This window comes from Centruroides sculpturatus, unplaced genomic scaffold (genome assembly GCF_000671375.1).
Source record: "Centruroides sculpturatus isolate CEXI.00-Female unplaced genomic scaffold, Cexi_2.0 scaffold125, whole genome shotgun sequence".
NCBI classification, from domain to species: domain Eukaryota; kingdom Metazoa; phylum Arthropoda; class Arachnida; order Scorpiones; family Buthidae; genus Centruroides; species Centruroides sculpturatus.
Genome location: NW_019384337.1, coordinates 20858 through 165036, shown reverse-complemented (window position 1 = coordinate 165036; position 144179 = coordinate 20858). Strand labels below are relative to the sequence as shown.

The 144179-nt window shown below is 29.2% G+C and overlaps 6 protein-coding genes across 8 annotated transcripts in view; 4 read left to right on the top strand and 2 right to left on the bottom strand.

The window, feature by feature from the left end:
• Positions 1 to 1334: 1334 nt before the first annotated feature.
• On the top strand, positions 1335 to 4483 carry LOC111632469. Its single transcript, XM_023376887.1, has 2 exons — positions 1335 to 1820; positions 2400 to 4483. Exons 1-2 carry the CDS (start codon positions 1601 to 1603, stop codon positions 3680 to 3682), a joined length of 1503 nt encoding a protein of 500 aa, XP_023232655.1. The 5' UTR covers positions 1335 to 1600; the 3' UTR covers positions 3683 to 4483.
• Positions 4484 to 33643: 29160 nt separating this feature from the next.
• Positions 33644 to 96339, top strand: LOC111632458 (tetratricopeptide repeat protein 39B-like). The gene is made up of 17 exons (XM_023376876.1): positions 33644 to 33767; positions 44898 to 44929; positions 62169 to 62244; positions 63208 to 63337; positions 66052 to 66184; positions 69267 to 69366; positions 72236 to 72301; positions 72386 to 72497; positions 75191 to 75258; positions 78654 to 78713; positions 78795 to 78886; positions 81165 to 81326; positions 84010 to 84127; positions 86050 to 86158; positions 90394 to 90505; positions 94969 to 95085; positions 95210 to 96339. The coding sequence occupies exons 1-17, from the start codon at positions 33687 to 33689 to the stop codon at positions 95469 to 95471; spliced, it is 1830 nt and encodes a 609-aa protein (XP_023232644.1). The 5' UTR covers positions 33644 to 33686; the 3' UTR covers positions 95472 to 96339.
• Positions 96340 to 105332: 8993 nt separating this feature from the next.
• LOC111632447 (glutathione peroxidase 7-like) lies at positions 105333 to 109226 on the bottom strand. Its single transcript, XM_023376866.1, has 3 exons — positions 108872 to 109226; positions 106436 to 106700; positions 105333 to 105655 (listed from the first exon to the last, which is right to left on the bottom strand). The coding sequence occupies exons 1-3, from the start codon at positions 109004 to 109006 to the stop codon at positions 105486 to 105488; spliced, it is 570 nt and encodes a 189-aa protein (XP_023232634.1). The 5' UTR covers positions 109007 to 109226; the 3' UTR covers positions 105333 to 105485.
• A 93-nt stretch (positions 109227 to 109319) lies between these two features.
• Positions 109320 to 134320, top strand: LOC111632436 (R3H domain-containing protein 4-like). Its single transcript, XM_023376857.1, has 7 exons — positions 109320 to 109574; positions 120065 to 120210; positions 124010 to 124128; positions 126117 to 126249; positions 126352 to 126437; positions 128076 to 128217; positions 133595 to 134320. Exons 1-7 carry the CDS (start codon positions 109504 to 109506, stop codon positions 133720 to 133722), a joined length of 825 nt encoding a protein of 274 aa, XP_023232625.1. The 5' UTR covers positions 109320 to 109503; the 3' UTR covers positions 133723 to 134320.
• Positions 121977 to 123555, top strand: LOC111632429 (histone-lysine N-methyltransferase SETMAR-like). Its single transcript, XM_023376845.1, has one exon. The coding sequence runs from the start codon at positions 122200 to 122202 to the stop codon at positions 123247 to 123249; it is 1050 nt and encodes a 349-aa protein (XP_023232613.1). The 5' UTR covers positions 121977 to 122199; the 3' UTR covers positions 123250 to 123555.
• Positions 134321 to 136987: 2667 nt separating the features above from the next.
• Positions 136988 to 144179, bottom strand: part of LOC111632407 (zinc finger protein GLIS3-like) — a 17085-nt gene continuing 9893 nt past the window's right edge. For 2 of the 3 annotated variants that reach the window (XM_023376823.1, XM_023376836.1), the window contains 7 exons: positions 142884 to 143045; positions 142664 to 142774; positions 140103 to 140268; positions 139917 to 140025; positions 139647 to 139780; positions 137130 to 137319; positions 136988 to 137032 (listed from right to left, as the gene is read on the bottom strand). In XM_023376823.1, coding sequence (XP_023232591.1) covers positions 137023 to 137032; positions 137130 to 137319; positions 139647 to 139780; positions 139917 to 140025; positions 140103 to 140268; positions 142664 to 142774; positions 142884 to 143045 — 882 coding nt within the window. In that variant the 3' untranslated portion in view covers positions 136988 to 137022. Of the gene's footprint in view, positions 137033 to 137115; positions 137320 to 139646; positions 139781 to 139916; positions 140026 to 140102; positions 140269 to 142663; positions 142775 to 142883; positions 143046 to 144179 lie in introns of all 3 variants that reach the window. The other variant, XM_023376830.1, reaches the window with a different exon arrangement.

Genomic DNA, 144179 nt, shown 5'->3' with positions numbered 1-144179 from the left:
GATGTTTCGAGTTAGAGAACAAGAGTAAAAAAAATACAGATTCTGAATAGATTTGTATTTTTTCCTCTCTTGCATTATATAAAGAATATTTGATAGTTTTTGTTTTAAATAGCCCGTATAATGCCTTTCAGCAAAATGTTCAATGTAACTAATGGAACTGAATATTTTTGCATATAAATCTTGTTGAGATAAAACAAGAGGACACCTCGCTTTGGACTGGAACATGTCTGCAAATGGGTATTGGACAATATATACAACTAATTGTTTGAAAATTTCATGGAAATCCGATAATTGGGATCACTGAATAGAACAAATATTAAAATTCGAGTCAGAAGTTGAAAGCAACATAAATTGGTGTCAGGAGACCACAAAAACTTGGAAAAATTCAAGATGGAGATGTTAAATCTCTATGCTATTCCATTGAGACCTACAGTGTGCTTTATATTTGAGTTACAGATGTTTGTGTTAGAGAAGTTTTACTGTATTTGCTTTATCAATATATAATTATCTTAATAATGAATTCAAATTATTTAGTAGAAGGAACTTCAAACTTTTCACAAGACAATATTAATTAAAGATTTTAAGAACTAAGTCTTGTACAGAAATTATACTGTACTTCATTGAAAAGTACCAATTTTTAAATTTATCCCACAAATATCGGTATGTAAGTAAAGTTGTAATGTTTGTAATGTAAATTTGTAGCTACGCCACTGGCGATTAGTGAAATCTATTTTCCATCTTTTAATTCTCAATAAGTTGATTGATAGACCTTCAGAGTTTTTTGTAAATCTCCACGTTTTGAGACTCCCGAATCCAAAAAAAGGCAAAAAAAATCGTGTGTGTGTGGGCGTCTATTTCGCTTAATATCTCGGGTGAAGATGAAATGAAATTTGGTACGGTAGCTTGTATATAAGGGGCATTGATGCTGTTAAATTTTGGTTGTGAAAGGTCAAAGGGATGAAGAGATAGAGGATGATCGCGTGATATATCTCGTGAAGGGCCAGACTTAATGAAGATTTTACTTTTTAGCATTTATAGTGTTTTATAAAACTCATATCTATCCTCAAAATTAAGTCTTTTAATATTTTTAATTATTATAAAATAGCAAAAGTTTTTTATAACAAAATCTCATAATAGATGGCGTCACATACGATTTAGTTATTTATTTTGATTAGTAATACAGTACAAATGTTATTTTAACAATAAAATCGTATAAAGGCCGGGAAAGTTACGCAACTCGTTGTTAGATTATTCTGTGAATAATAATATATAAACTACACGAAAACCGTCGAGTTAAGATTTGACGACAACGATTTATTTTTCAGGATTAACTCGCAAACACAACAAATAATATAATATATATATAAATAATCGAATTACTTTAATATTTATATTAAATGCTTATAATCATAAAATATAAATGGGGCTTTATATAACTAATAAGAACTACATTAAAATTGATCTACTTGGAGTCGAACAACTTAAAGCACTAGAGGAGGTGCACGTGACGTCACACGACTCCGCTTAAGAAGAGCCCGCCATGTTGGTTGCTGTTGGTTTGGTTGTCATCTAACTCGTATTTTTTCAATTTTAATTTATTATGGTTCATTGCGTAGTATTTGGTTGCGATTCCAACCGCGGAAAGCATAAAGATCGGTCATTTTTCCGAATTCCTACGGTAATTAACCATCAAGGTAAAAAAACCGAAGATCTTTCCCGGCAAAGGCGAACGGAATGGATTGTCAGGATTAACAGGCAAAACTTTACCGATTCCTCTGTGACGGATAATAAACGTGTTTGCAATAAACATTTCATTTCAGGTAAATGTACATAATTGGTCTTGTTTTTGGTATTATTTTTTATAAATTGAGATTGCATTACCTTATAATTCGTATAGGGGAGGGCTACCCTTTGGGGGGGTGGTGACCCCCTCATTCGGAGGGTAAATCTTACCATAAAATCCACTGTTTTCTTCAGAATGAATATGGTGACACACACAATTATCTTTTAATTTAAAGGTTACAAATAAACTGTAGGATTTTACTTAACATTTAAACAAACTTAAGTAAAAGGTGCAATGAAAAGATAAACTTCTTACCTTGATATCTCTTTCATACCTGGACTTAATGTTTTAAAGCCAAATTACAGAAGAAAACAAATTAGTTAAATAGAACAGCAATGTTTATGAAGAATATATTTATTTACATTTTCTCAGACTGTTATGCCATTTAAGAACATATTAGAATGAATTACAAGGGCTAATGATAGAAATGCTTTCATGTAAAGTTACTTGTTATAAATTTTGCTGTCTCACTGCTTCCCATTTTTCTCCACTTGTAAACACAAAAGTATATGTGTATGTAAGCAAAACTTATTGTGAAACTATTTTTTATTTAAAGGAAAACCAGCAAAGCTGTATGATTTAGAATCTCCAGATTGGGCCCCAACAATAAACATGGGAGAAAGTAGCAGATCTAAGGAAGCAAGAGCAAGAAAAGAACGATATGAACGTGCTATGCGAAGAAGAAAAAGTAGACAGTGTGAAAAAGTGCATCAGACTGAAGTTTCTTCCAATGAAGAAGTTTCAGAAAGTGTTGTAAATTTAAAATCAGCTTCAGATTTGTGCGATAATGGAAAGAGTACTGTTTACACGCAAACTGAAAACAAAAAAGGAGTTGCATCAATGTTACAAACAGAACTTACTTCCACTATGATATATAATTTGGAACAGGAATGTGATGCACTTCGGAGAGAACTGGCAACATTAAAAGCAACAGCCACCATAAATGATTATTATTCACTTCAGTCATTTCAAGGAAATGATAAAAAAACAAAATTTTTTACAGGAGTGATAAACTTCAATGTCCTTCTGGCTGTATTTGACATGTGTTCTGCTGCTGTTCAACACTCAGAAAAAAGCAAATTAACACAGTTTCAGGAATTTTTGATGTGTTTGATGAGATTCAGAATGAATTTATGTCATCAAGATCTTGCATACAGGTTTCATGTTTCACGATCAACAGTTTCAAGAATCCTTGAAAAATGGACAAATGTTTTGTACGTTCGTTTGTCTGATTTAATTCACTGGCCAGATAGGAACATTTTACAGCAAACAATGCCTAATGTGTTTAAAAACTGTCTTGGAGAAAATGTTGCTGTAATAATAGACTGTTTTGAAATTTTTATTGATAGACCTTCATCATTAATCTCTAGAGCTCAGACTTGGTCACAATATAAACATCATAACACCATAAAATTTTTAATAGGAGTAACACCTCAAGGAACAGTATCATTTATTTCGGAACCATGGGGAGGTAGAGTTAGTGACCAATATTTAACTGAGCATTCTGGCTTTTTAAATTATCTCAATCCCGGTGATGTTGTTTTAGCTGACAGAGGGTTTAACATAGCTGACAGTGTAGGTTTCTATTGTGCAAAACTTCTACTTCCAGCATACACAAGAGGAAAGAAACAACTTTCAACTACAGACGTGATGCAGAGCAGAAAACTTTCACATCTGAGGATTCATGTAGAAAAAGTAATTGGCCGCATCCGAAATCAATACAGAATCTTGCAGTCTACACTACCAATTGAACTTCTTACAGTTAGAATTAAAGAGTCTATAACAACAATTGAAAAAATTGTCACAATTTGTTGTGCTCTAATAAATTTATCAGTGTAGTTCCATTTGATTAATGATTTTAATTTATTATTAAACAATTTGTTATTCGGGGGTGGAAATCTTTTGCCTACTGAAGTTCCAATAATATGTAAAATAAATAAATAAATTTTGATTATTAGTCAAATGAATTAAAATATTTATGCAATACTGTAATACTTTCTGGGTTTTCATTTTTTGCTTAAAAGTGGAAATTTTTACATCAAACTAAATAATTTGCTGTACAATAAAGCATTTTATTCTATAAAATTTATACATTTTCTGAATCTTTTTGTGAGAGTAGAGCTGGCTGGAAAGAAAATTTTTTTACAATTAGCTCTGTTAAAATACAGTGCACAAAAAAGGCCTTACTTTGTTTCACAATGCTTGCCCACAACATCACGTGTAATGCGTTCAATGTAAATGGACTTTTTTGTCCAAACAACAAAATCACAGTAACTGGCATTGCAAATAAACAGCTGAGTTTGAATTTGATAATAGTACACATGATCTTTCTTTAGTATGAATTTACTCACTATTTAGAAAGTTTGGAGGGTTTTCTTCTATATTTTCATCTCTTTTACACCATGGGCACTTAATTTCTATCAAACCTGCTCCACAGCAATTGCAATTTACGATTCCATCCGGTGTTGCACCAATGTAAGGCCAGGACGAATTTAAGTGAAGGCCACAAGCTTTCATACTAAAATTTTCATGTTTTTTGTATTGTAATCTTTTATACTCATCAGAAGCAATTTGTTCCTGTTCACAACCCCATGCAGTTGCGGCACTCCTAAAAGAGAATTCTTTCGGGTAACATTTAGAAACTTTGTCTACTACAGTCGACCCTCTATAACACTGTTGATAATTCCGTTTTATATGAATTCCATGTTGTACGAGTCACTTAGATTTTACAAATACGTGAGCCGTTCACTGCCCGGCACACGTAATTGTAAAATCTAAGTGACTCTTACAACACGGAATTCATATAAACGGAATTATCAACAGTGTTATAGGGAGTCGACTGTATTTCTCTGTATATTAAATACTAATAAAATTCTATGTTTTTCTGTGTGTGAGATTCTATTATTACCACATTAAACGCTTCAAAAAAACTACAATATACGATTTACAAAAGTTATTAATTTCGTAAATAAATTACGTTATAAATTTGTAAATTAAACATTTTACGAAAACAAATATCGGAGAAAAAATACCTTTTTTTTCTATGTAATAAATTACAAAAGTTCGTATTTCGTTATACGAACAAAGGAAAAACTAAAAATAAATAGAACAAATTCCATTACGTAATATATAAACGATTACACGTGAAATATAATTATTTAAATAAATACAGTATATATTAAATTAAAATATATTTATTTATGTTTTCGTGTATAAAGATTTAAAATCGGATTTTATTCAACGCAATTTTAGTTGAACGTCTGATGAAAGGCGTGTCATAATAAACTTTATTAAGAGGTCATGACCTCCGGTCGAAGTGTTACGGAAGTCGCGTTAAACAACGCACCCTAGCGTTGTTTCACGTGATTTAGCACTGTTGTTGCTTCTGTATTTAGTGAATGGGATGACCTACGTAAGGTCAAGTCACGTGATGATCTCATAAAATAACCACTTACTTGTCGATTTGATAGCATTTATAATATAGTGTATATATAAATTTTGTTTGAAGGTAATTTTAAATGTATATTTTCAGTAATTATTAACGAATCTCATCAGATATATGCCGCATCTTCTCTGAATGTCGTCACAGTTTACGTCATTTCCTTCACGAGAAGTGTTATCACGTGGCAACATATAATTTAGCGTAATATACAGGAAAAAAAGATATATTTGTTTTATTCCGTCTTGATTATCTTATCACGTTCGATTCTAAAGCAGTAATACAAACTGTGATACTGTACAGTACTTCATGTCTATTACGGATACGTGTAGTCACATATACAAATGGGCGGGAAGGTAAGTTTAACCTTGTCTTGTTTACATCTTACTTGTTAATAGTACACAGTGTAAAATAATAGTAAAGTAAAACCTCAAAAATTTATTAGAGAAAAGACAACTTTTATTATTTAAATACTTAATCGTTGATGAAAATGATTAGTAAATAGATTATAAACATGTGATATATCCGGTATTAAAAATATACTGTATATATATTGTATAATTTAGTTTATAAAATAGGAGCGTAATTTTAAATTTTATTTATTTATTAGTAATTTAGGGAGCTTTATGTTTTATTTGATTAATTTTTAGAAAAATATAACGCATGAATTATTGTTAAAAGTATACTTTTCATAATAAACTTGGATTTTGGCATTTAAGTTAAAGCTTAAACACGTTCTTTGTTGCCGAAAATACGGTATAGCTGTCTATTTTAAGAAATTTGACGTCATCAGATATCGTTTTGTAACGAGCGAAGTAGAACATCATTGCGAATCTTTGTGAACTGATTTGCTACAGAAGGGCCTTTTTCCTTAAGTTCATCGAGGTTATTGCACTAAATGCTTATATTACTTGCAGTAAGTTATTCCTTCGTAGCTTACTATTCGAACAGTAACGAAGTCATCGAGAGGAGGAGAGCTCCTGGACTCGTAGAAAACTTAAGGGCCTTAGTGATTCTAAACCATATAAAAATTAACGTTATTTTTACTAACAGAAAACGAAATCTTTTTAAAGCTGCCTTTTATTAATAAAAAAAACTTCTAAATATTTCATTTATGAAAAAAAAAACAAGAAAGGGTCAGCTAAGAGGCAAAAGGTGCCTGCCCAATACAGTCTCTCGAAGGCCCTGAATGTTGATGTTGTATATAAATATTACTAATGAATTATAACTTTAAAAATTTAATAAATTCCATCCATTGTCTCTTTCTTATTACACAATACTGCCGTTACGTGCTTTCTACTTCCGGCGTAATAGTAATTAGCGCTATATTCTGAGATTTTTGATATTTTGTAATAAGAAATTTAATTTATATTTTTTATTTAATTAAAACTCTGTAATAAATAAACTTTAATAACATAAAATATTAGCGAGGTTGCGGCCGAAGTTTTCATCTGTAAAACGTGAACGTCGAACGTCGAGCGCCGCTTCTTGGTGAACGTCGAACGTCGAGCGCCGCTTACAAGAAGTGGCGCTCGACGTTCGACGTTCACGTTTTACAGATGAATACTTCGGCCGCAACTTCGCTATTATTTAAAAAATTAAAAAACTTTTTCGTCCACATGTTTATCCACATATCTTTTGTGTCTGTTATAAAATCTGTTTTGTTTTTATATAAGATACTATTACTTCTATAAACGTAGCATTTCTTAACAAGCGTAAATAAATAAATATTATTATCTGTAATCTTTAAGAAATTTATGACGTATATTTTCCAAATTTCATAATTTTTAAAAATGTAAAAAAATATTTGATATTGGTATTTGAAATTTTTTCAACTATTCATACGATTTTAGGACTTTTTCGAACATTCAAACTCAGTTACCTCAGATACGTGATTATGAGGGTTACCACTATACGCCCTCGAGGGCTTCAATTGTTAAATGCAACAAATCTTTAATACCTTTTTAAAATACGAGTATAAGCTATTTTAGGTCGTCTTCACTGATATTACGTAGATTATGCTAAATATGTTATTACACAGATCTGTAGGTAATCTGTTATATTATATTAGGGAAACTTGGCGTACCACCAAGTATCACTTTGCGTACCCTCTGGGCCCGTCTGGGTACGCGTACCACACTTTGGATACCACTGGAATAAGGCAACCACTTTTGCCTTTTATTTATTTATTTTTTGAACAAATTAAATACGTATTGTAAAATATTTCTTTATTAATAAAAAGCAATCTTAAAAATTTCATTTTCTGTTATTAAAACTAACATTATTTTATCAGGGGTAGGAACCACTAAGGCCCTTAAGTTGTCTTAGAGCCCTGGGAAAAATCTCCAGCTCCTACCTCTTGACAGTCCTGTATACAGCGTTGCCCGCAGATTATAAAAAAAGGGCATCTATATATATATATATACAGATATTCCTTGATTAACGCAGTTATCCCGAAGGTCAGTTAGTAGCGATCATTTTCCTGATGGTCACTTTGTAAGTGTTCTGAAGACCAGTGGCCGTGGTCAGTTGTCCTGATCGGCTTAAACTTATAGCAGAAAGAACTAATTAAATTAACTGTTTAGAAATTAGAACAACTTTTAATCACTTAAGCTCATTTTATATTCGACAAAACAAGATGACCCACTAGTGGCCAAGCGGTTCCGTTCCCTGAACACTGGGAGTTCGGTCGTTGGTTCGCGCTTCGCCAGGACGTGGAGTTTTCCGGGTTTTATCCACATCCGTAACGCCTGAATAGGGGCCAGTTACCCTTAAAAAGATTTACCGGAAGGTACTGTATTTCCCCTAGGCAGATTGCCCAAGTGTTGCTTAACTAAACAAACAAAGAAAACATTTGAGTTGAGAATTGTTTGTCCAAAGTAACCTGCATTTAATCTGAAGAAAATACCATGTAAATTGGTGAAATATAAGCATTAATATCCCGGATTAATTTATTATTCCAGCAATTATTTTTTGAACAAAACAAAATTTGTAAGTTACAATGGCATCGAGGATTGACTTGTTTCATAAATATTTTTATATTTTTAAAGTTAACTTACTACAAACAATTGTTGCACACGAAATTTCTGAAATCTGCCTGACTTTTCGGTTCAGTTTTTACGATTCCATACACTGTCTGTTAGACTTATCTGGGCCAGGTTTGCCCGAAAGAGTATGATCATCCAACGTCCTTAATTCTCCTGAAGCATTAAGTAAAGTCTTTACTTCAAATTTGGCAGCTTTTTTATCTGGTTTTTTGGCTTAATTAAAACGGTTTCTTAGTAAAACTATACTTTTCATGGATGGTTTGTCAGACTTAGTGACAAATGTTTGCACGTAATTACTGGAATACGTTAAATGAAGCGCAGTTAGAAAGTCTTCGGGGACTTAATAGAAAGTACTGTACGTAGAACTCTTTAACTTATTTTAGAATATCATTATAAAAAGCACGTTAACCTTGGATGGACCAGTTTTTACCTCAAACACTTCATTGACCTACTCTCATTAAAATATCTCAATTTCTTATTTAGATTTTATGAATATTTTATCGGAGATTTGTAAATTTACAACTGATTTTAAACATTAAGTAAATTTACAAGTCTCTTGTCCGAATTGGACCCTGAAAAATTCTCATAAGCGGTCTGAATTTATTATAATGAGACTCCTCATATCTGACTGTCCTATTGCCCTGTGAAAGATAGTGACCAAAAGGTAATGGATAAAGAAAGTTAGTTATATATAATTTAAAATATTTATTGAATTTTTGAGTGATTTAATTATTCATTTTTTTAATAAAACGTTCGAAAAACTGAATTTGTTACGCTTGTTTCTTTAGCTATATATAACCTATCGATATATAGTAAATTATGGACTGAGATGTGTGTTTTTTTTCTTATTTTTAATAAACTGCTCTATATATTTATAACCGTTTAATTGTTTAATATATTGCATTTTATTTTTAGACTGATTTTACGAAGGAGAAATTATTTAATTACATAAAATTATCATGCTTGATGAATTTAACAATAATACAAGTAGCCCGAANGGCACACGTATTTGTAATATCTAAGTGACTCGTACAACATGGAATTCATATAAAACGGAATAATCAACAGTGTTATAGGGGGGTCGACTGTTATCACAAATTGTCTTTTATCTTAATCTAACGTGTTTTAACTGAAGGTCAGATTTTTATTCTAGGAAACGGAAAATTAAAGAATAGTATTGTTCATTTCCGTTGTTAATTGTTATTTGAAATTTAATCGCATTTCAAACAATTTAAACAAAGGGTAATGTATAAAGGAAATATGCTATTAAAATACAGTATAATTTTAAAGAAATAGAATTAGAATTACTAAACTGTACTGAAATTGGGCTAAATTTACATATTTTTTTTTATTAAATTCTTTATATTGGAGTAAAGTAGAACCCTTATTAATTGTGGCTCCTCGTTATCCGAGACAAACCAGTAGCCCAGGTGAATAGGCCTACATTACTTTTCTTATACTATAATTTTTAATCCAAAATGACCGTGGCCCCCCGTTTTATTAGGGTTTTCGGTTATCTAAGGATCATCTGTCCACGTTACTTCGGATAATTGGGGTTCTACTGTATTGTATATTATAAATAAAACAGAATTAATAAAAATAAATTACATCACATAACACTTTAACTCTTTTGTCAAATAGTAATTTAAATACTGAATCAAAACTTTCCAAAATTCCATACGGTAGAGAGTTTAGCATGGAAGAAATTGCACGAATATGGAAATTAAAAGGCTGTAGTGTCACATGGAAATTGCTGTTTTAATGAACAGATCTTCTACTGGAATTTATAAAATTTTGGAAAAATCATCAGCAATACCTTCTAAATATCGATGAGGAAGGCCCAAAGTCATATATCAAAGGGATGATAATTGAATCCTAAAAAATAATTACCTTTTGGAGAAGAAATTGAAGACCTGATTGGATTTTCCAACAGGACAACGCCAGTATTCGTTGTTCCTGCTCAACAACTAAATGGTTCGAAGATCATAATATTAATCCTATTGAGAACTTGTATTAATCAGTTAGTACTGTATTTAATATGTTAGCAATTTTACTCGTACTACTAGTGAATATTGTTGATTTTTTAATGTGTTTTCACAAATCCTGCACTCATCAGATTTTTAAAAAGGAGTAAAATTCTAAAATTTATCTATTACCCTTTATGTTCTCCGAATACAGCACATATGTCATTAATTTTCAAATTTTTAGGAGAAAAGGCAACAAATAATAAATTCTTAGAAGAAAAGAAAGTAAAAACAACGAAGAAAACATTATTCAGATCGCTTTTTGTCTATTAACTTATTTCCTATGTTTCGTGATTGCGCACTTTTCCTATAGACGGACTTGTCAAACTGGACAGCCAAGGGACAGAATGACCTTCAGAAACAATTTTCTTCTACGTATTTATTATGATATGCATTTCAGACCTAACAGGTTCCTCGTCAGTTATGATATACAGTAGACCCTACTATAACACTGTAGATAATTCCGTGTTGTACGAGTCATTTAGATTTTACAAATACGTGTGCCAGGCTGTGAACGGCTCACATATTTGTAAAATCTAAGTGACTCGTACAACATGTAATTCATATAAGACGGAATTATCTACAGTGTTATAGGGGAGGTCTACTGTATAGATCTCTTTGTGGATTTCTAGGTATGTGCACATACATTATTTGTTTTATAGTAAAAACTTCTCAACATATGCACTCGTACGCGACAAAATTTACTAAAAGGGTACATTTTATCATGGACACACAAATTTGGAAAGAAAATTCTGTACTATTCGATATAAAAACATGGAATTTGATAAATCCATAATGCATCACGCTTTTAGCTGTTGAGGAAGTTTTTACTATAAAACTAATAATGTATGTGCATATACTTAGAGATCTATGTATCATAACTGAGGAGGAACCTGTTAGGTCTTCATTGTGTCTCAAAGTCATTCTGTCCGTGACTCTCCAGTTTGACAAGTCCGTCTATAGGGAAAGTGCGCTAGCACGAAACATAGGAGGAAAAGGTTGCATATATTTGGAATGAGTCTGATTTCCAATATATAAATACTGTAATTTATCTGCTTTTGAAAAAGTCCAATCTGTTACAGATATAATATAATAAATTCAAAGTACATTTATACAAACGTTATATTTAAAACGTTGAAAAGTAAACTAATAAAGAAAAATATACTAAATATTTGAATAATTTTTAACATACAGTCGACCCCCTATAACACTGTTGATTTTTCCGTTTTATATGGATTCCATGCTGTACGAGTCACTTAGATTTTACAAATACGTGAGCCGTTCACAGCCCGGCATACGTATTTGTAAAATCTAAGTGACTCGTACAGCATGGAATCCATATAAAACGGAAAAATCAACAGTGTTATAGGGGGTCGACTGTATGTTAAAAATTATTCAAATATTTAGTATATTTTTCTTTATTAGTTTACTTTTCAACGTTTTAAATATAACGTTTGTATAAATGTACTTTGAATTTATTATATTATATCTGTAACAGATTGGACTTTTTCAAAAGCAGATAAATTACAGTATTTATATATTGGAAATCAGACTCATTCCAAATATATGCAACCTTTTCCTCCTATGTTTCGTGCTAGCGCACTTTTCCTATAGACGTACTTGTCAAACTGGAGAGTCACGGACAGAATGACTTTGAGACACAATGAAGACCTAACAGGTTCCTCCTCAGTTATGATACATAGATCTCTAAGTATATGCACATACATTATTAGTTTTATAGTAAAAACTTCCTCAACAGCTAAAAGCGTGATGCATTATGGATTTATCAAATTCCATGTTTTTATATCGAATAGTACAGAATTTTCTTTCCAAATTTGTGTGTCCATGATAAAATGTACCCTTTTAGTAAATTTTGTCGCGTACGAGTGCATATGTTGAGAAGTTTTTACTATAAAACAAATAATGTATGTGCACATACCTAGAAATCCACAAAGAGATCTATACAGTAGACCTCCCCTATAACACTGTAGATAATTCCGTCTTATATGAATTACATGTTGTACGAGTCACTTAGATTTTACAAATATGTGAGCCGTTCACAGCCTGGCACACGTATTTGTAAAATCTAAATGACTCGTACAACACGGAATTATCTACAGTGTTATAGTAGGGTCTACTGTATATCATAACTGACGAGGAACCTGTTAGGTCTGAAATGCATATCATAATAAATACGTAGAAGAAAATTGTTTCTGAAGGTCATTCTGTCCCTTGGCTGTCCAGTTTGACAAGTCCGTCTATAGGAAAAGTGCGCAATCACGAAACATGGGAAATAAGTTAATAGACAAAAAGCAATCTGAATAATGTTTTCTTCGTTGTTTTTACTTTCTTTTCTTCTAAGAATTTATTATTTGTTGCCTTTTCTCCTAAAAATTTGAAAATTAATGACATATGTGCTGTATTCGGAGAACATAAAGGGTAATAGATAAATTTTAGAATTTTACTCCTTTTTAAAAATCTGATGAGTGCAGGATTTGTGAAAACACATTAAAAAATCAACAATATTCACTAGTAGTACGAGTAAAATTGCTAACATATTAAATACAGTACTAACTGATTAATACAAGTTCTCAATAGGATTAATATTATGATCTTCGAACCATTTAGTTGTTGAGCAGGAACAACGAATACTGGCGTTGTCCTGTTGGAAAATCCAATCAGGTCTTCAATTTCTTCTCCAAAAGGTAATTATTTTTTAGGATTCAATTATCATCCCTTTGATATATGACTTTGGGCCTTCCTCATCGATATTTAGAAGGTATTGCTGATGATTTTTCCAAAATTTTATAAATTCCAGTAGAAGATCTGTTCATTAAAACAGCAATTTCCATGTGACACTACAGCCTTTTAATTTCCATATTCGTGCAATTTCTTCCATGCTAAACTCTCTACCGTATGGAATTTTGGAAAGTTTTGATTCAGTATTTAAATTACTATTTGACAAAAGAGTTAAAGTGTTATGTGATGTAATTTATTTTTATTTTGTAATTTATTTTTATTAATTCTGTTTTATTTATAATATACAATACAGTAGAACCCCCAATTATCCGAAGTAACGTGGACAGATGATCCTTAGATAACCGAAAACCCTAATAAAACGGGGGGCCACGGTCATTTTGGATTAAAAATTATAGTATAAGAAAAGTAATGTAGGCCTATTCACCTGGGCTACTGGTTTGTCTCGGATAACGAGGAGCCACAATTAATAAGGGTTCTACTTTACTCCAATATAAAGAATTTAATAAAAAAAAATATGTAAATTTAGCCCAATTTCAGTACAGTTTAGTAATTCTAATTCTATTTCTTTAAAATTATACTGTATTTTAATAGCATATTTCCTTTATACATTACCCTTTGTTTAAATTGTTTGAAATGCGATTAAATTTCAAATAACAATTAACAACGGAAATGAACATAATGGAATATATTATTAAATTAATAAAAGTGTATAAAATTTGAATTCGGGCTACTTGTATTATTGTTAAATTCATCAAGCATGATAATTTTATGTAATTAAATAATTTCTCCTTCGTAAAATCAGTCTAAAAATAAAATGCAATATATTAAACAATTAAACGGTTATAAATATATAGAGCAGTTTATTAAAAATAAGAAAAAAAACACACATCTCAGTCCATAATTTACTATATATCGATAGGTTATATATAGCTAAAGAAACAAGCGTAACAAATTCAGTTTTTCGAACGTTTTATTAAAAAAATGAATAATTAAATCACTCAAAAATTCAATAAATATTTTAAATTATATATAACTAACTTTCTTTATCCATTACCTTTTGGTCACTATCTTTCACAGGGCAATAGGACAGTCAGATATGAGGAGTCTCATTATAATAAATTCAGACCGCTTATGAGAATTTTTCAGGGTCCAATTCGGACAAGAGACTTGTAAATTTACTTAATGTTTAAAATCAGTTGTAAATTTACAAATCTCCGATAAAATATTCATAAAATCTAAATAAGAAATTGAGATATTTTAATGAGAGTAGGTCAATGAAGTGTTTGAGGTAAAAACTGGTCCATCCAAGGTTAACGTGCTTTTTATAATGATATTCTAAAATAAGTTAAAGAGTTCTACGTACAGTACTTTCTATTAAGTCCCCGAAGACTTTCTAACTGCGCTTCATTTAACGTATTCCAGTAATTACGTGCAAACATTTGTCACTAAGTCTGACAAACCATCCATGAAAAGTATAGTTTTACTAAGAAACCGTTTTAATTAAGCCAAAAAACCAGATAAAAAAGCTGCCAAATTTGAAGTAAAGACTTTACTTAATGCTTCAGGAGAATTAAGGACGTTGGATGATCATACTCTTTCGGGCAAACCTGGCCCAGATAAGTCTAACAGACAGTGTATGGAATCGTAAAAACTGAACCGAAAAGTCAGGCAGATTTCAGAAATTTCGTGTGCAACAATTGTTTGTAGTAAGTTAACTTTAAAAATATAAAAATATTTATGAAACAAGTCAATCCTCGATGCCATTGTAACTTACAAATTTTGTTTTGTTCAAAAAATAATTGCTGGAATAATAAATTAATCCGGGATATTAATGCTTATATTTCACCAATTTACATGGTATTTTCTTCAGATTAAATGCAGGTTACTTTGGACAAACAATTCTCAACTCAAATGTTTTCTTTGTTTGTTTAGTTAAGCAACACTTGGGCAATCTGCCTAGGGGAAATACAGTACCTTCCGGTAAATCTTTTTAAGGGTAACTGGCCCCTATTCAGGCGTTACGGATGTGGATAAAACCCGGAAAACTCCACGTCCTGGCGAAGCTCGAACCAACGACCGAACTCCCAGTGTTCAGGGAACGGAACCGCTTGGCCACTAGTGGGTCATCTTGTTTTGTCGAATATAAAATGAGCTTAAGTGATTAAAAGTTGTTCTAATTTCTAAACAGTTAATTTAATTAGTTCTTTCTGCTATAAGTTTAAGCCGATCAGGACAACTGACCACGGCCACTGGTCTTCAGAACACTTACAAAGTGACCATCAGGAAAATGATCGCTACTAACTGACCTTCGGGATAACTGCGTTAATCAAGGAATATCTGTATATATATATATATATATAGATGCCCTTTTTTTATAATCTGCGGGCAACGCTGTATACAGGACTGTCAAGAGGTAGGAGCTGGAGATTTTTCCCAGGGCTCTAAGACAACTTAAGGGCCTTAGTGGTTCCTACCCCTGATAAAATAATGTTAGTTTTAATAACAGAAAATGAAATTTTTAAGATTGCTTTTTATTAATAAAGAAATATTTTACAATACGTATTTAATTTGTTCAAAAAATAAATAAATAAAAGGCAAAAGTGGTTGCCTTATTCCAGTGGTATCCAAAGTGTGGTACGCGTACCCAGACGGGCCCAGAGGGTACGCAAAGTGATACTTGGTGGTACGCCAAGTTTCCCTAATATAATATAACAGATTACCTACAGATCTGTGTAATAACATATTTAGCATAATCTACGTAATATCAGTGAAGACGACCTAAAATAGCTTATACTCGTATTTTAAAAAGGTATTAAAGATTTGTTGCATTTAACAATTGAAGCCCTCGAGGGCGTATAGTGGTAACCCTCATAATCACGTATCTGAGGTAACTGAGTTTGAATGTTCGAAAAAGTCCTAAAATCGTATGAATAGTTGAAAAAATTTCAAATACCAATATCAAATATTTTTTTACATTTTTAAAAATTATGAAATTTGGAAAATATACGTCATAAATTTCTTAAAGATTACAGATAATAATATTTATTTATTTACGCTTGTTAAGAAATGCTACGTTTATAGAAGTAATAGTATCTTATATAAAAACAAAACAGATTTTATAACAGACACAAAAGATATGTGGATAAACATGTGGACGAAAAAGTTTTTTAATTTTTTAAATAATAGCGAAGTTGCGGCCGAAGTATTCATCTGTAAAACGTGAACGTCGAACGTCGAGCGCCACTTCTTGTAAGCGGCGCTCGACGTTCGACGTTCACCAAGAAGCGGCGCTCGACGTTCGACGTTCACGTTTTACAGATGAATACTTCGGCCGCAACTTCGCTATTATTTAAAAAATTAAAAAACTTTTTCGTCCACATGTTTATCCACATATCTTTTGTGTCTGTTATAAAATCTGTTTTGTTTTTATATAAGATACTATTACTTCTATAAACGTAGCATTTCTTAACAAGCGTAAATAAATAAATATTATTATCTGTAATCTTTAAGAAATTTATGACGTATATTTTCCAAATTTCATAATTTTTAAAAATGTAAAAAAATATTTGATATTGGTATTTGAAATTTTTTCAACTATTCATACGATTTTAGGACTTTTTCGAACATTCAAACTCAGTTACCTCAGATACGTGATTATGAGGGTTACCACTATACGCCCTCGAGGGCTTCAATTGTTAAATGCAACAAATCTTTAATACCTTTTTAAAATACGAGTATAAGCTATTTTAGGTCGTCTTCACTGATATTACGTAGATTATGCTAAATATGTTATTACACAGATCTGTAGGTAATCTGTTATATTATATTAGGGAAACTTGGCGTACCACCAAGTATCACTTTGCGTACCCTCTGGGCCCGTCTGGGTACGCGTACCACACTTTGGATACCNAGTCGACCCCCCTATAACACTGTTGATAATTCTGTGTTATGTGAATTCCATGTTGTACGAGTCACTTAGATTTTACAAATATGTGTGCCAGGCTGTGAACAGCTCACGTATTTGTAAAATCTAAGTGACTCGTACAACATGGAATTCATATAAAACGGAATTATCAACAGTGTTATAAGGGGTTGACTGTAAATGTTTTAAAGCTAAAGAAAAAAAAAAACAATTTTTTAAATTAAAAAAAATTGTTTTTTAATTTAATAGAAATTTCATTATATTCACTATATATTAAATACTTCTATCTAATTATTAAAGATTATACTTAACTAAATTTAATATTGAAATAAATCTTCAAAAACTGTCAAAAATCTTATTTTAGTAACTATTTCGGCATTTTAAAAGCTATCATTTAGGTTATATCAAAATGAAATGATTCAAACAATATACAGCAGAGTCCCGCTAGTCCGAACTAATTGGGACCAAGCCCCATTTGGATTAGCCAAATAATTGAAATAATGCAGAAGTAAGCAATAAAACAGGTCTGGTTTGTATAGATCCAACACCATCGATGACATCGGCGTCTCACCCTTTATTTCATCTGTACTCAATAGAGGGTGCAAACAGTTAACAAAAGTAAGTTTTGTAATTTTGAAATGGCAATCTACCTTTATTGTTTACATTAAAATTAGTTTAATTGTAAAAAAAACATTGTTTTTATACACAGTCCAGGATTCCTATCAGTTGACTTATGCTACTGTGTGAGTTAGCATGCTTAATTGTGGATGTTGAATGTACTCTTTGCTCTACATTATTTTAGTTTAGTTTAGTTTGCTGCTACAATGGCCATGAAACAGAAACACACAACATGTACATTGAAAGATAAGCTGGATGTTTTGAAAAGGCTGGACAAGGGTGAAAGTGCAACAAAATTGGCAGTAGAGTTTAGAGTGGTCAAAGGCCACAATAACCAACTGGAAAGAAAACCATGCAAAGATTGAGCAGTTTTTGTGCCTTTACTTCAGAAAAATCAGTTGAAAATCGACAAACAGCAAGGTCTTCAATGTTTGACTTCAAAAGCTTGATGAAGCCTTATTAACATGGTTCACTCAGGAAAGAGACAGGGGAACACCCCTAAGTGGACCTCTTATTAGAGAAAATTTCCTCTCCACTGACTGAAATATGTTCAAATTAGTGGTATTCAGACTAACAGAACTCTACTGTATTAAAATAAGATTTATATTTGTCTCTTGTAAATTTTATAAATGTTAGTACTTGCCTCTGTTTTTTTTTTTTATAAGTTTAATTAAATTTATAAAGTGTAATTTTAATATACAGTACTCAAAATATGTCTGAATTGTATTTAAATTTTATTATTGTGTTTGTTTCATGGAAAGAGTTAAAGTTTAAATTTAATATATATTTCAATTATTCCATCTTGATGTAGCTGAAAGTTTAGTTAAATAACTATCTTGCTGGTCTGAGAAGATTTATTTAAATTTTATCCGAATCAAATTAATATTTATCCATATATATTTGGTTTAATTAGTATATTAGATTGCACATTTCACTTATGTTTTTCCTTCTTCGCCATTTTAGCCACGAGGGAAGAAGGTGAGCATAATTTAAATATAATTTGATGTTTCTTACAGGGAAAGAAAGCATGTTGGTGTTGCATGGGATATTTTTATTATCACTGTCATTTTCTGTTTATTGGTGTTGTTTGGAAGTCTTTCTTTTACAATAAAATTGATAAGCAGCAAAATATCTTTTGTTTCTATTATTTTGCTTCTCGGGTGTTTGCCATTTTGCATATAACATTTTTTGCATGAGATAAAAAAGTTTTATTTTATTTTTTTAATACATTGAAACTAAATTTTGCTATTTTAATTTTATTAAANGAATTCCATGTTGTACGAGTCACTTAGATTTTACAAATACGTGAGCCGTTCACAGCCCGGCATACGTATTTGTAAAATCTAAGTGACTCGTACAGCATGGAATTCATATAAAACGGAAAAATCAACAGTGTTATAGAGGGGTCGACTGTATTTCGTTTTATTGATCGCTTCAATTTAATTTAAAAGGAAAAAAAAATAGTGAAAAAATAAATAAATATGGCGAATTCTTCGACTTATAATTTCGACACTTACTTGCTATTTTTATTGCGAAGTTTTTATTTTCTTAAATTCTTGTATTTTAGATAAATACAGTTGACCCTCCTATAACACTGTTGATTATTCCGTTTTATATGAATTCCATGTTGTACAATTTACTTAGATTTTACAAATACGTGTGCCGGGCTGTGAATGGCTCATGTATTTGTAATATCTAAGTGACTCGTACAACATGGAATTCATATAAAACGGAATAATCAACAGTGTTATAGGGGGGTCGACTGTTATCACAAATTGTCTTTTATCTTAATCTAACGTGTTTTAACTGAAGGTCAGATTTTTATTCTAGGAAACGGAAAATTAAAGAATAGTATACATTTATTTGATTTTAAAAAGAATTATATATTTTTAAAATATATAGAATATTTATACACTTTGTTATATGGTAAAAGATTATATATTTCAATTTTTAAATAGAAATGCTATATTAAAATACATTATATTACCTAACTTATATTATTCATTATTATTATTATTTGTAATATTTTATATTGCTATACCAATTATCAGTTAATAACAGGAAATAGCATAATGTATTTCCAAACCTTTGTATTCATTCTTTTTGATTGTCTCAAATAATTTGATGCAAAAATATTTTATCAAATTTATCCAAAAAAGACAAAAAAGATGTAATGTTTTAAGCAAAATAAAATTTTATAAGTAAACTTATCATATGTATTTTTACTTATATATATATAATTGAGGATGTTTGTTTGTTTGTTCACTATACACTCCTAGGCCTTCTGAGACAGTAACATGTAGCACTTGCCTGCGTAGAATCGAAAGTGTTACCCTGTGAAAAGGTATATAAGTATTTAATTTTCCACATCTAACGACTCGGGTTTTTTTCATTTCTGAATAGTACTTTCTTAATTGTAATAAGTGCCCTCCAGTAACATTGGTAGTTAGTTAGTCGTGGATTCAGGCTGGCCACGTGAAGTTTTATGGGTTTTCTTCACGTTAGTAACACCTAAATACGGTCCAGCCTCTCATAAAAGTCTTTCCGGGATGCATCCTACTCGGTAGATTGCTCACGTGTCGCGTAGCCGTACCCAAATAAATCAAACTAATTCTAACGGCTGCAATTTTTCGTCACAATGTTCTCAATTATTTTAGCGGTGTCTTGCCCCTGTACATCATACTTAACCTGTTAGCAATAGAGTCGTATTGGTCATCATTCTAACACTGTTCAGGAAAACATTTTGAATCGAAGTAACGTGACTTCCGTTCCAAACTGGAAGTTTGTGTATAGTTAATCTGGGCCTCTTGTCCCTAAGCTGTCCAGGTCTCGACTTTCATCTATCTAACTCCTTTCTCGATATTAAGGAAGGACAGACAGGGGACGATAGTCGGAATTTATAGGTCTACAATTTTTTTCAAATTGCAGCTCAATAATTTTTCTATAAATGCAATATTTCCCACGTAGTTTATACATTCTGTTGCCAAAATTTATTATCACATAAAAGCAATTATTCTAGCATTTTTTACAAGATTATTTTATTTAAACAAGTTTTATATGAAGTTTTTCGGACGTTAAGGTTAGCAACTTGCGAGACTATCACACACTAATACGGATCGCTTTTCAGGTATTAATAATAGACCAATATTAATTAGCAGTCGTTGACCATACTCTAATTCCAGGAGGAGGTAAACTACTACTTTTTTTTTATCGAATTAACTTCAACTCCCTCCTCAACAGTCCCTTCTTTTTATCGGATCAGCAGTATGGTGGCATTCAAATAGGAAAATTACATAATACAAGGTTATCACTCTGCACAAAATATGTATTAAAAGTTATTTCGAGGGTGCAGAGTTTAAATATTTGGTTTGTTTTTTTTCGGAATTTAAAGAATTTTTGAAATGTATTAGATTGGACACTTACAAGTTAGTGTGATAAACTCTTAAGTAAGATAACCTTTGTAAATATAAATCAAATACTATAATATTATATAATAAAAGGGTTAGAAGTACGAAATAATCTAATCTTTGCTTACATCAGATAGATCTGCTTTTATCTTTGTAGGCCTATACATACATATACAATATAATTGTTTTTATAACTAATATAAATAGTTAATACCGAGAAAAGAACAATCATCCTAACCTTATAACAATTGAGGTCAATATGAAATAACTTTAGTCATTGTTATTTTATATGTTTCGAGAATTTTCAACTTGAAAAACTCAAATATGAAAAACAAATTACTGAAATATTAGCTACAATATATTAACTCTTTCTTTTTTAATATTCAAAGTTAATCTTAGGGGTTATATCTTATAGCATTTTGTCTTCCATTTTGAAGTTATTCATTATTTAGAATTCAAATTATGTAAGAATTATGTGTTTGATTATTGATCGATTGGATTATTTGTTTACGGTGGGCAATCTGCCGAAGGGAGTACTTTTTAAGGGAAAGTGACCCATATTTAGGTGTTACAAACGTGAAGAATACCCGGAAAACTTCAAGTTGACGAGATATTTTTTCGGCAAGGAATGAGCATGGATGGACCCACGATCGTCCACGTGTTCAGTGTTCAGTGGTTTTATCCATTCGGCCACTGGTGGGCGATTATTGGTCGATATTTACACTGTTTTTGTTTTTAAGTGTTCAAAATATAATCAAAATATTTAGGTTATTAGGCTATATATTTATCGCAATAAATAAACTTTTAGCAATAAACTTTTTATTCAGATGAAATTTTCTAATTACATCTCTAACAATTGTTATGTGAAATCGTGAATATATTTATTGATTACGTCGATAAATAGTTTAGTTTAGCTTTTTATAAAATCGCTTAGCACAAATAATGTTTAGAGCGAAAATGATTGATGCATTCTTTTAAAATACGTTTCTTCCTTTAACCTACATAGCTTAATTTTAGATGTATTCAATATTAAATGAAATTATACATTTGTTTTAATCGAAGCGTAACATTCAGTGTTTAGACTACAAAATACATGTTTCATCATTTGTAATTTAAAAAAAAACAATTGAAATATAATTGATATAATTAGCATTACATGTGATGTCTAATAAGCAAGTACATGTTTTTGAAACGTTATGAAGTCCGTATCCTAATCGATTTTAATGGAAAAATTTCGAAGGAAATGTATTTGTATGAAGCGAACCGCATTTCCCCTCTCTGCCGTTCTGTATAACCTACTTAAAAATTGCCAATGCCTAACAATACAGTCAACTCCCCTATGACACTGTTGATAATTCCGTTTTATATGAAATCCATGTTGTACGAGTCACTTAGATTTTACAAATACGTGAGCCATTCACAGCCCGGCACACGTATTTGTAAAATCTAAGTGACTCGTACAACATGGAATTCATATAAAACGGAATAATCAACATTATTATAGGGGGTAGACTGTATTTTAATCTTGCCGAGCGATGGATAATTACATTATTTATTAAAGAAAACAACTAATTTTATTTTAACTCTATTCTCGTGATTTTTTAAATGCCCGTGTCCATGTTAGACCAGGCTCACAAGTGAAGAGTGGCTGATTGATAGGGGATGGAACTTAATATATTTAGATGAGTTAATCTTATTAATTAAGAGACTCATCTGGAAAATTTTAAAGTCATTTTTCTAAATTTTATTTTAAATGTGTAAATATTTTAAATTAAATGTATTTATAGTCTTTCCTAGAATAAGAATGAAGCCGATAGGTTGGGCGCACATTGATCCTGAAAAAAATCTTTATACAAAACATCTTGCTACAAGCTTTTTTCCGCATTTGCGATGATCAGTTGTAGCAAATTCAATATTGTAGCTCATAGTACCACGATGTCTTCCGATAATGAAATTGTGCGCGATTCTTATGTGGCAATGGTTGCAACTTTGTCAGGAAGAAGACAAAAAGTGTGTTTTTGGATGCACTAAATTAATCAAAAAAAGAATTAACTCTTCAAACCTTCTTAAAGATGAATTAAGAAACGATTTCGAAATTTTACTCGATAAAGATTTGATTGTTTTGATTACATTATAAATGTTATTAAAGATAAAATACAAAAATACGACACTAATCTACGGGAGAGCATTACTTCAAAAAAAAAAAAAAAAAGATTGCTCAAATGTGAGCTACACGTCGAAAACGGGTGGTCAACCCTTGTCAAATTGCATACCAAATTGCGACTTTTTTTCTGGCATGCAACCCAGAACTCGCTTTAAAAATAAATATTTAACATCTATATATTTTTCGTGTTTTGTAAAGAATTCCTCAGGTTTCTAAAGTGTGTAGGCCTATATATGTGGATTTTTGATCATATTAAAAGGCTCTCTCAATATTTAATTAACCTTTCCAAAATGCATTTTGGCCTTACTGGTTCTTTTTAATTGGATAATATAAAAAAACAGTCTATGGTGACTATCGTCAACATTACAATATATCTTAGAAGTAACAATAATTACAAATTATTAATAGAATTATAAGTTATATCTAGGTCAGTAAAAATACAATACTATACAAGTCTAGTAAAAAGTCTTAGGAATAGTCCTTTTGTCTTCTTTATGGTTGTGGTTATTTTCTTTTCTTCTGTTTCTATCACATTCATAATTATAATGGAAAAAAAAGTTTTTAAATAATCCAAAAGAGATCAAAACTCAAGAAATGGACATGTGGTGGAGACAAAATGCATAATAATGTTTAAATTATAAATAAAATGTATTACTTTAACACGGTTTTTTCCCAATACTTTGAATAAATACTAAGAAGGAATTTGTCAATATAAAAGAAACGATAAAGTTTTGCGTTAGTCCTGGTTTTATAATATCTAGAAACAAAGAACAAATAAATCATTCACACCATTAAAAAATCAAGAAAAAATTAATTAAATAAAATACTTTGCGCTCCTTATAAGCTAATAGGCTTATTTTTCAATCGTAGTATTATCAAAAAAATCAGAAAGTAATTGAAATGTTTCTTATCTCTGACGACTCAATTGCCCTTGACATGTATGTTTTTGATGTGTTTCTATACTAAACATGTGAATAGTACGTGCATGATCTAAACCAGCGGTTCTAAATCTTTTTTTTTTTTTCACTTGCGTACCACCTAAACCTTCTGTTTATATACACTTGTAGCACTAACGGATCCTTCTTGCGTATCCCCGATGGTACGTGTACCACTGGTTGAGAACTGCTGCTCTAACCTATTTACTTTAAATTGTTTCGAAGTTATCATACTTCAATAAAGAAATTTATTTTGTTTTTATGCATTTTATTATTTTATGTATATACGTGGCTCATTTTTACTTTGTTTATTTTCTATATTTTTCTTTAATAACATTATTGAAGATAATAATAAATGTTGTTAATTGACATACTTTAAATGTTAAATGCAAGTAGATATCTTTTTGTTGTTTATTATCTTTTTTGAATTATATTTGTTTTATCATATACGTGCATAATGATAATATTTGAGTTATTTATAATCATAAGTACTATTAAAAATAATTAACAAAGCGAAATATTTGATGTATTTCAATTTCATTTACTATAAATACTGTATAATATAGCTACGTTTGCATATGTCAATTTATATTTTCCCTAATATAATATCACGAATAAAACCTACTCTAATTTTTATCAGAATTATTGCACTGTTTACAATTATTTTTTAATATGATTTCACAAGAAAATATTTTACTGTACTTTGTTATTATCAGCTCAATTAAAATCAATTTCATTTTATTTAATATATTTATATATTATATAAATATTTATATTACCTAAAATTGATAAATACGTGATTGATAGTACGTGTTCTTTTTTTCATGGCCGAATCAGGATTTTCGACGCTTCACTGTGTTATATACTGTATACTGCGTAGGGTCACTACTGAAGGGGCTTACCCAGAGGAGCCCATAGATTATAAATAAGGGGTCACAAGCTATAAAAAACTGCATCATACATATGTAAGAAACTTCAAACTATGATTTAACATTGGATCAGCGCTCCCACAAAATAGCGCTAGTTGCAATCGGGGCTAATTTGGGTTCCTTGAAAACAAGAAATGTTCAACATACGACGCATGTGACAAAGGACAAATATCGTTCATTAGTTTCTTTTATATTTGCAGAATAGGCTAGAAGTCACGAGTTTTCTGTTGTTTGTTAATAATGGAAAATGGCAGATATAACAAATAATCTGTAGCTTTACAAAATGGTACTCGAGTGACGTTTAGTCAGATGACACTTGAAACTGGTGAATGAGAACTTCAGGAGTAAAAGTCCAAGTTAATCAACGGTTATACAACCACTAGTCGAAAGTCAAATATATGTGTAAGCAGGCAAAATAAAAATAAATAACTATCGGTATTTATTTTTATATATAATATAGGCCTATTCATCGAAATGGTATTCATTTACGAAGGTTATTTTCTTGCTCTCATATCCGCAAAATTATTAATAAATAACATCTAACATCACTATTTTGTATTAAAAATATAAAATTCAGAACACGAAATCTATTTTTGTCTTTAAAATTATTGCTTTTTACAGACTTGACATCATCACCGTGTCTATTTGAGACCAGTGATGTCAAGCTCCATTTGTCCCATCCTTGTTACAGAGCTGCCGAAAAGCACATCAAATGGTACCATTATGTGATGACGTATGATTCACCTATTTTGACTAATAATATTTAATTTTAAACTATTTTAAATTCGTTTATTTTTGTGATATAAATAGTTATTTTTAATGCTGCGATATGTAAAACAAAATCTTTCAGGATGAATTCTTATGAAGCATTCGTTTAATTGCAATAGCAATTTAACGAAGAGATTGTAAAATTTAAGAGGTTGCGGCCGAAGTTTTCATCTCTCAAACGTGAACGCCGAACGTCGAGCGCCGCTATCTTGTAAGCGGCGCTCGACGTTCGACGTTCACGTTTGAGAAATTAAAACTTCGAGCCGCAATCTCGCTATTAATTTAATTAGTGATGTTCAAAGACCCGATTTCAACAAAATGACAAATCATAAAAAAATTGTTAAACGATGTTTCATACAGGAAACGATTCGAATGAGTGCTATCGCCTTGATATAATCACATAACCTATATATAAGTTACTCATAAGGAACGATATAAATACAAAAAAAAAAAAATGGATTAAATAAACAATAATTTCGGTTGTCGGAAATACAGTTTAAAACAAAATTATATAATTTTTTTTTTAAAATTATAATAAAATTTTATAATTTCGTATTGTTAATATAAAGTTTATAAAAGTGTATCCATATAACTATTTTTAGTCTAATATTTAAAACAAATAATAATTTGAATAATACATATTAAATGAATTAATAAAATTAACGATAATTTTAATTGCGACAACTCCCGCAGCGTGTTTGGTCAACAGAATCATTTGGAAATGGTGGGGAGCTGCCGCCAACACGAAGCTTCCATTCGAAGTAGGAAAGTCAACATGGCGGAGAGTGAAAGTGACGATGAGGTATGCTTACTTTTCTTAATTATAATTATTACGTCATTTTATTAATATATAAACTAGAAATGTAGGTTAAATATAATAGAAATACGATTTAAATCGTTTAAAGTAAGTTTGAAGTTATAAAACAGATTTTCATCTGTTGCTTGCACTGCAGAACAGGTGAGTGTACAGGAGAAGCGACATATACAGGCGAAGAGACATATACAAGTTAAAATGTATTTATTATTCTGAAGTATAATTTGTTATACCTTATTGATAAATTGCTCGATTGTTTTAATAAGTTTTAAAGGGTCGTTATGGTAAGATGATAATTTTTTTTTTATTGAAATATATGATTTAATTTTTTATTTATTTTTCTAGACATTACAAGTCGACCCCCCTATAACACTGTTGATAGTTCCGTTTTATAAGAATTCCATGTTGTACGAGTCACTTAGATTTTACAAATATGTGTGCCAGGCTGTGAACAGCTCACGTATTTGTAAAATCTAAGTGACTCGTACAACATGGAATTCATATAAAACGGAATTATCAACAGTGTTATAAGGGGTTGACTGTAAATGTTTTAAAGCTAAAGAAAAAAAAAAACAATTTTTTAAATTAAAAAAAATTGTTTTTTAATTTAATAGAAATTTCATTATATTCACTATATATTAAATACTTCTATCTAATTATTAAAGATTATACTTAACTAAATTTAATATTGAAATAAATCTTCAAAAACTGTCAAAAATCTTATTTTAGTAACTATTTCGGCATTTTAAAAGCTATCATTTAGGTTATATCAAAATGAAATGATTCAAACAATATACAGCAGAGTCCCACTAGTCCGAACTAATTGGGACCAAGCCCCATTTGGATTAGCCAAATAATTGAAATAATGCAGAAGTAAGCAATAAAACAGGTCTGGTTTGTATAGATCCAACACCATCGATGACATCGGCGTCTCACCCTTTATTTCATCTGTACTCAATAGAGGGTGCAAACAGTTAACAAAAGTAAGTTTTGTAATTTTGAAATGGCAATCTACCTTTATTGTTTACATTAAAATTAGTTTAATTGTAAAAAAAACATTGTTTTTATACACAGTCCAGGATTCCTATCAGTTGACTTATGCTACTGTGTGAGTTAGCATGCTTAATTGTGGATGTTGAATGTACTCTTTGCTCTACATTATTTTAGTTTAGTTTAGTTTGCTGCTACAATGGCCATGAAACAGAAACACACAACATGTACATTGAAAGATAAGCTGGATGTTTTGAAAAGGCTGGACAAGGGTGAAAGTGCAACAAAATTGGCAGTAGAGTTTAGAGTGGTCAAAGGCCACAATAACCAACTGGAAAGAAAACCATGCAAAGATTGAGCAGTTTTTGTGCCTTTACTTCAGAAAAATCAGTTGAAAATCGACAAACAGCAAGGTCTTCAATGTTTGACTTCAAAAGCTTGATGAAGCCTTATTAACATGGTTCACTCAGGAAAGAGACAGGGGAACACCCCTAAGTGGACCTCTTATTAGAGAAAATTTCCTCTCCACTGACTGAAATATGTTCAAATTAGTGGTATTCAGACTAACAGAACTCTACTGTATTAAAATAAGATTTATATTTGTCTCTTGTAAATTTTATAAATGTTAGTACTTGCCTCTGTTTTTTTTTTTTATAAGTTTAATTAAATTTATAAAGTGTAATTTTAATATACAGTACTCAAAATATGTCTGAATTGTATTTAAATTTTATTATTGTGTTTGTTTCATGGAAAGAGTTAAAGTTTAAATTTAATATATATTTCAATTATTCCATCTTGATGTAGCTGAAAGTTTAGTTAAATAACTATCTTGCTGGTCTGAGAAGATTTATTTAAATTTTATCCGAATCAAATTAATATTTATCCATATATATTTGGTTTAATTAGTATATTAGATTGCACATTTCACTTATGTTTTTCCTTCTTCGCCATTTTAGCCACGAGGGAAGAAGGTGAGCATAATTTAAATATAATTTGATGTTTCTTACAGGGAAAGAAAGCATGTTGGTGTTGCATGGGATATTTTTATTATCACTGTCATTTTCTGTTTATTGGTGTTGTTTGGAAGTCTTTCTTTTACAATAAAATTGATAAGCAGCAAAATATCTTTTGTTTCTATTATTTTGCTTCTCGGGTGTTTGCCATTTTGCATATAACATTTTTTGCATGAGATAAAAAAGTTTTATTTTATTTTTTTAATACATTGAAACTAAATTTTGCTATTTTAATTTTATTAAAATTGAATTCAATATATAATTTTTATTATAATTATTAAGTAAAATATAAAATTTTTATGAAATTATTATTATGTATTGATAAATTAAATGTCAAACTATTGTGAATTTTTAGCTTGTTTTTTCCTATCAGAATGATTTAAGAAAATGCTTTATTTCTTATTTCTTGGTGGATTTATAGTTTAGTTAAATTTTTAACATAATATTTAACTTATATATTATATATACTGATTTTAATGTATATTTTTAAACAATGCTTTTTTTCATTATTTAAATGAGTCTAGATACAGTTAAAGAAATAATTCTTAGTAAAAGAAAAGGAAAACTCAAACTGGAAACATTTCAAAATATTGAACAGACAACCTTTTTCTTTCCAGCAATATTTAATGCTTAGACAAACATTTCTGGACTGATTTACAGTTCAACTTCAGGTCTACTTTCAACTTAATGTACTGTACTATACTGTACATTACATTCTATTTTGTTATATTGAATGTAGGTATGAAGTTGGACTATAAATCAGTGCAGAAACATATGTCTAATTAAGCATTAAATATTGCTGGAAAGGAAAAGGTTGTCTAAATTATTCTAAGAATTATCAAAGTATCAAACCTCTATTGAATATGTTTTTTTTTTCTGTGCAGATTTCTCCAAATATTATAGCTTAGTATGATTTTTCTTTATTTAAAATGTGAATTTAACTAATGTTATGATTTTAACTAATTATTAACTCAAAAAAAATTTAAACAGAATATTAGTGATTTTTTTCATTTTTAGATCATTATTCATTCTAATAGCTAATGATGTTTTGCATTAGGTTATTGTTGTCATTATATATTATCTCTTTCTACAATTTATTATAGATAATGATCAAATTATAACTACTTTACAAAGTATTATAAAATTAATTTATCCAAAAATCAATTTTGTCATAGAAGAGCAAATCAGGTTTATCTGTTTTGCATTTTATGAATATTCATATGTGTAAACTGTTATGCTCAATGTTGACTTAGAAGACTGAGGTATTCTGAGCAATTTATATTATTGATAGATCAAATATAGTTTCAAAAATGAATTCATTCTTTAATTTTCAAAGATATAATTTACCAATTTTACATTCTAATAATTTTGTTTTTGTTAGAAATTAAAATTTTTAGAAATTGTTAAATTATTATTATCATTTCTATTGAAGAACTTTCAGGTTTTTGTTTCTATTTGATATTCAGTGTCTAGAAATTTTGGTTCCTTCTGTTGTATTCAACTAAAATATTTTTTAAAAATAAACTCACTATAAATAATATAGTTTTAATTTCTGTTTTTAGTTTTATAAGCTTTTTATACTGCTATTTAAAAAGAAATTGTAGAATCTATTTTTTGAATTATGGTGTATTTTGATTTACATTTATTCTACATAAAAGTAGTCAATACATTTATACATTATAATAGAATACTAATTAAATAATACATTAATAAGATTATACTGTATTGCAATGGTTCTTAACCTTTATGAATTAGTGGCATATTCACAATTTCTTATAGAAAACTGTAGGACCAGTTTCACATCAAAGCTGTCTGTATATGTAATAAAAAGTAGGTTTAAAATAAATTGGCTTTTTTAAACAATTTTTTAAAAATTTATGACATTACTGTGAGAATAGTTCACCAGTATATTGTGATGTAAAGATTGAAAACCACTCCATAATATCTGAATTGGATTAAAAAACTCATGTAGAGAATTAGAACTGTACTGGTTGCATTGCTAATGGAAACTGCCAATGCTTGTTCTTTGCTCTCTGCTTAAGGATCTTTTATACACATTTTCATTGTTGTCATAGGATCTTAAATCAAGTACAGAACATTTTATTCTTCCCCAACTTCAAATTTAAACAAACTAACTCTATTTGAAATTCTAATAATGCCATAAAATTTACAGGAATTTCTTAGTCCTATCATTAAAAATTACAAATAATTATTTTAATATGCTTGTCTGTATGTTTGCTAAACTTTCTTAACTGAAACCATATCAGTGCTACACCTCCATTCTGTGTTTATGAACTCACTGGCTTCTGAACAAACTGCTCAATTCCTTCTCTTTATCCAAAGATTTTTGTTGACTCTTTGTTTCTGTCACACTGTTTGTCATTCACAAACATATATAATTTATCCGGTCAATTGTTACTTGTAGACTTTGGATTTTCACAATAGTCCATACAAGACAACTGAATGCTGTTAATAGTTTTGTCATCTTTTGTTGCTCACAGAAAACTTGCTGTCTAATTATTATCCAAATTACTACTATCTCTTCCCTTCTCTTCTTAGCATTATAGATGTTAGCCTCAATTAAATTTTTCTTTGCATATTACAGCTTCCTATTGATAGCCATGTTCTTTTGAATATTGCAAATAAACAGCTAATCACTGTTCATTAAGATGTCAAGAGTAAGATTTCTCCTAGTAGATAATTACATAATTCTCTTTGTCTTTAGTTTTGTTTTCTTCTTTTTTGACTCCAACAATTCTGATTTTTTTTTACATTTATAAAATGTCCTAATTATTTTACATTTATGATGTAATTTATATTTGGTAGTTTTTGTACATAACTGCTTCATAACCTGCCCAACCACATTGTGTGCATTTTTTTCTTATGTAAACAGCCATCTTTGATAATTTTGCCACCAACAAAATTTATAACACTTTTTTTTTTTTTTTTAATGACAATAGCTGTAACTTCTGTCTAATTGACATATTAAATTTGGAATTGTTTTGGACATGAACTAGTCAACAACACTTCTAATCTTAAATAGCTTCACAAAATAAACATATGCTTGTTGAATTTGTTTTTGATTCATACGTGTAATTTCCAATAGGTTTTATTAGTATTTAAAAAGTCTTGTATTTTTTCTCTAATGATAAAAGAAGAGATTATTAATGTCAATGTCAGTTATAGCACCTGTTTCAACTGCATAATAAGCAATTGTTTCATATCAAATGTCAGTGATCTCTCTCATTTTTGCCTTTGCTCTGAAATTGATCTAATAGGGAGTAGTCACAAATAGATTTCAATAATACTGTTTGTGAACCTTTATTGAGCATAGGAAGAAAGTATACTTCTCAAGCATTTTTACAAAAATTGAAGTTAAAAAGAATTGTGAGTGACTTATGAATATGCTTTGCAGAAACTTTTCAGTGAAGACCTCATGGCTTGGCAACATTATGCCTGACTGATAATTGTGAAGTTGCTGGTTTGTGTCTTCACAAGTAAACTGTTTTTTTAACGTCACATTATCGGAACCTGTAACTGGTGCTCTATGCGTATACGTTAAATATCGCTTAACAAACGTTTTCGAGCGTTTTGTTCGCTCTTCTTCAGGTCAACTGAAAGCACCAGTTACAGGTTCCGATAGTGTGACGTTATTTTCATCCCGGTGCTGAGAATAGAATAGTTCCTGCATTTAAACTGTTTTTTTTTTTTTTCAAATTAATGCAATTTGTACACAAGTTTAAGTCACATGGGTTTAAACACTTGTCTATTTTTTTTATTAAAAAATGTGCATTCTCTCTTTCTTGAAAATTTGTTTTCAGAATTTCAGAATTGCTGTCTGTTTACATAAATATATATATATATATTTTTTTTAAATTTTGAAGTAAATTATATATAATGCACATTTTTGTAAAAATCAAGGCTGACAGTTTTATAAAAATTCATTCAATTGTCCACCAATCTTCTCCAGATGATATTCTGTGTTCTTGTTCAATCAGATGTAAACAATTTTGAAGTGCTTGGTAAAATTTTTAACTTGTTATAAAAACAGACATTGGAAAGTTGGCATTGAATTAAAAATTTTTTTATGGAGAAAAGCATTTTGAAATAATTGATTCTGTTTAAATTTGTTAATTACAAAGTTAAAAAACAATACAATGATATAGAACCATGATATCACCTGAAATAGAGCTGCCAAACATTACATATTTATGCTCTTCTGTCTACAGAATAATTTTTATTTTAATGCTGCATCATTATGAAGATATTTTAGTAGTTAAAAAAGAATTTAAACTAAATACTCATTACCAGTAAAGCTCATATGGACTGATTTGACTATTGAGCAGTAAGGCTGAAAACATCTATTATTGGTGCTAACACATATAGACCTAGCATGTGGTTGTCTTGCACTAACAGTGGATTGTTGTTTTGGAATGTAGTTGTAAGATGTACAGACAATTAAAATAATAAAGTATCTTAGAATCAAGGAAATACATTATACAATAATAATGTACATTATTGATATCAATGAATTTAACAGAAATATTCAGCTATAGTAAGTAATGAAAGATTAACTTAGCTTTAAATGTGAACTGAATTGCATTACCATAAGCAATAAGATAAATTAATATTTGTATTATTCTAAAATGACCAGAACCAGAAATGTAAAAAGTGGGATGTTAGCCCAGACATTTTGACTAGTGATGTGCCGGATCGTTAAAAATGTATATCTGCGGATACGGATCATTAGTGTCTAGATCCGCGGATACGGATACGGATCTCTACTTTCGTACTCAGTCCGCGCCGGTGCGNTTTTTTAAATTATAATAAAATTTTATAATTTCGTATTGTTAATATAAAGTTTATAAAAGTGTATCCATATAACTATTTTTAGTCTAATATTTAAAACAAATAATAATTTGAATAATACATATTAAATGAATTAATAAAATTAACGATAATTTTAATTGCGACAACTCCCGCAGCGTGTTTGGTCAACAGAATCATTTGGAAATGGTGGGGAGCTGCCGCCAACACGAAGCTTCCATTCGAAGTAGGAAAGTCAACATGGCGGAGAGTGAAAGTGACGATGAGGTATGCTTACTTTTCTTAATTATAATTATTACGTCATTTTATTAATATATAAACTAGAAATGTAGGTTAAATATAATAGAAATACGATTTAAATCGTTTAAAGTAAGTTTGAAGTTATAAAACAGATTTTCATCTGTTGCTTGCACTGCAGAACAGGTGAGTGTACAGGAGAAGCGACATATACAGGCGAAGAGACATATACAAGTTAAAATGTATTTATTATTCTGAAGTATAATTTGTTATACCTTATTGATAAATTGCTCGATTGTTTTAATAAGTTTTAAAGGGTCGTTATGGTAAGATGATAATTTTTTTTTTATTGAAATATATGATTTAATTTTTTATTTATTTTTCTAGACATTACAAGTCGACCCCCCTATAACACTGTTGATAGTTCCGTTTTATAAGAATTCCATGTTGTACGAGTCACTTAGATTTTACAAATATGTGTGCCAGGCTGTGAACAGCTCACGTATTTGTAAAATCTAAGTGACTCGTACAACATGGAATTCATATAAAACGGAATTATCAACAGTGTTATAAGGGGTTGACTGTATTTGTTTTAAAGCTAAAGAAAAAAAAAACAATTTTTTAAATTAAAAAAAATTGTTTTTTAATTTAATAGAAATTTCATTATATTCACTATATATTAAATACTTCTATCTAATTATTAAAGATTATACTTAACTAAATTTAATATTGAAATAAATCTTCAAAAACTGTCAAAAATCTTATTTTAGTAACTATTTCGGCATTTTAAAAGCTATCATTTAGGTTATATCAAAATGAAATGATTCAAACAATATACAGCAGAGTCCCGCTAGTCCGAACTAATTGGGACCAAGCCCCATTTGGATTAGCCAAATAATTGAAATAATGCAGAAGTAAGCAATAAAACAGGTCTGGTTTGTATAGATCCAACACCATCGATGACATCGGCGTCTCACCCTTTATTTCATCTGTACTCAATAGAGGGTGCAAACAGTTAACAAAAGTAAGTTTTGTAATTTTGAAATGGCAATCTACCTTTATTGTTTACATTAAAATTAGTTTAATTGTAAAAAAAACATTGTTTTTATACACAGTCCAGGATTCCTATCAGTTGACTTATGCTACTGTGTGAGTTAGCATGCTTAATTGTGGATGTTGAATGTACTCTTTGCTCTACATTATTTTAGTTTAGTTTAGTTTGCTGCTACAATGGCCATGAAACAGAAACACACAACATGTACATTGAAAGATAAGCTGGATGTTTTGAAAAGGCTGGACAAGGGTGAAAGTGCAACAAAATTGGCAGTAGAGTTTAGAGTGGTCAAAGGCCACAATAACCAACTGGAAAGAAAACCATGCAAAGATTGAGCAGTTTTTGTGCCTTTACTTCAGAAAAATCAGTTGAAAATCGACAAACAGCAAGGTCTTCAATGTTTGACTTCAAAAGCTTGATGAAGCCTTATTAACATGGTTCACTCAGGAAAGAGACAGGGGAACACCCCTAAGTGGACCTCTTATTAGAGAAAATTTCCTCTCCACTGACTGAAATATGTTCAAATTAGTGGTATTCAGACTAACAGAACTCTACTGTATTAAAATAAGATTTATATTTGTCTCTTGTAAATTTTATAAATGTTAGTACTTGCCTCTGTTTTTTTTTTTTATAAGTTTAATTAAATTTATAAAGTGTAATTTTAATATACAGTACTCAAAATATGTCTGAATTGTATTTAAATTTTATTATTGTGTTTGTTTCATGGAAAGAGTTAAAGTTTAAATTTAATATATATTTCAATTATTCCATCTTGATGTAGCTGAAAGTTTAGTTAAATAACTATCTTGCTGGTCTGAGAAGATTTATTTAAATTTTATCCGAATCAAATTAATATTTATCCATATATATTTGGTTTAATTAGTATATTAGATTGCACATTTCACTTATGTTTTTCCTTCTTCGCCATTTTAGCCACGAGGGAAGAAGGTGAGCATAATTTAAATATAATTTGATGTTTCTTACAGGGAAAGAAAGCATGTTGGTGTTGCATGGGATATTTTTATTATCACTGTCATTTTCTGTTTATTGGTGTTGTTTGGAAGTCTTTCTTTTACAATAAAATTGATAAGCAGCAAAATATCTTTTGTTTCTATTATTTTGCTTCTCGGGTGTTTGCCATTTTGCATATAACATTTTTTGCATGAGATAAAAAAGTTTTATTTTATTTTTTTAATACATTGAAACTAAATTTTGCTATTTTAATTTTATTAAAATTGAATTCAATATATAATTTTTATTATAATTATTAAGTAAAATATAAAATTTTTATGAAATTATTATTATGTATTGATAAATTAAATGTCAAACTATTGTGAATTTTTAGCTTGTTTTTTCCTATCAGAATGATTTAAGAAAATGCTTTATTTCTTATTTCTTGGTGGATTTATAGTTTAGTTAAATTTTTAACATAATATTTAACTTATATATTATATATACTGATTTTAATGTATATTTTTAAACAATGCTTTTTTTCATTATTTAAATGAGTCTAGATACAGTTAAAGAAATAATTCTTAGTAAAAGAAAAGGAAAACTCAAACTGGAAACATTTCAAAATATTGAACAGACAACCTTTTTCTTTCCAGCAATATTTAATGCTTAGACAAACATTTCTGGACTGATTTACAGTTCAACTTCAGGTCTACTTTCAACTTAATGTACTGTACTATACTGTACATTACATTCTATTTTGTTATATTGAATGTAGGTATGAAGTTGGACTATAAATCAGTGCAGAAACATATGTCTAATTAAGCATTAAATATTGCTGGAAAGGAAAAGGTTGTCTAAATTATTCTAAGAATTATCAAAGTATCAAACCTCTATTGAATATGTTTTTTTTTTCTGTGCAGATTTCTCCAAATATTATAGCTTAGTATGATTTTTCTTTATTTAAAATGTGAATTTAACTAATGTTATGATTTTAACTAATTATTAACTCAAAAAAAATTTAAACAGAATATTAGTGATTTTTTTCATTTTTAGATCATTATTCATTCTAATAGCTAATGATGTTTTGCATTAGGTTATTGTTGTCATTATATATTATCTCTTTCTACAATTTATTATAGATAATGATCAAATTATAACTACTTTACAAAGTATTATAAAATTAATTTATCCAAAAATCAATTTTGTCATAGAAGAGCAAATCAGGTTTATCTGTTTTGCATTTTATGAATATTCATATGTGTAAACTGTTATGCTCAATGTTGACTTAGAAGACTGAGGTATTCTGAGCAATTTATATTATTGATAGATCAAATATAGTTTCAAAAATGAATTCATTCTTTAATTTTCAAAGATATAATTTACCAATTTTACATTCTAATAATTTTGTTTTTGTTAGAAATTAAAATTTTTAGAAATTGTTAAATTATTATTATCATTTCTATTGAAGAACTTTCAGGTTTTTGTTTCTATTTGATATTCAGTGTCTAGAAATTTTGGTTCCTTCTGTTGTATTCAACTAAAATATTTTTTAAAAATAAACTCACTATAAATAATATAGTTTTAATTTCTGTTTTTAGTTTTATAAGCTTTTTATACTGCTATTTAAAAAGAAATTGTAGAATCTATTTTTTGAATTATGGTGTATTTTGATTTACATTTATTCTACATAAAAGTAGTCAATACATTTATACATTATAATAGAATACTAATTAAATAATACATTAATAAGATTATACTGTATTGCAATGGTTCTTAACCTTTATGAATTAGTGGCATATTCACAATTTCTTATAGAAAACTGTAGGACCAGTTTCACATCAAAGCTGTCTGTATATGTAATAAAAAGTAGGTTTAAAATAAATTGGCTTTTTTAAACAATTTTTTAAAAATTTATGACATTACTGTGAGAATAGTTCACCAGTATATTGTGATGTAAAGATTGAAAACCACTCCATAATATCTGAATTGGATTAAAAAACTCATGTAGAGAATTAGAACTGTACTGGTTGCATTGCTAATGGAAACTGCCAATGCTTGTTCTTTGCTCTCTGCTTAAGGATCTTTTATACACATTTTCATTGTTGTCATAGGATCTTAAATCAAGTACAGAACATTTTATTCTTCCCCAACTTCAAATTTAAACAAACTAACTCTATTTGAAATTCTAATAATGCCATAAAATTTACAGGAATTTCTTAGTCCTATCATTAAAAATTACAAATAATTATTTTAATATGCTTGTCTGTATGTTTGCTAAACTTTCTTAACTGAAACCATATCAGTGCTACACCTCCATTCTGTGTTTATGAACTCACTGGCTTCTGAACAAACTGCTCAATTCCTTCTCTTTATCCAAAGATTTTTGTTGACTCTTTGTTTCTGTCACACTGTTTGTCATTCACAAACATATATAATTTATCCGGTCAATTGTTACTTGTAGACTTTGGATTTTCACAATAGTCCATACAAGACAACTGAATGCTGTTAATAGTTTTGTCATCTTTTGTTGCTCACAGAAAACTTGCTGTCTAATTATTATCCAAATTACTACTATCTCTTCCCTTCTCTTCTTAGCATTATAGATGTTAGCCTCAATTAAATTTTTCTTTGCATATTACAGCTTCCTATTGATAGCCATGTTCTTTTGAATATTGCAAATAAACAGCTAATCACTGTTCATTAAGATGTCAAGAGTAAGATTTCTCCTAGTAGATAATTACATAATTCTCTTTGTCTTTAGTTTTGTTTTCTTCTTTTTTGACTCCAACAANCTGGACAAGTCCATTTTCGAATTGCCCTCCTTAGCAATCCAATTGCCCCCTGTGGGGCGTGGGCCCCACATTGGGAAACACTGGTTTGTGGCTAGTGTGACACGGGATAGCGTAGATTACGTTTGTGTTTTTGGAGAGTGTTGAGTTAAATTAAAATAAAAGCAATGTTGACAAAAAACTTTAGTAGTGTAATATGGAAATATTTTACAATAGTAAACGACGAATGTGCTATTGCTACCTGTCTTTAAAATTTCATATAAGTAATGAAATTTATTAAGATAAAAGATCCATTAAAGATCCGCTAAAAAGTAACAGGTACGGATACGGATTTTTTTTTTCCCTCGGATATCCGCGGATACGGGTACGGATATCTGGCACATCACTAGTTTTGATATGATGTCACATGAGTGATGTGATTGATTATGCTTGATGATCATTGAATTGCTAGCATTCTGACGTCATCAATTACAGATGTTATGAACAACCAATGAACATTTTACTTATCCGTATACTGTACCTTTGTTTAGAAAATAACCTACAGCAATAGCAACAATGAACAATTATGGTTCTGGGTGTAGTTTTGTTTGCTTTAACTATCTTTCTTATTTATAACTCAGATAATTTACAAAAGCCATGAACTCCCTTTTATAACTGATCCATACAATTGGAAATTGAAATTTTTATGCTATAACTTCTATGAGGTTCATCTTTTACTTAAAATTTAAGAAATAATTGTCTATTTTTTGAATATACAGTAATTATGAAACAGTCAAAAAGCAGTCATTTTTCAAATAGTTTAAAAATTGGGACAGTATATTAAAAAGTGGGACTGTCCTGCCTAATTTGAGATGTCTAATCACTTTTTATTACTCTAATTATATTAGATGGTAATTTATGAGTGTAATTTTATATCTTAAATTTTGTTTGGGTAACCCACAGTGGCATATAACCATGGCAGCAAATATCCCACAGAAAATTGCAAGAACAAAATAAAACTTTTGTATAACCCACTCTATTGTACACCCTGTATCTCTGGGGCAGCTGCTGAAAGCAAGATAATTACCAGTATGCAGTTTAGAAGTTTCCATCTCAAGCATTAAAATATTATCTTTTCTGTTTATTTGTTAACAAATCACTATAGATATACAGTACAGTACATAAACAACAAAGTCCAAATATTCAATAATAATCATATTAATTTCCAAATTATTCAGACTGTAGTTGTTAACTATTAATAATTAATATAAAATAATTTTTCCTAAAGGTAGATCGTTAGATTGCTACCTTATATCATCATTAACTGATAATTACGATAATTTTTTTAATCACATTTAATAATTTTATTTAAGAATTATTAAATAATAATTAAATATAAAATCACCAACAGTTGTTATTACATAAAAACTTCAGATTTCTGAAATTGGTAAATCAATTTTGGTTAATTGATTTTTGGATAATCAGTGCTCTATTGTAGAAATAAGTAAACATTTTAATGTAGTAATAAATTCAAAAAGTAATTGTAACATTTTAGCAAACTCATTTTATTTTCAAACAAAATTTGTTTTGGAATTTTTGAATAGCATTTTTTTTTATGATATAGATATTTGATGAAACATATGGGAGTTTAACCAATAAGTGCTTTATTTTTTGTTTAATTTAATTTTATAAAACTTTAATTCTTTTTGGCTTGTTTTTTGTATTAAACTGAAAATTAATCTGTATCTTAATTGCAAATAGTTATTAAAAAAATTAAATCTTAAGCCATCAAAGTAGGCCAGGTAGTAAAAATAATGATGAGTACAGTTAAACACTTAATGTCATTTCTCACGAATATATGAATAGACAGTTATTGGTCTGGAGGTTAGATGCCTTCCACCAGCCAATCATAAAGTGCAAATCAACTTTAATTTATGATTGGAATTTAAAATTGGCATATAACGCATCCCATTGTGTAACCCACATTTCTTTTCAAATTATCTTTTAACACAGATAATCTGGGTTATCAACATAAAATTACATGGATTAATAGATGGGTGAAGGTTGTCTGAGTTTATGAAAGTTCAATTTAGCAGTTCATTCAATTTATTTTCTTCAATGATGTGAAAAACAATAAGACAGATATACAGTACTACAGTAATTTATTATGATTAGCTCTACACAGAAGTTTTACTGAGCTTTAGCAGTTTGTACTGATGAATTTATTGTTACAGTGAAACCTCAATTTAATTAATGGCCTGATTTAGACAAAGGACTGTCCATTAAAACCAAAAGTCCATTAAGTTACATATTAAAGCAAGTTTTTCAAATGCACATGTTGACAAATTAATTTCTGTTTTTACTTATGTAGATGTGTTTGTGTAATTAAAATGTGTATGAGAAGTTATTTTTAGTTCTCTATATTTATTATTGCTTAGGTATTCATCATAGTTCTGAGACTGTAATAAACAAATATATATTTTGTAAATTGAAATAAACAAGCAAACATTAAAAAAATACTGGTACACTATTTATTTGTTTTGTTAAATACATTTAATGTTTTTTTAAAAAGAAACAAAATTTAAATTTGACAAAAACACAAAAAAACATTTTTTATTTAATCATCTTTGGATGATGCTACATTGAGACACTCCCCTTGTGGCATGAAGTTAAGAATGATGACTCTTGGATTTGAAAAAAAAAAACCATTTAATTTAGTTACACATATAAAGCATTTTAAAATGTACAGGGTGTTGATTTTTGCATATGATGTATAGACTGGAAATTTTGTCGATTAAATTGAAGATTTACTGTACTGAAAATGAACTCAAAACATTTTATAATAGTTACTGAAGTATGTACATTACTTACTGACTATAGTAATATAATACACAGTGTAGCCGAGTAGTGATTAACAGAATCCAGGGAAACGTTCAGCATTGATAAATAAGTTTAATTTTCACAAAAATAACTAAAGTTTTGAAGACGCAATCATTCGAACAATGAATTTACAAGATTAATTGGGACTGATCATAACAAATGCAATGGATGGGTTCCCAAGAAGTACCAACAAACAAAGAATCTGTTCTATCTTAGGTCTAAGTTAACTAATTTTTACAAATAACTGGGCCCAAAAGTAAAAACGAAAGATGTTAAGAATCATAGGATTATAAAAGTATTTATAGAATGAGAAGGTTCAAAGTGGTAACTGGCAATGAAATAAAAAAAAGCCTTAGATTTTTCTGTCATATCGGTCTTCCTTTTGTTCTCGTTGACACGTATCTAGCTCTTTCCCAAAATATGTCTTCTTTGTTCTGTTCGAATCTCCCTCCGTCCTTTGCCAGTAACCCCTCGACCAATCAGGTGTTACCCCTTTTGTTTTATAACAGATCAGACCACATGGGTCAACCAACTACAGTGTGGTTAGGGAGACAGAAGCCGGAAGTACAGTTTTACCACAGGAAGATGGTATAAGGAAAATGAAAAATAAATGACAAGGCTTAATAAAGTCACAATGGTATTGTAATATGGATATCGAAAACAGTCATTAATTATAATTACTTTTTAATTATAATTTTTCTATTATCAAGAAATTTTAAGTTATTGTACAATTTTTCAAAAAAATTTGCCTGAATTAGCAGGATCTCAGAAAGGGATTTAATGTATATATGTTGTACTATTTTATTTAAAACAAATTTTTAAAAATTTTTGTATGGATAATACTATTGTGAAGTGCGTGAATACCATAGACAAAGAAACTCAACTTTTATAATATAAGAATCTTTAATTCGCATAACAGAGTACAGGAAATTATTATAGAATGCCAGCTATACAACCTCTACCCCTGATCTGATTACACTATTATAGAAAACAAAAACCAACGTAAGTCTGTCTATCACAACAATTTTTTTCTTACTTGAAGTAGTAGTCTACCAAGGGCCAATACAAATATAAACTTATGACTAACTATGATCTACTTAAGAAGATATAGAGATATAATACAAGAAAGAGAATAGGAAATAGAGATGAAGGAAAAGTCGGGTACCCAAAGATTTCGGCGTTGTTCACAGTGATGTCAGTAAGTTGGACGAATCACTTTCAATTCACGGCGAATATTAACCTCTTTCTATAAAAACTTATATTAAGTTAGACACACTGGAAAAAAATACTCTTCTACGTTTCACAATCCTGGTTTTCACTTTGTTTTTCCAATCTCTTTGTTCTTTTCCTCTTGTCTCCATGCAGTGCCAAAAGCACGTTGGAGAGCTTTCTTCATCGTCCTTTCTGTCCCCTTCGTCACCAAAGAATGAATTCATGGTCTCCGTTATACCCTGAGGGTCACCTACCTTCTCATTGTTACAAAGGGATCATCTGCTGATAAGCCATTAAACACAAGTCGGGAGAAAGTTCCAGAAGGAAAGACAATAGACACGAAGACAAAGGAAATATTATATTCAAAAAATAAACAATTATGGCACATAGCCACACTATATATCCACAGTGCCCTATATAACTGTGGCTCACAAGTCAGATGCTGCTCTTCTAGATCCTTATTGTGGCTCCCATGTACTTATATAGTTTCTTTTTATAAGCTTGGTACATACTATTTATACATATAATATTTATTTACTAGTCAGAAAACTTAGAAAATGTAATGGACATGGGGATTATAAATGTAACTCATGACTTAAACAGGCAACTGAGGGTTTAGGGAATGTTTATAATGTTGAAGGACGTAAATGATTATTTTACCTAGTCAGTCAGTCATAAAGTATTAGTAAAGTACAGTGATATTTACTATTGAACAATGATAACCATAGTATTTAACTATATATATAATGTAGATAGATAATATGGCTCTCTAGTAGGTATTTCAATATAGGATGTAGGTCTTGTGTATTTCTGATAGACAGTATATGGCTGCTATTGTGACAAGGTTTGCCCACCCCTGCTCTATATTGTAAGAACGCCGATTGAGGGGAGATTTTTATTCCCTACCGTCGGGATGGTCTAAGGTCTTAGCGTATGTGGGTGGCGGTTTGTAAAGGCAGCAAAGACAAGTGTTTACAAAGGTAAACCGTTTATTCCGGACGATAATGCTTACATAATTTTTGTTGGCAAAGGTCCTTAAGTTCAGAACTTCGGGTTGTCTTCGCAAGTTGGTTTCGGTGTCGATCTGGTCCTACGCTGGAGGGGCCCCGTGACTGCGTCGAGTGAGAAGTTCGAGATCTGCAGTGACAGCTCACAAAAGATGAAAAAAAGCACGACAGCTGTCGACAAACGAACACAACAGGTAGTCTAGGTGGAAAAGTCTTAGAGGAAGTCTTAGTGGAAGTCCCGTTGTCCTTGAATTTTGCGTTTTTATAGGGTTTTTGCGATCAGCTCCTTGTCAATTGGATAGATCTTACATCACCGTTTTCCAATTGGTCATCCAACTGTCTCCAGGTGTAAATGGAGCTTCGTTAAGTTCGTGGAAAAGGTTGGCTGGAGATGGTTTATCCGACACTATCCTTTCGAATCTGATCGCGTTTAATTGTTAACTATGACACCTTCGCTCATCTAGACATTTTTTTATCTAGTTTCGTTTTGCTTTCTAAACTGCGTCTTAACTTTTAATATTTTAAATTTTCTTCTTTTATATCTAACTTTTGTTTTCCCGTCAACTTTTGATGAGCGTCGACGTCAAAGTTGGGTGTCGCCGATTCGACACTTATAATTTGCTTTCCTGACGATTTAACATAACAAATTTTTACATACCTTTCCTTTTTTGGGGAGCTATTTCCAGGGCCTCACAATATGAACAATTAAAATAACTCATGTAATTCTGTATATTATATTGTTTTTTTTTTTTTTTTTTAAATATTTTGGTATTTTAAAGCTTATCTCTGAAGATAAAACATTAAAGATAAAAGCAGTTGGTTCTTCAATTTAATTTTGTTTTATTTCATTTTTCTGATGCCTGAAAACTGTTCAAATTTGTTGTTGCTATATATGAACAATGAGTTATATGTAAATATTGATTTATGTATATAATGATTTATGATATATATATTTGATACTGAATTTGACTAATATAAAACTAATATATTTCATATTAAAATAGTAATATTGATTAAATAGCTCTTCAAAATTTCTAATATTTTAGAAAATGTTAGTGAAATAGGTTAATGTATGAATTAAAAATTGTATGAGTTCAGAAAATTGTATTTTCTGAACTTATACAATTTTTGTTTTATGGCTCTGTGTTTTGAAAGTTGCTCATTTTCAAATAAATTTAGAAATGAACAAGTTTTTTATTTAATTTTTAAAAAGTAATTATGGTAAATATTATTGAATTTAGTATTAAATATAGATAAATAAAATAGCCTTATAATTTTATTTCAGGTGTATGAAGATGCTTTGGAAGATTTTCAAATGTAAGTAGTTTCTTATTTGTATAGAATTCATAAATTAAAATTTGTGAAGATTATTCTAAAGTTAAGGAAGTATTAAAAATATCTCTGTTAAGAATTATCTGTTGATTTAATGGAAAATTTAGATTTAATGAATCTTTTGAAACTTTCTTAAATGAATCTTTTGAATATTAAAATTGCAAGAATTTGTTAACCTTGATGAGCTGTATGAGGAATTTTTTGAGTGTAGGGGTGTTTTATTAGTGTTTAAATTATCAAGGCAGTGGTGTTGATAAGTGGCTATGTTTTATTTTCTAAGGTTTCTAAGGAAACCAGTTCAAACAGAAATAGTCATAGGTTTTTTCCAAGTATTCCAGGCTCTAATACCTTTGTAGAAAGAGGTTTTTTCAGTAATGAAGAATAAATGGACAGATGTTAGAACAGGAGCCATCCACATTTGATTGAAGTGAAACTACAAATTGTTCACAATTTCCTTTTCAAATCAACACTAACCAACAGCGGAGTGAAGTTATTTACATGCCTCAAAGCCTGTTACCGGTGTGAAACTCAAAAAACAACAACAAAAACGAAAAAAACAGTTTTCCACAAACTTTTCGAACCATAAACAGTCCTTCAGGTGAAGGCAAATTTCCTGTAGAATGCAATTCAATAAGAACACAATTTGAAATTCAAATATGTGTTTCTTGATGATGTCCTACTGGGCATGCACACTCTAGCTGGTAGCAATTGATAAGATTTATAGGTCTTTGTCCATTAGCACTTGCCATGCTATGGACAGAATTAATTCCTCTTTGTGGTTGATACAAGTGTTGTTGAAGCTAGATCTGTAGATATAAATGGTCTCCAACCACCTTAGATGTTGTGTGTGTGGTGAGGTGAGGATGACTCACACCTGGTTAAAATCCAGCTCTATGTCTGGATCACTGGTGTAAATGGCAAGAGCAGTGGTGGTCCTCATGTGCTGTATGTTAGCGATATGCTCTTTCATTCTAACCCCCAAGGAGTACTTCATAAAGCTGATGTAGATGAGTTCTCTATCACATCTGTGATCCCTAATTGGGATGCTCTACACTCCAGAGAATTTGTCCTAGTTGGGAAGGTCCTTTCTGTTATGAAGGATGTAAAATACGGTTGGACATCTTCTGTATGTGATGCGAATATGGCACTCCTTAGCTGTCTTGGTATGTAGTGATTTGAGATATGAGTTGTATGTGATTGGGATCCTTTCTTCATCATCCAGTCAGTCTTCATCATGGGAGTGGTGAAATCTGTCGATTAATTTACATGTGAGCTTGGAGTACCCATGGTCAGTGTCTATGCAATGAGTATGTCTCAGTTTGGCATGGATAGCTTGTTGAGTGGACAAGTGAGTGTACGCTCTCCTAATTAAGGTTACATAGGCTGAAATTTTATACTGATGTGGGTCACAAGAGCCCACAGGTTTGTATATGGATTCCAATCCCAGTTTATGGTACACCTCGGTATGGATTGCCAACCCTTCAATTCTAATGTTAATGTCGAGGAAATGGACCTTAGTAGGGTGCACTTGATCAATTTCCAGGGTCAAGTATATGGGTTGTCGTTAATGGAATCGACAAAGGCTGAGATGTATGGAGTTGTCCTCCATAGAATGATTATGTCATCTATGTACCTCCTATATAAAATGATGTTGGGGAAGTGGTGAGGGAGGATCTTGCATTCTAGTTGTCTTATCACCATCTCACATAAGTCCCCTGAGACAGAGCTTCCCATCAGGACTTCTCTTCCCTATGTGTATACTGTACTGTTGAATTGAAAAAACGAATTGCTGCATAATAAATGTGCTATCTCTAGGACTTGCTGATGTAAGCTGTCATCATTTACAATATTGAATAAGAGATCCCTGAGGGCACAAAAGGTAGGTGGGAGTTGAATTGAAGGTTATAGGGACTTAAAGTCCAATACCATGAGAAATTGTGGAGGGGAGGTGATCTCCCTGAGGAGAGTTATGAGGTCTACAGGGTTACTCATAATATAAGGTTACCCCTCCAAGTGTGGAGAGAGTAGCTTGTGTGTGAGCTTCTCAAGCGTGTGTGTCAGTGTTCTAGCCTTATTGACAACAGGGCGTGTCAATAAGTGTCCCTGTTTATGAGTCTTAGCAAATGCAAAAAGCCTAGATGTATCAGGAGAGTTAACTATGATATTTCCCATTGTCAGATGTTTAGCTAATTTGGTATTGGTGAAGTGCTTAACCCTTGCATGTAATTTGTCCACTATCTCACATTGTGTTATATTGATATACTGTAATAAATTTTTCCCTTTCATTTGTAAGCAATTTTACCAATATGCAAAACAGGATAAAAAATTATTAAGAGCAGGTAAACCACAAGAGAAATATTAGGAGTAAATTGAATATCAGTTAATGTAAACATTAGTATACAATCAATTAGTATACAATGTATACAATGTAATGTAATGTTCTAATTAAATGTTTGAGCTGTGGTAGAAAATCTTCCTTTTTTTCTGAAAAGACCTGGCAACCCCCAACATGAACATTTTCAGCATATTTCATAAGCCTACTTCAGGTTTCCAATCTAGCTTCCATATGACAATGTTTGAAATTGGAATGTTATTTGATAATTGGCATTATTTAATTTTTAACATGTAGATTGTCCTATACAGTGGGTGATCGGTTAATTAACAAACAAATCGGATAACGAACACTTTCGCAAAAGATTTTTATGTTCAGATAATGAACACCTCACAGAACAAACACAAGAAGAAGTGATGTAAAATAATGAATACTGATTGGTCTTCCCTTGTCTTCAGGCAACAATTTGAACCTTTTCAGAGTGCGAGAGATGTCGACATCGACACTCAACCCAGTATATACTGATCAAATAGTATTCCTCCAAACTTTGAAACTCTCCCTTGTAATTCCAGCCTTTTATTTTTCTGACAGAAAGAATTCTTTTATAGTATTCATGAGACTGTCGGGTGGGCACTTGTTAAGTTTTGCATCAGTTTTTATTTTCAAAAGGTGAGAGTATAATAGCAAAGGTACAGAGTGGGCAGAAGATGTCTGATGTTGCTGGGCAGTATCGCTTGAACAGGTCTACAGTAGACCACAGTTCAATCTTATCTGAGAAAGATACTGTATAATCAAGAAGACTCAAGCAGCTAAAGGAGTAACAAAAATCACATCTGAGAAATAAAGAACATTGAAGAGCTCATAATGGAACCTGAAACAGACTGATGACAGAAGAACACTAAGAAACTCGGCGAGATATGTTTTCTTCTGAAAAAGAGGATTAATGCCGATATCTGTAATTATAGAATCTTTTGAAGAAGTGGGAGTATGTTTTAGAATGGCATCCAAACCAGGTTGAGGTTAATAGGCTTGGGGATCTCTACAATTACAATGCTATTAATTACTTCTGAAAAATTCTGAAGAAGAGAGAAAAGCAATCGACAGTAGACAAATTCTTTAACCCCCACAAACTGATAAAAATGCAAGACTGTGTATATATTTGTATATAATGTATTTTTATTATTACATATAAATAAACATAGTAAGAAAGTATATATTTTTTATTTTTTGGGATCTCCAGAATGAATTAATCAAATTCCCATAAAAACCTATGGTAAATCGATAATCGGTTAACGAACAATTCGGATAGCAAACAAAGTCTTGGAACAGATTATGTTCGTTAATTAATCACCCACTGTATTTCTCATGCATTCATAACTAAAAATGTAATTTAAAACATAATATTATATATATGTATGGAGAATTATGGTAAACAAAATATATTGAGGAATTATATAAGTAAAATATGGTATTAAATGATTGTAAAAGAAACAAACACATATTTTTACACATTGTGGTTGTGGTTGACTTATCTCTCTTGTGATAAAACATTTTTATCTTGTGATGAAAGTATTTGGGTAAATGCCCAGGGCTCCTTTCAAAGTTCAGTGAAAAAAGAAAAAACACTCAACTCTGTCTCCTGATAATTTTAGTAGGCCAATGCCAGCAAAATTAAATACCAAGTCATTTTATGGCCTCTGCACCCCATAAAATGACTTGGTATTTAATTTTGCTGGCGTTGGCCTACTAAAATTATCAGGAGTCAGAGTTTGAGTGTTTTTTTACCAACTCCGCAGCCCTGCACATCATATTACAGTTCAGCTTCAGACTCAATTCTCCAGTTTGTAAAATTCAGCCAAACATCTTGTCTGTTTCAAATCTTTGATGGTCAAATGTATAAGAAAGAGATGTAGAGATAATATAGAAAAGGGCAGTACATTTTCTTTAGAAAATCTGTTCTCTGATGCTGATGTAAATGAATTGCAATATAGTATACATATCAATTGTTTCCAGTACTTTGGAGATGAGACTGCAGGAGGATTCAAATGATGACACTAGTGTTTTACTCCTATGGGTGGATGAAGTTCTACTAATATTTTCCCAACAGTGGCTGGGTAGAAGCAAGATTATTTTCCATAATGGCATCAGCAGTTTGGCAGTGAACTTTCACTATGTTCAGAATTTTCTTAATATAGTTTGAACACTGAAGAAAAACTAAACTTATCTAGTAAAGTGGATAACTTGGCTATAGTGAAGGTAGAGATAATGAATACAGGTTTTTTGGCAGCAAAGTGAAAGGCTGTTGTGAGACTCTCTTCAGACTTCTTCTCTCTTCATAATTCTCACAAAATTATATAAATGATAGAAATACTTCATTATTTTTGAGACCACTTTGTCTCACACAAAGCCAATTTCTTTGGAATGTAATTTCTCCTTAATACTGATTCTCAGAAAAAATTTATAATGTTTTTCATAGTAGATAATGTGTACAAATTTCAGTGATACAATTCAGATTGTTCACCACTAGGTTTGACTAATGGCTTGCATAATAAAAAAACAGGGCTTTTTCGTATTTACCCCTTACTTTTATTTACTCCACCATCTGTCCCTTCCATAGTCACAGAGCCATTACATCCTTGTCTGACACATTTCTGAGGGTATAGCTCTTGTCTTTGTAGAAATTTATTGATTGTATCCACTACGATTTTTGTGTCCATAGCTTTAATTTTTCAAATCCAAAAAATTCATGTACAGTACCATCATTCTTTCTTAATTGAAAAATCTTAATCCAATCGATAACTATTCTTTTCCTGATATATATCAACTGTCTCATTGGCCAGTATAGAATATGCATACAATTTTTTAATGTCTTTGAGTATGATGCTACCACAAATTTTATTGGGCTGCAATTTGATAAATTTATTTTGTATTTGTGGAGACATAGTGGGTAAAAAAAATTTTACTTGTACTTGCCAGTATCAATTCTGAATTGAATCTCTTAAACTCCCCTTTTTCCTTTTAAGTGTGAACTGTGAACTCTTTAGAAGATTATAGTTGAGATGATTGACACTATAATTTTTCATTTTTCTGTTATTAACTTTTGGTGTGCAGATACTAGCTGAATATCTACGGATGCTTCCTTGTGGCTGTTTGCCATATCATTTGTATAGTATATAGTATTTTATCATATTTTCATTTCATTCTTTCACTTTTTTTTTTTATTTTTGCTTTTCTTTTGTTTCATTTCCCAAGAAATTCGGCTTTGACCTTTCCTGATAGAGTGAGGCAATAAGAACAATAGGAGGAGGAAAGGCCCTGAAGGGAAAATGGGGCCAGTTAAACACTTTTTGGGGTAGACTCTGAGGAGACCAGATATATTGAGAAGAGGCTCTTGGTCGTTTTTGGCAGATGATAAGAGCGTGAGGAAGTGGTGTTTGAGTTAGGAACACACAGAGAGACAATTTTCAAAAGTGTCTTTGAGGCATCTTCTGAGAGAACATCCCAAAAGCACAGAAAAGTATGGAGACGTTCTGAGAAAAAGAGAGAACATTAACTAAGACAAAGTTGGATCCGATCAATGTGCAAAGGGAACATTCAAGATAATTGGGTACCCCTGTCCTAGATCTCTTCTTCTTTCTTCCTTTATCTGTACATATATTATTTTAGTCATAAGTAGGTTAAAATTAGTTTAAGAATGCGACCGCACTTGTCAAATCCTGATCTGTTACGTTTGTTATTTCTGGGACATAAGGTTTGTGATGGAGCCAGTTTTATACCACAAAATTCTGCATATAATTGTATTGCGAGAAACGGTAATTACAAGGGACTTGTCGTGGAGTTGGAACCTGCTAAAATCTTGTTCAAACACAAAATAAAGTTTTTTTGTGTTTTTGAAAATTATACCTTGTGTATTTCTCATTTCAATACGAACAATACCACATCCTCCATAGATGACTTTGTTGCTTTGGTTGCTGCCAAGTTCCACTGACTTTCAATATGGTTCTTGCAATATTCGTGCATATGTTTGTATCATATAAAAAAATTGTACAGTGAAGGCACCCTGGATTCACTGTAGGAGTAAAAATAATGCAGTACAGACACAGAGCATATTTTTTAAGCCAAATAATAAAAGACAATGGCTGTACACTAAGTGTTTAGCTGGAGGAAGAAGAGGAGGGGACAGGAGGAGGATGAGGAGATAGAAAGAAGAGAAAGGAAGGATCCCTCTGAGTGGCATACAAAAGGTTACTACTCCCTCTGTGTTTAATATTGGCATGCAGTTTTTAGGCTGCAAGGCCATGGGTCTAAAAGAAAACCTGAGTTAATTAGCTTATACCAATAAGTAGTACAGCTGTGGTCACCGTATGGTGAGTTGTTAAAGCAAGAAAAAGGAATACGAATAAAACAACGAAAAAACTTTATTTTTCACCGTTAGGTTACTCCTTTTAAATTTTAGTACTACAGGATCTTTTGATTCCGACACTCCCTTAGGTACTGGGCTTACCCGTAGGAACAAAGAATCCCACACGCAGGTAGGAATGTTGAGACAAAACCGCGACGAAGTTAAGATCTAACCGACAATTTAGATCGCGACAAAAATACGTATACATATAAGGCTTAAAACTAATTACTAATTATCAAGAATAAAACGGAAAGGGACAGGATTTAAGACGTATAGAATGAGACAGGAATGAGAGATGGGTACCCAAAGATGGTCGACTCTCTAGTCTTAGTGAAGATGGCCAATATGTACTCTTCTCGGTTCGCTGAGGGGAGCCGGGGAAATATTCACTGTGCTGGAATAAGGGATCTTCCGCAACTAATCTCGTGCAATCTTCAATACCAAAGTTCCGTGGGTCCTTCGATACTCGTCCTTAGCCTATCGTCCAGGTCTATATCCCTGACTGCTGCGAAAACAGTCCAGAGATCTCTACTTCACGTCCTTCCACTGTGACGCCCGGGCTAAGAGTGTCCATTCCCTCATTCTCACCCTCAGGGCTCCCCTTTTTCCTTTGTCTTCCAAGTAGGTCGATTCCCCCCACGTGGTTCGAAGGTTCCAGAATGTTCCATGGAACAAAGGACAAGGAGGGAAGAAAGAAAAAAAAAGGGAAATATCTACATATTTTCATTTTATACGAAACGAACAATATGGTGGTACACCACATATATACCTTGTGTATTTCTCATTTCAATACGAACAATACCACATCCTCCATAGATGACTTTGTTGCTTTGGTTGCTGCCAAGTTCCACTGACTTTCAATATGGTTCTTGCAATATTCGTGCATATGTTTGTATCATATAAAAAAATTGTACAGTGAAGGCACCCTGGATTCACTGTAGGAGTAAAAATAATGCAGTACAGACACAGAGCATATTTTTTAAGCCAAATAATAAAAGACAATGGCTGTACACTAAGTGTTTAGCTGGAGGAAGAAGAGGAGGGGACAGGAGAAGGATGAGGAGATAGAAAGAAGAGAAAGGAAGGATCCCTCTGAGTGGCATACAAAAGGTTACTACTCCCTCTGTGTTTAATATTGGCATGCAGTTTTTAGGCTGCAAGGCCATGGGTCTAAAAGAAAACCTGAGTTAATTAGCTTATACCNGGACAGGAGGAGGATGAGGAGATAGAAAGAAGAGAAAGGAAGGATCCCTCTGAGTGGCATACAAAAGGTTACTACTCCCTCTGTGTTTAATATTGGCATGCAGTTTTTAGGCTGCAAGGCCATGGGTCTAAAAGAAAACCTGAGTTAATTAGCTTATACAGTGGTACCTCAGGATACGAAATTAATCCGTTCCGAAACTGAGATCGTATCATGAAAATGTCGTAAGGTGAATCATTTTTCCCCCTTACGATTACACGTAAAACCAAATAATTCGTTCCAACGCGAAAAACATACTCAAATTAAAGCCAAGTAATACATAAAAAAAAATAACTGTAGTAAGAAAAACAAATGAAAAATGCGAACTAATGTAACGTCGTATGGTGAGTTTTTGTTTGTATCGTGGAGCAAAAATATGTTCGAATTTCATGTCGTATCCTGAAAATTTTGTATGCTGGGGCGTTCGTAACCTGAGGTACCACTGTACCAATAAGTAGTACAGCTGTGGTCACCGTATGGTGAGTTGTTAAAGCAAGAAAAAGGAATACGAATAAAACAACGAAAAAACTTTATTTTTCACCGTTAGGTTACTCCTTTTAAATTTTAGTACTACAGGATCTTTTGATTCCGACACTCCCTTAGGTACTGGGCTTACCCGTAGGAACAAAGAATCCCACACGCAGGTAGGAATGTTGAGACAAAACCGCGACGAAGTTAAGATCTAACCGACAATTTAGATCGCGACAAAAATACGTATACATATAAGGCTTAAAACTAATTACTAATTATCAAGAATAAAACGGAAAGGGACAGGATTTAAGACGTATAGAATGAGACAGGAATGAGAGATGGGTACCCAAAGATGGTCGACTCTCTAGTCTTAGTGAAGATGGCCAATATGTACTCTTCTCGGTTCGCTGAGGGGAGCCGGGGAAATATTCACTGTGCTGGAATAAGGGATCTTCCGCAACTAATCTCGTGCAATCTTCAATACCAAAGTTCCGTGGGTCCTTCGATACTCGTCCTTAGCCTATCGTCCAGGTCTATATCCCTGACTGCTGCGAAAACAGTCCAGAGATCTCTACTTCACGTCCTTCCACTGTGACGCCCGGGCTAAGAGTGTCCATTCCCTCATTCTCACCCTCAGGGCTCCCCTTTTTCCTTTGTCTTCCAAGTAGGTCGATTCCCCCCACGTGGTTCGAAGGTTCCAGAATGTTCCATGGAACAAAGGACAAGGAGGGAAGAAAGAAAAAAAAAGGGAAATATCTACATATTTTCATTTTATACGAAACGAACAATATGGTGGTACACCACATATATACCTTGTGTATTTCTCATTTCAATACGAACAATACCACATCCTCCATAGATGACTTTGTTGCTTTGGTTGCTGCCAAGTTCCACTGACTTTCAATATGGTTCTTGCAATATTCGTGCATATGTTTGTATCATATAAAAAAATTGTACAGTGAAGGCACCCTGGATTCACTGTAGGAGTAAAAATAATGCAGTACAGACACAGAGCATATTTTTTAAGCCAAATAATAAAAGACAATGGCTGTACACTAAGTGTTTAGCTGGAGGAAGAAGAGGAGGGGACAGGAGGAGGATGAGGAGATAGAAAGAAGAGAAAGGAAGGATCCCTCTGAGTGGCATACAAAAGGTTACTACTCCCTCTGTGTTTAATATTGGCATGCAGTTTTTAGGCTGCAAGGCCATGGGTCTAAAAGAAAACCTGAGTTAATTAGCTTATACCAATAAGTAGTACAGCTACATAAAATCTAGACAGTAAACATTAAGACTAGGAGAAACAGCCAAAAAAACTGATAACATAAATCTAACTTATAGCTATCTTACATCTAAGTTAATTAAGTTAATTTTAACTTAGTAATAAATTAAAACTAGTTATACTAACTTATTACTAAACAGGAATGCTGACAAGGACAACTCAGACAGATAAGAGCATGCCATGACAAAGACCTATAAACAAGATGCCAGTTTTTTTAAGCTAGCTGTACTGAAATTTTTTTAAGATATTTGGCCTCCCAGCAAAGCCATAACTTGGTGGAGGTTTCCAACAGCATTTTAAAACTTTCAGTTTTTTTCTCTTCATAAGGGAAGATTTTTCCACCCACTTGCCAATGTCATTATTTCAGCTTTTCTTTTAAACTGATGATGAGGAAAGCCCAGCTTATGTTCAGAATTCAATGCAGGACTGTCTTCTCCTTGCCACTCTCACTTTAATTTTCTGACCTTTTCTGTTTTTTAGTAGCTGAAAGAAAATATCAGTATAACTTTCATTTATAAGCTGTATTGCATATATATAATATATAATTCAGTTTTTTGTAAAATGTTTGTCTAATCATGACAAAAGGTAGAATGTTTCAAGAAGATTTAAAATAAATTAATATAAAACATTTTAGTTCTCAAACTACATAAAAAGGAAAAAGTTTATTTAGTCCTGAAAAGTCTTATGTCCATTTTAACACATTACTACACACATTGAAGCTCTTTAGTAAGTAATCTGAACTGATTCGCAAACTGATTTGACAAAATGTACTCTGATGTTTATATACTTACTAAATCTGAATTTCAATGTTTTCTAGAAGAATTTTTATTTTCCAGAATTTTCTAGAATGTTCTAGAAGATAAGAGAATAGCTCATTCTGTCAAAGGATGTGGTATGGCAGTCCATTGGACAAAGCTCAACATGTGACTAGATGAGCTGGGTGCCACTGATTGGAGAACAAGTTTGATACATCACCTTTCATGATTGTCAAAAAGACAAGAATAAGCTTCCTTACTTTGTTCTTCGAGGCTGTACGAGTTCTGTTGTTTGTATTTACTTTAACTCATCTGTAACAAACAGTTGGGTGACTAAGAACCAGAAATAGTGAATAGTCAGTCTCACCTGTTTAAACTCCTGGAAATAAGGAATTGTTATCTTTACCTTGTGTTTCTTTGAACACCATTGTTAGCAGATACACCTACATTGCCACACTGGTGATTGAAAATTAGTTGAAAATAAGTAGTCCTATTAGAATGATGAATATATTTGTTTATATATATATATATATATTTATAGATTTGAATATATATGCAAACCTATTAGAATGCTGAAACAAATATATTCAGCATTCTAATAGGACTACTTATTCTATGCTCTTCTGTAACGTCAGATGTGTTCCAGTGAACTTCTACTTCTTTGTTTCTTCCCATTACGTAAGGGAGGAGGTTACATTGCTTTGACCCTATTCTAGCGATTTTTAAAGCTCGTTAATTCTTGCATCTATCAATCTATATGTAGAACCAACATAGTAATAGGATTTTTCATCTTTAGATAGCTTTAATGCATATACTCCTACTATTGAAAATCTACCAGTTTTAGCTTTGTCACATTTTAATAAGCTCATTACTGAAGACATCTCCTAATTGCTGGCTTGTATCCTGCTTTCTTTACATATGGTGCTGTTAGGATTGTTGCTCTTTACCTGTTGCAAAAAGTACGTCAAGTTTATATTCTGCCTTTTTCTGCTCTGGTGTATTATATAATGAAGTTATAATTATATTGTGTATTATATTTTTTGGAAAACCATGTTCATAGGCAATCTTTTTAGTTAACCAAAACTCACTGTTTTTATCATTTTTATTTGAATGATGAGTGAGATATTGCATTTCTTGTTAGAGCTCTGAATGCTGCCAGTTTGTATGCTATAATATCTTCTGATTTCCAATTACTAAACAAATCAATAGCTACTGATTTTCTAAAATCTTTTGTATTCAGCTTTGTATTTTCCTTATAAATAGTTGTCTAAAAAGTTAATGCTTTTGAAATTATTTTGTATTAAATTAACCACTATGCCTACTGAGTTTGCATTGATATCATTGATATGCTTTTTGAATTTTTTGAATTTTGTTTTTTTTTTGTTGTTGTTTTTGGATTTGTATTTTTTTCATGTTTTATGTGGATTTTCATGAACATGATTTCATGTTCCTTTAATTTCTTGTTAAGGTGGCTCCAACATACTTCACTTTCCTGCCAAATCTATTATTCAATTTTGGGATCATTGTAATATGTATTGTATTAAAATGTAAAATATTAGTGAGTCCGCCAGGTGGCGATCGTTGTGATGCATCACGGGAACGGCACCTGAGCGCTCACTTTGGTTGGAACCTTTTCACAATAAACATAACATGGCGCAGTCGACAAACGCTTAGAGAAAGACGAAAGATTCTCCCGTACTAGATTCAACATGTCCACGTTTCAAAATCTTCCTCCTCCAAAACCGATGTTGGTAGAAGGTGACTTAGGAGCGAATTGGAAGAAATTTAAGAAAAGTTACCTACTTTATTCGACGGCAACCGAACTCACGACGAAGAACAATGAAACTCAAGCCGCCATCTTGCTCCATTGTTTGGGAGAAGAAGCACTAGAAATTTTTGAAACATTAGAACTTAGTGAGGAAGAAGCGAAACAGCCCAATGTAATTCTAGAAAAACTCGAGTTGTATTTTATTCCGAAAAGCAACCAAAGTGTTGAGAGTCACAAGTTCAACACTCGTGTGCAAGGACCGAGCGAAGTCTTTGACGATTTTTTAGCAGACTTACGNAAATACTTCATTCGTAACCGAAGATTTTTAAGGAAGTTCGATGTGAATAGATTTAGAAACATACAGAATCATTCAGGCGAATTGTTGGATCAACCAAGTGAGGAAGAACAGGCCAGTGAACAAGGAGAAAACATGGATAGTGGTAGTGAGGAAAAGGACACAGAGAATGAGCAGTTGGAAAATCAGGAGGTGAGCGGCAATGAGGCTACAGACTTGACAACTCGATCAGGCCGGGTGATCCGTAGGCCATCGCGTTTCAAAGACTTTGTGTAAGAAAGGGAGATGTAATATGTATTGTATTAAAATGTAAAATATTAGTGAGTCCGCCAGGTGGCGATCGTTGTGATGCATCACGGGAACGGCACCTGAGCGCTCACTTTGGTTGGAACCTTTTCACAATAAACATAACAATCATGGCCTGTTCTCTTAACATGATGACTTTCAAAATTCATTATTTATTTAAATCCCCGTAGGCCAATATTCTCCAACAAAAAAAAAAGAAAGAAAAAAAACAACCTAAATGTTTAAAGAAATATCTGGTAAGAAAACAGGCTATGTTTACTGTAATGCTTTAGTAGGAAGCTGATTCAATAATTTTCTCTATTTTCAATAAAAAAATATTGATTTTTTATTACTCTTCTCTTCATTCAAATTAAAAGGTAAGCTAAAATTTTTTCTTACTGGTAAGAATCAGACATTCTTGAGGTGCCATATATCCATCAGTACAACATACACTATTTTGCCAATGAGAAAAATTGTATTACTGGTATAAATTAAAAACTAAATAGCAGTGAGATGTGCCAGTGGTAAACAAGGAAAACTATGGAAAGTTTAGTGTGACACATTGCAATGTCACATGGCACTCTGCATGTTAACAAGAGATTAAAAGAGCCGAATCGACAATAAATAAATGCTAAGCTTGCACTGATCTATCAAGTTATGTTCTGGAACAAGGAGTGAAAGTCAATTTGAAAAATCCCAAGATTATTAAATTAGTACCAGATAGCTATCAATTAGAATTCCTAGAAAAGCTAGAAATTTATAAATTGACACTTAAGGAGATGTTGAAGATATTTGGATGGTCTCCCTTATTCAGAAATCACAGTTTGAAGTGCTGTGATAACATCCATGTAATATCTTAATCTTAAGTTATAAAAATATGAATGCAATTTAAGAATAATATACAGTAGTTATTTCTTTGACAGCATGATTGTAAAAATGGTATGATGTCATTCAAGCCACAACCAATGGTATAAGTATTTAAAAAATGTTAACAAGTGTATTTCAAACTTTGTGTTGGTCTTTAATTTGCAATCATTAATTTGGATGTTATTGTTGTTCTACTTTGCTCAAACATGACCAACAAAATTGGCTGAAAATGTTAGTTTAAATATAGTTGTTGCTAGTTTTAAAGGTTTGTTGTAAATGTATTAATGCAAAATTAATTTGTAAGAATGTTGTACTCTGTCCTTCTTGCCTTTGATAATCAGAACTCTATTGTATCTCAGAAGTTAAGCTTATCTCTTAGCAAATTAACAGTAGGATTTCTTTGATATTTGAAGTAATTATTGGGTTGCATGTATTTATTATAATGAGTTAGAAAATAAATTTTACAGAATTATTATTTAATAAATATAGTATTTATTTCTACTTTAGAGTTAGATTAAGAATACAGTAAAAATATTTTACTATCAATAAATTTTAAGTGTATAATCAAATTTACAAACAACGGTCACTGACGGAAACAAAATAAAAATGGTCGTTGTTCGGAAGTTATTTTGTTCGTATTTCCGGAAAGATTGGCCATTATTGGTGTTAATTTTTGATTATTAATATTCTTATTAGTCACTGTAACTTGATATTGCATTGGATAATAATAATTNTGTTAAACGAGAAAACTAAGAAGAATTTAATTATATTTAATTTTCCATTTAAAACCTCGGAATATGTAGATATTAAAAAATTTATAAAAGATAACCTAGAGCTTAAAAATATAGAAATCGAAGGTCTTAATCAAATTGGAAATAGAAGAAATAATCAAGTGATTAAGGTTATGACCGATTTGGTTAAAGATAGAAATCTAATTCTTAATAAATTTTGGACCACAAGACCGAAAATGACGGACGAAAATAAAAAAATAATAATATCAACGGACTTATGTTATAGATCTAGAATCAGGAGAAAATTATTATTGAAAACGATTAAACTAGAGAAATCGGATGATAAGAAAAAAATTAGAGATGATTATTTTTAAAAAAATAATATAATGATTATTTAATTGGTGGATTGCCCAATAAATGCACTAGGCATGCACTTAGGGCCTTGTTGTCTCAAGGAACTTCAAAAATTACATACCAAGAAGATAATTTTTCTCTAAAGATTTAGTAAATGTTTAAAAAAATGTATATTAAAAAGAAAATACTTGTCATTATTTAAGGTTTTTATTATCTTTTTAGTATTTAAAAAAATTTACATAAAGGCCTCAAAGGAATATAAGCCGCTACTGGTATTAGTGTTTCAAATTTAAAACAGATTTAATATTAATCCATTAAGCTGAATCTGTGACATACTTATAATGTTATTATTTTATATGTTTCCTACTACTGTATTTGTGTCTATCTTTTGTTTTGGATCGTTCATCTGTTTTGTTTTGTGATTTTTGATTTGATTGGTTTGCTTTTGTCTTTGAACTTGTACCTGAATACACTTTCATAATGAAAACACATATGTAAGGAAAAAGCAGAAATGCTCAATGATAAAGAAGAGGTATAAGGAGGGCATTAAATAAAAAATGTGCAACTTTCAGTTGGGTGGTCATTGACAGAAGAAGAATCAAAAGTACCTTTATGACAGAAAAGACATCAGGAAAATGAAACTCCTTATAAAAATTTTTCTATGATAACTAAGAAATCCTGGGTATTAACTTAAAACAAATAGAATAGTGAGCAGTAGGGATAGAAGTCAGAATTTCTAGTACAAATAGCCAATCTCATAAGTTTCTATCTGTGATTGGCGAATTACACTTTTTATATATTTTTTGAAGTGATTTGATTCTTGTAGTATAAACAACACAAATACTGGATATTGTGTAAGTATAAAAATTAACCATAACTCCAGCATAAAATGATAATTTACTAAGAAAAAGCAATGTTTTGATAGCATTAAGCTACATCATCAGGTTAAATATGTAAGTTTGAAAAAAGAACATTGGAAAAATTCAAACATCAAAGCTTGAAAGGAAGAGAGACCATCTGATTAGATGCTGATGCTATTTTATCAGTATATGGAAATGACTGGACTTTCCATAGATATCTCCACCTTGTGCTATTCTTGTAGTTTCTGGTCCTATTTTCATACATGCCTTATCTATCTCCAGCTTCTCAAGGTGTATGAGAGACATGTGCTGTCTGGTTTACTGTAGAAGTCAGGCTCTCTGTGTGCTTGGATCTGATGTTCCATGGTCAGGTTGGCTAATGTAGTTGTCTTTTTTCTTTTATTGAGGTTATATGTTTTTTTAAACATTGTTTGAGCAGATATGTTGTGTTTCCAATGTATTTCATTTGCTGTCCAAGGGTGATGTGAATGACTAGAATGGAGTAAATATTCAGGAGAAGATCCTCTATATGATATTTAGAGTTCTTCAACAAGGAATATATGGAAAGATTCCATTTAAAGGCCACAGAAATGTTATTGGCTCTTGGCTATTAATACCATGATAGTATGGTAAAACCTGTCCAAAACAGAACATGAATGAAAGAAAAACCTGCCTAAACAGAAAGTTCTTCAGACTGAAGTAATTTTCTATGTTAAAAAACTTGTTTAAAATGGAAACCTGCCAAACTGAAAAAATATATTTGGTATCATATGATTCTTGTTTATGCAGGTTTCACTGTATTATCTTCAGTTGTTCTTGGAGTTGGCCTGCCTGGTATGTTTTTATGTGCAACATTTCCAGTTTTTACAAAACATCTTACTGTTTTCATTAATATGTAGCTGGCGATTGATGGCACAAAATATGCATGCCTTTCTTTATATGACCTTGCAGCAGCACATACACTTCTCTGGCTCTCACTATAACAGAATATCCTTTCAACTAATTCATTTTTGCAAACATTGTGTCGGCAATAGATTATGCAAATTAGGCCTAATAAGGAAATTTTCATCATTAATGGGACATGTTTTTTTGTTTGTCATGTTAAAAAAATTTTTTGTGTAGCATTTATTCTTTGGATTGCAGAAGTAAGCTACTTTCCACCACAGTTGATCTATTGTTTCATAATGTGTTCTTGGAGAAATTTAAGTGATAAAATTGATTTGAAGTAGCAATTTCATTATTCTAACTTTGATTGGAAAATTTGATATACTTTTCATAGCAAATAAGACATTTGAATGCCCTTTAAAATGAGTTTCAAGTCAATAAAAATGTCATTAATGGATTTTTCAAACAATTTACTAATGACAAGTGTCACTTTTATAAATATAACATTCACATTTTTAATGATATAGTGTGTTTCCATGTTTATGAATTGTCCTGTATATGATGCAGTAACAATAGTATTTAAAATTTATACTTATAAAATTGAAAATTATTTTTAAAATGTTAGCAGTCAATTTACTAATATTGATAGATAAATTTTAATCAATTAAAGTAATATTTTATTATTTAAATGTTTTTTCAGGGCTCACTGTAGTATGTATCATGCTCTTGGAAGAGGAACATTACTTTTTATGCAAGCTATGTTGACTTTAGAAAATGTAAGCATTAAATTTTCTATAAGCTATTTATAGTTTAAACAAGTAAAACAGCAAAGCCATTCCATTCTTGGGATGAGACTGTCTCGGATAGCATGAGCACATAACCAAATCTTGCACTTGCACCTGTTTGTATAAACAGTCTCAGCATTTTGTATTTTATTTTGACCTGGTTCTTGGTCCCCTGACTACCTACAAGTCTGGTTTGTTTTATGTGCGCATGATTTGGGCACCAAATACTCTATGCCAAATTATAACTCCTGACATGTACTCCTTCATATTGCTAAGGTGTGCAGTTGTTGACAGCAGCACAATTTTAGAGACGAGACATAGTCTCATCAAAAGGCGGAATGTTTCATTTCTTTCAAATGAGTTTATAAAGTAGAAATCGTTTTTATTTCTACTTTTATTATTGTGTTTAAAATAATGAAAATAAACTCTACACCTTTACTCCAATATAATTTATTGAAAACAAACTTTGTCTTTTTAAAAACTATCCTTAGATTTATATTATGTAAATTTCGAATACTTGGTTTTTTTTTGATATTGGAGTAACTGATGAAGGCCGCTAAAATTGGTAGAAAACGTTATTAGAGAATTAAATGTTTTTGCTGGACTGTTAAAAAGGCATTGTTTACTTATATTCTTAGATTTATAAAACTTTTGAAAGATGAAAAGCTATAAACATTAATGTTTTATATTCAATATTTAAATTTGTTGCATTTGAAATAATTTTCAATAGATTAAATGCTGTTGTAAAAAATTACAGTATATTTTTATTGATAAAAAAAGTTTAATCTATCTAATTTTATCTGTTACTTACTTAGGATCTTTTTCAATTGTATTGTTTGATTTCAGTCACAAACAATAATAAACATGAAATTTTTAAATCAGCCAGTTTCTTAAAATTTTATTATAACATTTATTTTGATACATTTTTTCTTTGACATTTTTTTTTTATAACAGGCAGAAATTGAAGTGGCAAGAGAAGCTTTAAAACAAGCTGTGGATGTTTGCAATCGACGCAGAAGAAAGAATTCTATTATTTATGTGACTAAAATGATTAAACGTCCAGATTATAATCAATATACAGAAGGTAAATATAATGTAATTTTTGAACTTCTAATAAGTATAATTAATGCGATAAATAAATTATTACAGGGTAGACGCTTTATATTGTTTACTATTTATCAAAATACTAATATGAATTAAAACAATAATAAGTACTTTTATTCAAAGTATAGTAAACTGTCATTGCAATAAATGCCAGTGTAATGAAATTATCAGTACAACAAATTTATTTTCAATTCCCTACCAATTTACTACAGATCTTAGTGTAAACATTTTTCAGTTTAAAGAATACTACTGTAATATAAATTTCAACTAAATGTAATAAAAGTTTAATTCTATAAAGGAAAATGATCTTTATAATGAAATCTTTAAAAGCATAGATTAATTTTCTTTCAAATTAAAATGGCAGACTGTATATTTCACATATATAAAATATTGAAGAAACTAAGTCATCTTCATTCTTCCATTTTGTCTGGTGATTGGATAAGATGGAAGAATGAAAATGACTTAGTTTCTTTGATATTTTAAATTTGTAATTTTCTTTCATTTGCTAATGGATACTGTTTAACATTTATTTGGATATCAAATTTTATTTATATGCTTGATTTTTTGGAACTCTTTTGGAGGAGGAGCTATGGTTGAAATGTGGTTTGGCAAATATAAGAAATTGTTGAATAAAGGATGTGTAGTTACTTATTTCATAATACACTACATCAGGGATGGCAAAACTATGACATGCATGCCCAAAGTGACATGACAGGAGGAATCATCTGGCATGTAATGTATCATATGATTTTGACTTATCACCTGTCTTTTTTATTCATCCTTTTGGTTTATCATCAGATCATTCTTTTTTCAGTCAGCTTCTTTACATTTATTCTAATTAAAGCATATTCATTTCATTTCTTTTAATGTCATTATTTGAAATCCAAAACTTTGACAAGCTTAAACATTTTTAAATTTAAGTATGCTTATTATATAGCACATGGTCTCAAAAAAATTTGCCACCCCTGCACTACATAGTAGTTATAAAGGATTTAGTTATAATTGTTGATTCAGTTTATAATGTCATTACTGTTTACTTATCCAAAATTGTAATCTTGACTTTACCTAATATTGCAAAGATGAAATTGGCATTACAGTTGTGAAGGCAGTCAAGTTAATGTGAAATCTCTCATTTTCTAATAAAATAAACAAGTTGTGCCAGATAGCACATTGAAATGGTATGATACAGTTTAAGAATTTATGGAGAAAATTTTGAATACATATATAGTGCAATTGAAAATTACAGATTTCTTTCAGAAGTAAACAATGGCTATTTTGGAGATGAGACTTGTAATTATCAATTCTGCCACTATTTCATTGTCAGCTGTTTGTTTAAGATACTGCTGACAATAAACTTTTAATTACAAATATAAACAGCCAGATAGTTGAGATACTAAAGACTAGCCTGCTGCTCTGAGGAAACAGGTTCATGTCTGGGTTGGCTCAAAAGTTTTCAGGGGATTAGTTGAACTGGATATGATGGATCAATCTCACCAGTCAACTATCTCATTGTGGACCTAACTGAATCCATGATGCTTATAATTAAAAGGAGAAAGGGAATGTTGTATTTGATTTTCTCAGTGCACCATGTAGAAATAATCAAAACCAGCATTCTCTCTAAACTGCATACAAGTGTGGCCACATACTGATTTCTCCAAAGTTTTACAAATACTTCTTGTGCACACAGCCAACAACAGGACATTTACATACAAAACATTTATGATGATCCAAATAATTTTTATATAAAAGTAACTGTAGTATTTGTATATTTTAAGAAATATTCACAATTTATTACAGATAACAAAAGTGATGTTATTTCTAAAATATTAAAAGAATATTCAGAATTAAAATTTATAATTTCTGAAAAAGCTAAAACTGGATTATTTAAAATTATCAGTGACAATTTAAATTTTGTACTGACAAATTTAGAGTTTTTTAACATATCCATTTTCTATATTATGGGAACATTTCAAACATCAAGTGCAGACTGAGAGCAAGGATTTAGCACTACAAATTCAATTAACAAAAAAAATTAAAGTAGATTGCAAGTAGATCATTTAGGTGACCATATGAGAATCAAATTGCATTTAGTTAATGATACAGCAATAAATTTAGATGACATCTACAAAGTATGGATTTCTACAAAGAAAAATTTCAAGAAAACTAAATAACTGTAAAGTGTAAATTTATTGTTAACATTGTTTTGTTATGTATGTATGCATGTCCCTGCTTATAATTAAAACAATTTGTAAAAATATTGCACAAATTTAATCTGTGAGAAAATTTTTTGCCCTGGTGCATTTATACACTGTGCAACTATAAATAAATAAAAAATAAAGTTCAAACATAAATTGTCACCTCATTGTGGTTTTTTATAGAATTTTAAAAGTGTAAAATTTGATCTAACTAATGATGCTAGAAATAGAAAATCTATAGTTTTAAAGATTTTTTTTTGTCTGCATTGAGTTTTTTCATTTTTTAATAATTTTTCAACATTCTGGTATTTTGATTTAAATTTAGGTGTAAGGAAATTTCACTGTTAAAAAAAATGTATTTTGGCAATCCCCAAAATTTTATTATACTGACATTTTACTGTATTATTCATCAAAAAATTTTCATATCATAAAACTTAAAATAAAAATAAATTCTGTAGTTCTATTTTATTCAGTTTTTTATGTAATTTTTTTTTTTCAGAGGAAATACATGCAGAATTATGTTATGCTGAAAATTTACTTTTAGTAGCAATTTTGACATTTGTGGAAGATCAAAGTCTAGTCAGTTTTGTAAAAGGAGGTTTAAGGATACGATCTTGTTATCATTCGTATAAGTAAGTAGTAACTTTAATAGACTAAACATTGTGTATGACAAATTATGTGGTGTGCTACCAATTGGGCCACCCAGACCCTGAGCAAGCTTTTGCTTCTAGAAGTATTTGAAATTTGATATTACCTTCCATGGTTACCCATGATGCTGGCTGGAGACAACTCTTATGTCAATGGCCAAAGAACTACTCCATTNCAAAAACTGACACTCAATTTTGCTGAAATGTAGTGTATTCCCAGTTTATCAGTTAAAGGTCACCAGCAAGTCCCAAATGACAAGCCAAGGAGTTCACAAAGATTGTTAATAGTTAAATGGCAATCTTCATGCATTTTTTCATGAATTCTTGCCACATTTATGTCAGTGATCCCAGTTGAAGGGTATCTGGTGTGTTCATTATCATCAATGGATGTTCTGCTATCTTTAAACTGCTTTAATCACTCATAGGTTTGAGTATGACCCAAAGCTTCATCCCAAATGCATGTTTTAACATTTGGTGCATTTCCACTGCTGTCTTTCCCACTTTGAAACAAAATTTATTGCAAATTTTTTTTCTTTCAAGTCACTCACAGTGCAGATCACAAAATATCTAATATGTTTGAATTCAATTTCACAAAACAGACATAATTTTCCACATCAGTGATAACTTGTAGATTAACATAGTTTCTTAGTGATACTGGATGTGACATGTAATGGTGTAGTAGCATACCAAGTTTTGTTGAGGCTGGACAGTATCTTTCTGGAAACTTTTGGCTCACAACTTATAGAACAAAATGTACATATGAACTGAACTAGATACCCTAACAATAAATGGTTATATTTAAACAAATGATTTAGACTTATTTATTGATTTTTTATTAGGTTAAAAGTCCAAAATATTTTAACATTAGGACAGAATAAGTATTACAAAAATTTGAACAGAATATTTGAATTATAAACAGTATGTTTTGATTTTTATCATGTATATTATAATTCATGAATAGTAATCTTTTAGGGGATTATTGATGATTAATATATTTTTGTTTAATTGTTTTATAGAACAAATATAACAAGAATTAATATTATTATATAAACATAAATTATAACATTTTTCAGATGATTTCACAACTGCCATCAAAAATTTTAAAACTTTTGGAATTTATTGGTTTTTCAGGAAATAGAGTAAGATTTGATTTTAGTTTATTACTTTTGTAGAACTAACATAATTGTTGTGTAAAAATATTCAAATTTCAATTATTTTAATAGGCAGTAGGACTTAGAGAAGTAGAAATGGCATATGGACTTCATGAGGGTTTACGATCTCCTCTTTGTGCACTTGTATTAGTTGCTTATCATACAATGGTCACATATATATTAGGTAAGAAGAAACTGATAGTCAGTTCATTAATTATTCATTAAAAATGGCTGATGGTAATCTACATATTAAAAATATATTGAAGTATACAAAAAATTTGTCTTTTTAATCTGACATTACACAACACCAGTGACAAACCAATTTTTTCTTTAATTGAAGATTGTGTTTTGTTAAAAGAGATATTGTTTGCATTAAGTTATATTTTTAATTTTTATTTCTAATATCTATTTATCCATATCTCAAATGCTTCTCTAATTACTGTTTTCCTGATAGAACACCTCTTGGTTTTTAATATCCAAACATTATAAAACATTACAAGGTTGATGTCTGGGTAGGAAAATTTATATTTATGTCCCAATAATGTAATACAATAATTTTAACAAATGATATCTGGAAAAATGTCTCAGGTTATATTCTAAATAGAATTGGTAGCTGTGAAAAGTATACAGAATGTCAACAATGATGATTCTGGTGCTAGAAGAATGACAGCACGATACTAACACAACAGGGAACTTTATAATGTCGTTATTAATATTAGTTATGTAACCTTGTTTTTTTATTGTAATAAAATTTAATGCATTTGTTATAATTGTGTGTCAGTTTTTGACTTTCACAAACCTGACTGTCATTTTCCACTCCCCTTACTCACCTGACTTAGCCTCCTGCATTATTTTTTGTTCCCAAAAATGAAACTCAAGGGCAAAATCTACCACTTNTTTTTTTTTTTCAGAGGAAATACATGCAGAATTATGTTATGCTGAAAATTTACTTTTAGTAGCAATTTTGACATTTGTGGAAGATCAAAGTCTAGTCAGTTTTGTAAAAGGAGGTTTAAGGATACGATCTTGTTATCATTCGTATAAGTAAGTAGTAACTTTAATAGACTAAACATTGTGTATGACAAATTATGTGGTGTGCTACCAATTGGGCCACCCAGACCCTGAGCAAGCTTTTGCTTCTAGAAGTATTTGAAATTTGATATTACCTTCCATGGTTACCCATGATGCTGGCTGGAGACAACTCTTATGTCAATGGCCAAAGAACTACTCCATTAGGGCACTCAGCCAGCTATCGCTTTACCTGACGAGGTATATATATATATATATATAATACAGATTCCGAAGCCTGATAATTACTATTCAAAATTTAAATACTTCTGGAAGCAAAGGCTCACTCGGGGTTCAGGTGGCGCAATTGGTAGTGCACTGCACGGCAAGTGGAGGCTGCAGGTTTAAGCACTGCCCTGGGTCAGTTCTTTTCTTCCAGAATGTTTTAAATTATTTATTAAATTTTTAAAATTATAATTATTAAGTTAGAAAAGAGATGGTGCCTAACATCTATCTCTAATAGCAAATTTATTTATATTAATTATTTGATTATAGTCTCATCATTTAGGTGATAGTTGGTTGATTATAAATGCAAACACTACATGTGCATTATGAGGAAGCAGTTATGGTGACTCATTATAGACAGACATTAGGAAAAACGAAAAAAGTTGTTAGGTTATTCCTTGTTCATAGTTTTTGTAGCAATGGACAGGCACCCCTTTTTCTTGGTACTTCTAGGCAGTTACCTACAATGAATAGTCGTAAAATGACATTGATCTTAATTTCCTTATGTTAAATATAATTAAAAAGTTAGCTCTTTATCTAAATTGTCATATTATCTTAATTATTATTTCTAATGGTTTTCCTTAAAAACACAAAATAATGAAATCATTTATATTTTTTAACAGGGAATGCATGCATATACTTGAGAACAGAAAATGGGAAGATTGCAAACAGAAAAGTCATTTTGAAGGTGGTGTGAGGATGGGTATTGGTGCTTTTAATCTGGTTAGTTTTTAATAAATTTTTTAGTTGTTTAAATATTTGTTTTCAAAAATTTAAAAAAAAATCAATTGTTAAGATAATTGAAATTACTGTATTTTAGAAGTTGTTGAAATTTATTCAAGGAATGAAAATATTTTTTGCATAAACTTCAACAAATTTGCATATTTTATAGAAGTAAACTAGTCTAAATAAAACTTTTAATCATAATATTATTATAAATTAATAAAAAAATTAAAATACTTTAGTGATTTAGTGATTGAAAAATGCATTATTTTCTTGTTTAAAAATAAACAAATTAAATTATTTGATATAAATGTAAAAAGAAAAATTTATTACTCATAAATATCCAGTTTAATTATTTAATTAATTGAAAATGTTTAAGCATTATTAAACACAAAAAATTAATTTAATAATAACTGATAAATAGAGATGGAAAAGATTAAAAGAAAAAAAGTTTTGTGAAACTTGAGAAAAATACAATTATCAATAATATATATAAAAAGAGATATTGTTTGCATTAAGTTATATTTTTAATTTTTATTTCTAATATCTATTTATCCATATCTCAAATGCTTCTCTAATTACTGTTTTCCTGATAGAACACCTCTTGGTTTTTAATATCCAAACATTATAAAACATTACAAGGTTGATGTCTGGGTAGGAAAGTTTATATTTATGTCCCAATAATGTAATACAATAATTTTAACAAATGATATCTGGAAAAATGTCTCAGGTTATATTCTAAATAGAATTGGTAGCTGTGAAAAGTATACAGAATGTCAACAATGATGATTCTGGTGCTAGAAGAATGACAGCACGATACTAACACAACAGGGAACTTTATAATGTCGTTATTAATATTAGTTATGTAACCTTGTTTTTTTATTGTAATAAAATTTAATGCATTTGTTATAATTGTGTGTCAGTTTTTGACTTTCACAAACCTGACTGTCATTTTCCACTCCCCTTACTCACCTGACTTAGCCTCCTGCATTATTTTTTGTTCCCAAAAATGAAACTCAAGGGCAAAATCTACCACTTCAAATGGTGATAGATGAGATTAAGAGGCTAGCACAGGATACACTGAAGGAAATGATAGAAAATGACTTCCTTGGGTTCATCCAAGTATTAGAATCACAATGGAACTGCTTCATCAGTGCAGCAGGATTTCAAGATGTAGTCAGTTAATTTATTGTGTAATTGTAAAATTTTCAATAAATAAATTCTGGGAACTTTTGGTTAATGTCTTGTATATCACATTATGCTTATAATTATGTAAAATGCTTAAAATAAGGTTTCCTGATCATCAAATAATATGGTTGATTCTTTGTATACAATAATATATACAGTGTGCATAGCATGACAAATAATTCACAGAAATAATGAAATTTGAGCAAAAACTGAGAATTTTATCTGAGTTTTTCAGATAAAATCTGAACTGAGAATTTAAAATTTTAAATTCAAAAAACTGAGAATTTTATCTGAGTTTTTCAAATAAAATTCTCAGTTTTTGCTCAAATTTCATTATTTCTGTGAATTATTTGTCATGCTATGCACACTGTATATATTATTGTATACAAAGAATCAACCATATTATTTGATGATCAGGAAACCTTATTTTAAGCATTTTACATAATTATAAGCATAATGTGATATACAAGACATTAACCAAAAGTTCCCAGAATTTATTTATTGAAAATTTTACAATTACACAATAAATTAACTGACTACATCTTGAAATCCTGCTGCACTGATGAAGCAGTTCCATTGTGATTCTAATACTTGGATGAACCCATGGAAGTCATTTTCTATCATTTCCTTCAGTGTATCCTGTGCTAGCCTCTTAATCTCATCTATCACCATTTGAAGTGGTAGATTTTGCCCTTGAGTTTCATTTTTGGGAACAAAAAATAATGCAGGAGGCTAAGTCCGGTGAGTAAGGGGAGTGGAAAATGACAGTCAGGTTTGTGGAAGTCAAAAACTGACACTCAATTTTGCTGAAATGTAGTGTATTCCCAGTTTATCAGTTAAAGGTCACCAGCAAGTCCCAAATGACAAGCCAAGGAGTTCACAAAGATTGTTAATAGTTAAATGGCAATCTTCATGGATTTTTTCATGAATTCTTGCCACATTTATGTCAGTGATCCCAGTTGAAGGGTATCTGGTGTGTTCATTATCATCAATGGATGTTCTGCTATCTTTAAACTGCTTTAATCACTCATAGGTTTGAGTATGACCCAAAGCTTCATCCCAAATGCATGTTTTAACATTTGGTGCATTTCCACTGCTGTCTTTCCCACTTTGAAACAAAATTTATTGCAAATTTTTTTTTCTTTCAAGTCACTCACAGTGCAGATCACAAAATATCTAATAGTTTGAATTCAATTTCACAAAACAGACATAATTTTCCACATCAGTGATAACTTGTAGATTAACATAGTTTCTTAGTGATACTGGATGTGACATGTAATGGTGTAGTAGCATACCAAGTTTTGTTGAGGCTGGACAGTATCTTTCTGGAAACTTTTGGCTCACAACTTATAGAACAAAATGTACATATGAACTGAACTAGATACCCTAACAATAAATGGTTATATTTAAACAAATGATTTAGACTTATTTATTGATTTTTTATTAGGTTAAAAGTCCAAAATATTTTAACATTAGGACAGAATAAGTATTACAAAAATTTGAACAGAATATTTGAATTATAAACAGTATGTTTTGATTTTTATCATGTATATTATAATTCATGAATAGTAATCTTTTAGGGGATTATTGATGATTAATATATTTTTGTTTAATTGTTTTATAGAACAAATATAACAAGAATTAATATTATTATATAAACATAAATTATAACATTTTTCAGATGATTTCACAACTGCCATCAAAAATTTTAAAACTTTTGGAATTTATTGGTTTTTCAGGAAATAGAGTAAGATTTGATTTTAGTTTATTACTTTTGTAGAACTAACATAATTGTTGTGTAAAAATATTCAAATTTCAATTATTTTAATAGGCAGTAGGACTTAGAGAAGTAGAAATGGCATATGGACTTCATGAGGGTTTACGATCTCCTCTTTGTGCACTTGTATTAGTTGCTTATCATACAATGGTCACATATATATTAGGTAAGAAGAAACTGATAGTCAGTTCATTAATTATTCATTAAAAATGGCTGATGGTAATCTACATATTAAAAATATATTGAAGTATACAAAAAATTTGTCTTTTTAATCTGACATTACACAACACCAGTGACAAACCAATTTTTTCTTTAATTGAAGATTGTGTTTTGTTGGTTTGTTGCTGGTGTTTTGTAGTGACAGATTAAGAAGACAAATTTTTTGTATATTTCAATATATTTTTAATCATTAATTGTTATTATTTACATTTATGGAATAATTCTATGAACTTATTTTAAGAAAGCCAAAAAAGCCAAAAAAATTTTCAACAAGTTATATGAGTTATTAGAGACAGGAATACAATGGAGATAAAATTTATAGGATGTCCCAAATCAATGTAAAGGCATTCAGAGCTAAAGCTCAAATTAAATGCATTATGGATGCCATGAATAAAATTTTAATGGAGAGTGAAGATATTAAGGAAAGGTGGTTGGAGTATTTTAAAAAGTTACTGAATAAGGATAATTAACGTATGTGACAGCAAACAATAGGCGTGGATCTGGACAGGAACAGTGGACAGTATCTCTAAATCAGAAGTTAAGTATGCTTTAAGTAAGATGAGGAATAGCAAAATAATAGGATCCATTGGAAACTTCTGGAAGAAATTGTAATTAAATGGTTAACATAACTCTTTAATAAGACTTTTGAGGGAGGAAAAATGCCAGAAAATTGAAGAAGTACCCTAACAATATACAAGAATAAGAGGGTCATTACATTTTGGCATGACTGATATTTCTATAACTTTTCCATTTTAGCAATTTAGCCCTATAATTTGATTGGTTTGATTGACATTTGTGTTTTTGTGTAGTGTATATTGTATTACTTACATGAACCTTTTTTTTTTTTTTTTAAGTTCTCTTTTTTATGCAGAAGTTGGTTAGATTAGCTTGTCATTGATTGGTTTTTTTTGCATGAACAAACATTCTCAGTGTGCATAACATTGCTACAAAAAGTTTTATTTGTGGGCATTCATTGGACCGAGGGAAGTATACAAAGAGAGTAAGAAAATAGTCTTGTACTTGTGTCAGGATGTATTAGGGAAGCATACATTCCTCAGTTGAATTCAATTAGAGAGATTTTGGGACCAGTGGTTTGAAGTTATTTGAAGAGAATTTTTAAGTAAAGTTTTTCCAACCATTTAGTCTAGGAGAATATTTATCTTATTTTACTGTACATTATACTAAACACATACAACTGTGTTGATTTTTGTCATCTCATAAAAACTGCTTTTTTTGAGTTTACATCTTTATTATTCTAGTGTTTTCAGGGACATTTATTGTAAAAACAAAAAAAAAACCATTTTAATTAATAATTAAGATTTGTTTAAATTAAAAACCATACATCAAGAATATCAGCCAGAAAATAAGTGTGTGAAATTTTTTGTTTTTGAATAATTTGTGTTAAATTGAACTAAATTAATTATTGATTTTTAAATAATTTGTAAATACATTTTAAGTATGCAATAATATCAATAATTGCATATTTGCACTTCTATGCATTTGGAGCTAGAACTAATTTAAGATGACTAAGACAAAACCTTTCTCACTTGTTTCTAGCCGTTTATATACGAGTATGAACATTTTCAGTGCCTTCTTAATAGGCCTTCTTCAGGTACACTATGCAAAAAACTAACATACATTGGCTCAACCAATAGATCGCTTAAAAGAAGGATAGCTGAACACAAATACGACGCATACAACAAAAAGTTCACTTCCATCCTAGCCCAGTTTGCAAGCAAACCTAGTATAACGACCAAATGGGAAGAGGCGAAGATTATTATTCCTATGCATGACAATAGCAAGCTTAGAACAGTTGAAACCATTGAAATATTTGCACAATCCCTCAAAGAGAGTTGTATCAACAGCAGAGATGCAGACACACTCTCCTTCGCATGGAAATCATTCTTCGATAACCCCTTAAACTAAATAGACCAACCCACCCTCATCTCTTGCAACCGTTAGCGCCTTTTTTACTTGTTGCGTTTACTTGCAATTCTGCTTTCCAAGCGTAGCACCTTTCCCATCTATGGTCGTTCACATGCCTTTTCTTATTATATCATATGTTATTTAACAACGTCGACGTCGTCTATGCTCCGTTATCAACTATGACGCCACTCCCCATTAATCCCCTATCGTGATAGGCAAGGATGTCAGTCTCTAGTGCATCTTCTTTACTTAGTGCATTTATTTTCCAATTTTATTTCCCAACTTTAGCAATTATCTCGTCATGAACTATCTGCACACCTTTCATTTTTACTCAAAGAAAAAATTTAATGCCCTCAGTATTGTCTAAACCTTATCATCAATGATGACATCACTGGTAAGATGATACCTATGTAAACATTGACACCATTTGAATTTCTACCAACTGACGCTCTAACAGACCACAGTATACCTGAAGAAGGCCTATTAAGAAGGCTGAAAACATTCGTACTCGTGTATAAACAGCTAGAAACAAGTGAGAAAGGTTTTGTCTTGGTCAATTGCATATTTGAAATACCAATATTGTGCATTATGGATTTTTTTCCCCCAACTTAAAATTATACTTAAAAATGTTTTTGAGTACAATTTTAAAATACACATTTCAAAAATTTATATTGTTAAATCTTATATATTTTGTTTTATTTTTGTTATAAATAGGTTCTGCAGATGGGGATATTGATCAGTCAGAAAAAATATTAAATGAAATGTTAAAAATTCATCCAAAGGTATTTTTTAATCTTTATATGTTAAAAGTTTATTTGAATTACAATAATAAATGAACTAGAGATGGAAAACATTCATTAGTGATATTTAATTTCTTATAAATCTTATCTTTTGAATCTTAACTGTTTCAATTATTTTAATAGTAATATAAATATTGTTTTCTTGCTGTCGTTAGCTGAATTCTACTTTGAATTATTTTTTACTTCTTAATGATCATTATAAATGTTGAATGGGTTTAAAACTAGTCATATCCCTAATAAACTAACTATTATTGAAATTTGTCCATTAGAAAATTTTATGCATACTTCTGAGCTGTAGAAGCTTACTATCATCTTAGGAATCAAGATAATAGATTTTCTTCCATAAATATGTGACATTATTTTCTCATTTTAGATTATCATAGGTTTTCTGTAATAATTTGCCTACATTTTTCCTATTTAATTTCGATTTTTATATATTACTTATAAAAAATGGTCACTATTGTTTCTTCTTTTAAAAACACATTAATTACACTTTAAAAACCTTAAAATTATTCAGTTTGTGTAGAAGTTAAAAAGAAAAAACATTGTTCTCTGTCCAAGAAAGATTCACTAAATTCAATAAATTTATTTTTGGTGTATTGGGACAAAAGTTATTTCCAGTTGTACATAAAATTATATCTGCATAATTGTTGCAGTTAGGTTTTTATGCTGTGAAAGTATATGTTCTTCTTCTTTAAGGAAGACACGTGGAACCAAAGTACAAAGAAGGAAAACTTTAATTAAGGCTAGAATCTTGACTACAGGCTGTTTAGGATGCCAGTGCAAATTTCATGTCCTGACAGTCGGAAACAATCAGATTCACAAACAATGTTACACAAACAAAAGTCCCGAATTATAGTATGCAACATAAAGAATCATTAATAAAAATCATCTCACACTAATCTAAAACTATCTTAAACACTAATAACAAATAAGACTTAGAACTAATATTAAACTAAGGTAAGACAATAGGGGACAGGTAAAGGAAAGTTAGAAATCAGAAAGGGGTACCCAATGCTAGTCTGTGAGGCCTTCGAAGATCGTTTTTCTTCGTAATGTCCTTAGTGAGGGTCTTATGAAAAGTGGGAAGGATCTCCCTTTTTTCTTAGAGTCACATGACTATCGGCAGTTATGATGCAAAGATTCGCTCTCAATTCCCTTGAGTTTATCACGGATATTTCTTTATCCATCTCTGAGACTCTCTCTTTGTCTCATGTGCGCTGCCAAAACGCACCTGAAGCTCCACTCACTTCCTTCCTCACTCGAGTCTGAATTACTTCTCCCCCCTACCTCACTCTTCATGCCCTCCGGGGTTGTGCACCCTTCCCTTTGTTTTAGGGTGTTTTTGATAGCCAATAAGGAAAGGAATTTCAGGGAGAGACTCTCCTTAGAGGGTAGACAATAGAACAAAGAAAAGGAAAAAGGGGAAAGAAAAGAATGTTGAAAGAAAAATAAAACTAATTAAAATAAAATATAAACTATATACAGATACATGGCATACAGCCACAATGCTTATTTTTAATCCTATATTTCAATCTTTAACTATCTGGCAATGTATCATTTGATATTAAACAATTTTGTCATTTATTTTTTGATAATTTTCTTGTTATATTTACATTGTTATAATAATTTTTACATTTATTTGTATATAATGATTAAACTTTGACTTTCTTCATATAAGATTTATTTACTCTTAATATTTCTTTACATTTATTTGTTACCTGAATCCCCTGAGTTCTATTTGAATGTCAGAATTGTATCATAATTTGCAGAAATATAATTTTCATTTTTGTGTTGATGTTGAATTAATTCATATTACATCATTAGTTTCAGTTATAATTTCTGAAAAACTTTGAAGTTTTTCTCTAGGCCTGCAACATCATTTTTTTTTATGAATTTGTTCAAGTCATTTTTTAAAAGTGTTTTTATTGACTTTATCATTTCTACTGTACATGAAATTTTGTGTATAATCATAAATATGATTTGCAAGTATAATTTATATTTTTGTATTTTTTAATTAATTGTTTTATCTTTTTATTTTTATTTCATATTCTTAAATATATCTTGATTTTGATGAGTTCACATCTTTTATTGGTTACTTTAGAAACTGTTTTTTACATTTAATACTTGTAGTTACGTTTTCAAATAATAATAAAGAAAATAAAATTGAGACAATTATTTCTTATATAATGTTCAAATACTTTTAAATTCTCATAAATATGTCTTTAAATAAATAAATTTAAACCATATATTACTAATCTTCTAAATATAGTAAAGCTGCAACTTCTGCTAGAAAAGCCATTCCTCATATTATGAAAGCTTTAAGCAAAAAAAAAATTAAATAAAATTGAGATACATACAGAGGTTATCTATGACATTTCCTGTAAATAACATTTTTAGTTATTTTAACTTTAACAAATGAATCACTACTTATTAGAGATAATTTCACAGCCTTTAAAATCATGTGTATTTGTGTTGCTTAATTTCGCATATATATAATCTCATGATGAAAAAATCTAAGATATATTTCATGTATCACCTACTATCAGTGACTAATTTAGACCTTCGCAGGCCCTAGGCAAAATAATATTTACGGACCCCTTTACAAATTTTGTATTACTACAAATATAAATAAAATTGTAATATTTAAAATTAAAGTATTTTTATTTTTACATTTGAATATCTTACATTGTATTTTTGGGGCTACAATAAAATTATGCAGCAATAAACATTATATTTTTCTCAACAAACACTGCTTTATTCTGAACTTCACTGAACAGATCTAATGTGCATATACAAACATTATCTAATTCTCAGTGATGTTAGATGTCTTAGCAGTAGGTAATGTTATTCTTAATTATTAACCCTTGAATATGGCACTAATAATATAGTAATTTGCAATTCTAATAAAACAATGGTATGTGTAGAACCTATTATGGGCCCCAATTAATTATGGGCCCTGGGCAAGTGCCTTGTGCCAAATTAGGCCCTGCCTACTATATAATTTATGCATACTTTTATATTTGAGAAATTTTTTCATTCTTTTAAGTTCATTTAATTAACAGCGTGAGAATGTATTAATTGATTTCTGTTGTTTAGACTAGTTATATGCACAATATTTTCTTTATAGATAATGTAAACAGATACTTTAATGTGGTCATCAGGGTTTATTTATATGAACAGATAAATTGTGTAAAGTGAATTTGACAATTAGATAATAGAGATTTTGGGATGTACAGTACATCTCTGTTTTTTAAATTTTGAAATGAAAGTAATTGTTAGAAATAATGAACTTAAATTATTAGGTTATATTTCTTTCTGGATAATTAATTTTAAAAATTTATATCAAAGATAAATATCCTTACAATTATTTTTAGGCTGCCCTTTTTATATTTTTTTATGGACGTGTTAAACAACTTCGAGGAAATATTGATGAAGTACGTAAGTAAAAAATGTTTAAAATTATTTGCAGGTAAATATATTAATATTTAATGTTATAAACAATCTAATTTTAATAGGCTATTGAAACTTTTAAAGAATCAATTAGTGTTCAACAAGAATGGAAACAATTCCATTATTTATGTTATTGGGAGTTATTGTGGTGCAATTGGTAAGTTTTTTATTTTTGATTAAAACATTTTGGACATTTAAATGAAATTTTAAAATGTAAAAGTTGAAAATTATAATAATAATTTGAAGTATTAAAAAAATATCAAATCAGTACATGATGTTAGATACTCAATAAGCAATGAATGTGTAGTAATTTTTAACACACTATATTTCTTCACAATAATAAAGAATAATCAACTTGGGTTATAACCTGATAATAAATACCAAAGGTAAATGAAAACATTAATTCATTTTATAAAATGTATTTCTGGGAGATAAGTTGATTTAAATAAAAATGTTAGTGTTTAAATAAACATATTATTATAATTTGCTATAGCTATGCAGCTTTTCCATGTATTATAAAATGCAGTTAATTAAGACATAAATAAAAACTATTGATCGTTATGAATTAATTCAACAAGTAGTAGAATCACACTACTATTAAATTAAGAAATAATAATATTATAACATCATTATTAACTTGAGGACAGAGTACTTTCATTCTGTAAAAAATTTAAAAATAAAATCAGATCTTAGATGAACTTTTGAATGTAATTTTATCCAATAGTTGCACAACTATTTGTGAATAAAGATAAAAATTTTCAATAAAACTACTAGAATTAAAATGATTTTTTAAATTTGTTCTAAAATAGCATAATGTAAAAAATTCAACCAGAGCTCATACAAATTATATAGTTGTCTAATATGTTTAATGAAGTTTGAATTAAGTGAAAACAAATGAAACATTTAATTATCGTTAAAAAGTTTTTTTATTAATGTAATATTTACTTTAATTTTGATGATGAGCCACTATACTTCAAAATAAACTAATTTAATAAGAAAGTACATATACTTTTAAAAAATAGTGAAGCACTTTAATTTGCAAAGAACAAAAATAAAAATGAACTGCAGTCAACTTGCATTAATATGAATCACTAGAGAAACAGTAGTAAGTTCACTTTATAGAAAATTCATATTAACGATTTTCAGGATCAAGGTGAAGGTTATATAATTTACAGAGTTAAGGATTAATAGGCAATCAAAATCACTAAATTATAATATTTTGAACTAATTTACTAAATAAAGTTAAATAAAATTAAGTTTATCTACAAAAATAAATTAATGATCTAAACGATTTTCAAATCAAACTAAATGAGATGGTATTTGCCATTTACATGTGGAGCATATATCAGAATGGTTAAACAGAACAAAGCTAAAAGAAATCTGTGATTTTTTTTTTCTGTTGAACATTATTTGAAAAAGTAAAATATATTTTGGTGCCAAAATAGTAAAAAAAGCAGCCAAACCTCCTGATATGCAAACTAGCATGTGTTTGCATGAGACTGCACCCATTTAAAGGGGTGGATGTCCTTGAACTTTAACTGCTATTTTCTGAGTATAGTAGAATGGTTCGCTAAAATCAGATATATGAATTGCTCTACAATTAGAAGTTGAACTCTTCTTTGCTCTTATTAGGAGGAAAAAATTTATTATTCTGCTCAAAATAGAACTTTTATTACAGTACCACTTTGCTTTTTACACTTTTCTACGTGAATAATAAAATCATTGGAAATAGGATTATTTCTTGGAGATTGTGAAGGTAATTTACAGTTTGATTTAATGAATTCTGGTAAAATTTTTGTTCACTTTATCGCAGGAAAATTAACATTGTGACAATAGCATTTTGCCAGGGCAACTGCAAAATTTGTTGTATCTGTGTTCATTTTAAGGTGAGTCAATTGTCCTTGATTATGTCATTTCTTTCATTTAATAACTGATTGTTTAGTGCACATGAAAACTGTTTCTAAAATAACAAAATACAGTTATGATCCTTGACACAAAGAACTTGTTCCATTTCTTAAGGTTTCTTGTTTAGTACATTCATGTACTCTTTTTCACTGTTGGAAATTCATATTTGTTTCTCATCATACAATTTTATATAGCACTAACAACCTGTAACAATAGTTAATATATTTCATGGTAGAAATATAGAATTTATATTTCTGTAAAAGTTGTTTTAGGCATTCTAACAGGTCATATTATACACAATTAACCGAAAATGTTGATGCAATTGACTTGTTAGCAATGCCTGATGTAGGTTAATTTTTATGATATTTTTTTGGTTGATCTCATGTTTAAAATTTGGGACACATTTCAATTATTATAATTATATTAAATTATTAATAGTTATGTATTATTGTTGAAATTTAATATCTTAAAATAACACTTTTTAATTATAAAATATATTAAAATAACAATTTTAATATATTTTTAATTAGTTTTAAATGCGATTGGGAAGAAGCAGTTAAATGCACTCAGATATTAAGAATGCAATGCCGTTGGTCACCTGCAATTTATACGTATGTTGATGCATCTGTAAAATATATGATCATGATGGCTGGAAATGAGGATCTCAGGGATGAAATTGTGATGCTAATGGAGTAAATATATTACTGTATTTCTTAATTTAATTGTGTAATTTATAAAATTGATTATTTTAAAGATTCTACAGTATATTCATAAAGTTTTTATNATTTGATAAATTCGTAAAAATGTTAAGATTAAATTAAAGTAGTTTATCTTTGTTATGTATGTAGCACACAGTGATAGAGGGAGTGAAAGAAAGCAAATATGTAATCCCTGTGTGCTAGGTTAAGAAGACATGTTTTGTACTAGACGGCGCTAGTTGGCTGGTGTCGCATGCTTTGGTCAAAGGTCATCTTCTTTGTTCTAGTTTGCTATGTCCCTGTGTAGCACGTGTCTCCCCTCTCTTTGTGCATGTAGTCGTGTTACATATAACTGTGTATTTCCGTACATCGTAAGATATACGTTTACTTGCTTCATCTTCTGACACTATTTATTTATTTTTCTTCTAAACAATTTGTTATATACACACATATCTGCAAACTATGTAACAAATTGGTGCACAAACATTTTAATGAAAGATTATCACTGATCAAAGAGGACCCACATCCTGGATAACTTCAATGTTAACATACAATCAACACAGCTGGAAAGTTGTGAGATGAGTATTGTCTCATGATTTGAATTCTTAAGATCCTTTTAAGAATTCTCTATGAGAATTCTTTTAGATCTTTTTGATATTTATCTTTCTTTAAAATGTTTTTAACACTTATATGTTTAAGTTCAACTCATGCATTCACTACCAAGCACTTGCATTAACATTTCAAACATATCTGTATTAAATTAGAGAAAACTTTACAAAAGAATTCTCATAGAGAATTCTTAAAAGGATCTATGTATTAAATACTGAAGAATGACTTGTTAGGTCCAAAATGCATATTATTTAATAAATAAATAGAATTGATCTACAAATTACATGCCCCAAGGTCATTCTGCTTCCTGTTTAATCCAGATCGATAAATCAGTCTTTGAGAAAATTGCTCTCGCACAAAACATATTAAAGAAGATGACAGATAAAAAGTAAACAGATTAATATATAAGATTTGTCTGAGAAGTTTCCAAAATTTTAAAATAGTGTACCAGAGTGAAGGCATAGGGATGTCGATCATACCACTGACTTTGCAAGTAACCAGCTAATTTCTGCTGATTTGTTTACTCTGTATGCTGTGTAGAGTGAAGATGTGTATAGTTGCTCTGGCAATTCTCTGCTTTTGCAAAATTTCCCATTTTACAAGTAATGTGTGTACTTGTAAATTTTTTGTAAAGTTTTCTCTAATTTAATACAGATATGTTTGAAATGTTAATGCAAGTGCTTGGTAGTGAATGCATGAGCTGAACTTAAACATATAAGTGTTAAAAACATTTTAAAGAAAGATAAATATCAATCAAAGATAACCCATGCTCTGAGCAATCACTATTATCAAAACATCTAGCTTATTGTATCTAGAAAGTTATCAATAAGGAGTACTATCTGGAGATGATGAAGCATCTATGAGAAGTAGTGGGACCAAAAAAATTGAAATTTCGTGGAGAGAGAAAAACATGATTGCTCTACTCTATTACACAATAAAACACAAGCATGTTGTTGGTTTGTGAATTTCATGCAAATCATGAGACAATACTTATCTCACAACTTTCCAGCAGTGTTGATTGTATGTTAACATTGAAGTTATCCAGGGTGTGGGTCCTCTTTGAACAGTGATAATCTTTCATTAAAATGTTTGTGCACTTGTATGAGTATATTTGAGTTCAACTCATTCATGCATTATCAAATGCTTATATTAACATCTCAAATGTCTTTGAAAAAATTTCTCTAATTTAAATTCTCATGAAAATCTGAAATTTTGCAACTGCACAGAATTGCTGGACTCATCACATACATCTTTACTCTAGCTTACTCAGAACAGAGACTAGAGAATAGAGCAGAAAGCAGCGAGGTCAGTGGTAGAACATCTATTAGCAATATGCTAAACAATTGCCAGATTAAATCAGACTATTATTTTTAATTAAATTCTAAATAATGAATTTAACTATAATTACTAAATTTAATAAGAGATGGCATCTATGCCTACTTCTAGTACCAAATTACTGTATTTAGAATTTAGTTAAAAATAATGGTGGTAAAGTAGCCCATTTAATCTGCAGTCATTAGGCATATTAATAAAATGTCAGGTTTCAAGATGTTTATATATGTATCCATTAGCAATCCCTGTGCCTTCACACTGGTATACTATTTTGAAAGTTTGGAAAACTTTATGGACAAACCTTGTATGTATAAAAATGTGTAAATTATATAACCACAAAAAATATGTAGTTTTCACTTTATTTTTTATTCTAATGTAAATTTTTATTTATAGGTATTTAAATTAATAAAATTTTCTGTGTGATCCTAAAATATTTTAATAATACTCATAATTAATATTTAAAAATTTAAAGTAGCAATGATTTGTTTACAATAGATTTTAAACTAATTTTAAAGTTTTTCTTCAAATCTGAATAGGTTACTTATTTCACAATAGTTTTGTTACTGATATTTGATAGAACATTTAAATTTATGCCTATCAGTAATGAATAGTTCTATTGTTGTTTATAAGATATTTTTGATTTTGATTGTTAAATTTTGTTTTTATTATTATTATTATCAAAGACAATAAATATAATAATTTTAATATGTCTAAAACATTTTTTTTTGCAATTTAGAAAAGTGCCAAGTTTGAAACAAAGACTTGCTGGAAAATCAATTCCACTAGAAAAATATGTTGTAATGAAATCACAAAAATTTTTCAGTCAAGATTGCAAATTATTACTACCTGCTTTGGTAAATAAATATTATTTTCATCATCTCAACTTTCAAATTATTTTTTTTTTAAAGAATTTAAAAGTTGTGCATATTTATTATTATTGAGTAAAACATATTTATGAAACTAATTTACTGTTTGACAATAAATAACAGGGACAAACATATGTTAATAAAATTTTACTGTAATAATTTTAGTAATTTATCATTAGGTTAAAGTTTACCTAGGGAACCACAATGGTGGCGCTTCGGTTAGGTTAGGTTAGATTAACTATATTTTTAGTAGATGTTTCCTTTTTTTTTATATTTTGTTCAAGAACTATCGTGAATCAATAACTAGTGACATTTGGCACTCGGTGGCTCCCCTCCGGGAGGAGTCCATTGGGACCATGAACAGTCAGAAGCACGGTCATTGGGGTTCCCTATGTAAACTTTGACCTATCATTGTAGTACTATTTTCTTATGTTTTCTCCTCTTATCATAAAATCAAAAATTTATTATTTTTATGCACTAAATAATTACATATTTCAATAAATTGTGGCTATGCAGTGAGTATGGTAATCATATATTTTTCACAGTGAACTCCTGTATAACACTCCCTTATAATGCAAATTTGTATGACATGACAAGTTTAAACTTGCAAAAAATTGTCTGATAATGCATGTTTCATATAATGCTATTTCCTATAACATGGAACATATTCCACATTGTACAGGAGTTTGCTATACGTGGTTTTGAGACAGTTTTTCACTTATTTGCTTTTGAAACATTTAGTGCAATTGCATTCTCTCAAATAAACATTGTCTTTTTCAATTAATGCGTGAATTTCATTGTCATTTATATAAAAATTATTCAAAAGAAACTTTGCAAACCATTTATGACAACTTTTTTGTGACATATATTTTCTTTTAGTAAACTTTGCAAATGATGTTTTTGCCACAACATTTTTTTGTTTTGCCTAGTGATCACATTATTTCCTTTCTGAAATTTGTGTAATTTTGTGTCTCAAGTACTCTTAATTTTTATTAAACTCATTTCACTACATATCATTTGATTATCAATATGATTTGGGCTTAGTTTTCTACATAAAGTTATAATCATTTGCTGAAAGTAAAATAACTTTTCTGGTGAAAAATGTGGATGAAGATTATTATTTTCCATAAACATGTAAAAATATTTATTAATTTAATCATAGCATTTTTTTCCTCAGTTTCAATTAAAATACTACTATGATTTTTTTCATGCAAAATGCATACATAACATCTTATTTTGTTGTTAATATTAGTACAATGGACTTTTAATGCACATGTCTGTTTTTGTTAGTTTTCTTTACTTTGGCTTCTTACTGCATCTTAAATATTTTATTTTGATGTTCCTTAATATTTTATCCATATTTACAAGAATCACAAAATCTTAAAAAATATTAACTGATTTATCATTGAATTTATAAAAAAAAAACAAAGTATATTCTATTTAATGTCTACCTTATATTTGTTGTCATAAAAAATTTGGCAGACATCACATTATACCTGCTAAAAGTAGCGAACTTGTCTTGTATAATATCAGCTTTGTCCATACAGGATATACATCTAATGTCTGTATTCATTAGTCTTAAATATCTAGATTTAAGTCAAACACAAGTATTTTAAGTTTTATTTGCCATCTACAGTCAGTTGCAATAGAGATGTGTATGTGCATATAGATTGTAATATAGTAAATTAACCAAATGATACTGCTAAAATTAAATTTTACACACACATTTGTATGTCTTTTTAACTTTTTTACAACTATTTTATAATTATTTAAAGCACATTTAATTTAAATACTACAAAAATGTTTTAAAATATAAACAGTATAAATAAACACTATTAATAATAAAATTTACACATTTAGTTTCTGAATTTAAAATATATTTATTTGTGAAAATATTTTAATTTTTTCAGGAATTGGTATATATATGGAATAGTTTTCCAATAATAGCAAATGCACCTCATCTAGCTGAAAATATGTTAACTGTTATTGACAAATTTATGCCTGAATTGCCTAATGATGGTAATTATGAATTAATATTTATGTAATATATTAAAATAATGAATTTTTCTAGAACAGATGAGGAATTATAGCCTTTTGTGGCTTTTCATACAGTCTGATAAAATATGAAATAGTATAAATTTATTTTGTCATGAATGCTGAGTTATGAAGATACTTCTTTTTTTCCAATAAAGACAGATTTCTAAATATATAATATATGTATATTTTTATTATGCATATATGCCAAATGTGTACACTTATGTGTTCTAATAAGATCCGTCTGAAATGGAATGAGGCTTTATGATTAAAGATTTCCTATCTCTGTTCTAGAATTATTAACAATATGCTTAGAATAATAATTGTCTTTCTAATGTTTTAATAAAGTTTGCACTTATCTAGTGTATCAGATACTATTATTGTTCCATAAAAAGTTGTATATTGTTTTTTTAAAGAAATATGGAATTACACAGAACACTTACAAAATCAAAAATCCAGCTCATGAAACACAATGATGGAGAAAAATGAATATTTTCAATTGCTTTTAGCAATCATCCTCAAGTTAAAGAACTTATTTGGAAATGTATATCAGAATAGAATGTATGATAAAATGTAATAATTGACAAGACTATGTCTACAAAATCGTACTGCCCGATGTTCTTATCAGCATAGATGTATGAAGGAGTACATGTCGAGCGTTGATATTTGGCACAGAGTATTAGGTGCCCAAATCATTTGCGCATAAAAAAATTCAGACTCGTAGGTAGTCAGGGGACCGAGAATCGAGTCAGAATAAAATACAAAATGGCAACCCTCTTCCACAAACAGGCAAAACAGCCACCTCACCCCACCAAAGTCAGGTAGGGGAGAGTACCACCCGCAGTCATTCTAAGAAGTGAACTCTGACCTTAGGACTGAACACGTAGTTTCTTCTATGTTAAATAAAATTTGTAATCTAATTTTGTAAATTTTGGAGTGCTTCAAATATGATGTTAAAACGGTTTTACGTCATTAGAAGTGGGTTTTTTTAACATCTAGTATAGTAAAATCGTAGGACCGATAAAAATTTGATGTTATATTAGGGTTGTCGTTACATTCAATGACATTATAATCGGGTTAAACTGTATATTGTTTGTGCAAAATAAAAAAATAATTTCGAACAATACAATAGCCACGATTATTTTTCCAAAAACGGGAACTTTTTGTTAAGCATCTACAAAAATTCAACCTGTGCCGACATGCAACAGAGAGAAATTTTGAAATTAGATAGATTAATTTCATCGAAGATGCATCGTGGACAATCTCGTGGTCATGGCCGTTGAAGTTTGAATGATCGCACCCAAAAGCAGCGATATCAAAGAAGATAGGAGAATGAGAACGAGACCTGCCTTGAGCATCAAAGTGATTCTGTCTCCGAGACATAGTCTTGTCCCAAATATGGTTTTGTCGTTTTACTTGTTTAAAATATAAAACAAATGTCTGATTGGCCATCAGACATTTTTGGATTTTTGGTTGTGTAAGTGTTTTATATATTATTTAGTATTTAGTGCAATTATTACATGGAAGTAACACAATTACAAAAATTTTATGAATACTAGCTTATCCGTCGCGCATTGCTGCGATCTCAGAAGAAAGGAAATTCAAGCAAACTCGTTACGATAAAATTCAATTTACATTTTATTATTTTTATTGAAACTTACTATTATTATTCATTTTCATGGGGAAAACATTTCAAAGTGTCGTTTCACTTCTATTTATTTATTGGAGTGTTTGTGGATACACAATATTTTTTGTTTTTCCGTCTGATGCGTACACGAATAAATCGGAAGGTTTTTCGACGCGTGAGCCGGCCACATACAGTTGTCCATGTGAGAAGCATGGATTCTCCAAATTTAGCCTACACACTCGCTGCAATTGTCAGAAGTGCGATATTCCCCATTTTTATATATATTTTTAAATCCTTTATAATTTATTGGAGTGTTTGTGGATACACAATATTTTTTGTTTTTCCGTCTGATGCGTACACGAATAAATCGGAAGGTTTTTCGACGCGTGAGCCAGCCACATACAGTTGTCCATGTGAGAAGCATGGATTCTCCAAATTTAGCCTACACACTCGCTGCAATTGTCAGAAGTGCGATATTCCCCATTTTTATATATATTTTTAAATCCTTTATAATTTTAATTATTTAATTGCTCCTTCCTCTCTTCCTTGGCATGTTGTGAAATTTCTGATAGTTGGATAATAAACCGTTTTATTGTAATTTGTCTTTTTAAATTATTAGATGATATTAAAATTTGGAAAAGGGGATCCCTAGATCGGTAAAATAGGCGAATTTCCTTCTACAACTTCGGTTGTTGTTCGGTATACAGTTAAAGTTTTAACAAAGTTCGAGCGAATACGTAATTAGCAAAAAAAAGTTGAAATAAAGTGATTAAACAAACATTATTACAAATATCGTAAATAACAGTTCACAAATGCATATATAGAAATATTTTTTGAAGGGGGAAATGGTCTTCACAATTTGAAATTGATCGAACACACTGTGCTCGAATGCTCATGTAAACGCGCGCCATCTATCATAGGATAAATGCACTTCACGGGAGTGTATTAAAAAACTTTCTGAAGTTTTATGGCAATCGTACTATGCCACAAACCTTCGCCGGAGTATATTAAACAACTTCCCAAAGTTTCACGGCAATCGGATAAACGGTGTGGTAATGCATGAAAGACAGACAGACAGACACACACACACACACACACACACACACACACACACATTCATTTTTATATATATAGATTACAAATGTAAACAAATAAGAAAAAAGTAAATGCCATAAAAAATAAAGAATACACCTCTTACAAATAAAATAATAATATCATGTAAGAATCTCATATCATTTTGACAAAATTTAAATTATAGTTTATATAAGATATAACACAATTTCATCTCATTTCCATATTCATTAAAGAATTTTTTTAATGATATTTATTATGTATACATTACATAATAAATATTCAATATTTATTATGTATACATTACATAATAAATATTGAATAATAAATATATGATGTTCAACCTAAAATAAAGAGACCGACTCTAACTTGATAACAGTGGGGAAAGAAAAATAAATCATGTATTTGAACTTGATTTGTGTTCTCTTAGTGTAACAAACTTCATCTTATTTGTTTTAATATGTATTGGTAGATGAGTATTTTAGTGCATGTGATTTTGTGATTGGTCAGAAAATGTTTGATTTTAAAAAGTGAGTAATGAGTTAACATGGTTTCACATCAAACTTATGCAATCCAAGACAGAAATTTTTCAATTAATGTGTTTAATTGGTACAAAGGAAAGTTAATACAATTGAACCTGCTTATCTTAAAATTCATTTTCCTTTGCATTTTCAGCTTAAATTTAATGTATTTTCCATGTTTATTTCAAATCATTTTCTCCCAAAACCTCTATCTCAAATTATGGGACCTGAAGTGTAAATTAAAAATTCAAAGCTGTGACTACATTTTGATAGCATAAATTGTACTCTTGCAATACAATACATAGTTACAGTTAATGCTGCTTTTCTCTAATTGGCTATGAGTTTGGCTTGCATCTTATTGCTTGAAGAAAGTCAGGCATTAAAAACTATTGACAAACTATTTTTATTAAGGAATGCCAAAATATTTTATTTATATCTAATACAGGTATGCACTGTAGTTGCTATTATATTAATAAAATATCATACCTCCAATCAAACCTGTCTGTCTTAAATTTTTTTCTTGTTCCCATGAGATTCAAGGTAAACAGGTTCAACTGTATATTAAAATTTATTGCAATAAATTATAATGACTATTATAATCTTGCATATTTTGTTTTTTTTTCAATTTATTAAAAAGAATAAATACATTTTTTTAATATACTACAACTCAGCAGAATGAAACAATTTATAATAATCTAATTTGGTATTATCTAATTTGACTACAGTAGGTTACAATAAATATAAAAGCAGCCATTGATTAATCAAACAGATTTCATTAAGATAAAACCTATAATTGAATTTTGTGTTTTTAAATACATTGTTGATAATGAATTATATCAATGTTCTTAAATATGGATATTTCATTATTAATTGCTTATTTATAAAATTAACATAATTCAAATATGAATTTTATATTATTTGTTAATCAAAAAGAATTTTGTCAAAATAACTTTATAATACATTTATAATATACAAATTTAATTTTCTTTTTAAACTTTTAGATGATAAAAATGCAGATGATTATTGTTTGGCATTAATATTACGGGGAATGTGCTTGAAGTGTATTGGACGCACAAAAGCAGCTGAAGAATGTTTTCATACAATTGTTTCATTGTAAGTTTTTGTATTGCTTATAAATTTATATATATAGTTTTAGTTACTTTGTAAAATTTTAAATATGTAATTAAATATAAATTTGATTATGTAATTAAAATTTTGTGGTGTTAATTTGCTAGGCTGATATGTTATTTACAAACATTTTGTTAAACAAACATCATTACACTTTCCTTGTTGGGGTCAAAGTAAGATTGAAATTGACAAATAAGTGACTTTCATTGAATGTAAGTTCTTATTTTTGGAAACCCTCTTGACAATCGGTTTAAGGAAGGGTTAAATTTTTCGAATTTCCCGTTTCGAATTAGAGAAATAACTGATGATGAACGCTTAATGCATTTGAAAACGTTTTATGTTATTAAAGAATTTTGCTGGTTAGTTGAATGGTTTTTATTTTTAATTTTTATTAAATTTTCCAGTAAGCAAGTATACAATTATTTAACACTAGGTGTATTTGAACATGATAAAACTTGTCAATTATTGTTGTAAAGTATATGTATATTTCTTCTTAAATGAAAAAATGAAATTGTTGTAAAGTATATGTATATTTCTTCTTAAATGAAAAAGAAATAAAAATCCTGAGTAATTACAGAAATTGTATCTATATGTATATTGTCCATTACAGTATTATATTTAACATTTATTTTTTTTATACCATGCCATTAATGAGTTTAGTTGTTTGGAATTGAAAATAATTTTTAGTAAAGTAGTATTTGTTGTTGTAAGTATAGATTTTAATAAGTTGGAAGATCATAAATCAGGATTAACTATTTTTTTTATAACAGTACATTTTAAATTTTCATTGAAGTACTTTAAAATGAATTGTGTAATTTGTTTAGATTTGAGAATATTACCTAATTCACATCATTTATATAATAAACTTTTTTTGACCATGAAAAATTGATTATGCACTGCTACAGATTATAGGCCAGAATTATGATATTTCTCAAATTCATAAGGAACTATAAAATTTTGGAATCTACTATTGAAACTAAATCTGTATATATTGTATATGCATATGAATCTTCACTTTAATTCCAGAAAAATTTACGCCAGGAACATATATCAATAATCCTGTATACAGTAGTTATATTAATATAACTATATACATTTCTGATGAACAATATACTTCAGACAAAATACTAAAACATTTTAAATGTTATCTGTGAGAAAGTAATTTGAGGCAATAATAACAACAGAAAATAACAACAGAAAATTTAAATATTAAGTCAACTTTTGAAATGCAGCAAACTGTTCATTCTCAAAGGATTAAAACATAATTTTTTTTATAAGTTGCAACATGATCATCTTATTTTTAATACAAGAGGAAAATTTAAACTTGAGTGCTTTTTTTATATACTGTGTTTTATCAGTTAAAAAGGCATATTAATAAATTTTAATACAGTAGAGCATCGATTATCCGACTCAACTGGGGACTCAGGTTGGTCGGATAACTGAAAAATCGGATAACCAAAAAGAATGAAAAAAATACATTATTAGTATAGTATATTAGTATATCACTATTAACCAACTTTGCGTTGAATTTTCATCGATGTTTAGCCTAACAATTTTTTTATAAATAATAATCGTCGCTATTGTATCGTTAAAAATTATTTTTAAATTATTTTATTGCTCACAAAACAAACAACCACTCATAATTAGAAAATAAAATCTCGTTTAAATACTGGGTTCCCTTTCATGGTCAAGCCAGTGTTGCCAGCTAAAACACGCAAAAATTTAACATAAATTATATTAAACTAGCCAAGATATAGCCAAATATTGTAACACCACATCACTAGTAGACATTTGAAATTTGCCGACTAGAACAGTCGGTTAACCGAGGTGACGGTTAATCGGGGGTCGGATAATTGATGCTCTACTGTATTTAATATTTTCAATGTAACAAACATGTTCTTTCTATCTTGTAAAATTTGTTTCAGAAGATTCATTATCTTTTAATTTCTTTGTTATATTTTTAGTGAAAATCATTAGGATTTATTTTATCATTAAAAAATATTTTGGGGACTCAAAAAATTATTTGCACTAGGACCTCTTTCTGGAGAAGGCCATTCTTAATCATTCTCCATTAGCTGCTTAACCACTAATCATTCTTTGTGATTTCAGTAAAATTATAAACAAATTATATTTAAATATTAAACTATAAAAAAAATATATATATAATTATAATAAATTGTAGAACTAAAATTAATGTTCATATTGAAAAAAGTTCCTGAAATATAATAATCCTAACAGACCCTTTTTCTGTAAGCTACTATTGAAATAAAAAAATAATTTAAACTAATTAATTTTCAAAGACTGTATTAGTAAATTGGGTTTCCAATGCCATGGCCTTCAATCAGTCATGTCATAACTTCAAAAAAAATTTTTTTTTAAATGGTGAATGTGTTCATGATGCAATTTAATTTTGAAATTTACCTATGTCAGATTATTTGAGCCATCTGTTCTTATTTATTATTCTTGATAACTAAAATTAACTAAAACAAATTATCTTGGTTTATACTGTTTCTTTTCTGTGTAATGCCCATGTCCTATGTGAGAACCAAGGGCGTAGAATAAGTTCACGCCGCTTATGGGCACACGATCATGAGATCGGCTCACGGAACTTTTTATAGGAGAACATTAAAACTCAAACGATCTGAACTGTGAAGTTCAAATCTATGTCAGGACTTTCTTTGACACCAGTTTGTCAATTTATCATTCACGGACAAACATGCGAAAAGGGATCTGATTCAGATAACATTCAAAAGTCATGGATTAAACAATAAGGTAGAAAATTTAATAATCTAAAAGTAACAATATGATACAGTATGAGAAATAATCAAATATTCAAAACCAAACGATCAAGATGACGAATAAATTACTCAAACGCGTCAAGAAAGAAATGTATTCTTAACCTATACATTGACGAGAGAGAGAGAGAGAGAGAGAGCTCACAATTCATTTATAAACATACAACCTGTTTATATGACTTTGTCGTCTTCTTATTTGGCAAAGGTACTGTACTTCATTGATAACATTCTTGGATTTCGGTTCAAGAGAGGTCTGGATAGGCACAAATATTAATTATATCTTCTAAGTTCCTAACTTAAGATTAACTTGATAGGAGACGACTAGGGCGTTGGTCTACTGGCATACGTGTGAAGTCCTTTCCACTCTCCGATCTACGGATGAACTCTTAAGGGTGTTGGCCTTAGAGAGCAAATGAGTGGAGTCCTGTCACTTTCAGAACTGCCGACGAACTCCTCGAATTCGGCTGAATTTTGACTATATCTTTCCATTTGCGGCCAATCATCCTACTGTTTTTCACCCACATGAATGGATGAAAAGGGGAAGAAATGTGGGGTCGTCAGTTCCCATCATGGTGAGATTTTTAACAGATAAGGGAAAAACAGAGGATGCTCATACTTCCGTCAAAGGAAGTGACTCTCTTATCTGCTTTCTCATGCTAGAAAATGTTATTTTCCCATCAAAAGGAAAGAATATTTTTCTGTAAAGATTTTATTTTAATTTTAAATTATTATTTTAGACCCGGGGCTATTCGGATCTCACACCTATAAATAGTATTTACATCTAAAGTTTTGTCCCATCCTTTGTTCTGTGACAATATAGCAGATATTCTTCAGCAAACTGCATAATACTATAGTGTGACCTTGACTTATCAATACTTGATATATAAAATATGATAAAACAAACTGCTTTGTTTTATTCTGCTTCCTAATTTACAAGATGATATAATTAAATTCAATGAATACTGATCAATATTTATTTAGTGTAAGAACAGAATATTCTAATTATGAGGTCCAATTAGATTGAAATTTTCATTCACTTTGATTAGAGAGTTCATAGGTTCTGGTTTCCATTTTCTTTGTTTCATTCACATTGTGTATTTGTTCATTAGGGGTAGTGCCATTCATTCTAATGTGATTGTGTAGTTTATTAAACTTTACCTCTGCATTACAAATCTTTTCATTGGCAATTAAATTTATTAATTAACTAAAAATTAATTTTAAAAAATTTTAATAGTTTTACGTTTTACTCATATTTTACTTATTGTCTTAACCGTTGTTTTCTTATCATTAAATAAACAAATGTCTGATAACTTGTGTCTGATAAAAGTGAATGCAACATAAGGAAATACAACATTCACTTTTCATATAGCACACCAGGTTATTCATTAATAAATTTGTCAGTTTCTTTTATATTTATTTTAGTTAGAATCATTAGTTGATAGGTAAATAAGTACTTTATAATACTGTAATGTTATTAAGGAAGATTGGTGAATTGACTGGGTTAAAGGTACAAATTTGACCATAAGAAATAATGGATAAATTATTTAAGAGATTTTAATTCATGAGATGTTTTCATGAATGATATATGCTTGTAAATTGGAATTACATACTGTATAATTTTTCAACTAAAATATTTGTTATAAATTTTTTTAGGGAGAAGAGAATTAAAGATGATACATACTTAATTCCTTTTGCAATGACAGAACTAGGTTGTATGGCACTTGATGAAGGAAATTTAACACTTGCTAAGGAATTATTAGAACCTGCAAGGTAAACTGATATTTTATTATACAAGAAAGTAATATCAGTTTAAATTTATTTTGCTATTTTAAAAAATAAGATTTTAAAACTTTTTAGGTGTTTATATTTTAATATATTTATTATATTTTTTCAGACACAATTACCATAATTATCCATTGGAAACCTTACTGCATTTTAGAGTTCACTCAGCTTTACGCTTTTTAAGATCAAAAGGCCAGAAACTTAATTCTAATTTAACACCATCACCTCAAACCACCCCCTTGCCTTCTCCTGAACCATCTCCCATTCACCATAACAAAGAATTTGCTCCTTTTCGTACTCTAAGTCCAAAACCTCCCTCTCACAATAGTCAGTTTCTTCATCCAAAAAGTGGAGAATTTGCAGCAACTCCTTAATATTCAAAATACTTTACTGTTAACTGTCATTTTCAGAGGATTTTATCAATGCCTTGTAGAAACTTCTATAAATTATTAAAAAGGCACTGCAAATTGCAGTTAATTTGAAAGACTATAATGTTAATTGTTGTATATGTATATATGTGTTATATATACAATATTTATAACTCTTTAAAATTGTAGATACATTTTTTTTTATTCATTATCTTGATAGATATATATTTTGATGGCATTGGAATGAAAATAATGAAATTGTTTATATCTTATTTGTAATATAGAAGATATTTAGTGTTTATAGATAGCTAATATTTAGAATTCAAATGTATTAAAAGATCAGTAATTTTTTCTAAAATGTATTTGCTATTGTTCAGATTAATTTAGTACTTAAATTTATTTTATTTAATGACTATGAAATTTATTTTTTTATATAAATTAATATATTTTATATTAAAATTTTAGTAAATATTATTATTTATGCATATGAATGTGAGGATGTGCATTGTTCTTGTAAGTAATTTTCAAAAAGAAAATTATATCTTTAAAAATGGTGACTAATTTAAAAGATGCAGTATTATAATGATTGTTGTAACTATTGTTGCAAAACTTCAGAAATATTTTTATATTATCTTAGATAAGTCTGATACTTATTGTTAAGGTAATCAAAATATTTACTTGTTATATGTAAGCTCATAGTGATATCATATCAAATAATTAGTTTTATTTGAAAATCTGTTGCCTTTAAATGATTATTCTATTTCCTAATGTATGTTAGATATAAAAAGAGTTTATTAGTCAAAGAATAGAAATATATCAAGTTTATAATCTGAAAGTACTAAATATTGTGAAGTAAAATTATATTAATAATTATCATATTTATATCAAATGCCACTAATCAAACAATTAAGTCAGATTTATTATCAGGGTATGTTTAGAAGAGTTTATGATTTAGGCCTGGTTTCTTATATGATTATATACATGTCACGCCAAAGTAAAAGCTTAAAGATGTCTGATTGCCTTAGAAGCATGTAGTCAACACCAGTCTGTGGCCAGTACTCAAACAGTTAAATAATAGTTAAGTAATAGTACTTAAAGTAAGCAACTTAATCACCTACCTTTAGTCAAAATTTCATAACATTTATATACTTAAATACACAAAATGTAGTCTGGCAAATTGATCTGGTATAATTATTTGATTAGGGGCTGATTTCTTATCATTATATCAAATATCATCATTCTTATATTAAAATGAGATATTAAATATATTTTCATTAGAACTATCTGGAATAAATTTCATTTTTCAACAATAAAAGCATTTTAGTTATATAAATGGATTAAACCAACATTAAAAATTTTTAAAAATCATATGATATTATAATAAGTTAAATGGCTTATTTTAAGTATAATAATTTACTCAAAATAAACTGTTTATTAATTTATCATAAATATATTTGTTAGCATATCAAAACAAAATTCTTTTTAACAAATTTTGATGTGTAGTATATAGTATATAGANTTAAAGATTGAAAACTGATGTTAGAAATAACTTAATGATGATTACTTTCTAAAATGAGGAATTATAGAAATAAACATATAATTTTATTTATTTTATTATTGTTTTCTGAATTATTTAATTAATATTCCATAATCATAAATACATTTTCAGAAAATTTGAAATATATTATAGATATGTGATCTTAGACTCAGATTCTACAATATTTGTTTAGTGTGTGAACGTTTCTTTGTATTTCTAAAAAAAATAGGAGACCTTACTTTTGGGACTACCCTCGTATATTATTGATATAAATAGGAATGAATGAGATGAGCACAAACTATGGCAAACTGTTACACATTAAGATGTGAACACAGTTTACTTTAACAACAAAGAATTATTAGAATAATTGATTTAAAATGCAATTGGTTGAAAGTGTATCAACCAATGTTCCAATTTTTCCATAAATTTAGGGATAGTTTTAGTTGATTATGAAAATAAACAAAATTTTTTATAGTTTAGTTAGCATTTCAAAAATATTTTACTCTAACATATATATTAAATACAGTTTTAATCTTCAGCAATAAATACAATAATAAAGGTCATTTGTTTAAGTAATCTACATTAGCTGTAATGAATAAAAAAAAATAAATGAAATTGCTTCTTACCTTTAGATTTCATTATTGTAAATTCTGGCATTCAAGTTTACTTCTAGATTTTTAGCTCAAAATTCTAATTTATATTCTATATTTGCCCAAATATAAGCTACTAATAGACTATAACTGAGATGCAAATAAGATATACAATGGCTAGTAGTGTGGTTAATACAATGGTTAAGTGTGGTTAAATGATGTTTAAGGGCCCAGACCAAGCCCTAGGAACTGTTTCTATGGAACACTATAAACATGAGAATTTTTTAATTATATAAGAACAAAAAAAGTAACAAACACAAAATAGTTTTATTACAAAATTTTATTTTGTTTATAAATTTTTTTTTGTACGTTACTTTTGGAATGTTTCTTCTTTTTTTTGTTCAATATAAAATTTGCTTACAACAAAAAAATATTTTATTATATCTTATCGACCTACCTATTTAATATAATTTCTAGTGTTGTAACGAATAGTATATTCAGCCTCAGGCCGAATACCGAATATTCGGCCAGGAGCGTGGCCGAATATTCGGCCAAACTATTCGGCTCAATTAATGCACGTACGAAAATTGGCGTGCAAACCGCATTATGGCAAGGATCCTGCTCTCTGTTGGCCCGCTGTCACTATGCTTCGCCAATCGCGTTAATTCTTGGCAGTTGTAGCGGACAGACAAGAGTGTCATGGAAGTATGTGATAAATGATGATATCAAATGTGGATAACAATGAAATGACCTACACGTGTAAATAACGGAAAAAGAACAGAGAAGGACCGCGAAGTGAAAATGTGAAAATAAATATGAAATTGAGTTGATAACATAATCGAACAAGTCGAAGCAGCTTATTGGCACGAAATTCGCGGCCGTCAATGCCAAACAATTGTTGTCATAGACTTCGGAAAGCTAAATGCTTGTAATGAAAGTCACTTAGCGTGCACGGGCGAAAGCCTGGGGCCGTTCGGGCTATCAAGCTGTCTCGAATCTGTGAAATCATAACTGTGACTTATATCGACGTCCTATCTGTCTCTTTTCTCCGTTATCACCAGGCTGAGTCACGTAATTGTAAAATGGGAACTCTACGACGGAAAAGTGACGAATCGAAAGTATCGTGAGCGCGTATTATGATGTATGCACAGGCATACATGGATTAGAGCGATAGAGGAAAGAGAAAGGGAAGAGCAAAGACGAGCGCTTAAAAAGAAGGATAGGCAGGGTCAGACCCTCAGATGTGCGAGGATTCTCCAACGATAGACGTGTACGTGTGCTGATCTTTGTAATTATAAATTGTGAATACATGTGACTAATATTATTTTCTTTTTTATTTTGTGCATGTTACAAGTTATAAATAAATATAAACAAACAACACTAACTCGATAACATTAAATCTAAATATCAAAATGATTAATTTACTGTGTTTTTGTTATTTATTTATCCTGTTTTTAAGTATTCGGTATTCGGCCGAATAGTGATTAAATATTCAGTATTCGGCCGAATAGTGAAAAATAGGCCGAATACCGAATAGTAACCGAATATTCGTTACATCACTAATAATTTCCTTATAATTTAAAGTTTTAAAATTGGCAATTAAAAATGTTCAAATTTCTATATTATCATTAAGGCCAGGGCCAAAGTACTACAGGGCCCTCTATCATATTTTGCAACTGAAATTTCAAGTTATGCCACTTCACCTATAGGAAAAGCATACGTTAGTGACCTAAAGTATGCTTTTCATCAGGACACTAATTGCAATATCTTTCAATATATATTAAATGGCTCAGAGACAACAGAATTTCTTTTATTATATTTATCTGTGATAAACAAGTTGACCAAACACAAATTTTAGTTGGAAACATTTGTGATAATGTATTGAGTTATAGTAAATGGTGCACAGAAATTGTTAAGAATGCTATTTCACTTGTTTACTTCTCTATGTTAAAGTTTGCATTTTATAGTTGTTACATAAGTCAATTCTTAATTTTGGAGATTAGGATGTAAAAGATCAATTTATTGCAAAACCATAAATCACACCATTGTGTGTGTTAGTTTCCAGTAAGTATTGCTTCTGAATGTCATCTCTAAAATTCCTCCTGCAATTAAAGATAATGTTTTCCATGTTCATTACATTTTTCATAGTTTTTTTTTTAATCAATAAATTTTCAATGTAACTTTTAAAACTTTTTACCCTTTATTATGATTTTATAATTTAATAAAATATAGATTAATAATTTTCATTAAGGGTTTGGCACACCAATTTGTAATCATGATTTTACATTTTTGTTGTGTATTAATTTTTATAATAGATAACTAAAAGATCTAATTTAATTTTTTTTTTTAGTTATAACCCCTTTTCAGTTAGTCTGTGCTTTAAAACCCTCTTTTTTGAGAGTTTTAAAGCATAGACAAGGTCTCCAACAATTGACTTACAATATTTTTAATGAACTTCTAACAAACTATCCACACTAAAATATTTTTTACACTTTACAATAGCATTATAACTAATAAACTTTTAGTTTGATGATGATTCTTATTGGACTGCAATTTGAAAAAAAATTATAGACCTATAATTTCCCACTGTTATCCGTCTATCCTTCCTTAATCTCGAGAATGAAGTTAGATAGATGAAGATATAGGCGAGAGCAGATATTGAAAGATTAGGGACAGGAAGCCTTGATTAACTATATACAAACATCTGATGCAAATCAGTTCAAAAATTTTCCTCTGAAAGATGATCAACATGATACTTGCTAACAGGAAAAGTATGATATACAGGGGCAAGACACTACTAATTTGAGGTGGAGAGCATATATATTACAGTAAAAATTGTTAATGTATAGTATACTTCTTTTTATTTTGGTGTTGTTTAACTTAAATTATAAGTGTTTAAAATAATGATTGGTTATAACAATTACTGTAAAATATAAAATAAATTTCTAAATACTTACTTACATATAAAGAAACTTTATATATATTGTAAAACTACAATTTTTCAATCATAATTCATTTATGATTTGTAATGCCTTATTTAATTTTGAAATAATGCAATATCACAGTAAAAATTTTGATGATAAATTTTAGTGTATTATTTTAATTTTATGCATGGATATGATCACACAAGGTATACATACTGTTTATAAAATTTACCATTCAAGACAGTCAAATTAAACTGTAATTAGTGAACTTACTTATAGGTTACATATATTTCAAACTAACTTTCAGTTAAAAGTATTTTCTTTACAGATATTTTCAGTATGAGATTTATTAACAAAAAAAAAAAGCTAATCTGATATTTTATCTTATGTAAGTTAAAGTATTTATAAAATATTCTCTTAATTTTATCTGCATAAAGCTGAAAAACATTACATCAGTGATTAGTAATGCCTTTATTGAACTGCATTCTTCAAATTTTTATATATTTCTACTTTGCATGAATCTTTATTTATATAATTTCTTTAATGCAATCTTCACATAAACTGAGTTAAAACTTAAATATAGTTGCATCATCTGTATTTAATATTATTATTTGTAAGATATTCTTACAAATTTTATATAGGCCTGACTTACAATAACTTTGTATAGACCAAAATTAATAGAGTAGAGAATAATATTGATCTAAACTGTCTGGAATGATTAAATAATGACAATGATTGTCTTACAAAATATATTAATTATAAAAAATGATAAATTTAAAACATATTGATTCTATAAAATACTCATAAATTGATCTAGAAACTGGGTGAAAAATAATACATAATAAGAATGGAAAGTTTTAAATATCGTTGGGACAAATGTATTTTCAAGATTGCAATGATTTCTAGGTTTATTCTTTGATTTTCAAGTTAAATTTAAATGGTGTGTTATTAAACTTTCGTTTTTATTAATGATCAAATTATAATTGAAAATTATTGAATAGTGACTTAATTTCTCCCTGTTGTTACATAGTACTCTGCATAAGGGTAGCTGTATTTTATTGGAAGGCTAAACCCTGATTTTCTAAACCTTCTAGTAATGCATAAGAGCACAGATCCAAGATATGGGATGAAAAGGCTTATATAAATGTGATCCTTTTTTATTATTTCTAATTTTAATAGTGGGAAGAGAGATTTTTGTACATGGATGTGAATGCATTTGAATTTAGCATAAGTGTATTCTGCCCTATGCATTGCCATATTAATAAATTTTAACTTTTTTTGTACCAATGTTGTGATGATGATAATACGTAGGCTCTACAAATAAGTGCAGCCAGGTGGTTGGAATGAAGTGGCCAGAATAATGTGAGGATATAGATTAAACTTGTGATATATACTGAAATAAATTCCTTCAGGCATTTTTTGTATTAGGAGATCTAGGAGACTGAAGCTGTCTTTTTTTTTCTACAGTAAAATTGAAGTGTATATCTGGGATAATTGCTGTATTAATTGCAAAAGTTCGAAATTGGTGTTCGTAATATATTATTTACATATCTAATATATAATAGTGGATACTGTATCACTAAAGGCTCAGAAAAAACTCTAAATTCAATATTTCTCATAATTAACTCTGCAAGTAATGCTGATAGTGGAGAGCTCATGAGGTTTGTGGAATGATCTGATCCAGTAATGGCATATGAACAACTAGCAAAGATCAATAATATCATCTCATGTAGAATAAAACTTATGAAAGATAAAATGAACAAAAAATCTGCAATGGCTCAAGTATTCCAGCAAGCATAATAAGAAAAAGTGTATGCTGGTAAAATGTGAGTATCGCAATTATTTTGATGATACAGTATCAGAACAAGTTCGCCAAGTCCCACAATGTGGTCCCAAGCATATATCTCCCCTGAAAAAGAATCTAAGCCAACTAATTCCACCAGTCATGACAGCAGTAAGGAGCTGTTCTCAAGAAAACCAAAGAATAAACCTAGAAATTGCTGCAATCTCGGAAATACACTTGTCCCAGCAATATTGAACAACTAAGCTGATCATCAAAAAATGTAATGTGGTGAAAAAAGTCCTTTTAAAAAAGAAGTTAAGACTGATCACTTTGGACAAAGTTAAACAGTTTGTATTGTACAAAAATGACAATTTAGAAAATACTACTTAGAGCTAATAAATTTTTTTCACAATATGGGTCTGTATTAATGTAAGAATATCAATTTTGAATGATTTATTATTATGGTTTCATATATTTATTTTGTCCTTCCAATATACACTGAAGTGCCAGGTGAATTGATATACCTAACTGATAGTGTAGTGGCCTTTTGTCCAAATAATCATTGCTATATGGTGTGACATGTAGTCCACAAAATGTTGAAAGTACAGTAATCAAGAGATATACTGAACGGATTCCACAATTCAGCACAGGTAGTTGGTGGAAGATTCAAAACCCAAATAGGTTGCTCCACATTGGTTCAAATCTGGAGATCTAGAGCAGTGGTTTCCAAAGTGGGGTATGCATATTCCAGGAAGTACTCAAAGTGATACATAGGGTATGCCAAGTTTCCCTTCAAAATACTGTAATTCTAATTCAAAATGTAAATTTTAATTTAATTTAAATGTATAATGTTTAAAATAAATAAATAAATTTTTTTGACCCCACACACACACACACATTATATATACAATACTAGCAGAACCCACCATGCGTTGTGGCTCAAAATGTATCTACTGTATTATAAATGTATAACACTTCCCCCATTGGGGGGAATTTTTCGAAAAATCCCTTCTTAGTGTACATTCTCTTGACGTACCCTATTAAATCGCAATCAAAAACACACAAAAAACCACATCTAAAATAGTATAAATAGAAGCAGAATTCTTTACAGTAGGCCTTAATCCTGTCCAGCTCCCCCCAGTGGGAGGAATTTCGACATGTATATTATATAAAAACGTGTGTATTTGAATGCAGTGTTGTGTCAAAATTTTAAAGGAATCGGTAGGAACAAACGAACATTACATTTTTATTCACATAGATAGATAGATGATGATCTGCTTTAGTTTATCCTCACAGAAAAGCAAACTTAGGTCGTCGTACTCGTAGTTCCATCTGTTGGACATAAAAGCCTTAACCCTAGATGATATTGTTTAATTTATATGAATGTTTAACGGAATAATATACAGCCTATGTCCACCCTGAAGTTCCNAATTTTCTTAAACAAAAGAAAATTTATTTTGTAAACAGTTTGTACAAATTCATTAATTTCTTTATCTGAATCTGGCTCTTGTTGTCCAAATTGATTACAAGGAAAGGCTAAAATTATTAAATTTTTCTTATAACCTAAAATATTTTGCAATTTCACTAATTCAGTATAATGATCTTTGATAAATCCACAGTAAGTTGCTACATTAACAATCAGTACTACCTAAAATAAAAAACAAAAAAATACTTTTCTCAATTTTAATCAATATAATAATACTGATTCATAAGAACAATTAAAATATTAAAAGTCTATTTCAAAGCTATTATTTATTTCTGTCTGTAACAAATAACAAATAGATGCAGCTAATAAAATACTTCATTAAAAAAACCATACTGAAGAGGTGCCAGGGATAGAACATCTGGATGTGGATATCTTCATAGTAAGATTTCCATTTCATAGGATAACCACAATATTAATATTACTATTATGATTGTCTTAGGAATAAAAAAGTGAATGTAGTTTATTGGTGTAAAAAAAAAATTAAAAAAGGAAAGTGAGATGAGAATCTTTAAGATATGGATACAAAAAAATGATGAAAAGAAGAGCAAGTTGGATCAGAAAGTGAAGAAAATAATTTTTATATAACAGTATTTTATAGGCATTATGGAGGTTTGTAACTTATTTTACCAACAATTAACATTAACAGATGTTAAAAAATAATTCAATAAAATACGTGAACAGCAGAATATAAGTATCAATATACCTATAGTTAAATTTTTAAGAAAAATTGCAGACTGGCTGAAATGTTGCCAACAGGTTTCTACACCTGTCAGCAAGCAAAACTACTGATTGCACTTGCATTGCAATCAGTAATTGCAATGTGGTCCAGTCTTAGGATCTTCAAACAGCAATGTAGGTAATGCATTTCTTACATTGTAACAGATGTTTCTGACCACAAGTCCTGGTTGGCAGTGGTCTTTCTGGTATTCATACCACCTGGCACACACTTGCCACAATTGTTCTTGAAAACCCAAGTGCACTTGCCATATCAGAGAATGGCCCATCCATTTGGCTCCTATAATCTTCCCTTGTTGAAATGTTGAGAGATCATTTTTTTTGTACTCGTTGTGAACAGTGATACATATCACAAAACTAATGCTTACAATTTTTTTGCTGCAAAAATGTTCACAGCTGATTACATTACATGGGTGTGAATTGCTTATTACTTTCATGCAACTAGATGTACTAATTCGTCACGCTTCTGTAGTTTATTCTGTATCATAATTTACCAAATAAATTCATAACAAAACTTTTCTGTAATGTAATTGAAACAGACTTAAATTACAAAAATATTTAGAATAAAATTTGAATCATTGATCATTTTAGGATGTCAAGTATTCCAGCAAGCATAAGAAAAAGTGTATGCTGGTAAAATGTGAGTATCGCAATTATTTTGATGATACAGTATCAGAACAAGTTCGCCAAGTCCCACAATGTGTTCCCAAGCATATATCTCCCCTGAAAAAGAATCTAAGCCAACTAATTCCACCAGTCATGACAGCAGTAAGGAGCTGTTCTCAAGAAAACCAAAGAANAAAGTAATGCACAACAATCTTATTTTCAAATTCATATTTATAATACATATATGTAAGATATAAATGTAAGGAATCTCAAGTAAATGTTATATATAATTCAATAACGCATAGTAGCTCAAAAGGTATTTTATACATTTAAGTTTAAATTGTTTATAAATTTTGAATTTATAATTCTTTTAAGGGTATTGCATGATGATCTGCTTTCTCAACAGCTGATTTTACATCTTCAAATATAGCTGATACTGATGTAAAAGGGCTCCAAGCATTTAGAAAATTTCCAGAATGATCAATTAAGTATTTCCAGAAATTCCAGTTTGGTTGTTTCCCAGATTCCTCTACAATAGAAAAAATAAATATAAATAATTAGTTTGAAAATTAATAGCAATTATAAAGTTTTCTTTATATAGTTCTGTTTTCATTAAAACTTTTATTACAAGAAATATTACTTATAAATGAAAACTAGGCCTATATTTATTTCTGTTCTTCAATTATTTATTTAAGTGTTATAATAATTTTATAATTTACACTGAATAATTAATTAGTTTTGTTTTAATTCAGTGGCATAGCCTGCCCCAGTGGGGCTACGCCACTGAATTAAGGGGGGCAAAATTTCACAATAAATAATAATAATATCTTGTAAAAATTTGAACCATTTCATTTCATATTTTTGTCGCACCTACGATTCGGACCGATTGCAATGAGCACAGAATTTTTCATTACTTATTCTGTGACGAAACTGAATTTTAGTCTTTTAAATTGAGATACCTAAATAAGGGGCAGCGAAATTTTCCTCCGCCCCGGGCGGCTGACACCCACACTATGCCACTGTTTTAATTATTATATTATTACTTTTCTTTCATATGAAATAAAAACAAAATTTAACAAACAAATTCTTTAAAGTTTTATGTAAAAATCAATTTTTAATATTGTGATATAGGATAATGTAATTTTATAATAAAAATTAACCTAGAAAAATATATATATGATTACAAGTTCTTTCATTATGTACATTTTTAAAAATGTTTTTTTTAACAGTCTGCAAAATGATACAATAATATAAATAATAGTTATTTAATTAATTTTATGCTAATGACTTTTTTAAGATTTACACTTACCAAATAAAAATTGAAAGACTGGATGAATATTTTCTCCTATTACATCAATTTTCTTAAACAAAAGAAAATTTATTTTGTAAACAGTTTGTACAAATTCATTAATTTCTTTATCTGAATCTGGCTCTTGTTGTCCAAATTGATTACAAGGAAAGGCTAAAATTATTAAATTTTTCTTATAACCTAAAATATTTTGCAATTTCACTAATTCAGTATAATGATCTTTGGTAAATCCACAGTAAGTTGCTACATTAACAATCAGTACTACCTAAAATAAAAAACAAAAAAATACTTTTCTCAATTTTAATCAATATAATAATACTGATTCATAAGAACAATTAAAATATTAAAAGTCTATTTCAAAGCTATTATTTATTTCTGTCTGTAACAAATAATAAATAAATGCAGCTAATAAAATACTTCATTAAAAAAACCATACTGAAGAGGTGCCAGGGATAGAACATCTGGATGTGGATATCTTCATAGTAAGATTTCCATTTCATAGGATAACCACAATATTAATATTACTATTATGATTGTCTTAGGAATAAAAAAGTGAATGTAGTTTATTGGTGTAAAAAAAAAATTAAAAAAGGAAAGTGAGATGAGAATCTTTAAGATATGGATACAAAAAAATGATGAAAAGAAGAGCAAGTTGGATCAGAAAGTGAAGAAAATAATTTTTATATAACAGTATTTTATAGGCATTATGGAGGTTTGTAACTTATTTTACCAACAATTAACATTAACAGATGTTAAAAAATAATTCAATAAAATACGTGAACAGCAGAATAAGTATCAATATACCTATAGTTAAGTTTTTAAGAAAAATTGCAGACTGGCTGAAATGCAAACCAGGATGTGACGTAGTTAATAAATATTTTTGTGATGTATGACTAGACTGTATTTAATGAATAGTGAGGTTGAGGCCGAAGTTTTAAATGCGAAAACATGTACGTCTGACGTTCAGTGCTGCTTTCCTGTAAACCTAGAAGTTTTACAATGTTGTTTGGAATGCTGAGTATGATTCCACTGACTATCCAAACACCATTGTCAAACTTCTAGGCTTACATGAAAGTGGCGCTGAATGTCCGACGTACCGTTTTTGTGTTTAAAACTTTGGCCTCAACCTCGCTAATGATTACAATTGATTACAATAGCCAACTTAATAATCACATAAACATATGCACAGACAAAAAGCATAAGAAAGAGTAAATGGAATGTTTTCAAAGATAAATATCAAAACACTCAAGGAAAACACTTCTAAATTGAACTACTCAAACTGGGTGTATGTACTGTAAATAAACACTACACATATAACCAATATCAAATAAATAAAGAAAAGCAAGAAGAAAGCAAATTTTTTCATCCTTGTCAAACAAGCATCTTCAGCCTAACTGACCTTAGCCTGATAATTCCAGTTCAGCATGGATGAAAATGTCTGCTTTGTTGTAGTTTTTCTTACTGGATACTGATTACGTGTAGGTTTATGAAAATACCATACTTACAAAATAATATAGCTTTTCTTAAACCAGTTTATCAGTTTGAATAATTTAATACCAAATGTTAAAAATCTGTTTTATGTACATACAGACATAACCTTCACGCCTTTTCACTTTTGGATTGGCAGTGAATGAGCCGCTTCCACACCGCTTGTTCCAAACATACCTCTCTCGCTTCTTCCACGCTCATTAATTAAGGCCTATCGTACATATTTACGCTGACTTCGACCATGCATACTTGTGATGTTCTTTGCAATCAAAGCGTCACAGACACCATCTGTCAATCTCTTTGGCAGGCAGCCCCTTGGTTGCCTGCCATACACCACATAACATATACACGCTTTTATGTTATTTCTCTTTTTTATGTTAAATTACAAAATAAAAATTATAAAATTAGCTCAACTTTGATGTAGAAGTTTTAACAGCTGTATTTTTACATCTGTTAAATAGTAATTAAACTCGCATTACTAGAAAATATTTGATACAATTAAAAATCTATTTGGCACAATTCAAGCTCTGAATGATATGTTTAATACGATATATACTTTGTTTTTACCAGTGGACCCTCCTATAACACTGTTGATTTTTCCATGTTATATGAATTCCATGTTGTACGAGTCACTTATATTTTACAAATACGCAAGCCGTTCACAGCCCGGCACACGTATTTGTAAAATCTAAGTGACTCGTACAACTTGGAATTCATATAAAACGGAATAATCATCAGTGTTATAGGGGGGGTCGACTGTACATTACTCAACTATATGCAGTAAGTAATAAAAGTTTTCATAATAATAAATTATGTAAATATATAATGTTGAAATCATTTTTATGATGAAAACAGGGCAAATTTCTGCATACAATGATTAAATTAACAGTAAAATATATAAACAAAATTAAATAGGATATTGAACTTTGATGTAATTTAGAAAATTACCTTTCCTCTAAACTCTTCAAACTGTACTTCATTACCATTTGTATCTATTGCTGTTAACTTATAAAATCTGTCATTTGCATTAATAAAGTTACACAATGTAAACAAGAGAATTACAAAAGAGAAAAACTTTCTCATAATTAAATGTGTATAAAACAATTTACTTTTAATAAATTCATATAAAATTTTCAAGTTAGTTAAATTGAATTTGTATATTTCAGTCTAAAAATATTCAACATTAAAAGACCAAGAACATTTATTAATAAGTCATTAATTGTTGTTCGAACGTAACGAGGTTAGTAAAAACATCTGTTTACACATGGCCCCTCCCACAATTTAAATAATAATAATAATCGATTTCACAAGAAGCATAAATCATTATTATATAATATGAAAATTTAAAATAAAATATTGCGACTTTCTGTATTAATTAAACATCGGGATTAAAATAAATAAATAAATAAAAGTGTAATGTTTTGATCGTAACAACGGTAAGATTGAACCGTAATTCCGGTGACATCCGCCATTCTGGCGTCGAAGGACGACGTTTTTTAGGGGAAAAGAAAATCGCTAAATTAACGTCTAATCGAATTGCAATAATCGTAAAAACTTAATTTTTTCGATTATAAAACACAATGGGAGTTATTCGCGATCTGAATAATATTACAAATCCATTTGACACTTCTATCGAAGATGTTTTGGAGCAGTGAGTATATTGTTTGATCTCCATTTATAATAATAATAATCGCTTTAAAGTGCACGAGATAATTCCGTCATACAACAATAACTAAAAGTAATCGATTACTTATAAAAATAATCGATTACTTATAAAATATAATCGATTACTTATAAAAAATAATCGATTACTTATAAAAATAATCGATTACTTATAAAAAATAATCGATTACTTATAAAAATAATCGATTACTTATAAAAGATAATCGATTACTTACGAGTAATCGAGTAATACTTTAAAAGGTACACAAACTTAAATAAGATTTAAAAAAGAAGGGAGGAAGAATTCCCTTTCAAGAATTTACTAAAGTATCTTTGAACTACATTAAAATATATATTATAAATTTATTCCATTTATTACTACAAAATCAGGTGTTTTTATAGACATTGATATTGGTACAATTACCTAATTTTAAACTATTCTGATCACTCTCTCTGTTAATTTAAATTGCAAGTTGGTATGCTAGTTCGCACGGCTATTTTTAGTAATGATATACACTATCTGACAGTCTATAATGTTTCAATAGAGGTTTGCCTTATATAATGGAGTAATACTATTTTAAAGTAGAATTTGTCTAGAATTTATGTAATTACTTGTGTTAGGATTGAATAATAATATCAATTTAAAGGGTTTTTTGAATGTTCTGTATATTAATATTGTTGACAGTTTATACTTTAGATGTATGGATGTCTACATTTCAATTTTGTGAAGTTAATGAAATTTTAATTAATTAAAATTTTTACAAATTTATTAGGAAATTAGATTATATTTCTGTTATATAATATAAATACTCATGCAATTTACTATGATAAATCAAAATTTTCAAATGCATATGGATTAGGTGAAAATATAAAAGTTATAGAAATATCTTAAATTGATTAGGAAAAATATCTTGAATATTTTTTTTTTTGTATACTTTTTAATTAGTGATTCATTAGTGAAGGTCATATAAAGGACAAATTTTAATTGTTGGAATACTTAATTAGCATTGAGTTATGAATGTGTAATGAAATACAATGGAAGATTTGAGCATTTGATTTTAATTTTGTTTCTGTTTTTGCATTATTTATGTATATTTTAACAATGAATTGATGATTGTAAATTATATAGTACTGTTATTGTCAGTTAGGATAGTAAGAGGGTAGTTATTGTACTGCAACAATTCCTTGATACCAATGTGATCGGTTTTGTTACTTATTTGTTAAAAATAAATATAATAATGCAAATTTTATGATTTCAATGGAAGAAAGTAATCTTAAAGAAACAGAAAAAAAGTAGAAAAATTTAAACTGACATTTCTTGGAAACATGTCAAAAAAGTATGGAGCACAGACTAAAAATAATTACCATAATTTCGTGTGGATAATTTGTAGGTTATCTGTGTTGTCGGATTATCATTTATTAAAAGGCAATTTGAAAGGGGTGCAGATTATTAAAATTAGCAGGTTATATGCCAATTTTTAATTCCAATTGTGAGTTAAAACAAAAGTACATTAACTAATCAAATAAATATTAAAATCATTTACTTATGACTAAATTCTAAAAATAATTGATGATGCATTATTACAAAACTGAAATATTAAAACAAGTGAAACTAGTGATGAAATCCAGTTTTAGCATTTTGAACAAAATTGAACAGAAAATAATTTTAATATCAATAATAAAATTATTTTGTGTTTAATTTTTTCCAAATTTATTTTATTACTACTACTGGACAAAGGAAATTAGTCATAAAATAAAAATGATAAATTGTGTTTATTTTTACACTTATGTACTGTACGTAAGTGAGATGGTTAACAAACACCTGTAATTGAATTATGGGGCCATTGAGAACAGGGGTGAATTTTCCAGTATTTCACAGAGCTTTCATAGAAGCCATTTCCTTATTATGATGAAGTATCATAATATACACACAAGGCATCTTCAAATGTGCATTAGTGAAGACAACATGCAAGCACAGACTTGTGTCTGTACGCCACCAGTAGTGTAACTAGGAGAGGGTAGTCCATCCTGAATAGCATACTGAATTGGTCTACTGCAACAAAAAGAAAACTTTTTTGTTGGGATAGTAGAAGGATAAAAATGCCAGATGCAATTTTATTTTTCCATGAAAACACAGCTTAATGTCAATAATTTTCAACAATGGTAAGGACTATGTTCTCTTGAAAACAGCCTTATTGACCATCATATCTGTTTAAGCTCTTAATTTTGCTTAATTAATAAAAACATTGATAACGGTGTTAGTGTCATAATTTTTTCACAGGATTTTTTCTATGGCTATACATTGTTTTTACTTTCTCTCAAGTACGTTTGATATGTATTTTGTTGTGTTTGTCAAGAGGGTGTCAAAGTAAAGGGCCACCCAGGCAAACCCTAGCTATGCCACCGTATTAAGCTATTGTCTTTGCTAATACACGTTCAGTATTGAAAGTAATTTAATATTTTAAATTTTATACAAATGTTAGGAACGATTAAGCTATTGGAAAATATATTTTAAGTAATTTATTGAAAGTAATTTAATATACTTACGAAGTGATTTTATAAGCACATAAAGAGCGATGTATCACACTATCGTTTATAATTAAGTACAAATAAACATGACAGAACCTACTCAACTACGATATAAAAATATAATGACACCCAAACACTGACTTTTAGGTAATTTTTTCCTATTGTGGGATACTCAAAATGCGCCATCTGTTGTCGGAATGTAGATTTAACTAATCTATAATCGCTTAAAATCATTTAAACTTTTTATTATTTTTCTATAAAAATAAAAAGTAAATTTCTGTAATAAAAATTTTTAAGTTTTCAAACTTTAAAAGAATTAAATTAAAAGTTTTTAAATAATTATTTCTTGTTTGTATTTATTTTGTAATGTTTATTTGAAAGATGAGGCTTAGGTACAGTACAATTAACAGTACATTTTACGGATGCTATTTTAAGCAAAGAATTTTCTAGAATTATAAAGTATATAATATTGTAAATAGTTTTTGATGACGATAAACTTAGGAAAATATATATATATATATATATTTTATTACGAATAAAACGTTAGTCATTTTAAAACTACTGCAAAAATCGGAAATGATTTTGTAAACGGATTACCAATGCATAAAATCATTTCGAAATGACCTAAATTAATAATTTGCGACTTGCGATTATTTATCGATTATTTAATTCTGTTTCCTTGTATCTGAAAATATAAACTGTACATTTTTAAAGATTGTATTACAATCTGATACTTGAATTTTTTTGACAACTTTAAAGAACGGATGAGATTAACCATTTTGAAAATAATCTTAAAAAGAATCGTGTATAATAAAAATGACCTTTCTGGATTTTTTAATTGTGTAATTTGTATTGAATATTTTGAAAAAAATATAATTTAGCAAACGGATTTTCATACAGAACACGTAATTTTTAATTATATAAACAATTTATCATCTTCGAATGATTGATTTTAGGTTCAAAGTAANCACGGATAATCAGGAGTTTACTGTATAGCATATTTGGGTTTAGTTGTTTATGTACAGTATTAACAGAAATGAAACAGGAAAAGCAATATTTTAATGCTTGAGATGGCAATTTCTAAACTGCATACCATTTTGCTTTCAATGGCCATCCCAGAGGCAAGTATACAGTAGGCTGGTTATTTGAAAGTTTTATTTTCACTGTTGCAGTTTTCTGTTGAGTATATAGCCATTATGAGTTCTGTGCCACTGTAGGTTATCACATGAAATTACGGTAATTAAAATAGAACTGTGTTGTTTGAACTTAAATCTGAAGATAAAGCTAAAATTTTTAGAAATATTAATGTCAGAAAAATTTGGATTTTTACAATTTAAAAAAGTATTCTGTATTTTTTCATTTCATTTTTGTAATTTAGAAGAGTTACAGTGTTAAAATATTATATTATATTACTATTGATTCTAATAGAAAATTTGTGTGTAATAATTTTTATTGTATTAACTGTTTTTATATTTTATAAATAAATTTATAAAATTTTATTTTTAATTAATTGTACTTAATGTTACTATTTTACGTTAACACATCATAGCATTTGAATGTTTTGATTTCGAAAATATTTTTAACTTTAAAATAACAGATAGAATAAATATTAAAAAATGCAGTATCATCACATGTTGTCCTTGCACCACTTTGTGTTTCCAAGCACTTATTCACTATGTGATTGTTGTTTCTGTGGTTTGAGAAAGACAAATTATAAGATATTACATTTTTTAGTGTTTTTTTCTACTTGTTATTTTAAAGTAAAATTATTGTTTTTGTTTTTAGTTTTATATTTTATCTNAATAGAAAATTTGTGTGTAATAATTTTTATTGTATTAACTGTTTTTATATTTTATAAATAAATTTATAAAATTTTATTTTTAATTAATTGTACTTAATGTTACTATTTTACGTTAACACATCATAGCATTTGAATGTTTTGATTTCGAAAATATTTTTAACTTTAAAATAACAGATAGAATAAATATTAAAAAATGCAGTATCATCACATGTTGTCCTTGCACCACTTTGTGTTTCCAAGCACTTATTCACTATGTGATTGTTGTTTCTGTGGTTTGAGAAAGACAAATTATAAGATATTACATTTTTTAGTGTTTTTTTCTACTTGTTATTTTAAAGTAAAATTATTGTTTTGGTTTTTAGTTTTATATTTTATCTTTGTTTATTTCTCTTTGGAGAAAGCAGAATTAGATATAATAAAAATATTTGAAGACTTTAATTTGTTATTAAACATAGTACTAATAGACATTAGAGAAATTTCTATACATGATACTATAAAATAATTTAACCAGGGTTTTTTTTTATTTAATTCTGAATTGGAAAATTTTAAAATTATTAATTATTATATAAAAACTGTAGATTTAAAATATGATGATAAAAGTATTCTAAATATAACTACTACAATGCTGTGATTTCTAACTTTAAATTTTCTAAATTTCAGTCATTTAATTAATGCAAGTAGTTTGACTAAACAATATAACACTCACCAAATAAACCATTACCAGTTCATAACCAAACAGAGAAATTCTTTCTACGAACGTTTTCATCTATATGTAATAGACATCCTCAGGTATTGACGATATCGAACTAACTGCTAGTAGAATAGAATGAATAGAAAAACAATCTATTCTACTAGCCGTTAGTTCGATATCGTCAATACCTTAGGATGTCTATTACATATATATGAAAACGTTCATAGAAAGAATTTTTCTGTTTGGTTATGAACTGGTAAAGGTTTATTTTGTGAGTGTTATATAATTAAGTATCCAGTTTTTTGAAATACAGTATATTGACTAAACAAATTTAAAAATTATAAATCATACTGGTAATATTGCAGTTATTATTTCTATTCTGTTATTGTCATTCTATTCAAAGTCTATTCAAATGGTTATACAATTATTTGTTTAAGAAATTTCTAAGAACAAGAAAAAACTGGTTAAATTATCTTGAATGTGTTGTATATGAGGTAGGAGCCAAAAATTTCTAGCTTAACTATGTTTTAGATGTTATAGATATGAAACAATATGTCATTTTTCAATATAGTCACCTTATAATTCAACACAGTTATTACATCTTGGAATTAGCATTTCAATAACCTTGAAAAAATAGTTTGTAGTTTTGTCTGCAAAATGCTTATAAATTACCTCCTGGACCTTATCATCACTTTTTTTGAAGGTCTTTTTTTGTTTTTTGTTTTTTTTTTTTTTTGTTTTTTTTTGAGTTCTGAAAACAGATAATTATTAGGAGCCAGATCCAGGTTTGATAGTCAAGCTCCTCAAATTCACATTCCTTCATAGCAGCTGTGTGCACTGGCACATTGTCCTGCAAGAGGTGAACATGATACAAATTGATGCAACAAGTCTAACTAAAATGAATGTTTTCAAGCATCTTATGCAAATTAGTGAGAAAAGCTGTTTTATTAATCCATGTACAGTTGGTGCTATATGACTATCATTATTTTATTCCTAGCATGTCTAAAATATAGTTAGGCCAGAAACTTTTGGTGCCTACCACATATATTATTATAGGATTGTTTAAAACTTTATTTGTTTATTACTTGTTAGNCAATTTTTATAGGAATCATAACTATAAGAAACGGTTTTATAGGGGGATCTACTGTATTCGTAATGTTAATATGTGGTAATGCATAAATGTATCAAAAATTAACTTTCCCTAATTTTTTAAAAGGGGATAATGCATTCCCCTTTCGAAAACTTACTTTGTTGTTAACGTTGATTTCCTATAATTTTACTTATTATTATAAGTTGTTTTTCTTCTTATTGATTGTCCAGTGAAATTCTGAAGAAGATTCTAGTTTTATTATAATACATTGGTATTCTTTTGTTTGACATTTTTTATATAAAATTCTATATAACCTGTAGTATACATAGTAGTATTTTATATTGTCATAGTACTTTCATTATCTGATAGTAGCTGTTCTAACAAAGAAATAAATAATAGACTGTAACTTTTGTTACCAAGAAATTCGCTGTGAAAATCGAAATATTAATAAATTATGGGCTCAAATCACAGTCAATTTTTCCATAAGTTACATCATTAGTTAATGATTTAGAATTTAACTGTCTTTACATCAGAAAAATTCCACTTTATTCAGGTTATTATGCAATTAGTTCCTAAAAAGTTTTCTGCTTCTGCATTAGATGGAAATATTTATGTAAAAAATTTTTCTGTTCTTAAATTTATTTTTTGCTTAGGCAGTGGGTCCATTTTAAACAAGTTTTACTGTGTGTGTATAAACCAACCAGCCACAACATTATGAACACACATGTTGATGCAACAAACCATTTATCTGTATAAATGGGTCATTACAGTGGTCAAATAGGTAAAGCAGATTTGCTGTCTTCAACAGAGGCCAAATGCCTTGGTGTAAGTGTATCTGAAACCTTGAGGCTTGTGGGTTGTTCGCACTTATCAGTAGTAAGTATCAATCAAAGATGTTCCAAACATGGAAAAACAATGAATTGTTGGAAAGGCATGAGCTGGCCATATCTCATTGATGTTAGAGGTCAGTGTAGACTATCTTGTCTTGTACAAAGCAACAGGAGGACTACTGTGGCTCAAATCTCTCACAGTTTAAATAATGGTGGTGGTACAAATACATCAGAAGATACTGTTCATTGAACAATGCTGAATAAGAGGCTGTAGAGCCATAAACTTTGTTACATGCCTCTGTTAACAGATGTTAACATCAGTGACAGTGCTTACAGTAAACACATTGACATCAAAATTGGATTATTGAAGAATGAAAGATGGTAATCTTATTCAATGAATGAGGATTCAAGTTGCACCTGTGGATAGGAAATTGATTGGAAAAGATTGTAAGTATATAAGACAGTTTGGCATGTTTGAACTACAGTAATTAAATTATCTTTATACAATATTTATCGTCTTAAGTGATGTGAAGAATTTAAAAGAGCTTTATTACTAAAGAATAATAAACTGTTATATTTTAATAATCCAAAAATTGCAGTTATTAAATTAACTTTTAATAATGTAGAATTGTTATATTTCAGAATTTTATATTTGAAAGGATCAAAGTTTGATAATTAGTTTTTTGATTTGAAGTATCCAAAATTAAGTGATCAATGATTTTAATAGTATTTTTGACATTAAAAGCTAAATTACATTAACCATTAATCATTCATATTTTATGGATAATGTGAGAATTAATGATAAACATTTGTGCTTTATCTGAACAAACCTATCATTCTGTATCATTGGATGATGTCCAAAGCAAATCGTTAAAAAACTTTTTTAAATTTTATATACATAAATGTAAATTATTCAGTATAGTATGAATGAAGTTAATACAGTAGATCCCCCTATAAGACGGTAGATACGTTCCGTTCTTTATGAATCAATTTTGTAGGAATCATAGTTTACGGACTACGGCTGTTTGAAAGGTTTTCTTTCATAAAATTAATCGATTCTAGACTAATTCGACTCAACATTTCCAAAATACGTATATTTTTTTGAAAATAATCCGTATAAACTACATTATAAACAAAAAATTGTAGGATTGCTTACCGAGTGTGTACCGTTCGAGTACGCCCGTTGCTAAAGCTTGGTTTCGTCGCGGAACAGCGCATCAAACCGCGGCTGCGATTTCTGATATTATTTTTCTGCGAAAACTTCGTTGACCTTTGGAGACATCCTTAATATAAATAATTTTTATGGCCGTTAAATAAGAAATGTTTCTTTCATAAGAAATGTATAAAATTACAGTACTGGACAGACGATAGGTCGCCTAACTCGCCATAGCGTGACGCTAGACGGCGAAAAATATATATTTAATTATAATAAAGTTACAATAAATTAATTAATATATAATTATATGTACAGTACCTAATTTATATATAATTATATGAACAGACGATACTAAACTCAATTTATCCGCCTAAACGTCCGTAGCGTGGCGCTACGGACGGTGGGAAAGTAGTTCGGCTGCCCGATGACGTTTTACGTATTATAGGAGTTATTTTTACCGTTGTTTACGGATACTGCCACAATTTTTATAGGAATCATAACTATAAGAAACGGTTTTATAGGGGGATCTACTGTATTCGTAATGTTAATATGTGGTAATGCATAAATGTATCAAAAATTAACTTTCCCTAATTTTTTAAAAGGGGATAATGCATTCCCCTTTCGAAAACTTACTTTGTTGTTAACGTTGATTTCCTATAATTTTACTTATTATTATAAGTTGTTTTTCTTCTTATTGATTGTCCAGTGAAATTCTGAAGAAGATTCTAGTTTTATTATAATACATTGGTATTCTTTTGTTTGACATTTTTTATATAAAATTCTATATAACCTGTAGTATACATAGTAGTATTTTATATTGTCATAGTACTTTCATTATCTGATAGTAGCTGTTCTAACAAAGAAATAAATAATAGACTGTAACTTTTGTTACCAAGAAATTCGCTGTGAAAATCGAAATATTAATAAATTATGGGCTCAAATCACAGTCAATTTTTCCATAAGTTACATCATTAGTTAATGATTTAGAATTTAACTGTCTTTACATCAGAAAAATTCCACTTTATTCAGGTTATTATGCAATTAGTTCCTAAAAAGTTTTCTGCTTCTGCATTAGATGGAAATATTTATGTAAAAAATTTTTCTGTTCTTAAATTTATTTTTTGCTTAGGCAGTGGGTCCATTTTAAACAAGTTTTACTGTGTGTGTATAAACCAACCAGCCACAACATTATGAACACACATGTTGATGCAACAAACCATTTATCTGTATAAATGGGTCATTACAGTGGTCAAATAGGTAAAGCAGATTTGCTGTCTTCAACAGAGGCCAAATGCCTTGGTGTAAGTGTATCTGAAACCTTGAGGCTTGTGGGTTGTTCGCACTTATCAGTAGTAAGTATCAATCAAAGATGTTCCAAACATGGAAAAACAATGAATTGTTGGAAAGGCATGAGCTGGCCATATCTCATTGATGTTAGAGGTCAGTGTAGACTATCTTGTCTTGTACAAAGCAACAGGAGGACTACTGTGGCTCAAATCTCTCACAGTTTAAATAATGGTGGTGGTACAAATACATCAGAAGATACTGTTCATTGAACAATGCTGAATAAGAGGCTGTAGAGCCATAAACTTTGTTACATGCCTCTGTTAACAGATGTTAACATCAGTGACAGTGCTTACAGTAAACACATTGACATCAAAATTGGATTATTGAAGAATGAAAGATGGTAATCTTATTCAATGAATGAGGATTCAAGTTGCACCTGTGGATAGTCAGGTACATGTGTGACATGATATCTTGTAACCTAGATGTACTATGGGATGGACACAGGCAGACAGAGAGAATTTGATGGTTTGCGCAATGTTGTCTTAGGAGATGCTTATACAGTTCCTATCATTCCTGTGAATAGAACTCCAACAGCTGTCATCTATCTAAATGTCATTACTGATTGACTATCAGCTCTTCATGGCATTTGTTTTTTGATGATGATGCCTTCTATCAAGAAGACAATTGCATGCCAACACAAAATTGCCAGGGAATAGTTTATAGAACATGGAGAAAGTTTCAGCTATTAGTCTTAAAATTCCCCTGACATGAATTCAATCAATTATTTGTGGATTGAGAAAAGGTTTTGTGATGTATCACTTCAACCACATTATTTTCAGAAACTGAAGGCTCTTCTGATGACATCTTAGTTCAAGTTCTCACTAGACACCTACCAAGATATTATAGAATCCATATCTCACTGGATACAGGCTGTTTTGGCAGCAAGAGATCAACATCTAATTATGTACATGATCATAAGATTTTGGCTGGTCAGTGTTTATATGATTACATAAAATTTTCCAATTTAATATACTATAATAGATTTTAGTTTAGCACAGTTACTATCATTATAATAATAAATTATTGTGATTTCAGGATTCTTGATGATGTAGAAGAAGAACAAGAAGTGATTCGTAGATCAAGAAAAATTCGACAGCGACCACCAGTTCTTCCTCAGTCTACTGGAAGTTCTAAAGTTTTACGACACAAAAGTGGAAAAAAGTATCGCCGTGCTGAAAATGGTAAATTGTTATAAAGAATTTGTTGGAAATGAATTGAGATATATTTATATATTAATATTATCTATGTATGTATATACAGGGTGTCTACATAAACATCTGTCTAGGGCAAGAGAGCTTTTCAACACTGCATGAGAGTTCAAGCATGCATATACTCATGCAATAAAATAAAATAACCAAAGGAATCAATTTAAGATGATTTAGTATAACATACAAATAATCTCTGACTATAAAAAATAAAGTCAACATTGCAGGAAGTGAGACAAAAAAGTGAGCTTTATTTTGTTCTAGAATATGTTCAAAATGCTTTCAGTAACGTATGAAGTGTAGACAGTTAATATTGGCATTAAGGCATGTAGATGTGTCACTTGGTGTCATTGCTTAACAGACCTGTCATATTCGTCTATCCAGTTCACCAACATCACATGGCATTGCTGTGTATGCATTATATACCAATACTTTAAGGCCCCACACAGAAAAAAAATTCTGAAAGGGTCAAATCTGGGATAGTGATGGTTGTGGAACAGTAGTCCTGTTTCCCCACTTTCCCCAGACTTATATCCAGATATGCTGATACATGTTTGTCCAGGAACGAGCTGGCATGCCATCATGCTTGTACCAAACTTTCTGTAGTTGTGCCAATGGCAAGTCATCAAGGCATTTGTCTACTCTTGTGTTTAGGATGATCAGATAACAATCACTATTCAGAAGCTACTCACCCCATATTCCACATCAGACATTTAGGGTAAAACATGCTTGGTGTTATGTATGTCTTATACATTATGAATCATGCTCTGCATTAATTTATTGTAATTGTGGCATTTTTTAAATGAATTAATCTTTTGATTCTGAATAGATATGCAAGTATTGATTATTTTAGTACTCGAACAAACATGCATCACATGCATATGCTTATGCAATGCTGGAAAGATTCTTTTGACCCTGGAGCAATGTTTATATGGACATCTTGTATTTATGTATTCAGTTTATTCTTAAATGAAATAATTTTCTATTATTATTTTTAATTTGTAACAGCTCCATTTAGAATAAATTATTTTATAGTGAATTAAAACAGAGGTAGGGAAACTTTTTTTAATAATGAGTCATGTCCTATTTTAGAGGGCACTCATAAGGCTGCACAATATATTGTAGGTTGCAGAATTGTATACATTTACTATATATTTGCCAATAATATATATGTATTGTATTTAGATAGATCTCTTGAAAAAGAGAACAGAAAACATATTTTCATAACTAATAAGATTAATTTTCTTGTCACGAAACTTACCATTTTATATTTTGTCAGGATGCACTAGAAGCCACAAAAGGCTTCAGGTTTCTCACTCTTAAATTAGAACATTAAAAAATATATTAATATTTATCATATTCACTTAAATTAACATAATGCTAGAAATTATTAATATTTTTAGTTAATTTTATGCATAGTTTTGATAAATTTTTCATTACAAATTTTATTTTATTTTTATATTTTTATTTTGTTTCATGTTAGTTATAAAAAACTTTTCTTAAATTAATTTCTGTGCGTAAAATAAGCTTAAAAGTTATCTTATCATAACAACTTAAAACTTAAGGAAACTGTCTTTCCCAAATTTTTATATGCCTCTACAGAATAATTGTTTTTAATTTGTGCAAATTTTTATTTAGTGTGCATTTTGATTATTTAGTATCAAAACAATTATAAATATACATAATTATTCTTTTATCGGATTAATAACTATAAGATGACATCATTTAAAAACAAGTAAAGAAGCAATTATTGTTATAACTATTATTTTTGTAAATTTTTAAGATACGTGGGTCGTTCAATAAGTCCTTAGAAAATCCAATAGATGGCGCTCGTAGCCTCAAAAATGGCGCGTTTTTTGTAAGCATGATGTCTCACTAGACAGTTGTGAAAATCTCAGTCATATCCATCATATGGTTTAATTTTTATTGTCAATTGAAGCAAGAAACTTTTGTTTATTTAGAAAAATGGAAAAAAGTGAGTTTCGAGCGGTGATTAAACACTTATATTTAAAAGGCTTAACACCAAAAGAGATCAAAGCTGAGTTGGATGAAGTTCATGGCACATCTGCTCCTGTGTTTGCAACTGTTTACAATTGGGTTAATGAGTTCAAACATGGTCGTACATCCACAAAAGATGAACATCGTTCAGGACGTCCAGTGGAAGTGACTACTCCCGAAATGATTGACAAAATCCACGATATGGTTTTGAGTGATCGACGAATCAAAGTGCGTGAAATAGTTGAGGCCACAGGCATATCACAAGGTACAGTGTTTTCAATTTTGCACGAAAAATTGGGTGTGAAAAAAATCTCGGCAAGATGGGTGCCGCGTTTGCTCTCAGTGGAGAATAAACGTAATCGTGTGGTCGACTCTGAGGCAATTTTGGCACTTTTTCGTTGCAATCCTGACGAGTTTCTGCGTCGATACATAACAGTGGACGAAACATGGATACACTATTATACTCCAGAGACCAAAGAACAGTCAAAACAGTGGGTTTTTGAAGGCGAAAGGGCTACAAAGAAGGCGAAGACAGTGAAATCGGCCGGGAAGGTGATGGCCACGGTTTTTTGGGATACACGCGGAATCATCTACACCGATTACTTGGAAAAAGGAAAAACAATAACTGGAGAGTATTATGCATCATTATTGCACTGGTTGAGCGAAGAAATCAAGGAAAAACGTCCTCATTTGAAAAAGAAAAAGATCCTCTTCCATCAAGACAATGCACGGGTGCACACCTGTGCAGTTTCAATGGCCAAAATCACGGAATTAAAGTTTGAATTATTACCACATCCACCGTATTCACCGGATTTGGCCCCCAGTGACTTTTTTTTATTTCCAAATTTAAAAAAATGGCTTGGTGGACAACGATTCACGTCAAACGAGATGGTCATTGCCCAAACAAATGCCTATTTTGAGGACCTTCCGAAATCTTACTTTTTAGATGGCTTAAAAAAGTTGGAGAAACGCTTGGAAAAGTGTATAGAGCTTAAAGGAGATTATGTTGAAAAATAAAAAAAAAATCTACCTAAAATAATTTGTTTTTCTATCTTTTTCTAAGGACTTATTGAACGACCCTCGTATTTTATCTTACAGTAATTATCCTATGCTAATTTGAATATTCCCAAACATCGTTTTTGGTTTTTCCTGTAACATGTATTCCATCTTCTATCTTATATTCCATCATTGTCCAATTAGTGTTTTATTACATTGAGGTTTAGATGAAGTAAGAATTGAGCTTATAAAATTGTGATTTTTTTCATTAAATGTTAATTATCTAAAGTAAAATGAATGCTAAAACATATTCAGTTAGATGAGAGAGGCCCCACAAGTTGTAGATTTAAGTACTGATATGATACTTTAATGCAATTTGTAATCTGTGTAAAAACATTTGAAGCATTCACACATTATCTACAGAGTATATAAAATTCAAATTACTGTACATATAGAAAGATTGTGTGAAATAACTGAGAATATATTTATTAAACACTAAAAATGCATTAAATGCTATTAGATAAATATTTTTTTCAAAATATTCTATTTTTGAATGCAAAAGGTGCCATGAATCTTATCAAATGATTTCTGGAACTCAATTTCTAGTTTTTTTTTTTTTTTTTTTTTTTGTTCTTGTTGACTCTTCTGTTTTTATTATATTTAATTACATAATATGTAACAGGAACCTTATTAAATTTAAATTTTATAAATTTTTTCAAGCATTATTAAATTTTATGACATATAACTAAATATATAATTAAAGTTGTATTTTAATATTTAGCAAGTTTCTTAATGTCTTTGGCTGAGGGAGATGAAACTAAAGAAGTCTCAATTTATGATTTTGTTCCTGAAACTGTTTCTGCTTTCACTCAACTTTTGATGGAACAAGAAAGTATGGAGGTAATTTTGATAATATGAGTGATCTTATATGGTATATGATGATGTGTACAATATAAAAAATTTCAGAAACAAGTTAACGTAAAGTTTTCTATCTGTAGTGAGACTATTATTATTGAGGAAGATATTTAATTTGTAGTTTTAATAAATTACTTTCAAACATGCTATTTTAACTTTAATACAAAAACTATTGGACAATAAATTTTTAAAATAAAATTGTTGGACTACAGTTCTAATTAATTAAAGTTGAAAGTTGGTATTCATTTCATTCTCTTTGCATATACCAATAGAAAATCTATAAACTTTTGTATTGATTTTTGTTTCTTGAAATGCATTTACAAATTAGGTATATTAATAAAAATGATGTATTAAAACAGAAATTAATAAAATTTTTTACTAATATATAAAGTAAAGTCGACAATATAAAGTAAAATTTTCAATAATAATCAATGAAATCATTTTATGGATTTTTTTTACTTATAGAATATATATAGTATCACAAAGTATCTCAAATAGTCGTTTCTTCATAGAATTCTAATTTTGGAAGTTCTTAAAGATGAGATTTGAAAGCTGTAAATTTGTTGAAAAATAAAATAAATGTAGCATTTGCAATATTATTTCTTAATCAAATTACTTTTACTTTTTCCAATTACAAAGTGATTTCTCATTTCATCAAACATGATTAACTACTTTGTTTAATTAGTTAATCATGTTTGATAACAAATATTAAACAAAAAACAAACACTTCAATAGGTCAGAAATGAGTTATTTAAGGATAAATGTTTTCAAAACTGGTTTATTCCAGCATTAAACATAATCATTTAGTTATTGTTTATTGTTCATTGTATACATTCACAGAATTCTGTAGGCACTTTTTCATAATTATTGCTATAAATATAATATTGCTAAATAAAACAATAATTTTAATAAAGTGTATGGTTTATTAAAATTATTGTTTTATTTAGCAATATTATATTAATAAATAATAATAAATATAATATTAATGCATATAAAGAATAATTAATAGCAAAACCAATGAATTTATTAGCATTTGAGGTCATTTTATCTGCAGATAGGCATTACCTGCATGTACAGAAAAGTTTATCTTCAAATTTCAGTTATTGCATTAAATTTTTAAATTTTTATTAAAGTTGTAAGAGGACTAAAGTTTTTTTTTGTATTAATTAACTGATATTGAATAATTTTCTAATTTAGAATAACCTTAAATAAGCAAATTTTAAAATTAAAAATCAAAATATTATTAATCATTGTTTCATGTCATTTCTAAAATCATTATATTTTGACTATTTTTGTTTTTCATATTAAAACTATAATTCTTAAATGATGATAAATTTTTGATGACATTATTTAAATTCAAAATAATTAAGAAAATGTGTATGGCAGTTAAATTATAACTCCATACGTGAATTTAAATTTAGAGTATAAAATTATTGAAATTTATCAAGTAACATATTGAAGAACATCTGTTGGATTTATATCTTTAAATTGGATTATATCTGTTGGATTTATATCTTTAAAAAAGGAATCAAAATTAAACATATTTGCTAAATATGTTAAAAATAAGAATGCTATGAAATTGCTAATCTATAAAATGGCATGTAAATATATGAAAAATATTGTAACCTTTTTTTTGGGGTACTCTTAAGTGGGAAGGCAATTAAATTGTATAAAAACCATTAAAATATTAGAAGTATAAAAGCCAGTTGAAATATTTAATTATTCTGTATAAAAAAGTTGTAGAGAAACATATGGTTTAGAAATTATCATCATATCATTTATTAATTCAAAATATATATGTGAAAAAAAAGAGAGAACAAAATATTATAACTTTAGAATGACTACACATTTGTAATTAATTTTACCATTGTGTACTTTACACATGATTAATGTTATTGCATTTTTTTTAATATAATCTTAAAAATTATGAATTTATTTTTTTTAGAAAAATGTTATTATTATTATTTAAACAGGCTTGGAATAATTTTATAAACCATACAGATGAGGAACAGTGGCAAATATTAAAAGACATTGATCAAGGGGAAAAAGTGGACCTTCAAACTTCATTGAATAAAAATGCAAGTGAAGTTAAAGATTGTCGGACTGGTAAATATAATTACTAATATAGATTTTCATCAGCATGAACATAGTACATTAAAGAAGTAAAATATTGATGATAAGGATTTAATGACTGTGTTGTTTCTTCAGCCCATCCTGCATTTTCTGCAGAGGAATGTTTTCTAAGAATTGATAGTGTTTTGAGAGCAACATTAAAAAGAAAACATGTGCCCTTGGTAATATTACAATTTTATATAAAATCATTTTTTATTAAACATTTATGTATTTATTTGTTTTTTAAAGTAATGTTTTAAAGATTTAAATTATCTTTTATAATAATTAAGCATGTTTTAATGTATTAGTGTCTTAGAAATGCCCACCATTTGTCAATTAGACAAAACCACTGAACACTGGTAGTTGGTTGTGGATTTATGCTTTGTCAATAGGCTGGCCATGTTACATTTTCCAAGTTTTCTTCATATGTCTAACACCTAAATATGGGCTAGTTTCCCCATAGAAAGTTCTCCCAGGAGGTATCCCTCCTTTGGCAGATCACCTATGTGTTATGTCATTTTCTATTAATCCAAGTTTTTGAAATGGATAAAGTTCAATATCCAAAAGTATATAACTTATATTGTTTTGTAAAAATATTCTTAATCCAAAAATAAAATGTAATTGGGCAAAAGAAATATTTATGATATGAAATAAAGCTGAATATGGCTTTGGATGAAACTCTTAAGATTCAAAACTGACTAAAATATTCGTACCACAAATTGTAAAAAAGTTACATAGAACAAATTATACAACAGCATATGGAAGAGCGAGACAGTTTCCTATGTACCTCTTTGTGTTTCTAAGGACTGCTTTTGATAAAATACAGTTTTTCTCCTTGAATATACCCGCTCTGAGACAGAGAGTTTAGAAATCTTGTGGAACATTAGAGAAACTATATGATTAGCTAGAATAAACAGTAACTTAAGACCAGTGTTTTGGTTCAAGTGTTTGAAAGTAAAGTGGCAATCATAAAATTGATTATATAGTTTTATACAGAAAAATAAGCCCAAAATTGTACACAATCAATTCCATTACAAAGAAATCCTGATGGGCAACTCACTGGACAGTTTTTTGCCATGCATTCTGGGAGTTCAGGACATAATTGTAAGTTAATCAAATGATAATGCTGGATCAATCTGACCATAGTTTAGCTAATTAAATATATACTAAATTTAATAATAGGAATTAAATTAATTTAGCATATTCTGGAAGAAAAGATCAGTCTGGAGCAGGATATGAGCCTGCATTTGTGTTTTCAATTTATATTGTTTTTTTACAAAAAAAATTAAATTAGTTTTATTTATGACATTTTATAAGTGAAATAATTTAAATGCTAGATTATCACAAGCTATATTTTGGCTAATCAGTAATTAATGTTATCAAGTAATTAGACCTAATTAGTAATTTGAATTAATAATTATTAGCCCATGGGTGATTTGGCATTTTAATTACTTGATTTATAATGTGTTTGGATGCTTATCTATTGTAATAAAAAATGGTTCAGAATCTCTCTTTTAAACTTATTTTTGGACTATCATTGTAATTTCTAATAAATTATTTCTTTATCTAGTGAATACTGATTGATAATTGATTAATTTTTAATAGATAAGTTCTAATTCTATATTACATTTTTTATTAATATAGTTTGTTTAAATTAGCATTTTTAATAATTAATGGATCTGAAGTAAAATAAAATTAGTCTTAAATTTTGTTAAATGAACAATGAAATGTCACTTAAATCTACAGAATTTTATATTAAAAGTATCAATAGTACTGTCTTTATTACTGGAATTATAAAAATTAACAAATTATTATTACAGGGAACACTTGCCCAGCTGGAGGATGAGATATCAAAATTCTTCCAAAATCAACCTCTTGCCGTTTACAAATCTCAACTGCAAAGTAGTTATGAACGCCTTATGCTTCATGCTTTATGTCAATATATGAATCTTTACTCCAAAAGTAAATGTTTTGATTATTTTATTACATAAAGTATAGTTTTAAATATTAGTTGTGTTATATTAATTATATACATGCAATTGTAAAGTTTTTTTTTTAGTTGCATTTTAAGTGTGATGCTAATAATGTTTTTCAATGATTATTTGTATTAAAATCATATCTATTTATCAACAAGAGAAACCTTTTGATAGTATATATGAAGAGCTGTTATGCAAAATAAGTTAAACTCACTTTTTAAAATTTCAGAAAACATGATAACTGTTTGAAAGTGAAATAATAGAAGTTTTAATTTTTCACTGTCATAAAATAAAACAATTAAGCTAATGAAAAGATGTTAATACAGTCAACCCTCTATAACACAGTAGATACATTCTGGTTTTTATGAATCCATTTTCTATGAGTCCAGCCAATCACAGCCCGGCGCGTATGCAGTTTACGGACTACAGCTGTTTGAAAGATTTCTTCCATAAAATGAATCGATTCTAGACTAATTCGACTCAACATTTCCAAAATACGTATAATTTTTTGGGAATAATCCATATAAACTATGCTANTAAGCATGCCCAGAAAATTCTCCCCTGCTCAGATTGCAATCCTGCTCACGTAGTTATCTCAAAACAATTGAATCGTCAATGTGTAATTGTTGTGGCCAGGTAGCAAATGTCATCATAAATCTATAGTCATGTGATGGTTGTCATCAGAAGCATAGTTTCTTTCATTCGTGTGTTGTTTTTGAGGTGATCATCTTCGAAAATTTTGCAAATTTTAACATATGATAAATACATCTTTATTTTAAATTGTTAGTTTTAATCATTATGTGTACAAACTGCATATATTTAGCTTCCCATTTCTTCTTTTTGTTTTATTTATAATATGCTGTTAGGCCATCAAAAAAGCACCAGAATCCAATATGGCAATGAAGGGTAATGATGCTCATGTAAGCTAAGTTCAACAACCAGTGTTTTTAAGTGATATTTCATCTATTTGTATTCAAACACTACTAAATGGTGAAAATTAAGTAAATAAACATAATAAAAAATTTTTTGTATAAATGCAGTTTTTATTACACTTTAATGAAAGCATAATATTACTGGAAAGGAAAGATAGTTTGTTTCCTTTTTTCCTTTATATGGTAATCATTTTGGTCGTAATGTCTGCACGGTCACATTGTTTGGTCCAAGGCATGGAAACTGTCATTTTATTAGACATAAGACTGGAGCAGCAGTGCAATACTATGACAGAGGAGAAAACTGACATTCTCATTAGCTGACAAGATTTAACTTTTTTACAGTAAATACCATTGAAGATATAAATTTTTTCCTCCAANTTTCTTCCATAAAATTAATCGATTCTAGACTAATTTGACTCAACATTTCCAAAATACGTATAATTTTTTGGGAATAATCCATATAAACTATGCTATAAACAAAAAATTGTAGGATTACTTACCGAGTGTGCACCGTTCGACCACGCCATTGCTTAGGCTTGTTTTCATTGTGGAGCTTGTCATCGAATGGCACTCGCGTACTTCCTGATAAATTATTTTTTTGCGAAAAATTCACTGAACTTTGGAGACATCATTAATATAAATATAATTTTTATGGATGTTAAATAATAAATGGTTTATAGTAGGTCCGCTGCTTGTTTAAACTCAACAGTTTGTGCAATATCCGCTATTGGTCTAGATTTGACCAATCCTGTCGTGACACAAGTCAGCAATGACGTTTTACCGAATTATAGGAGTTTTTTTTAGCATGTTTGTACGAATACTGTTGCAATTTTTTCACCGTGATATAGGAATCCGAACTATAGGAACCCGTGTTATAGGGGGTCGACTGTACTTAAGTTGTTGTACTTCAGACTCCTATAACTATAGTGCTATTGCTAATTTATTTTTGGCTATAACTTGTTTAGAATTAAAACCTGAATATAACACATTTTGCACTAAAATAGGAATGACTTACAAAACTAAATATTAGATAAGTAAATAAACATAATAAAAAATTTTTTGTATAAATGCAGTTTTTATTACACTTTAATGAAAGCATAATATTACTGGAAAGGAAAGATAGTTTGTTTCCTTTTTTCCTTTATATGGTAATCATTTTGGTCGTAATGTCTGCACGGTCACATTGTTTGGTCCAAGGCATGGAAACTGTCATTTTATTAGACATAAGACTGGAGCAGCAGTGCAATACTATGACAGAGGAGAAAACTGACATTCTCATTAGCTGACAAGATTTAACTTTTTTACAGTAAATACCATTGAAGATATAAATTTTTTCCTCCAAAATGATGCATATTATAATCTTGATTTACATAAAGATATATTGTGTTTTACTCCAATAGTTTAAATTTAATTTTTCTAAGATTGATATATGTTTTGGCTTAAAATGTCAAAAGTGGATTTATTTGCTTTGCATAATAACTTTTCATGTGTAAATTTTACTAATTTTGTGCAACATGAAGGAATATTTTGATTTAATTAACAATGTTTATTTATAGTCATTTATGTGGAAAAAACTATTATTAATTAATAATGTAAAATTAACTATAGTTGACAATTTGTCAATTTGGCTGCAACTGTATACACCTGTTCTACTAAATAAATTTTACAGTTGCATTGTAAAATCTTTCATTAACCAATCTATTTAGTGATAGTTTTATTTTATTTAACAAACACATTTTGATAACATATTCTTCCAGCTGTTAGAATAATAATGTTTATCTATTTCTATAGGTTTATATCAATTTTTTATCTTTTAATTATTTTATTTTTTATATTCAACATTTTTACTTTTTATCATATTTAGCTATAATGAGAATACATTTGTTTTTTAAATTTTAATCAATCAGGTTTTCTTCAATAAAAAATTTATCAAATTTTGTAGAAATTTTTAATTTTAATGAATAATGAAATATAATAATAATTATGTACTGTATTTCCTTGATTCTAAGATGCACTTGTCCATCTTATATTCACTGTCCAAAACAACAATCAATAATCATCATAAGTAGATCACATGGTATATTATGTGACAATAATAAATATTTTTGCTGTACTCAATTCAAATGAGCTTTGTGACAAATGAGTGCTTAAATTAAACTTTTTTTTTAATGATTAAAGTGCTTTTGAGATGACATTATAATGTAGCATTAAAATGAATACAGTAGACNGTAGTTACAACTTATTGTATATTTAGAAGGACATGGAAATAGTCATGCCAAATACTACCTATTTCATGGCATTTGTACTGATTTTCTAACTTGTTACTAAATAAAATTAATTATTTAAAAATTTAATAAATACTTCTTAAGAAAAAACTAATTTAACTTCAAACTCATGATGTGCTTTAATTTAAAATCAAGGAAACGTGGTATATTTATTTTTAACGCAACATACTAAAGAAATACATTATGTCAATATTTTATAAGATTTTTATTGAAACCACAATTATATAGAGCATGAGTTGTAAACCTGTGGTATATGCCCTCAAAGTATGAAAAAGTTAAATGGTATACCATGCAATGAAGCATTTTTAGTTTTTCTTTAAACATATTTTATAGATTAATAAAAAACTAAAAAGTCTAATTTTATGATTTTATAATAAAATAAACAGCATTAATTTAAACAAAAGTGTTGTTTATAAATATTTGTTTGTACATTCAATAAAACACTCATACATTTGATATGTAATAACAAAATTTAATGAAAAATAATTTAAAATATGTAAAGTTAATTGGAATAACTATATTGATTCTCAAAGATTTAATATTTCTTGATAAAAATGACAAACTTTTGCATTACTGTTTTACAGATTATAAGTATAAATTACTAGAAAAAAATATGATTGACATTAAAAATGAAATAAGGAAGAAGTATATATTTTGTAGTAATTACTTAAACAGATAGTTCACCAGTCAGTAGCCAGCATCAGTCATATAAGATTAATTGATATCAGATGTATAGTAGCTATTATAATTGATCAAATTATTCTATCATTCTACCATCTGATGTTATGTTAAAACTTCAGTTAAATTACAAAAACAAGGAGAGATAAATATTTATAAACACCTTAATTTTAAACTAAATATTTTTTTATATAATAAAAAGTACATCATTATCAGATATTCTAATTTTGAATGATGAATAATAGAATTTGTAATGCTCCGTTTTTATTAAAATGAATATAACACACAATAACTTTAAAAGACAGAATATTTGATCATATACTATAAATGATGTGCAATTGCATCTTTTTTTAACGTGAATTCCACATATAAGTAATGGTTAGATGTTTCAAAATAAAAATAAATATGATAAATTGATAAAATCACACCAGTTCTTTTCAAATTATAATGATTTGTATTTTTTATTTTTAATATTTTTTCTTTTAGTTATGGTTGTTTTTAATGTAAACTTCAAATATCTTCCTAAATATCACTTATGGTAGCTGTTATTACATTCTATGAATATATGTCTCTCTAATCCGAATGACCATTAAGTCCGGTAGACTGTCATTACAGCTTTCAGGTTAGACACTTATTGTTTTCACATATGCATTTCGGGCTTATTTAAATGCTAAGCTCCTCTTCAGTGCAATATTAAAATTGTCACACTTATATGGTAAATATGGTTCTGTTTTCTAAAACCATAGAATGTATTTGTCATACACAGTGTTGTATTAGTGAATGAATGGAAATATATTGTGAAACTATTTACTCCAATGGTGTGTTGTAGAAAATACACATTCTTTAAAAAATGTACTTATGTGAGATTTTATGAGCATCTGTTGAAAAGTATAAAATTACCTTATGACTGTTTTAAAAGTGTATTTTTTGGTGTTTTTAATGGCCGTATTGAAGAATCTTTCCAATGTTACCCGATATACGCTGTGGTTTTAGACATTCATAGAATTCAGATATCTTATGTATTTCTAATGATAAAACCCTATTTTATTTACTGTTATTTGGTAGAATGATTAATTTATTCTATAGAATGCTATTTTTTTCTTATAGAATTGTATTTGTGCTTTTTACGCAGTTGAACATTTCCATTTATTTTAACTTTATATGAAATCTTTTTAAATAAAAAATTTTCTTCAAATTAAATGGGAGATTTTTTTTATATTAAGTTTTTTATAATAAATTTTATTTAGTTATTGTGTTTAAGAATTAATTTTTTATTTTAAGATTAGAATATTCATGAAAAGAAAATAATTTAATTCTGCTAGCCATAATTTTTTTTGTTTATCTTATAAATTATCTTTAAAAAGTTTTTTTATTCATAATATTTTAAATTAATTTATTACAGCAGAAAGAAATATGTCTTGAAAATAATCAAGTAAAAATTACATAAAATTGATCATTTATTTTTCAGGTTATAATGAAGGTGCTGTTCGATGGACCAAAGTACAAAATAGTCATTGTTATTTCCATCCACCGGCAGTTATGCTGTCAACTTATCTAGAGAGAAAAATTTCAAGACACGTCTCACATGGTGTATGACATATCAGGAACCAAAAGATTGTTTTTTCTCTGTACTTTAAATTGGACTTTGATTTTCAAGGATCATCCATTTGGTTTAGTATTTTTTTTGTTTTACTCTAGATTTTAATATTCCTTCATTTATTGTATATTGTGTAAATTTTGTAGATATTAGTTAATTAAAGTACAAATTATGTGATAGTATATAATTTTAAAATCTAAATTGTTGTTTTGTTTTAAATTTTAAGTTTCTAAACAGTCAATTATGTAGATGTACTCTGTCTTACTGTGAAAGAATAATACTGGTATTTTAATTTAAATGTAATCATCACTGTAAAATTAACGTAAAAATATATGACGCACAATGTGGAGTATGTAATATTTATAGTGTATAAATTTGTGATTTAAGTTATTGTATACATTTTGTATCAATATTTCAAACTTTTAACATTGTCAAGTAAACCTCAGAGTTAATAATTGACATTGAAATTTTTATTGTACTGAATTGATTTTGCAATATTCTAGAAAAATTATAAACATTATTGTCAAATGGATAGTTATGCTAACCTATTTTCCAATCATTGCTAAAAAAAAAAAAAAAAAAAATAAGTGTTGCAATAAATTTGTTTGAATGCATTTACAAATATAAAGTTTGCTTTTTTTTTTAAGTTATGTAATTGTTTTAATATAAATATTTTTGATGAAATTGATTTAAAAAATAGACAATTCTTTTAAAATTGTTCATCAACATAAATTCATAATCAACATAATATCAAAATTGTTCTGGCATAAATATGCATTATCTAACAAGGGATTGTTAGATAATGCATATTTTCATATTTATGTCAGATATATTGAAGTTACAGAACATATAAAAAATAACTACATATTTATTAATTATAATGAACAAAATAAATAAATTTATCTTTCATAATTTTAAAAGCAGAAGTTGAAATCAGAGACAATACATATGTTTTAATACTAATAAAGTATATAGAATATGCTCATATTTATTAATTAAAATAAAGAATAAATTTTAAAAACTGGAAATTTAAAAGACAAAATCTGACTTTTGACATTATGCAGTTTTTCATAATAAATCTGAATAGAATACATTTTGATCCATTACAATAAGAACAAAGAAATGTTAATTCTATACTAAGGGTAATTAAATTATTTTGATAAGCAATAGATTAATCAAATGAAAATGGAGAGTTTTTTTTATATTAAATTAATTTTTCAGTTAAGATTACACACATACACATGCACATATTAAAACATCAATTGATGTATTTTAAGAATGGCTAACACTGGTTTGAAAAAGAAAAAAAAACTGCATATGATTGTTAGTTCTTTCATTGAAAGCAACAAAATCAGGATAATGTCATTCCCTGTATATCATATGTCTTATTACTAGCTATTTTTCAATATTTGAATAGTCCTAACAGTCAGGTCAGTAAGGGATAAGAAAAATTTTAATATGAGTATCATTACTGTGCTGTTATTTTCATAATTATTTAGGTTAAGTAGTTTGAGCCAATTGTATTCAGATTCCTTCAATAAATAGTTAGCAAATAAACTTTTTTATTTTATTTTATTTATTTATTTATGGCTGAGATATCATAATGCAAACAATAAATAATCAGTGAAATTAAAAAGTAATGGCATTATTGTTGTGAGCTTTATTTATTCGTTATTTTTTAAAGTACTTAAAAATAATTTTTAAGTACAATATAGTATAAAATATGTAGTATAACAGTTATTTTCAGTAAAATATTCAATGTTATTTGTTTCCTTTATTAATTCTTTGATAAAGAAATATTAGAATTAGTTAGTTTTTTACTGAAAATAGTGCTAATAGCACTCTAACGCACTGTTAGAGTGGCTAAAAATTCAGCCACTCTAATGCACTGTTAGAGTGGCTGAATTTTTTAAATCTTTCAGCTATTAATGATCAGGTAAAAATCTATTGGCACTTAATTTGGAAAATAGGATATAGGATAAATTCTTGTTTAACTTGGCTGTTAAGCCAAGAACTTACAGTATTTCTCTAACAGTATTAAAATAGTGCTTTGCTGTTGTCTTATGTCACATTATATAGTTTCAGTTGCTATGCTATACAATTGATATCATAAAGTAAACAATATTTTATGTCTAATATTTTAATTTTTATAAAATATTGAACTTAAAACAGAACAATCTCTCAAACAGTATAAATTTTTGACATATAAGCATATTCTATCAGTGGTGTAGCGTGGGTGTCAATCGCCCAGGGTGGAGGAAAATTTCGCCGCCCCTTATTTGGGTATCTCAATTTAAAAGACTAAAATTCAGTTTCGTCACAGAATAAGTAATGAAAAATTCTGTGCTCATTTCAATCGGTCCGAATCGTAGGTGCGGCAAAAATATGAAATGAAATGGTTCAAATTTTTACAAGATATTATTATTATTTATTGTAAAATTCTGCCGTCCCACTACGTTACACCACTGTATTCTATCAACAACAATCTTGGAAGGTTTTTAGAATTGTGTAAAATATGTAATTTGCTTAAACACTTTTATATTTTGCATTCTGAACTTTTGTAATACTCTGCATTAAAAAACACTAAAGGATTTAGTTATTTTAAAGATTATAATAAACATAATATGAATAATAATTTTGTTAGTTTATTAAAATAAATGAAATTCACATCAAAGATTAGCATTTCAGCAGGTAAATAGAATAACAAATAAGTATTTTCTTTTTCTAACATTATAATTATTAATAGCAGTTATTCTTACATTATACACTGTATTAAAAATTCATTTTGATATCTTTGTACTGTGTTTTATTGTAAGAACATTCCATACGTAATGAAATTGTGACAAATGCTGATCATCATCACAATTTTGCTTGATATAGTTTACTACATAGACTTACACTGTATGATGTCTCATTATTTATTCCATTCCATTAGAGAAAATGTAAGTATTGCCTTCTATTTCAAATTTTTAATCTCAAAATAATTTAGTTGTAGAGAAAAATTTTTATATATATAAAAAGATATTTTATTAAAGAAAACACAAAGTACCTAATTTATTTAATTGATTTATTGATATATGTACAAAACTTTCTAATAATATAAAAAAATTTATGCTCAACAATTGATATTTTTGAAAGTATTTAAAAATCGCCTTTTGCATTTATTTTTTTATAAATGAACAGATAATGTTTTCAACTTTTTTTATTGAAATAGTAAAAATTATACATTTATTTGTTAAAAGTTACTATCAAATATTAATTAAACTTCTTTATATTCTTCCAATGTATTTTATCAAATCTTAAAAATACCTGAAATGAACAATTCAATTGAAATATTTTAGTAATCATGAAAAATGTGTACAAAAGAAGAAAAAAATTTTCTTGATAATTACTGCATTAACTTAACTGTTCTTGTGTTGGATACACGTCAAAGGTCAACGAAATTGGTGTAAAATTGTTATATCCAGCAAAATTACTGTGACATCTAATTTGCTGATTGCACATTGTTCCTTTTTGAGATATAACAATGTTTGGATTTGATATCACAGAATTTTGATAATTCGATGACAATAATTGCTCCTTGTGCTGTTTCAGATCTACATTTAAAATACAGAAATATCAATAATAATTTATAATCACTAAAAATAAATTTCTTTGTAATGACTTTGAAAAAAAATTTTATCTTCATTGAGTTACTTTTTCAAATTTATATGGATTTTATCATGCAATAAACTTATTAATTTGCATAGAAAATTAATAAATTCATTTAAATAAACTTCCAACAAACTTACTTAGGAATTAATTTTAAATTGAAAATAGATTGTATTAAAACTTAAAGTATATTGCTTTGAAAACAAATACTTATGAATGTGTATTATTCCACTAAATATTTTCAATGTACTGTATTTTAATATACTAATTATTAACTCTGTAGAATATAGTTTATACAGTATTAGAATTTGTAATTATGAGACTAGAGAATGATATATTCTGTAGGATATAGAATCAAAATATGTTGAAGAGGACATGATGAAGACTGGTAAAAAATGAAATACAATTTCAAAATTTTTATGGTATATTTGTGGGTTATCCTCCAGCTCTCTTGTCACTTACGAAACGACGTATACATGTTTGAATGGGTAATTATGCACGCGCTAATATGCAAATTATTCTTCCATTGGAGCATTATGCTGATGGGACATTTTGTGGAGAAGATATTCATTCAATATTTGGAATTTGCCTACTTCCTACGATGATGATTGCATCCTGCAGGAATATGTTATTTTACAGTACGAAAGTGTTTGCAAAAAACAGGTATTAAAATGTATTATTTTGAGTGAAAAAATCAAGAAGGAGAAGCAAATAAACAACAAATGTTGTGTGCTGATAAATAGGTGGAAAAGGCATGAATTTAACGTTACATAAAAGTTTAAATATACATAAAATTATATGTTTATAAATTTATTGTGGAACATCATTAAAAAAAATATCTAAATTTATATATATTGTTGAATTCGAACGGAGAAAATCGTTTCAAATGGAAAGTAACTTTGGTGAACTACTGAAAATTATTGGGTAAAAAGTTACCAGCCTATTAAACCAGTACTTAAAGAAGTAATGTAAGTTGAATTTATTATATTTTAATTCTTAATTAATATTGATCCACTATTCTTTAAGTATTTGCAAAGTTAAAACTTGTGTGAAAGTGTCAATTAATCGTAAAATAATAAATTAATTATCTATGATATGATATAGAGGAGAAGGTGGTATTATGGAACCACCCCATTTCGAACTGATAATAAAGTCGAACTGTAGGGGAATGTGGCTGAACTGAACTAGGCAGACATCCATAGCACGGGAAAAACTCGTTTTACTTCAGTTAAACAGTTGTCCGTATTTAATCAGCAAATTTGTTTTTTTCAAAATTCGCAAGTTTTGAATGCTAAGTGAATTTAATTATTTTTAAAATATAAATCGTGTAGTTGTAGGTTCACTGGTGCATGTATTCCGTTCCAGAGACTTAGGGGTACATATTAATCTGTGTGATGTTCACGTTTTTTAAATTTTGGTCTTGACAGACATAAGTTAATTCGAGATGGCGATGCGTGAAATACGGACCCCATTGGTGCTTTTACAGTAATATGGAACTCAACTCCTCCGAACTTTCTATTTGCAAGCAGACATTCCTCCAGAGCAATTTGTGAAAAAGACACTAGGTAGAAAGCCAATTCTTCCTGAGAATATCGAAAAAGAGCTGCTGGAATATATATTGTTGATGGAGGTCATATTTTTCTATTATAAAAGCATTTTTGCGATAAAATACATTGGAGTAAATAATTTTGTAATTATTTAACATTTTTTGTCCTTTCCTATTTGTTTTTGGCTACATTAAAGCATTTTTTTGAAAATATACAGTAAGGTTCCATATTACCACCCGATTTTCTCTAAGCCTACTTTCGGACTTTTTGTACAAAAGCCTTCAAAAACCATACTTATAGTTACACTAACGAAAAATCCAATTAGGAACATTTAGTTTAATAGTTACAAGTACTTTTTGCACAAAAAATGTGGGTGTAGTTATGATACCTTGTTTACAATTCACTAAAATGTAATTGGGGTTCCATAATACCACCTTCTCCTCTATTGTTTGTTATCAGTTGGATATCTTTTCAATGTTTATCATTTGAAATTTGTGCCAAGAATATCATAAATGTTGGAATGTAATTAGAATCAGCATTAGGATTGTGATTTATTAGCGAGGTTGCGGCCGAAGTTTTCATCTGTAAAACGTGAACGTCGAACGTCGAGTAGTGCTTACAAGATAGTGGCTCTCGACGTTCGATGTTCACGTTTTACAGATGAAAACTTCGGTTGTAACCTCGTGTTTAGTTACCAGTAAAGATTATGTTATATGAAATTTTACCTTCTCCAGGAAAGCACCAAGAAGTGGGACGTGCTGGACTGAGTATTTGATTTGTATGATAACTTGTATACGGACGTCCTCCAATTGGAGGCAGTACGGGAACATTGGGACTCATTTTGCTACGATTCTCCTCCCTATCGTTTAAAAATTAAATACGTCCATCAGTTTTCTATTATTAAATATATATAATGGTGTATATATATATATATACTGTAAATAATACAATTAGACCTATATTACATATATAATAACATAATTATATATATTTACCATTCTGTAATTCCGGTTAATGGTGAATTACTTTTATGGCTTCCTGGAGATGCATGTATAGCCGATTCACTAGCACTACGACTAGATTGGCAACTGACATTATTAATACCTAGAAAATCCATATATATTAGTAAAATAGGTAGTAATTTTATTTTATATAGTAAGTTTGAAGTGGGATTTATTTACCTAAATGAAGATCTGAAGTGGATCCTGGTTGAGAACCTTTTGGAGATCGTCCGATACCACTGTCTACTCCATTATCAGTCGGAGAAGCTTCTTCACTTGAAAATAGTTTCAACGGCTGTACCGTTAGACAGTCAGTGAGATCATCCACATCGCATCCACTTCGTAACTACATATATGCAAGAATAATTATATAATTTTATAAATTGCATCATATTTAACTAGTTTTATAAATTATATTCAAAATAACTTTATAGAAAAAAAAATAATTAATTATATTTAGATATACAGTAGAGCGTCGATTATCCGAATCAATTGAGGACTATGGTTGTTCGGAAGATCGGTGTTTCGGATAACCGATTATGTACGAAAAAATATATCTTAACATTTTTCTCCGTTGCGTGTCTCTTCGCTTTCAATTTTCGTCGATGTTAAGCCTAAAGAAGACTATTGTATCGTTAAAAATTATTTCTTTATTTTGTACGAACAAAATAAATATATTGAAAAATATAAAAACAATAAAAAATTATACTTCAGAAGTTAATTTAGTATCAAAAACATGAAATGTTTGAGTAGCCCAAGACATAGCCAAAGATTGCAGCGCCACAGCACTGGCAAAAATTTAAATTTGCCGATTGGAATTCTTTCGGATAATTGACGTTTCGGATGATTGACTTTCGGATAATCGACGCTCTACTGTAATTTGATATGTTTGAAAGATGTATTACAAAATAATAAAATCTGGAATGAAAATTCACTTAAAATTCTCGCTGGAATTTATATTTGTGTGTTGTTTTCTATTTGCATCTTCACATTTGTCTTTTTAACACCACAGAAACAACACTCACCTGGCAGAGTTGGCCTTTATCTTGAGGTTCTTCTTTGCCTCAATATATGAAAATGTCGAAAATTTCATTCAGATTTTATTATTTTGTAATAATTACATTTTAAATTGTACTGTTTCAAAGGGGGGACACGCTTCTAGATGATGATTTTGTATTAAAACACCTCAGAGCTTTAACAATTTTACAAACCCTTCTCACAACTCTTCTCCACAACAATAGAACAAAAATTATATTCTTGTATTTGGTTTTCAATTAAATGTTTGTTTTATTTACACAAATAAAAGTAGAGACTGTCAAATAAATGTATTTTATAGTACAGAGTGGTTAGAATTAAACGATGGAGCCGGCTCGAAATCGAAATTCGGTACTTATGTAATGTGTAGGTTATGGGGAAGAGACGTAAGGTGGGAAAAATTAGTTGAAATTTTCATCACCAGGGGAAATTTGGCGCTCTTCGGTTTAAAACGTATGTTTGTGGATGTAGGGTTATTTAAAAGATCGTGTTTATCGGGGGACCTGAAGTTTATCCGTGTCGGAGCTGAAGGCCAGCATAGTGTCCACTTATAATTGTAATCTATGCAGCGCTACATTTTCCCCTGCTTCAACTAACTTTTTCCTCTTCGTAAATGTCTTCCCCATGATCTGCATTGCATGTGTACAGAGTTTCATTCGATTCTGCTCCACGAGTATCAGTTTAATTCTAAATATATTATTTCTCCCATATTTCTTATAATATTAGTATATATTATTATATTGTATATTTTGCCTGTATAACAATATAAGTAGTCTATGCTATATCTATTGTTTCTATCAATCAAATATCATTTTTCTCTACCATTTAGCTTAAAAATTTATAATGTTTTATATTTATAGTGCTATCCATTAAATGCGTGTACAGTTTAAGGGGAGGCAGGAGATTGTGAAAAGTACTAGACAATGGTGGGAGGGTCAAGGAATTGTCTACGTGGACTTTCTTTTTTTTTTTTGGTGTTATTAGTGCCGTATTTATTCTTATAAACCTGCTTACTATTTATGTAAATAAATCATCGTTAGAACTTTCTTAAGTCATTTCTTTAATGTTAGGGGAGGTCTATGAACTATTGTACATGTAATTAAAGGGGAGGAGGCTTGCAAAAAGTACTGTACATCGTTCTACAAAATAGAAAGATGAGATCAAAAACTAGACACGTAATTAATGGACAGTCTAACGTAGTATTATAGTAAACTTGTTGTTTTTGCTAAAATTATAATAGAAATGCTTATTTATTATTGAATATTTCTCCTATCAAAGTCAAATTTAAGTTCAATTATTTGTAGAACTGATGAGAAAATGAAACTCTTATAAGCTATTACACAGAAATTATAAGGAACAAATTGATTTAGTTCAGAAATTTCCTTAATTTAAAAGCAGATGTTTAGTTTCGTGTCTTTAATCTTGAAGAAAGAGAAAAAGAATTAATTAAAATTCCTAAATGCTGTAGGATTCTGTGTATCATTTGGGATCTTTGCAAGTAATACATCAAAAAGAATTGTTCAGTACTCTATTTCAACATAGAACTAAACATAAAGAACAAATATAAAAAGTAAAAATGTATTGTGTTCTACAGTACAAGAAGAAATATATCTTAAAGTCTGCATAGATAATTTTAATAGTTATTGACTGCTAATATTATTAATAAAGAAGATACCATTTAAAAAAAATGTATGTGAAATACTTACTTTTTTCCGTACATGTTCTTTTTTATTAATATGATTCTTAACGTGCTTTCTCAATGAACTAGGATCAGTATAACGTTTATCGCATCCAGGTACTTGACAGGCATAAGGTTTCTATATTATAATAACAAATACGTGTGAAATTTGAAAGAATAATTACAAACGTGTTTATAATTTCTCATTACTTTGCTATTAAGTATTGAAATTATAATAAAATTCTTACCGTTTCTTGATGAGTTTTCAGATGTTTTGATCTATCGGAAGAATTAGTGAAAGTTTTCCCGCAATCCGGATACTGACAAACGTAAGGACGTTCACCCGTGTGCGATCTCAAATGAATTTTTAAATTTTCTTTTCGAGGAAAAGCTTTCGTGCAACCATCGAACTGAAATTAAACAAAATTAAATTGTTTTAATGGTTAATTCGTGAACACATGTCGTAATATGTTCTTATGACACCTGATTCTTGATATCCGGTGATCCCTAACCCTATCTCTCCCGTCATTGACCACATAACAGATGATGCTCGAGGACCACCTGTTATTATATGACCTCTATGCCGTTGACCTCGTAACCCAGACGCTAAAATTCATCCGGTGGCACCCCTTTTTATATATATATATAAGATTTGTAACTGGTTTTATTTCACTAAAAAGTCAAAAGCTACAAACAATTAATATAAATGCTGTAATAAGCTTCCTTAAAATTTCTTCTGAAGTGATAGAACTGATTCTTCGTAAATATTATTTTAAAAAAAACTTTTAAATGACTTTTCACGTGGTGATTTGTTAAAGAATATTACGAGTATCTTTAACAATACGTTGAGATTAGGATAGAATCCTTTAAAATTATATGTAGGATTTGTATACACGAATATAGATTAATGTGTATAAGTTGCAATTCCTTTTTTCGGATGATTTATCGCAATATTTATAAAAAAAAAAAAATTATAGGGCAATAACATCGAATGTTGAAGCTGTTAACGNATTTGTATACACGAATATAGATTAATGTGTATAAGTTGCAATTCCTTTTTTCGGATGATTTATCGCAATATTTATAAAAAAAAAAAAAATTATAGGGCAATAACATCGAATGTTGAAGCTGTTAACGCAGGAAATGTAGAGAGGCAGCATCCGGTGGACATGGTGGCTTAATCAGTGTCTCCACATGTTCTTCCAAACGATATCTCTAGAGATATTTGAAGAAATGAATGACAATGTTTACCAATTTATACATCAGAATGTTGTCTTAATCGTCGGGTTCAAGAATCAACCGTTGGTAATGACCTTAATTTCCGGAGTGTCACTACTTGTCTTACTCTATTTTGATAAAAAGTGGTTGTAATACGATACAGATGAGCATCTGTTGTCTGATAGTCAGCTAAACTTAACTCATAAAGGTCGTCTGGGTGCTAAAAACCCCTCTTCTATTCCCCGTCGGTTTAAGTTTAAATTTCATGCTATCAGACATTCTTCTATTTTTTTACAGGAAGAAAAAGTTTAATAAAATATCCCATT

Coding starts and splice junctions, on each gene's coding strand:
- LOC111632469 (XM_023376887.1), top strand. CDS start 1,601: ATGGTTCATTGCGTAGTATTTGGTTGCGATTCCAACCGCGGAAAGCAT. Junction 1,821..2,399: donor CAATAAACATTTCATTTCAG/GTAAATGTACAT, acceptor TTTTATTTAAAG/GAAAACCAGCAAAGCTGTAT.
- LOC111632458 (XM_023376876.1), top strand. CDS start 33,687: ATGGTGGGGAGCTGCCGCCAACACGAAGCTTCCATTCGAAGTAGGAAA. Junction 72,498..75,190: donor AATGGTCACATATATATTAG/GTAAGAAGAAAC, acceptor TGTTATAAATAG/GTTCTGCAGATGGGGATATT. Junction 84,128..86,049: donor AATTATTACTACCTGCTTTG/GTAAATAAATAT, acceptor TAATTTTTTCAG/GAATTGGTATATATATGGAA.
- LOC111632447 (XM_023376866.1), bottom strand. CDS start 109,006: ATGAGAAAGTTTTTCTCTTTTGTAATTCTCTTGTTTACATTGTGTAAC. Junction 106,701..108,871: donor TTGAAGAGTTTAGAGGAAAG/GTAATTTTCTAA, acceptor TTTTTATTTTAG/GTAGTACTGATTGTTAATGT. Junction 105,656..106,435: donor AGTCTTTCAATTTTTATTTG/GTAAGTGTAAAT, acceptor TTTCTATTGTAG/AGGAATCTGGGAAACAACCA.
- LOC111632436 (XM_023376857.1), top strand. CDS start 109,504: ATGGGAGTTATTCGCGATCTGAATAATATTACAAATCCATTTGACACT. Junction 126,438..128,075: donor AAAGAAAACATGTGCCCTTG/GTAATATTACAA, acceptor TTATTATTACAG/GGAACACTTGCCCAGCTGGA. Junction 128,218..133,594: donor TATGAATCTTTACTCCAAAA/GTAAATGTTTTG, acceptor TTTATTTTTCAG/GTTATAATGAAGGTGCTGTT.
- LOC111632429 (XM_023376845.1), top strand. CDS start 122,200: ATGGAAAAAAGTGAGTTTCGAGCGGTGATTAAACACTTATATTTAAAA.